General features: G+C 41.6%; 1 protein-coding gene across 1 annotated transcript; it reads left to right on the top strand.

The window, feature by feature from the left end:
• The first annotated feature begins 2209 nt into the window (after positions 1 to 2209).
• LOC129150495 (uncharacterized) lies at positions 2210 to 111291 on the top strand. The gene is made up of 14 exons (XM_054722186.1): positions 2210 to 2224; positions 2406 to 2426; positions 26638 to 26658; positions 29174 to 29194; positions 50956 to 50976; positions 70019 to 70036; positions 70627 to 70647; positions 77202 to 77222; positions 80443 to 80463; positions 82750 to 82767; positions 85664 to 85684; positions 105089 to 105109; positions 106149 to 106163; positions 110218 to 111291. The coding sequence occupies exons 5-14, from the start codon at positions 50958 to 50960 to the stop codon at positions 111012 to 111014; spliced, it is 972 nt and encodes a 323-aa protein (XP_054578161.1). The 5' UTR covers positions 2210 to 2224; positions 2406 to 2426; positions 26638 to 26658; positions 29174 to 29194; positions 50956 to 50957; the 3' UTR covers positions 111015 to 111291.
• Positions 111292 to 123356: the final 12065 nt, after the last annotated feature.

Here is a 123356-nt window from a genome sequence, read left to right as displayed (position 1 = left end):
GGAGAGGTTAGTTCTAGTTTAACAAGGCAATTATTTCAACTCCCTGCTAAAATACCACTGTAATGAAAATACAGAAATAGAAAAAGAACATACACACAAAGGGGGAAATGGGGGAAGGAAAAGAGAGGAATTTATAAGTGCTGAGAAAATTTTGAAAGCAGATAAGTAACCGACTTAGGAGACAGGAGAAACCTGAGCGTGAGCAGTAGAAAAAGGCAAGGAGAATATTAACTGAAAATGTATAACTCTGGGAAAGCTTTAAAGACAAAGTGCAATTAGAAGATGGCCAATCAGAAGTCTCCATCAGAACCCTGGGTACTTCTCTCCATCCCTGGCAGCCAGGCAAGAAGCCTAATGATTTCATGGAGGTTAAAACAGGTGAAAACTTCTGGACACGATCTGCAATTGAGAGCAAAGGGGGTGGTACTGAAATTCAGCAACTAAATAAAAGGATCTATGATATGCACAAAAGATCCCAGAATCCTTCTACATAGCTCTTGGTACAATGGCAAGCAGGCATCCACTTGCATACTAAGGAAGAAATGTTATTGGGGGTGGGGGGGGAGAGGATCTCCCCAAAGAAAAAGCGTGCATATTTAAAATATTTTAAGTGGAGACCCAAACCAAATAAGCAAAACAAAACAAAAAACCTTGCCCACCAATTCACCTTACAATAATGCCACCAATAATATCCATCTCTCCCAATGCATACTTCCAATTAACGTTTTTATTCTACATTATTAACTTCAAATGGCAAGTCACTGGTTTCTGCATTTGAGGAAATACCCCATAAAACACTAATAAAAGGAAGGTGGACAGAACTCTGAAGGCTTAGGAAGAGGCAAGGAGCAGGAAAAACTTTTTAATTTATAATAAATATCCACAAATAAGAGAAGAAAGAAGAGAAGAAACATCCATAAAGTAAGAAGGATCTAAAACACTTCAGAGGGCGGGCAAATGCCGCGAAGAGGCAGGCCTGGCGTGCCCCTCCTCCCGAGGCCAGGCTGGAAGTAAAGCCCAGTTGGAGAACATTCTCCTGGAATTACCGGCTGAGGTCCGGCTGCGGAGGAGCCATATCCAGGAGGGACAGAGAGCACCTGGGGACCGGTAGGAAGGGCGAGGTCACAAGAGGAGCTGACCCGGCTCCCGGGGGTGGCAGGCTGGCGGGGGCCGAGACAGGAGGGAGCGCTGGGCTACAGGAGGGTCTGTCCCTCAGAGGACAGAGGCCCAGAGCCCTGGATGGGCTGCACAGCCCGGAGCACCAGAGCCGAGACCCACAGGCCACATAACATCCGGGTTACCCTAGATGATCTGAGTGGACCTAATTCGGTTACTTGAAAGGCCTTAAGAGCAGAGCTGAGGCTTCCCTCACAAAGAAGCAATCTCCTGTGCAGTCCCTGATGTGGAGGTGATCCCGTCTGCTAATGCACTGAGATGACTAAGAGAGAATAATAGAAGGCAGCCTGGAAAAATGTTCAAAGGAAACCTCCAAAAGTCAAGAATCAGTAAGAAATAACATAATTTTAATAGGAAAGCTGGCACAATACATGATTCCACAATGAACATTATTTATATGGTCATGGCATTGCTTACAGCATATTGATTTATCATAAAAATGTGAGTTGGGTTGTTGGAAAATAGGAAGACAGAAAGTGAATTAGGGAAAGGTATAAAAGGTAAATCTTTGTGGTTCACATAGAAAGCCAATATAAATTATCCAAATTTGGGCAATCATGAAATATCATACAGATATTCTATAAGTAAATATTAGTTCTAGAACCACCTTCAAAGAGCATAAATAGCCCTAGCTGGTTTGGCTCAGTGCATAGAGCATCGACCTGCGGACTGAATGGTCCCAGGTTCGATTCTGCAATCCCCAGTAGTGGGCATGCAGGAGGCAGCCAATCAATGATTCTCTCTCATCATTGATGTTTCTATCTCTCTCTTTCCTTCTCCCTTCCTCTCTGAAATCAATAAAAATATATTTTTTAAAAAAGGAAATAGGAGGTATCAAGAAATGGATCAGAAAACTGGTGGTTTTATTTACATTAAATAAATTTTAAAATAAGTATGTGTACTTTGTTATAAAAAATTAAACCTAAATAATTCATGTAAACTTTTTATTATATAAATTTATTTTAGAGAAATATTAAGGAAAATTAATCTTTTGTAGACAATCAATGCTTTCATTTTCCTATTTCAGTTGTGCCTTCAAAACCTGACAGTAAGTTCCTCTTTTGAATTTCAAATATTCCATGCTTTCATAACCACCTAGAAGGAACTCTTGCATACTTTGGTCATCATCATTTCTGATATCATTTCTAATTTTTTAAATCAGTTGAGAGAATTGGAGAAATAATAATAACATTTTTAAGTTCCTTACATGTTTGTGTTTATTTCTGTAGGGGCTACATCAGGAAAGAGAAGTAAGTTCCTTTTCTATCTTATTGTTGCTAGTAGACATTGGTATTTACTGAGGAACTGAAAAAGATTTTGCTCCTTTAGTGATTGTAATAATAGTTTAAATCCCATCATTATAAGAGTTTTGCTGGGGTGCTGAGGTGAAAATGAACACTTAAACTTAATTTTCCTCCATGCGCTCTTAGAAACACCAACTTGAGAGAGAAAGATTTTTTAGGGCAAAACTATATGGCTAAGAAGTAATAGAAATGAGAATATAAAATTTTGAAACAAAACGATTAAAGCTGAAAAGCATATGGATAAGGAACAATTTACCTAATCAACAAAACAAATCACGAATCCTAAGCAAATTCAGGAGGGCTAATCCTAAACAGTAGAGCCAGAGCTCCCAGGGTTTCCGGGGACCAGGTAACTATTAGTCAAGGGGTAAAGGTGGGAATGAAACAGGATGAGTGGATAACCGTTTGTTCAAAGAAGCTGTAAAATCATCTCTTCCACTCCTCTCAGTCAAATTTCTGCTTTGGTCCCACACTGCGGTAAGAGTAGAAGGAAAATGGCTTATGCTCAAGAGAGGTTGGATCAAAGGATCCCTGGATACAGGTGAAATCAGGGTAACATCTGACAACAAAGGAACAAAGTAAGAATCTAAATTCTACATTTTTTCCATGGACTCATAAACTTCATAAAGTATAAGACTTATGTTTAGAGAAATAAACAACCTCAGAGGGAAGGACTGCTGATTCTTACATCAGGGTTCATCCAGAAAAATCTGACTGGCCCAGATGGCAATTTATACCATTGCACACAAGATCAGGTATTTAAAGTTTCACTTTTTAATATCTATGTCTTGTGATCCTTAATACTATGTCTTGTGATCCTTCCTCCAAGGATCACAAGACATAGTAGGACAGGCTGTAAGCCCAAAAACCAAAAAATAAATCATCACGCAATCAATAAATAATTGGGAAAACAGAAAATGTAAACTTTAAAAATGTACTTAAGTTGTATCAGAGATAAGATGTTGCGCTTATAAATGAAGAGTATGTTGACATTTGGAAGGCAGATTGGAGGAACAAAGAGAGATAGGATAAATGTGTAGAAGTGACATATCAATAATCTTTAAAATGGTGGGAGATGATGTAAACTTTTAGAGAGTCAAATGAATAAAATGAAACAAGACGGAAAATGGCAGGTAATAAAACAAGGAACAGCTCCAAAAGATCTGTTCCCCTTTAACTGAAGAGGATATAAGACTTTTTTAATGTGCTGGGAAGGGAAAAGGAGAGATGGGGAGAGACAGGTGAGACAGTGTTCCAGGTTTCAGCATAATGAGTATCAAAATTGAGTCTACCAAGTACGCAGCACAATGAAAGGAAAAGACACCACATGATCTCACTCATTTGTGGTTTATAATGAACAACATAAACTGATGAACAAAAACAGATCCAGAGACAGAGAAACATCGATCAGATGCTCAAACCTCAGAGGAAAGGTAGGGGAGGGAAGGGGTAAGGGGGAGAGATCAACCAAAGGACTTGTATGCATGCTTATAAGCAGAACCAATGGACACAGACACTAGGGGGGTGAGGGCATGAATGAGAGTGGGAGAGCAATGGGAGGATAAGGACACATATGTAATATCTTAATCAATAAAAAAAATGAAAAAAAGGAAAAGACACGCATCAAGCATTGCATCACATGTATTCAGAACACTGTAGCTAACAAAAGTTGACAAACAGGAGATAAATCCTAATAGCATCAGATTTCTCAAAAGCAACAGGAAATGAGGGGGGAAATGAAAAACTAAAATTCTGATTAAAGATTTCCAATGCAGAAATCTGTACCTCCTAATCCTGTCTGGCAAAGTTAGGGTCTGAGGACAGTGTTTTCCTAAAGCAAGATTTTCATTTCTCGTGCTCTCTCCTTTCAAAAGTAACTGGAGAATGTGCTCCATAAAACAAAGATGTGAACCAAGAAAGCAGAATTCAAGAAATCCCACAAACATGTCATTTTAGTACAAAGCTCAAACCATGTCTTCCCAATCTGCTGGTGATAAAATCCCAAAGTGACTACTGTTCTGAAGATCGGCTAGCCCAGCTAAAACACTGAGAGTTCCATGAAAGAGGTCTCTGAAAAGGAAAAAAGAAATGATTTTGATGCCTAGATATGTTTCCACAAACCAAAAGATTATACACTTGAAGTGTCAATTGAGGAACTGCATTAGTGATGATGGTAAAGAAAATTAATAAAATGAAGAATAAAGACATTCATAACTTCTAAGTAAAATAAAAAGATTTAAAAGAAACAAAATCATAGCTACACTCTGACTTCACTTGTCACAATTATGTAAACACTAGAGGCCCGGTGCATGAAAATACATGCACTGGGGGGGGGGGGGGGGGGGCTCCTTCAGCCTGGCCTGCCCCCCTCACAGTCCGGGAGCCCTCAGGGATGGGAGGCGACCTGGCGATCAGGGGAAGGCGACGCCCCCATCACACCTCTGCTGCTGCCACTGCCAGTAGCGCAAGCCTCGGCCGGCCCTGGTTACCTGAGTCTTAGGTGGCCCTGGGCAGCTGGGGGGCTGAGGGCGGGTCTGGCTGCACTGTGCGTCCACTGCCCCCCGCCCCCTGGCTGGGCTGAGGGGACTGAGTGCCACCATCTTGTGGCTGTGGGCGCCCCCATCTTTGTGATGGTGTGATGGTCAATTTGCATATTCCCTCTTTATTAGATAGGATTGCATTTTTATAAAAATTGTGATACCAAACATTAAAAAAGTGAAGTGCATGGTACAATGGGTTCAAATAAGAGCTGCATCTCAGGTAGGACTTAAGATGTTCCAATTTTCACTCCTGGCATTGGTAAATTTGTCTTTTCTTTTTATCTTAGTCTTTCATAAAGAAAACAGCTTTTTTAAATTAGCTGTAATGTTATTCATTTTTATTTAAAAAATTTCTAAGCTTATCACATTTCTTCTACCTGTTGGAGGTGTAATTTTCTGTTTATTTTTATTGCATTTTCTGATGATTACACTGATGATTGATTTCTCAGACTTTCTTATCTAAACTATGCATTTAAAGCTATAAAATTACCCCTCAGCAAGTATTTAACTCCATCCCAAAGTTTTAAGTATGAATTTATACTCTCATATGTTTCAAAATATACTATATTAATATGTCTGTTAATTTATTCTGTGATATGAGTTATTTAGAATTTATTGCTTAATTTAAAAAATGTAGGAATTTTTCTACTAATCTTTTCATTATTAATTCTAGATTTATTTATGTGTTGAATATACATTCTAAAGATTTTAGTCATTTGAAATTGTTTCCACTTTATTGAGGTATTACTACAAAATTTGTATATACTTAAGGTATGTAACTTGATATTTTAATATATGTATATTAGGGGCCCAGTGCATGAATTCATGCACCTGAAAAGGAACTGTGGGCTGCAAGGCTGCAGTGGGCACATGGGTGAACCTTGGCCCATCCTTCGCGCCCCCGCCGAGCCTCTCCTGCCATGGCCCCCGGTCCCCTGTCAGCTGGCAGCCCCACTCCTGCCTCCACTGGTCCCATGCACTGATGGCGCCAGCCCTGCTCGCACCCACTGATGTCGCGGAGTGATTTGGGCCAGTGCTGCCAGTGGGTGCGAGCAGTGGCTGCTGCCCCAATTGCCTCTCAGGGGCAGGGTGAGCTAGAGAAGCCCTCAGGGGCAATTGGGGCCGGCAGCCGCTGCTTGCACCCACTGATGGTGCCGAGCGATCAGGGCCGGCACTGGCAGCAGGTGTGAGTTCTGGGGGGGCGGGGGGTGGACTTTGGTGCGTGGAAACCAATAATTTTCAGTAACCACCAGAGGCTCGCCCTGATTTCAGCGACTGGTGACCAGCCTTGGTCTGGTGCCCTCACTCACCTGCTCCACCATCCTGCTGCAGCCAACACCCACCATGTTCCATTCTCTGCCACCTGCTGCCAACACCTGCATGGTCTGCATGCTCCCCCTGGTCAGCGCACATCATACTGACAAGTTGTTCCGTTGTTTGGTCTATTTGCATATTAGCCTTTTATTATATAGGATATTCTGAAATAATCAGCACAATCAAGCTAATTAATATATCCATTACCTCAGATAATACCTTTTTTTCTGATTAGAACTCTTAAGATTTACTATCTTAGCAAATTGTAAATATACAATGGGGTATTGATAACTGCATCACATTGCTGTACATAAATCTCCAAAACATATTCATCTCACTAGCTGAAAAGGAACAATTTGACCAACATTTCCTCACTTTCATCTTTATTCTACTTTCTGCTTCTATGAGTTTTACCTAGGTTCCCCATATAAGTATGTATCCTTTTGTGACTGGTTTATTTATCTTTACATAACATTCTCCAGGTTCATCTATATCGTCATCAACAGCATGTCTATCTTTTCTGAGGATAATATTCCATTGTATATGTTTTTATATTGAAACTAGAGGCCCGGTGCATGATATTCGTACATGCAGGGGAGGTGTCCCTCAGCTCGGCCTGCGCCCTCTCGCAGTCCGGGAGCCCTTGGGGGATGTTCCACTGACAGAGCTGGCAGTCGGACATCTCATACTGCCGGGGAGGCGGGAGAAGCTCCCACTGTGCTCGCCAGCCATGAGCCTGACTTCTGGCTGAGTGGTGCTCCCCCTATGGGAGCATACTGACCACCAGGGGGCAGCTCCGGCATTGAGCGTCTGTCCCCTGGTGATCAGTGCGCATCATAGCAACCGGTCATTCCACTGTTCGGTTGATTTGCATATTAGCCTTTTATTATAATGAACTAGTGCCAGATTTGGAATCTCTGGGTCAAATGGCAGTTCCATTTTTTATTTTTTGAGGAAACTCCTTACTGTTTCCCACAGTGGCTGCACCGGTCTGCATTCCCACCAGCAGTGCATAAAGGTTTCTTTTTCTCCACATGCTTTCCAGCACGTGTTGATTATTGATTTACTGGAGGCCTGGTGCACAAAATTTATGCACATGTGGGGGGGCCTCAGCCAAGCCTGCACCCTTTCACAGTCCAACGGCCCTCAGGGGATGTCTGACTACATTTTTTAAAAATCACCCTGTACTTAAATTTCTTACTAAGTCCTCCTTTTAAACTCCCCTCACTCTCACATTCTGTTTCTTCTTTTTATTTAACTGTTTTCCTGGCCTCACCCCATTTTACTCCTTACTCCTCCCACCCTGCCCCCCCATTCACCTGTCCCTTATGAGACTGAACCCTGCCTCCCACCCTCCTTCCTATTATTACCCACTGCTCCCTGCCATGTTCACTGATCTTCCCCTTTCCTCTCTGGAACCTGCTTCCAGCCCTGCCTGAGCGCACTTTGATATTAAAGCTTCCGTTTGGGGGGCGTTAACCCCCAGCCCAGGGCCCAGCCCCAGCCAGGCCTTCGCCACCCCCTCTTCCCTGGCCTCCCCACTGCTGTCCTCCTCCCATTCCCTGCCCGGGACACCCCAACTTCTAGTCAACAAAGTACAGTTAACGCACCACCAACCTAACCCTGGCCAGTGTTTTAGGGTCCAGCCCTTGGGGATGAAAGCAGTACCCTCCTTAGTATCCGACTCTGCCCCAGCTAAGCTGCGCCTCCCCTCCCAGCATGGGGCACCGGGCCCAGCAAGGGTGGCCGAGACCCACACGGCCCGGGCACTGCTGCCGCAGAGCAGGAGTGCCTCTGCCCATAAGGCCTCAGACCATCCATCCCTCCATCCCAACGGCCCGTGCCAGGTGCCACCACCCTGCTCCCACGTCTGGGTGGGGATCCCCACTCTACACCGCCTGCGCCCCGTCCCTCACCGGGTGCAGCTGCTCCGCCCCACCGCAGTCGCCACCCTCTCTCATGTGCAGCCCCGCATTTCCTTCCCTTTTCCATTCCTGCATCTTTTTCTTGTTCCCTTTCTGTATTTCTGTTTCTCCTCTTGGCCTGTCTGCATGCAGGCCTGCCTTCCTCTCCCTCTCCTTTCTTATCTCCTCCTATTGTATCCTATCCTACCTACCCTGGGCCTCGCACCTGCCTGAGCAGGGGGCAAGGATGCAGCCTGCTGAACGGTCGTTACATGATGGCGTCTTGACAATTTGCATATTCCTCTATTATTAGTATAGACTGATGATAGCCATTATGACAGGTGTAAGGTAATATCTCATTGTGGTTTTAATTTGCATTTCTCTGATGATTAGTGATATTGAACATCTTTCCCTATGTCTACTGTATGTCCTCTTGGAAAAGTGTCTATTCAGGTATTTTGCCCAGTTTTTAATTGGATTGTTTGTTTATTTGGTTTTGAATTGTCTGAGTTCTTTATGAATTTTGGATATTAACCCCTTATCAGATATATCATTGGTGAGTATGTTCTCCCATTCATTGGGTTGTCTTTTCATTTTGTTAATGGTTTCCTTTGCTGTGCAAAAACCTTTTAGTTTGATGTAGTTCCATTTGTTTATTTTTTTCTTTCTTTTTTATTTATTTTTTATAATATTGTTAAGAGTATTATAGATGTCTCCATTTTCCCACCCTTGGTCCCCTCCACCCAGTTCCTGCCCCACCCCAGGCCTTCAAAACCCTATTGTATGTGTTCATAGGTAATATATATCCTATATAATAAAAGGCTAATCTGCAAATTGACCAAACGGCAGAACGACTGGTCGCTATGACGTGCACTGACCACCAGGGGGCAGTCACTCAATGGAGGAGCTGCCCCCTGGTGGTCAGTGGGCTCCCACAGGGGGGGCGCCGCTCAGCTGGCTCATGGCTGGAGAGCACAGCGGCGGTGGCAGGAGCCTCTTCTGCCTCAGTGCAGGCGGGCGGTAGGGAGTGAGGGGTTCCAGACTGAAAGCCCTGGACTGTGGGGGGATCAGGCCTAAGCCTGCAGGCAGACATCCCCTTAGAGGTCCAGACTGCAAGAGGGTATAGGCTGGGCTGAGGAACCCCCACCTCCCCTCAGTGCACAAATGTCATGCACCGGGCCTCTAGTATGCATATAAGATATTTGGTTAATCTCTTCCCACAAACCCTGACCCCTTCCCTCTTAGATTCATTAGTCTGTTTCACATTTCAATGCCTCTGATTCTATTTTATTTATCGGTTTATTTTGTTCATTAGATTCCTTATTCATTTATTTTGATTTGTAGGTTCAATTGTTGATAGATATGTATTTATTGTCATATTATTGTTCATATTTTTATCACTTCTTCTCTTTCTTCTCCTTCTCCTTCTCCTTCTTCTTTTTCTTCTTAAGAATACCCTTCAACATTTCATGTAATACTGGTTTGGTGGTGATGAACTCCTTTAGCTTTTTCTTGTCTGTGAAGCTCTTTATCTAACCTTCAATTTTAAATGAGAGCTTTTCTGGGTAGAGTAATCCTGGTTGTAAGTCCTTGTTATTCATCACTTTGAATATTTCTTGCCACTCCCTTCTGGCCTGCAAAGTTTCTGTCGAGAAATCAGGGAACAGTTGTATGGGCACTCCATTGTAGGTAACTAACAGCTTTTCTCTTGATGAGTCTTGTGCTTTTATTTATAGGTTTGAAGCATCTGATGCCAGCTGCTGCTTGTTTGAGATATTTTAGCAAAGGCTGAAGCCTCAGCCAGGACAGGCCATTTATATGGAAAAGCTACTGCAAACAGCTTAGGTGGAGCTGCAAATTGGATGGGGTGGAGTCTCATGGAATCACCAGTGCAGAGTGAACAGTGATGGAAATTCAGATATGGCTGATCCCTGCAAGCACTTCTGTCTGGGAGAAAGCCGACCCTGGGTTTCTGCCCTGAAGCCAGACCGTCCAGTTCCTCCCCTATGTTCCTAGATTCTCCCAAAGTCACCACAGAGGGATGGACGTCCGAGGAAGTAGGATCATGTATGTTTGTGCACAGGCCCTTTAAGAGGAACACCTGGGACTCCAGCAGTCTCTGTCACTCAACCACAATCCTGGCTGGTTTTTACAACCCACAGTTACAGGGACTTCTTTTCCCAGTTCTGGAACCCTGGGCTGGAGGCCTTGAAGCTATTCCTTCTGATTTAAAAAAGAAAAGAAAAGAAAAAAAGGGCCACATGTGGTTGTCAGACTGGCCTCTTCCATGCCTCCACCCCTCTTATCAATCTCAATGTGCTTCTTTACTTCTCTAGTTGTAGGACTTCCATTCAGCAAGATTTTAGGCAATTCTGAAAGATGGTTGTTCTATATTTTAGTTGTAACTTTGATGTGGTTGTGGGAAGCAGTAAGTACAAGCATTTGCTTATGCCGCCATTTTGTTTCTCCTCTGGTTATTTATTTTTCCTTCTGTTTCCCTTGCCTGGTTAGGTATATCAGAAAAAATGTTGCTGTGAGAAATGTCTGAGATCCTACTGCCTATATTTTCTTCTAGGATTTTTATAGTTTCAAGTCTTACATTTAAATCTTTATTCCATTTTGAATTAAGATTTGTTAATTTTGTTTTATCTTTTAAAAGAACTACTCTTAGTTTTGTTGATTTTTTTCTATTGTTGGTCTGGTCTCTATTTCATTTACTTCCACACTGATCCTTATTTTCTTCCTTTTACTATATTTGGGCTTACTTTGTTCTTTTTCTAATTCCTTGAAATCTAATTTTATGTTGTGCATTTGAGATCTTTCTTTTCTATTGATGTATGAGTTTATACCTATAAACTTTTCTCTTAGAACTGCTTTTGATGCATCCTATAACTTTTGACATATTTTGTTTCCATTTTCATTTGTCTCAAGATATTTTTTATTTCACTTTTGGTTTTTCCTATGTTCAATTGGTTTTTCACCAGTGTGCTGTTTAATTCCATATATTTGTGAATTTTCCAGCTTTCTTCCTGTATATATTACTAGTTTTATTTCACTGTAGTCAGAAAAGACACTTGTAGTTTTTATCATCTTGAATTTATTGAGACTTGTTTTGTGGCCTAACATAAGATTTATCCTAGAAATTTTTCTATGGGCACCTGAATGTATATTCTTCTACTATTGGATGGTATTTTCTATATATGTCTGTTAGGACCATTTGGTCTATATAATGTTGCTTAAATTTTATTTCCTTTTTTATTCTCTTGCTATGTGATGTATCAAAGTATTATAATACTACTAGAGGCCCAGTGCATGAAATTCATGCACGATGAGGGTGGGGGGTGTCCCTCAGCCCAGCCTGTACCCTCTCCAATCTGGGACCCCTTGAGGGATGTCTGGCTGCCCATTTAGGCCTGATCCCAGTAGGATCGGGCCTAAACGGGCAGCCAGACATCCCTCTCACAATTCAGGACTGCTGGCTCCCAACTGCTCGCCTGCCTGCCTTCCTGATTGCCCCTAACCGCTTCTGCCTGCCAGCCTGATCACCCTCTAACCACTCCCCTGCCAGCCTGATTGATGCCTAACTGCTCCCCTGCCAGCCTGATTGCCCACAACTGCCCTCCCCTGCAGGCCTGGTCCCTCCCAACTGCCCTCCCCTGCTGGCCATCTTGTGGTGGCCATCTTGTGTCCACATGGGGGCAGCCATCTTGTGTGTTGGAGTGACAGTCAACTTGCATATTACTCTTTTATTATATAGGATAGAGGCCTGGTGCACAGGTGAGGGCTGGCTGGTTTGCCCTGAAGGGTGTCCTTGATCAGGGTGGGGGTTCCTTTGGGGTGTGGGGTGGCCTAGGCGAGGGGCCTGTGGTGGTTTGATAGCCGGACACGTCCCCCCCTCCCCCCCAGTGACCACAGAAGAGGCCCTGGTATCTGGACTTTATTTATCTTCTATAATTGAAACTTTATAGCCTTGAGCGGAGGCCAGGGCTGGCCAGGAAGCTTGGCTTCCTCCATCGTCAGGGGCAACCCAAGCCTCCTGCTCTCTCCAGCTCCATGGCCGCTGCCATTTTTGTTGGAATTTATTTATCTTCTATAATTGAAACTTTATAGCCTTGAGCGGAGGCCAGGGCCGGCCAGGAAGCTTGGCTTCCTCCATTGCCAGGGGCAACCTAAGCCTCCTGCTCTCTCCAGCTCCATGGCCACCGCCATTTTTGTTGAAATTTATTTATCTTCTATAATTGAAACTTTGTAGCCTTGAGCAGAGGCCAGGGCTGTCCAGAGTGGGCGGGAAGCTTGGCTTCCTCCATTGCCGGAGAAACCCAAGCCTCCTGCTCACTCCGTGGCCACAGCCATCTTGGTTGGGTTAATTTGCATACTCGCTTCTAATTGGCTGGTGGGCGTGGCTTGTGGGTATAGTGGAGGTGAGGTCAATTTGCATGTTTCTCTATTATTAGTGTAGATGTATTTGCTCTTTAAGTTATATTAGTATTTAATATATTTAGGTGCTTCATGGTTGGGTGCATAAATATTTACAATTTTTGTATCTTCTTGGTAAGTTGACCCTTTTGTAATTATATAATTACCTTCTTTTTCACTTGAGACTATTTATAATTAAAGTCTATTATGTATGATATAAGTATAGCTCCCACTACTTTCTTTTTTTAGCATTTTTCTTGGAATAACTTTGCATCCCTTCACTCTTAGCCAAGGTGTATCTCTAAAGCTAAAGTGAGTGTCTTTGAGGCAACATATTGTTGGATCTTCTTTTTTCTATCAACCATTCTATGTCTTTTGTTTTTATAATTTAATCCATTTACATTAATCATATTAGGTAAGAACTTATTATTGGTAAGAACTTATTATTGCCATTTTGTTGTTTTCTGAATGTTTTATAAATCTTTTGTCACTTGCTTACTCTCTGTCTTTTTTTAATATATTTTATTGATTTTTACAGAGAGGAAGGGAGAGGGAGAGAGCTAGAAACATTGATGAGAGAGAAACATCAATCAGCTGCCTCCTGCACAACCCCTACTGGGGATGTGCCCACAACCAAGGTACAGGCCCTTGACCAGAATCTAACCTGGGACCCTTTAGTCCACAGGCCGATGCTCTATCCACTGAGCCAAACCGGTTAAAGGCATACTCTCTGTCTTTGATGACTCCGTGGCAGTATGCTTTCACTCTTTTCTCATAACTGTGTATCTACTACAGGTCTTCCATTTGTGGTTACCATGAGGCCTACATAAAATATCTTACAGCTATAATATCTTATTTTAAGCTGATAATAATTAAACTTCAATAGCATAGAGAAACCCTATACTTTTACTCTCCCCAATCACATTTTAGGATATTGATGTTACAATTTATATCTTTTTTATATTATACACCCAATAACAAATAAGTGTAGCTATAATTATTTGTAGTACTTTTTTACATTTAAACTAAAGTTATGTGATTTATTTACCACAATTACAATATTATAGAATCTGACTTGGACTATACATTTCTCAGTGAGTTTTTATTCATTCATATATTTTTGAGGAATCGCCAGACTGCTTTCCATAGTGGCTGCACCAGCCTACATTCCCACCAGCAGTGGATGAGGGTTTCCTTTTCTGCACAGCCTCTCCAACACTTACTACTTTTCTTGTTAATAATGGCCATTCAAACAGGTGTGAGGTGGTATCTCATTATAGTTTTAAATGTGCATTTCCCTAATTGCTAGTGAGGGTGAACATGTTTTCATATATCTGTTGGCCATTTGCATATCTATGTGGGAGAGGTGTCTGTTCAGGTCCACTGCCCATTTTCAATTAGGTTGGTTGCTTGGTGTTAAGTTTTATGAGTCTTTATATATTTTGGATATTAAACCTTTATCGGAGCTATTCAGTCAGCTATCTCTTCGTTTTGTTGTCAGTTTCTTTTGCTAGTTAATTCGATATAGTCCCATTCATATATTTTTGTCTTTACTTCTCTTGCCTTTGGGGTCAAGTTCATAACATGTTCTCTGTGACCAATGTCCATAAGTGTAGTACCTATGGGCCGGCACCTGCACAATCCTGACAATGCCGCTGGCTGCCTGGAAGTTGGCCTCAGGCACCACAGCCACTTCCCCTCCCTAGAAGCTCTGCAAGGAAGAAATAATATAAAAGCAGCCACCAGGTGGCTCCTGACAACCAGCACGAATGTCAGCAGGACGGATCCAGATCCCAGGCTGGCAAGGTCGTTCCACTGCCTGCCCAGAGGGCCAACGTGTCCGGCCTTCCCTCCGCCCCCCTTGAGATGGGCGCCAGATGCTGGGCTCACAACTGGTGAGGCCGCTGCGGTGGCACAAACCTCTCCCAATCAGGACTGACTGGGCACAAACCCACAGCAGGTGCAGCAGGACCAGGATGAGCAGGAGGTGGCATTGGACTGCCAGTTTTGGCCCGATCCCCACAGGCCACGCCAAGGAACCCCACCCATGTGCGAATTTGTGCACCAGGACTCTAGTGTAGAATAAGAGTGATGAGAGTGTACATCCTTGTCTTGTCCCTGATTTTAGAGGAAAATCTTTCAGCTTTTTGCCATTGAGTATAATACTGGCTGTGGGTTTGTCATATATGGCCTTTATTATGTTGGGGTACTTTCCTTATAATCCTATTAGAGGCCCAGTGCATGAAATTTGTGCACTCAGAGGGGTCCCTCAGCCCTGCCTGCACCCTCTTGCAGTCTGGGAGCCTTCGGGGGATGTCTGACTGATGGCTTAGGCCTTCTCACCAGCCATGAGCCCGTCTCAGGGCTTCTGGCTGAGCGGTACTCCCCTTGTGGGAGCACACTGACCACCAAGGGGCAGCTCCTGCGTTGAGCGCCTGCCCCCTAGGTGGTTAGTGCATGTCATAGCGACTGTTCATTCCTCTGTTTAGTCAATTTGCATATTAGCCTTTTATTATATAGGATTTTATTGAGTTTTTAAATCATAAATGGATGTTATATCTTGTCAAATGCCTTTTCTGTATCTATTGATAAGATCATATGATTTTTATCCTTTCTTTTGTTAATATGGTTTATTACATTGATTGATTTGCATATGTTGAACCATCTTGTGCCCCTGCAATGAGCCTCACTTGATCATGATGTATTATTTTTTTTGCTATATGGTTGTATTGGATTTGCTAGTATTTTGTTTAGGATTTTTGTATCTATATTCATCGGAGATATTGGCCTATAGTTTTCTTTTTTATCTTGCCAGGTTTTGGTATCAGGGCTATGTTGGCCTCATAAATGTGTTAGGAAGTATTGCCTCTTCTTCAATTTTTTGGAAGCATTTGAGAGGATAGTTTTAAATCTTCTTTGAATGTTTGATAGAATTCACTGGTGAAGCCATCTGAACCTGGACTTTTATTTTTGGGAGGTTTTTGATGATTGTTTCAGTTTCCTCACTGCTAACCAGTTTATTTAGATTTTCCAATTCTTCATGATTTAGTCTATGCAGATTTATATTTCTAGGAACTTATCCATTTCTTCTAGGTTATTGAATTTGGTGGCATATAGTCTTTCATAGTATTCTAGTATGATTCTTTGTATATCTGCTGTATCTGTGGTGACTTCTCCTCTTTCATTTCTGATTTTCTTTAAATGGGTCTTTTCTCTTTTTTCCTTAGTGAGTCTAGCCAGGACTTTGTCAATTTTATTAATCTTTTCAAACAACCAGTTCTTTGTTGTGTTATTTTTTTTTTCTCTATTTCATTCAATTCTGCTCTAAAGTTTATTTCCTTTCTTCTGCTGACTTTGGGTTGCTTTTCTTCTACTTTTTCTAGTACTTTAAGATGTGATGTTAGGATGTTTACTTGGAATTTCTCTTATTTCTTGAGATAGGCCTGTAATGATACAAACTTCCCTGTTATTACTGCTTTCACTCCATCCCAGAAGTTTTGATATGTCATATTTTCATTCTCATTTGTCTCGATATATCTTTTGATCTCACCTTTTATTTCTTCTTTGATCCAGTCAATTTTTCATTGGTATGTTATTTAATCTCCACAGATTTGTGGGTTTCTTTACTTCCTTTTTACAGTTGATTTCTAATTTCAGGGCATTATGGTGAGAGAATAAGCTTGGTATAATTTCAATCTTCTTGAATTTGTTTGAGGCTAGTTTTGTGACCCAACATATGGTCTATCCTTGAAAATATTCCATGTGCATTGAGGAAGAATGTATAATCTGATCTTCTGGGATGAAAGGTTCTGTAATTATCAATTACGTCCATTTGTATCATTAAAGGTATTATTTAAGGCCAATATTTCTTTATTGATTTTCTTTTTGGTTGATCTGTGTAGAACTGTCAATGGAGTATTAAGGTCCAAACTATGATTAAGTTTTTATCTGTTTCTCCCTTTAGTTCTGTGCATAGTTGGTGCTCCCTGGTTGGGTATATTAAGAAGTGTTATATTTTCTTGATGTAGTGTCCCCTTTATCATTATAAAGTGTCCCATCTTTGTCTCTTGTTATTTTTGTTATCTTGAAATCTATTTTGCCAGATATAAGTATGCTTTTCTGTTAATGTTATTTGCTTGGACAACAATTTTCCACCCTTTCCCTTTGATTCTACCTTTGTCTTTGCAGTTTAGATGTATTTTTTGAAGGCAGCATATGGTTGTGTTTTGTTTTGTTTTTATCCAATCTGCTACTCTGTGTCTCTTTATTCATTAATTCAGTCCATTTATATTTAGGATAATTTTTATATATGAGCATTTCCCACAGCCATTTTATCCTTTATTTTCTGGTAGCTTTGGTCCTCCATTGATTCCAGTAGGTGGCACTGTATCACAAGGTTTTTACCTCTGTGAAACCCCAAAGCTGACCTCTGCCTGAGACAGTACAGCTGCACTGCTTTGGGTGGGGTTTGCTTTGCCCTCTCAATAATCGTGACCCCAGACCTCCATGGGGTGCCCCGCTTCTGTACCCTATCTGAGGATCGGTCACTGAGGGAAATAGCAATTCAGCTGCAATTGCTCTTTGTTTGCAAATAATATTCTCCTCGACCCATCAACAAGGGTGACAGGAGTGAGTTTGGAGAGTCTGAGGGGCAGCAGGGCTCTGTGGCTCCATTTCTTTGTCTGAAACACCACCCGCCTGACAGTGGACAGTGGACAGCCATGGCAGAACCCCCGCACTGTGTCCTTGCCCAGGCATCTTCCTGGCTCTGCCGCTGTTCACCCTGCTCACCCTGCTGGAGAGCCCACTGATGCTCTGTTCCTCAAGCTGAAGGAAGTGCTGCTACTGCCGGCTTCCTCCCCTCTCTAGGCCAAGCCGTCTGTGAGGTCCTGGCTGCAGGGCCGTCCAGCTCTCCTCCCTCCTCACCTCCCTGTTTGTTCCCACTTGCCCACTTTAGATGCTTCAGTGTGTGGATATCTCAGGCATGCTTCTATATGGGGCCGGGAATCCATTGTTAAGTTATAGTTGATCAAGTTGTAAAAGTTTCAGGGGGAGAAACCAACGTATCTCTCACACCACCATTCCTCTGACATCCTGAGCAGCAAATTCTGTGTTGCAAAATTTATAGTCTTATGGGGGTCGGAGGAACCTTGTATATGATGAGTTGCTTATTCTTGCTGCTTTCAAAATCTCTTTGCATTTGACTTTTCACAATGTAAATATAATGTGTCTCATGCCTTTTTAGGTTCAAATTATCTGAGATCTTTTGGGACTCATAAACCTGCATGTCCATTTTGCTCCCCATTTTTAGGCAATTTCAGCCATTATTGGTTAAATTGACTGTCCATAACTCTGTTTGTCATCTCCTTCTGAGATAGCCATAATACCCAAGTGGTTTTCCCTGATGGTGTCTGATCAAGTCTGCTGTAAAGCTCCATAATTCTTTAATTTAGTCATATTTTTTAATCTAGGATTTCTATTTTGTTTTTTATGGTTTCCATTTCCTTGTTGGAATTCTCATTTTATTCATATAATGTTTTCCTAATTTTGTTTTTGTTTTTTTTTTATTGTAGTTCCCTGAACTTCTTTAAGATTATTCTGCCCATGCCCAGCCAGCATGGCTCAGTAGTTGAGCATCAGCCTATGAACCAGGAGGTCACAGTTCAATTCCTGGTCAGGGCACATGCCTGGGTTACAGGCTCAATCCCCAATGTGGGGCGGGCAGGAGACAGCTGATCAATGTTTCTCTCTCATCACTGATGTTTCTCCCTCTCCCTTTCTCTCTGAAATCAATTTAAAAAAATATTTTTAAAAAATATATCTTATCCTGCCCATGTTCTGAAGTTGAGTGGGGGAATGTACTGGCTGGGCTCTGTGGTTGGATAGGCTGGGTGGCTGGGCTCTGCTTTCAAACAGGGCTACCTGATAGACTCCCTGGTCACGAGGGGCTGGCAGCTGTGTCCTGTGGTTCAATGGGACCACTAGCAGGACGCTATAATTGCCTGTGGTTGGGCATGGTTGTAAGATGTGTGCCATGGTGGTGCATACCACTGGTTGAAATCTCCTGGGCAGGGCTGTGGTTGTGATCTACTATTGCTCCTGGCTGGGTGGGGCCTCAGACTGTCTTCCTTGACCAGATTGTGCCACTGGCTGGACTCCATGTTCAGGCAGGACCATAGACTAGACTTCATGATTGGACAGGGCTTCAGGCTGTGTTCAGCAATTGGGCATGGCCCAGGCTGTGCCCCAATGTTAGGCAGAGCCACCAGCTGGGTTTCACAGTCAGATAGCACAGTGCCCTTGCTCCACTGTCACTGGATGGGCTCTGTTTGGGGGGGCCTCCAGCTGTCCCCAGAAGTTGGGTGAGGGGGCATACTGGGAGATTTTCATGCTTGGTGGTTGGATGAAATCACTGCCCAGGCTCCCTGGTTGAGTGGGGCCTCAGACTATGCTCTATAATTTAGGAGAGAAACTGGCTGGGCTCCTTGCCTGGGTAAAGCCTCAGGCTGTGTTCAGCAATTGGGCAGCGCCATCTTCTAGGCTCCACTGCTGAGTGAGATTATACCCAACTCCATGCTTTCCAAAGAGTTGGGCCTGGAGGCTGTGCTCAGCAATTAAGATTGAATTTGCTCCTTTCCCAGACAGGGTCATTAAATGGGCTCCATAGCCATAACAAAACATTGACTGGGGATGCAAATCGGGCAGAATTGGCAATCAAGCCAGAGGGGGCCACCAGCGTGGCTCAGCAGATGAGCAGAGCACCTGTCTGAGATCTATGCTCAGAAGCCACTGCAAGCAGGATAGCAGTCCATCTGAGCATTGGTTGCAGTAAGCCCTGACCTTCTTACCCATCCCTATCTATTCCTCAATAATTGATCTTTGCCATTTCTCCCAGCGACCCCCAGTACACCTCCAAGGAAGTGTCTCACATGGTGGAAGTGTCTCACATGGATAATCAACGTGGGTTCTCTCTCCATTAGAGAAACCATGGGTCTACAGGGGTCCTCTTGGTGTGATGCTGTGTCAGCCTGTGGCAGTGCAATCTTACCCTTCTAATGTGTTAATTATTCCATCTCTATTGCCCAGGGGGATGCTTCAGGTTCTAGGATTTCACAATGTTATCTTATCTATGGAGAGTTGCTAGTTGGTATTTTTGTGAGAGAGACTAGTGTTGGGAATGACCTATGTCATCATCTTAATTACATTACTCTCTATAAAACTTTATTTTTATCCCTTCAGCCACTCTATGCCTTTTGATTGGGGAGTTTAATCCATTTACATTTAAAGTAATTGTTGATAAGTGAGGACATACTTTTACCATTTAATTAACTCTTTTCTGTCTGATATCTAATTGATTTGTTCCTCTCTTACTCTCTCATTATATTTCTTTATTTTATGATTTTTTTGTACTGATTTGATTTTATGCTTTTTATCTTTGTTTTTTGTGTATCTATTTCAGGGGGGTTGTGGTTATTTTGAGGCTTGCACAAATCTATTATAATTATGAACATTGAGTTCATAATTTTAATTGCATATAGAAACACTACATTTTTACCTCCACAACACTTGTGTTCTTGTAATCAGAGTTTACTTCTTTTTATAATGTACATTTATTAACAATTTTTTGTCTTTTAACTTTTGTATCAGAGCTAAAATAATTTACTCATCAACATTACAATAAAATAGTATTCTGTTATGCATTCATACATTTTACCTTTGCCAATTATCATGCATTTCTTTCTATTTGAAGAATTCCCTTAATCATTTCTGGTAAAGAAGGCCTAGGGGTAGTGAATTCCCTCCACTTTTGTTTTTAGAAGAAAGACTTTTTCTCTCTTTCATTTTTAAAGGATAGTTTTACTGGAAATAATATTGTTGATTGGCAATTTTATTTATTTTCTTTATATTTTTTGAATTTATCATCTCACTCTATCCTAGCTTTAAAAGTTTCTGATGAGAAATCCACTGATGATCTTATGGGACTTCCTTTCTATGGAACAAGTTGCTTTTCTCTTGATGTTTTCAAAATTCTTTCTTTGACTTTTGACAGTATGATTATAATGTGTCTTTGTGAAAATTTCTTTATGCTTAATATATTTCAGGTTCTTTGGGCTTCACAGATCTGGAAGTTTATTTCCCTCCTTAGATACATGAAGTTTTCTGGCAAAATTTCTTTAAATAAACTCTCTTTCCCTTTCTCTGCTTCTTCTGGGACTCCCATAATGCATGTATTTCTCTACTTAATAGTAACCCTATAAGTCCCATAGGCTTTCTTGACTTTTTTTTTATCCACTAATTAGATAATTTTAAATTATTTCTTTTAGAGTTAGCTGATTCTTCTGCTTGCTGGAGTCAGCTGTTGAAGCTCTCTATTGAATTTTTCAGTTCAGAATTTACATTCTTCAATTACAGAGTTTTTGTTTAATTCTGTTTTGTGGGTTTGTATTCCTTTGTTGGACTTCTCATTTTAGACTTTATAGACTGACTTCAATGGAGAAAGACAATCATCTGCTAATTGAATGAGATGCCCAGTGGCACTGTGTTTGGCACCAGGTCCAGGGATGTGCAAGGAAGCTGGTTTCAGGGAAAGAAGGAGGTGCTTGTTCTAAAGGTGCGCAGTGGCCCCAGGCCCAAGGTGCACCAAGTCAGGGGCACAAGTAAGTACATGAGAGAGCCAAGGCTAAAGGGAATAATTGGTCCTTCTATTCCAGAGGGGGCTTAACAGCAGCTCCAGCTTCAGAGAAGCATAGTAGCGTGGGCTCTGGGCTGCTCCAGTAGCTGAGGTCTGTGTTGGTGAAAACCATGAAGGTCCTCAGCAGTGAAGGCTTTGGGGTTTCTCTTGCTCTTCTTTTCTGCTGCAAGGGGAAGTTAGAGCTGAAAGGATTCTCTTAGTGTTGAGCTGTGCCTTCCTGGGGGATGGGACAACAGGACACCCGCTACACTTTCTATGTAACCATCCTTGTTTTTTGTGCTCCATTGTGTTTTGCAGCTTTTAATTGTACTCTGGTGCTCTCCCAGAACTATTTTCATCCCCGGGTAATTGTTGGATTGTTTTTGTAAGAATATGTGTACAAGGACCTCCTAGACTGTCATCTTGATAACATCACTCCTCATCATTCATTTGAAATTAGTTAAAACTAGTTTTCTGGTTTAGCATATGGTCAATTTGGGTAAATAACCTTATAAAATTAAAATATATACGTAATTTAGAGTGTATTATTCTTGAATGGCCAACTAGGTCAAATGTGTTAATCATTTTATCCAATCTTTTCTATCTCATTGACCTTTGTCTGCTTCATCTATAAGTTGATTTTTTAATCATATTAAATTTTTTCACTATATTTTTTAATTTATTCTTATTGTTAAAAGTATCATAGATATCCCCTTTTTTACCCCCATTGACCTCCTCCACCTGCTCCTACCCCATTCAATTTTTTATTTCTTTTTTGTTCTATGGGGAGGGAGATGGAAAGAGAGAGAGAGAGAGAAAGAAGAGAGAGAGAGAGAGAGAGAGAGAGAGGAAAAGAGAGTTAAAAATAAAAAAGGAGACACATGCAGATTCAGTATTTTATGTCTTGTTGCCTCACCCTTACATACTAATTAAATGTCCCTCTTTAGCTCTTAAATTCTACTTCTCTGAGAGACTTGTTTTAGTTTACCATTCCAGCATGATATATACAATATTTATTATCCTAACATTCAACCTCTTCATGTCTTTATATTTAAAGTGTATCTCCAAGCAACATATATTTTTATTTTATTGTTTCTATCTTTGATATTCAGTTTTATATTTTAATTGAAGCATTTAATTCATTTATATTAAATACATTTGGGTTAAAAACACCACCTAGAGGATCGGACTGTGGACTGAAGGGTCCCAGATTCCATTCTGGTCAAAGGCACAGGCCCAGGTTGTTGGCTCGATCCCCAGTGGGAGATGTGCAGGAGGCAGCCAATCAATGATTCTTTCTCATTATTGATGTTTCTATCTCTCTCTCCCTTTCCCTCTCCCTTCCTCTCTGAAATCAATAAAAATATATTTTTTAAAAAATAAAAACACCACCTAACTAGATGTTACCTAATTGCTCCATCTGTATGTCTCCTTTTATTTTTTGCCTTTTTAGGATAACTTTTTTTTATAATTCCATTTTCTTCCTCTTATCATGTTAGATATAACTTACTATCTCTTAGTGGTTACTTTGGATATTACAATACTTATGCTTGTTTTTAAAATCTTATAAAAATTGCTATTTTAACATTTCCTAGATAATTTAACAGTTTTAGAACACCACTTCTACCTCTGTTTTTTAAACTACTGTTACCATGTATTTTTTCTTTTTTATTGAGTTACAATTAACAGATAATATCTATAGTGTATATGTTTCAGGTATACAACATAATGATTCGATTTTTGTATATTTTGCAAAACACTCACCACAATAAGTCTAAAGAATATCTATCACCATACATTTTTACAAAAAAAATTCTTGTGATTAAAATATTAACACGTATTCTCTTAGCAACTTTCAAATTATTAGCTATAGTTCCCATGCTGTACATTACATCCTCAGAACTTAATTAGTTTATAACTAGAGGCCCGATGCATGAAATTCGTTCAGGGGCTTGGTCCTCGCAGTCCTGGCCAGCCCTCGCAGCCTCAGCCGGCCCTCGCAGCCTCGGCTTCGTCCGGAAGGTCGTCCAGACGGTCGTTCTGCTGCTTGGTCTAATTAGCATATTAGCTCTTCATTATATAGGATTAGAAGTTTATAGCTTTTGATCCCCTTCACATATTCCCCCCCCCCAACCCCCCCACCCCACCTCTGGCCACCACCAATCTGTTTCTGCTTCTTGGAGCATTCGAGTTGTTGTTATTTAAATTCCACATATAAGTAAAATCATATGGCATTTATCTTCCTCTATATAACTAATTACACTCAGCATAATGTCCTCAGGTCCATCCATGTTGTTGCAAATGACAGGATTTTATTCTTTTTATGGATGAATAATATTCGTGTGTGTGTGTGTGTGTGTGTGTGAGAGAGAGAGAGAGAGAGAGAGAGAGAGAGAGAGAGAGAGAGAGAGAGACATCTTATTGATTCATCCATTAATAAACACTTAGGTTGTTTCCATATCTTGGCTATTATAAATAATGCTGCAGTGAAGATGAGGGTACATATATCCTTCTGAATTAGTGTTTTTGTTTTATTTAGATAAATTATCCAGAAGTGGAATTGCTAGATGATATGGTAGTTCAATTTTTTTAGGAACTGCCATACTGTTTTCCATATTTGCTACATCACTTTACATTTCAACCAACCGTGTACAAGCATTCCCTTTGCCACGTCCTCACCAACACTTGTTATATCATGTCTTTTTTTATAACAGCCATTCTAAGTGGTGTGAGGTAATATTTCTTTTTGGTTTTGATTTGCATTTCCCTGATGATTAGTGATGTTGACCATTTTTTCATGTACCTATTGGCCACCTGTATGTCTTCCTTGGGAAAATGTCTATTCACATCCTGGTTTTCTTTAATTGATTTCAGAGAAAGCAAGAGAGAGGGAGAGACAGATAGAAACTTCAATGATAAGAGAGAACCATCTATCAATCGGCTGCCTCCAGCATACCCCTCACAGGGGATCGAGCCTGCAACCTGGGCATGTGCCCCAACCAGGAATCGAACCATGACATCCAGGTTCATGGGTCAACGCTCAACCATTAAGCCACATTAGCTGGACCCTCCCCCCATGTTTAATCATAGTTTGAATTTTTGATATTGAGTTGTATAAGTTCTTCATATATTTTGAATATTGACCCCTTGTCAAATATATAATTTGCAAATATCTTCTCCCATCCAGTAGATTGCTTCTTCATTTGTTAATCATTTCCTTCTCTGTGCAGAAGTTTTTCCATATGATATAGACCCATTTATTTATTTTTGTTTTTAGTTGCCTTTGCTATTAGAGTCAAATCAATGTCATACTTTTCAGTGTACAAGTCTTTCACGTTCTTGGTTAAATTTATTCCTAGGTATTTGATTATTTTTGTGCAATTGTAAGTGGGATTATTTTCTTATAGTTTATTACTAGTGTATAGAAACACAATAGATATTTGTATATTAACATTGTAAACTTCACCTTTGATGAATTCATTTATTAGTCTAACAGTTTTTTGGAAGAGTCTGTAGGGATATATATATATATATATATATATATATATATATATATTATCATCTGAAAATAGTAACAGTTTAACTACTTCCCTTCCATTCTGAATGTCTTTTGTTTCTTTTATGTCTGGCTACACCTTCCAATACTATGTTGAGTAAAAGTGGCAAGAATAGGCATTCTTTTCTTTTTTCTTTTTTTTTAATTTAAATTTCTTATTGTTGAAAGTATTACATGAGACTCCTCGGGCATCTTATTCTTGATCCTGATCTTAGAGTTGAGATCATTGAGTGTGATAATAGTGTGGTCTTCTCATATAAGTCTTAATTATATTGGAATATGTTCTCTCTATAACCATTTTGTTGAGAGTTTTTGTCATAAACGAATGTTAAATTTTGTCAAATGGTTTTTCTGCATCTATTGTGATAATCATATAATTTTTATCCTTCATTTTGTGTTATCATGTACTTAAGTCTGCCTTTATTTTAATAACAATGCCTTATTATTGTTAAGTAAATAATATTTGCTTATGTTTACTTTGTATATCTTAATTTCTTCCTAAATTTTTTGTAATATTTCTCTTTATTTCCTATAAAAAGGTAATACTATAACATTCTAACATACCTATTTTCCTGGTTTGAATAAACCAACTGTAAAACAAATATTGTTGAGATGGTAAAATAAATTTGAATATGGGTTGGGTAATATATGATATTACAGAATCATTAAAATCCTTAGGTGTGATCATTACTGATTGTGAAAAAGCATTTCGTAGATGCACAAGAAGAACTTTTTTTAACTTTAATTTTACACTCTTACAGATGTCTTCATTTTCCCCCTTTGCCCATCTCCTTCCCCGCATTCACTCGCCCCTTGCCTCTGGCCATCACCAACCACACGGTTGTGTGTGTCTATTAGATTATGCATATATGTCCTTTGCCTACATTTTTATGCTTCAATTAGGAATTTTTTCTTTTATTCCCTTTAATAACTGCCCAATTCTATCTACCTCCTATTTCTATAACTACAGTTTCATGGTTATTAGTCTGTTTTTCTCTTTCTTAGTCTCTTATACTCTTTTCTGAGGCTGGTTGCCAGCTGGGGCCCCTCTAAGACACTAGAGACTCCTGAGGTTCCCATGCACATTGCCCTCTCGCAGGCACTCTCACAACATGGGAGCTCACGTCTTCAAAGTCAGCAGAATCTCTCACTTCAATTCCCTAGGACACAGGCCTAGGTGATGTAAAATGATCATGAAAGTCGCTATCTTACCACCTTAGCCAAATGCTATGGACTAAAAACAAGTCAGAGTGTCTGTCCTCACTCAAGGGAAGTGCATTACACAAGAGGGCAACTCATTAGGGTTATCTTAAAACATATCTATCACAGTAAGATAAAAGAGGTGAGATGTTGCATAGAGGAACAGGAAAACCTAATCCTGAGAGTAAGAAGTCAGTGTATACTATATAAAACTGAAATACAAGAAATTGCATTTTGAGAATGCTATTTTGAAATACTATAATGAATTCCAGAAAGGAAAAAGACTACATGTAAATTTCAGTGATTGTCTTTTGGGAGATAAAATTTTATTGTGAATATATTTGGTAGGAAACTAATAATTTTTGCTATAGACCTATACCATGAGTTGATTTTCTAAAATTAGAAAATATGTTACTTTAATAAAACAAATGAAATTTAATAATACATCTAAGTATTTCCATTTTACGTTTGACTAAATCAAAAAGACAATAAGAGAAAACTAGTTTTCTTTTCATAAGCAAATAATAATTTTGTGTTTGTTTCATTTGTGTTTTAGGTCGGGTTCCAGAATCCATCAGTAAGTTCATTTTGAATTTTTCAAATCTGCCATTCTGCTTGTTGGAAGTAAGATTTTTTTAGTTATTAAAGTTGCAACTTCAAACACTAATTAATTACTCTAACCTAGATTTGAGAGAGAAATATTCTTCACGCTTATGTTTTTTTTTATAGTTTTCATAAGTACCCACCCTTTCTGTTTCTAATATTGAGATATTTTTTATGGAAATTGGAAGGCATTTGAGATTTCTGAATATGACAACTTCTAACTGTATAATCATCAATGACGATGGTATCAGAACCATCTTAAGGTAACTGAATAAGAGCACAACCTTCTCTTCCCTCCAAAAACTCACTAAAATGACTAAGAAAGAATAAGAAAAGACAAAAATCTACAAAAAAACACTAAGAAAGAAAAAATAATAATTACCTCATCAGAAAATAAAATTTTACACATGAAAGCTGGGATATTCTGACTCAATTGTGAACATCATTTACATAGTCATTATATTTTTAACACAATATTGTTATCAATTACCAATTTTACCAATATACTGTTTTAATCATTGATTTATAGTGATTTACCCCCAAAAATGTAATTTGAGTTTGTTAAAAGATAGGTATGAAAGTGAATTGGGGGTAAATCAATTTAAATTTGATTTAAATTGATTTACCCCCAATTTGATTTTCTATCCATCTAAGAATCCATGTATTCTTAGATGGATAGAAAAGAGGCTAAGCCTAATGCCCATGTTAGGAAGCCTATGTACATTATCCATACTGCTCTGTAATTTTGAGTTGTCTTTGCCGGATTTTTGTATCAGGGTAATGTTGGCCACATAAAATGAGTTAAGAAGTATCTCCCCCAGTTCCATTTTTTGGGAAGAGTTTGAGAAGAATCGGTGTTAAATCTTGGAATGTTTGGTAGAATATACTAGTGAAGCCATCTGGTTTTGGACTTTGACTTTTGGGGAGGTTTTTCATGACTGTTTCAATTTTGTTACTGTTAATGGGTCTATTTAGATTTTCCAATTCTTCATAATTCAGTCTGGGAAGGTTGTATAAGGCCAAGTATTTGTCCATTTCTGCTAGGTTATCAAATGTGGTGGCGTATAGCCTTTCACAATGTTCTTGTTATATATTCCTTTGTAATGTTGTGGTGTCTGTTGTACTTCCTCTTGTCTCATTTGTGATGTTGTTTGTCTTCTCTCTTTTCCTTAGTGAGTCTAGCCAGAAGTTTGTCCATTTTACTTATCTTTTCAAAAACTGGCTCTTTGTTGTATTAAATTTTTCTGTTATTTTTCTCTTCTCTGTTTCATTTCATTCTGCTCTAATTTTTATTATTTCCTTCCTTCTACTGATTTGGAGCTTTGTTTGTTCTTTTTTTCTATTTAGTCACTGTAGAATGCTCTGAGCATGTAGGAAAGACCAACATTATCAAACTTAAAATATTTAGACCACAAATCACCTCTCTCTCCTGCCAGGTTATTGACACATTTAGAAAGTAAAATCAGTTCTGATGGACATAGAGAGGGTAATGCCCAGATAATACTAAAAAAATAGTTCCTAAACAACAAAAGTTAGCATTTCATACATTTCTGTATTCTGTGACAGAAATAAGAATGGAGAGATGGGGGGAGGGGAGGAAGCAATTATGACCGCCAAATAGTGAGAAGTAGGGATGTGTTAAATGTTTTTAGTTTGATTTACTTAAGTTTTCATTTCGTATTGTTTTTGAAATCTTTATTATTGAAAGTATTACAGATGTCCCCTTTTCCCCCATTGAGCCCTTCTAGCCCACACCCACCCTCCTCCCAGCCCCAGGCCTCCACCACACTATTGTCTGTGGCCATGGGTTATGCACATATGCATACAAGTTCTTTGGTTGATCACTTCCCACCCACCCCCACCTTCCCTCTGACATTCCAATCTGTTCCAGGCTTCTGTGTCTCTGGATCTATGTACCCCTATGTTCACAGCAGCACAATTTACAATAGCTAAGATCTGGAAACAGCCCAAGTGCCCATCAGTAGATGAGTGGATAAAAAAGCTGTGGTGCATATACACCATGGAATACTATGCAGCAGCAATAATAGGCTCTCTTACCCTTTGAGACAGCATGGAGGGACCTGGAGAGCATTATGCTAAGTGAAATAAGTCAGTCAGAGAAAGACCATATCACATGATCTCACTCATATATGGAATCTAATGAACAAAATAAACTCATGAGATGTAAGGTTTTTTTAACTTTGAATTAAGAGATGAGGTGAAAAACTGAAAGAAGCTATAGCCAGACCGGCACCCGTCAAGGTCTACCAAACTGTATCTTCATAGAAACCAAAGAACTACAGTTATTTGTACATTAAACTCCGAGATGCTGCGTTCAGTACATGTTATTATAACTGAGCAACGTTGATGGTGAGGCACTCCTTAAAAGAGTACAACTTTCAGATTCTAAGATTACATAAGACTTGGGTACTGATCCAGAAAACCTAACCTTATTTATTTATTTATTTATTTATTTGGCTTGCTTTTAGGCATATCTTCATCATCTCTTGGTAAGTCTTTTTATTCTTAAATATGGATTTCTCAGGGCCTTCTGAACAATTTTTTGCATTTTCTATTTTCACTTCTGGATAGATTCAAATTCAGACTCGGTTGTTTCCACCTCTTTTTAAATTTATTTTTTCAATGAAAATTTACATTCAATATTCTGTATTAGTTTCCGGCATACAGCAAAGTAATTAGAAAAACATGTACTTTGCAGAGGGGTCCCCCTCTACTTCTAGTACCTACCTGGCCCCATACATATGTATCATGATACTATTGACTAGATTCCCTATGCTGTAATCTACATCTCTGTAACTACCAATTTGTGCTGCTTAATCCCTTCACCTTTTCACCCACCCAGCCCTCGAAACCCCCTCCTCTCTGACAGCTATCAGTCTGTTCACCTCTTTTAATTTTACATAGAGAGTATCTCATGAGCTTATTTAGAAATGCTTAGCCATTAAAGAATCCTATCTAATAAAAGAGTAATATGCAAATTAACCATCACTCCGCTACACCCACAACCCACAACCCACATCCACAAGCCACACCCACTAGCCAATCAGGAGCAAATATGCAAATAAACCCAACCAAGATGGCTACAGCCACAGAGAGCAGGAGGGAGGCTTGGGTTTCCCCAGCAATGGAGGAAGCCAAGCTTTCTGCACACCCTGGCCAGCCCAGGCCTCCACTCAAGGCTACAAAGTTTCAATGATAGAAGATACATAAATCCAAACAGAAATGGTGGCAGCCACAGAGCTGGAAAGAGCAGGAGGCTAGGGTTGCCCCCAGCGATGGAGGAAGCCAAGCTTTCTGCACACCCTGGCCAGCCCAGGCCTCCACTTAAGGCTACAAAAGTTTCAAGTATAGAAAATACATAAATCCCAACAGAAATGGCTGCTGCCACTGAGCAATCAGAAGGCTTGGCTCTGCTCTAGGATACAAAGTTTCAATTGTAGAAGATAAATAAACCCCAGGTACCAGAGCCTTCGCTTGGGTCGCCAGGGGGCATGGCTGGCCTGCAAGCCACCACAGGCCCCTCACCCAGGCCACCCCACACCCCAAGGGAACTCCCACCCTGATCTGGGACACCCTTCAGGGCAAACCAGCTGGCCCCCACCCATACACCAGACCTCTATCCTATCTAATAAAAGAGTAACATGCAGATTGACCATCATTCCAACACACAATATGGCTGCCCCCATGTGGTCAAAGATGGCTGCCCCCATGTGGACACAAGATGGCCACCACAAGATGGCCAGCAGGGGAGGGCAGTTGGGAGGGACCCAGGCCTGCAGGGGAGAGCAGTTGGGGGAGACCAGGCCAGCAGGGGAGGGCAGTTAGGGGTGACCAGACCTGCAGGGGAGGGCAGTTAGGGGCAAACAGGCTGGCAGGGAGCAGTTAGACATCAATCAGGCTGGCAGCGGAGTGGTTAGGGGGTGATCAAACTGGAAGGCAGAAGTGGTTAGGGGCAATCAGGAAGGCAAGCAGGCAAGCAGTTGGGAGCCAGCAATCCTGGACTGTGAGAGCAATGTCTGACTGCCTGGTGGGCTTGGGCCTAAACGGGCAGTCAGATATCCCTCGAGGGTCGCAGATTGGAGAGGGTGCAGGCTGGGCTGAGGGGACCCCCCCCCTCCCCGTGCATGAATTTTGTGCACCGGGCCTCAACTGTATTAATAAAAAGGAATAAAGAGTAAATAAGGAAGAATTAAAACAAAAATTCAGGACCATGGTTAATTCAAGCAAGAACCTAGGGACTACATCAGAAGTATGTCAGCCTGAGAGAACCTCCAAATCTCTCCCCTTGAAGTTACAAGTTGGCCAGCTACAATTCAACAAAGGATGTCCTGCTCAACACATTTGTCTGAGACATCCCCAAGACATCTGAAGGTGGGCATATCCGAGTGAACAGGAGATCAAGGAGGGGAAGTGACAGAGAGAAGGTGCGCCCAGCCCTGTGCTCACCACGGCCCCTCCGGATGCAATAGTAGTGATGGGCTGAGTGCAGCCCCCTGGGGCAGAACAGACTAGAGGGGCAAAGACAGCTATTGGCCCAGGCGACTGGAACACATTGAATCTGGGCCTAAGGTCAGGGGCAGAGAGAAAGGGTGCAAAAAACTGCAGCCCTCCAAAGCCCACCCTGAACAAAACATTCTAAAGAACCAAAACCCACCCACTCTATTGCCCTGGTGCCCACCAGGCAGCAAATCCTCTGGGCAGGTTACAAAGGGGCTAAAAGGAAAACCTTTCCAACAACGTGGTCTGTATTCGTTGTGGCTAAACCCAGGAGGAGTGCAGAACCACTACCCATTAATGTGCTTTCTCCTCCTCTCCTATATGCACCCCACCCTCAGGCTCACCCATCTGGCAGGGCTTGGTAAAGGCAGCTGGGTGGATTCAGACCAGCCCTGTGTGGCTTCTGGCTACAGCACAGCGGTGCCAGGGATACACAGGAGACACATAGCCCATCCCTTCCAATCCATGGGAGTGATCCCTAAGACCAAGACAAACCGAGTCATAAAAGGAATGCCCACCTCCTGGGGAATAGGAAGCATTTTCCACAGCCAAGGTGATGACACTGCCCACAGAGATCCCAGAAGCCCCAACAATGCAGATAAGAGGGGGGAAAATGTGTACCTCATTGCCACCTAGTGGGGGAAAAAATTCTTTTTTTAAACACACCTTTCATTTCCACAAATGTCCAAGCCAAGATCAAGCACAATGAATAATCAAAATAAACAGAGAAATCAGAAAATGAAAATTCTCCAGAAAATGAACTTAACGACATGGAAATTTGTTATTTAAGTGACAGAGAATTCAAGATTACAGATCTGAAAACCTCAATGTGATTCAAGAAAACTCAGAAGCTGCCGAAACCGGTTTGGCTCAGTGGATAGAGCGTCGGCCTGCGGACTGAAGGGTCCCAAGTTCGATTCTGGTCAAGGGCATGTACCTTGGTTGCGGGCACATCCCCAGTGGGGGGTGTGCAGGAGGCAGCTGATCGATGTTTCTAACTCTCTATCCCTCTCTCTTCCTCTCTGTAAAAAATCAATAAAATATATTTTTTTAAAAGAAAACTCAGAAAGGAAATTCAATAAACTCTGAAATAAAATCAATGAAAAAAGGAGTATTTCACCAAAGATATGGAAACTATAAAAAAAAATTCTGGAGGTGAAAGACTCAATAAAAGGGAAAAAGAATGAACAAGTGAGGTTAAGAAATACAGCAGAATAGAAATCTAGAAATGACTCACGTGAAAGAAGAGACAGGATCAATGGTAAGGAAAATAAAAGAACTCTATGAAGGCTATTTGGCTCCATTAGAAAGAGTAATATAAGAAAAATGAATATACCTGAAGGCAGAGTGGGAGAAAAGGACAGAGAGCCTATTCAAAGAAATAATTGATGAAAACTTTCCAAACCTTTGGAAAGAACTAGATCCTCAGATACTAGAAGGTAACAAAACACCTAATTGTCTCAATCCAAAAAGGCCTTTCCCAAGGCACATTATATTAAAACTGTCAAAAATTAATAACAAAGAAAAAGTTCTGAAGGCAGCCAGGGAAAAGAAGACAGTAACCTAAAGGAAATCCCATTAGATTATCATCAGATTTAACAGCAGAAACCCTACAAGCTAGGAGGGAGTGGAATCAAAAATTGAAATTATTGAAAGAGAGAGAGCGCAGCTCATGAAAAATATATCCAGCAAAATTATTCTGCAAATATAAAGGAGAAATAGTTTTTCAAATATAGAGAAGCTGAAGTAATTTATAACTCTAACAGCTGTATTACAGAAAATACTAAAGGGTGTTGTTCTATCTGAAACAAAAAGATACAAAACTATGAGCCAGATGACTAACAGGTAGACAGAAGCAGGAGATTGCAACCCTTTCTCAGAATAGGATATCCAACACTGAAATATAACATAAAAGTTAAAGGAGGTAAAAAAAAAAAATTCTTAAAAGAAAAAAGACATATATTATCATTTGGAAATAAACTCACATAGCATAAAAGGGATAATTTGTGACAACAAAACCTAAAGGACTGAACTTGTACAAGTGAATGGAGATAAGTTGAAATCAGAAAAAAAAGGACCACTGTATATATAAAACTTTCTTTTGCATAAACCTAGTGGAAACACACAAAAATCTAAAACTGAAACCATAACACTTTAAAAAAGGTAACGGAGGTCAGAGGAATGGAAGTATGAGAGCACACCTTGTCCTCTCCCCCTGAAATGTCAACAAATTAACCAACTATAATTCAACAAAAAATCCCTGCTCAACACAGACACATGCCTGAGAGACCCACACATTGAAACATCTGAAGGTGGGCAACCAGGAACAAACAGGAGATGAGAAGGAGGAAAGTGCAGATGGCTCACAGATGCAGCCCTGCAGCTGGTAGCTTATGACCCAGCCAGGAGAAGGATGGAAGCCAGCTGTAGCAGGTGCTTCTTTCAGCAAGGAGGAGCAGAGAGATGGAGGGGTGAGCAGGATCATCCCAGCAGGGTGAGCGTCAAGGGAGCAGTGTCTGAGTCAGCAGATGCCTGACAGAGCATAAGGTTCTGTCATGTGACTCTCCACTGTTGGCCAGGTGGTGGTATTTTAGACAAAGAAACAGAAACAGACCCCTGCCGCCACTTGGACTCCCAAAAATTGCCTCCCGTTGCCCTTGGAGCCAGGTCCAAGAGCATATTATCTATAAACCAAGAGCTATTGCAGTAGAACCACTGTTTCCCTGTGTCTGATCCCCAGGAGGGGTCCCTGGGGCAGGACCCCATGGAGGTCAGGGGTCACCATAACAGTGAGGGCAAAATAAACCGCACGCCCAAGCAGTGGGATTGTTCTGTCTTACAGAAGCCATGGAGGTCAAGACTGGAAGATCATGAAGGTAAAAACAAAATCTTGCAATTCAATGCCACCTACTAAAAAATAGTAGAAAGCCATTTTTTAAATATAGACAGATATAAATGGGTAGGCAAAGAAGAACAGAAAATACCATGAATAACCATGGTAATGAGGATGATCAGGAAAAAAATGAAAAATGATGAGAAATCAAGTTGGGACACATGACAATACGTCATAAAAATGACAGAGATTTCAAAATTGCAGGTCTGAAAATACTCAGTGAGGTGCAAGAAAATACTTACAGGCAATTCAGTGCACTCAGAAAACAAATAAATGAACAAAATGATCATTTTACCAAAAATATTAAAACTTTAAAGAAGAACTAATGAGAAATCCTGAAAATGAAGTACATAATTAAGGATATTAAGAGTGAACTACTGAGCTTAGAAAGCAGAGCCAGCCAGATGGAGGAAAGAATTAGTGATATCAAAGATAGGAATCTAGAAATGATACAGAGGGGAGAAGAGAGAGATCTGAGCATAAAGAAAAATGAAGGACCTCTCTGAGACTTATCTGACTCCATCAGAAAAAGCAATATTAGAATTATAGGCATTCTGGAAAAGGAGGAGAAGGAGCATGGAACAGAGAGTCTATTCAAACAAATAGTGCATGAGAACTTCCCAAAACTGGAAAGACTAGATCCTCGAATTCAAGAAGCAAACAGAACACCTAATTACCTCAATCCAAAGAAGCCTTCTCCAAGGCACTTGGTATTAAAGCTGTCAAAATTAATGACAAAGAAAAATTCTCAAAGCAGCCAGGGAAAAGAAGGAAGTGACATACAAAGGAAAACCCATCAGAATTTCATCAAACTTCTCAGCAGAAATTCTGCAAGTCAGAACAGAGTGAAAACAAATATTCAAATGTCTGAAAGAAAGAAATTACCAGCCATGAATAATATATCCACCTAAATTATCCTTTAAGTATAAAGGAGAAATAAAGATATTCCCAAACATACAGAAGCTGAGGGATTTTAGCACCAGTAAACCTCCATTGCAGAAAATACTCAAGGAAGTTATTCAACCTGAAATAAAGAACATAAGGTCACAACACTATGAGTAAGATCACCAAAAAGCTTAAAGCATAAACAGGAATAGTTTGTGATAAGAAAAACATGAAAAGGGGAGGGGATAAAGGTTTGAACTGGCAAAGGAAGATGAAGATCCAATGCACTCAAGAGAAAAAGAAACTACGGTATATATACAACTTTATTTTCTATAAACCTAATGGAAACCACACACAAAAATCCCCAAACCAGGACACATAGCCTAAAAACAGAGGAAACTAAGGAAAGAAGTATGCAATACCACCAAACAAAAACCACAGATAGAAACACAAAGGAAAAGAACCAATGGAGGCACAGCGATACCAGAAAACAAAAGGTAAAATGGCTATTGGAAATCCTCATTCATCAAAATTACCCTAAATGTAAATGGCCCGAATTCACCAATAAAGACGCACAGAGTAGCAGAGTGGATCAAAAGAACAAAACTCAACTATACGCTGCCTACAAGAGACACATCTAAATTGCAAAGACAAAGGTTGATGCAAAGTAAAAGGATGGAAAATGATTCTCCAAGCAAATAACATCTACAGAAAAGCAGCTGTAGCTATACTTATATCTGACAAAATAGATTTCAAGAAAACAAATATAAGAAACAAAGATCGATACTTTATAATGATAAAGGGAGCACTACATCAAGTAAACATAACACTTCTTAATATACATGCACCCAATCAGGAGGACCAAAATATATAATACAACTACTCACAGAGCTAAAGGGAGAAACAGATAAAAACTCAATCATAGTTGGAGACCTTAATACTCCATTGACAGCTCTAGTCAGATCAACCAAACAGAAAATCAATAAAGAAATATGGGCCTTAAATGAAACACTAGACCAAATGGACATAATTGACATTTACAGAATATTTCATCTCAGAACATTATACATTCTTCTCCAGTGCACATGGAACATTCTCAAGAATAAGCCACATGTTGGGTCAAAAAACTAGCATCAACAAATTCAAGAAGATTGAAATTATACGAAGCATATTCTCTGATCAGGAAGCCTTGAAATTACAAATCAACTATAAAAAGTAAAGAAACCCACAAGTTGGAGATTAAACAACATACTACTAAAAAATGACTAGGTCAAAGAAGAAATAAAAGATGAGATCAAAAGATATATAGAGACAAATAAAAATGACAATATGACATATCAAAATTTCTGGAATGCAGCAAAAGCAGTAATAAGAAGGAAGTTTATATCATTACAGGCCTATCTCAAGAAATAAGAGAAATTCCAAGTAAACAACCTAACATCACATCTTACAGAACAAGAAAAAGAAGAACAAAAGCAAACTGAAGTCAGCAGAAGAAAAGAAATAATAAAACTAGAGCAGAATTAAATGAAATAAGGAACAAAAAGACTACACACAAAAAATTAATAAAACAAAGAGCTGGATCTTTGAAAAGATTAATAAAATTGACAAACCCCTGACTAAACTCATTAAGGAAAAAAGGGGAAAAACCCATATAAACAAAATGAGAAATGAGAGAGAAGACATCACAGATATATGAAGGATCATACTAGAATATCGTGAAAGACTTTATGCCACCAAATTCAATAACCAAAAGTTCCTAGAAGTATATAACCTTTCTAGACTAAATCACGAAGAATTCAAAAATCTAAATAGACCAGTAAGCAGTGAAGAAATTGAAACAACCATCAAAAAATAAAAGTCCACTACCAGATGGCCTCACCAGTGAATTCTACCCAACATTCAAAGACTTAAAACCTATTCTTCTCAAACTCTTCCAGAAAAATGGAAGAAGAGGCAATACTTCATAACACATCCTTTTAGGCCAATATAACCCTGATACCAATACCTGGCAAAGACAGCACACACAAAAAGAAAACTACAGACTAATAACTCTGATGAATACAGCTGCAAAGTTCCTAAACAAAATACTAGCAAATCGAAAACAACCATACATCAAAATAAATAAATAAATAAATACAGCATGATCAACTAGAGTTTATTCCAGGGGCACAAGATATGCAAATGAATCAATGTAAAATACCACATTAACAAAAGAAAGGATAAAAGTCATATGATCTTATTAGTTGCAGGAAAAAAAAAAAAACATTTTATAAGATATAACATGCATTTATACCCCAACATAATAAAGGCCATATATGACAAACCCTCAGTCAATATTATACTCAATGGTGAAAAACTGAAAGATTTTCTCTAAATTTAGGAACAAGACAAAGATGTCCGCTCTCACCACACTTGTTCAACATAGTGCTGGAAGTCCTGGCCAAAGCAGTAAGGCAAGAGAAATAAATAAAAGGCATCCAAATAGGGAAAGAAGTAACAGTGTCACTTTTTGCAGATGACCTATGCTGTATATAGAAAACTCTAAAGACTCAACCAAAAAAATATATTAGAAGCAATAAACAAATACAGTCAAGTTGCACTTATGCAAAAATCAATGTGCAAAAATCCATTGCCTTCCTGTATATTAACAACAAAACTTCAGAAAAAGGGATGAAACAATTTATTTTGCAATTGCAATTAAAAAAATAAAATACCTAGGAATAAACTTAACAAAAAAATGTGAAAGACCTATATGTTGAATATTATGAAACCTTTTAAAAGATACAACAAAGTGGAAAAATTCTGTATTTATGGATTAGAAAAATCAACATAGTTAAAGTGGCCAAATTACCCCAAGCAATATACAGATTTAATGCAATTCCCACCAAAATACCAATGTCGTTTTTAAAGAAATAGAACAAGAAATCAGATTTGTATGGAACCACAAATAACCCCGAATAGCCAAAGCAATCCTGAGAGAAAAGAATGAAGTTGGAGGTATTATGCTAGCTGACTTCAACTTATACTACAGAGCTATGATAATCAAAAGAGCATGGTATTGGCAAAGAAACAGGTACACAGATCACTGAACAGAATAGAGAGCCCAGCTACAAAAGCACATGTGTATGGAGAGATAATTTTCGACAAAGGAGCCAGAAACACACAGTGGAGTAAGGATGGTCTCCTCAATAAATGATGCTGGGAAACTGGAAAGCCACATGCAAATGAATGAAACTGGATTACAGTTTGTCCCCATGTACAAAAATTAATTCAAAATGAATCAAGGTCTAAAATAAAACCCAAAATAAAAAGTTATATAGAAGAATATATAGGTACCAAATTTATGGACCTTGGTCATAGAGGACATTTTATGAACTTGACCCCAAAGGCAAGAGAAGTAAAGGCAAAAATAAATGCATGAGACTATATCAAACTAAAAGGCTTCTGCACAGCAAAAGAAACTGACAACAAAACAAAAAGGCAACCAACCAGATGGGAAATGATATTTGCAAACAGCAGCTCTGACCAAGGTTTAATTTCCAAAATATATAAAGAACTCATAAAATGCAACACCAAACAACCCAATGAAAAAGGGGGCAGGATGTGAGGGCAATCTGGCTGCGACATCTATCACCCCATTGATCGCCAGGGTTGATTCGACTGATCTGGCTGGCTAGGCGGGTGTCCCCCTCCTCCCTCACCGATCCATGTGCGTCCCTCCCGAAGCTGCGCGCTCAGTCGAAGAGGACGACCTTCCCCCCAGAGGAGAGGACCGGTCTTCGGTCAAGGGTATACGAGTAGCTGCACTCCCCTGCTAGAACCTCCAAACAAGCTCTCAAAAAGGGGGCAGAAGACCTGAAAATACACTTCTCCCAAGAAGACAAGGAACAGCCAATAGATATATGAAAATATGTTCATCCTCACTGGCAATTAGGGAAATGCAAATCAAAACTACAATGAGATACCACCTCACATCTGTTAGAGTGGCCATTATCAACAAGACAAGCAATAACAAGTACTGGAAGTTGTGGGAAAAAGGACCCTCATTCACCGCTGGTGAGAATGTAGACTGGTGCAACCACTATAGAAAGCAGTCTGGCAATTCCTCAAAAAATTTAGAATAGAACTACCATGGGACCCAGCAATCCCTCTCTGGGGTATATACCTGAAAACCTCAAAATCACGTATTTGCAAAGATATATCACCCCTATGTTCAATGCAACATTATTCATGGTGGCCAAAACATGGAAACATCCAAAGTGCCCTGTGATAGAGGAATGGCTAAAGAAGATGTGATACATATACACAGTGGAATACTATTCAGCCATAAGAAAGGATGAAATAGCACCATTTGCAACAACGTGGATGGACCTTCAGGACATTACACTAAGTGAAATAAGTCAGTCAGAAAAAGCTAAGAACCATATGATTTCACTTATATGTGGGATATACAACTGAAACTCATGGAGAGAACCAAGATGACAGCATAGGTAAACACCTGTACTCACCGCCTCCCACAACCACATCAAAATTACAACTAAAATACAGAACAACTATCATTCAGAACTGCCTGAAAGCTGGCTGAATGGAAGTCCTACCACTAGAGAAGTAAAGAAGAAAGCACACTGAGGCTGGTAGGAGGTGCAGAGGTGCAGAAGAGGCTGGTCCAACATTCACATGTGGCCTTTTTGTAATCGGGAGATCGCCTCTGCAGAGGCCACCCATGAGGAGCAAGGGGTCTGAGCCCCACACCATGCCCCAAGCCCAGGGTCCCAGAGCTGGGACAAGAAGTTCCTGTAACTACAGTTTGTAAAAACCAATGGTGTTTGGGGCTGAGTGACACGAGTCTGCTAGAGATCCAGGTGTATTTTTTAAAGGGCTGGTGCAGAACTTACTCAGACTCGACCCTTGCACTCCAGCACCAAGTGCACATCCCTGCACTCTAGCACCTCTGAGCTCCAGCACCAAGTGGCTTTGGGGGACCCAGACACATACAGGGAGGAACTGGATTGTCTGGCATCAGGGTAGCAACTCATGGGTGACTTTCTCCCAGATGGGGTTTCTCTTAGGGATTATGGTTCTTGTGTTGGGAAGTCCCCTGTCACAGAGCTGACTTGCAGCCATATCTGAGTCTCCATCAGCCTGGAGCACACTGTTTGCTCTGCCCTGGTGAATCCCTGAGACCTTGCCCCATCCAGCTTTCAGCCCCACATCAGTTATTTGCAGTGGCTTTCAATACGAATGGCTGGTCCTTGCTCCAGACTTTGCTAAAATCTCTCAAACAAGTTGAAACTGCAGTCACCATGCCCCAAACCTATCAATAAAAGGACAAAGACTTGGTGCTAGTACCAGCCTGCTTTTCTTCAGAGCTGGGCCTTGCCTGGGTACCTCCAAGCCAGGGGTCCTCAAACTTTTTAAACAGGGGGGCAGTTCACTGTCCCTCAGACCATTGGAGGGCCGGACTATAGTTTAAAAAAAAAAAAAAAAAAAACGATGAACAAATTCTTATGCACACTGAACATATCTTCTTTTGAAGTAAAAAAACAAAACACAAAAACACCCGCATGTGGCCCGCAGGCCATAGTTTGAGGACGCCTGTTCCAAGCCCAATACAAGTAGCAGCCATCTGCAGATTTCTCTGTAGCTCCTGCCCAGGGGCCCCAGACAGTAGCTGATTTTGCACCTCCCTGGAGACCCAGAGCCAGTGGACCTGGTGGATAGTTTCAGACCATAGCATATTACAATTCTACACATCACAAGTGACACACTCAAGAGGCACACTCAGTGAGCAGCAAGTTGTGCTCCCTAGGGTGTATTCTGTATAGCAGCTCTCCCACTGTAGTTGCAGTGGGTCCTCATAGCCAATTGGCCTGGAGCTCAATTCCTCCCACAGATGCCAATAGCAATCAAGACTTAACTACAAGGCTATGCACACAGCCCACACAGGGGCACACCTATATTACCCAGCTCAGGTGACTGGGGAGGCTGAGCCACTGGGCCTTATAGGACATCTACTACACAAGGCCACTCGACCAATTCTAGGAGACATAGAAGCTCTACCAATACATAGAAACAAACACAGGAAAGCAGCTGAAATGCAGAGACAAAGAAACATGTCACAAATAAAAGAAATGAAAACAAGCAAACTGCTGAATACAGAGTTCAAAATTACAGTTATAAGGTTACTCAAGGATCTTCATAAGAGCTTCAAGGGACTTAGTGAGACTTTCAAGGATTTTAGTGAGAATGTCAAAGACATGAAAAATAACAGTCAGAAATTAAGCATACACCAACTGAAATAAAGAATAATTTATAGGGATTCAACAGTAGAGTTGAGGATTCTGAGAATCAAATCAACAATTTGGAATATGACAAAGTAAAAAAAAAATCAGAAGAGCAAAAAGAAAAAAGAATACAAAATTATGAAGATAGTATAAGGAACCTCTGGGACAACTCCAAGAATACCCACATTCACATTATAGGGGTGCCAGAAGGAGAAGACAGAGCAATATATTAAAAATCTACTTCAAGAAATAATGACAGTCGCGCCCCCGAGTCCGGGTGAGGCCATGTGTCCCTGGATTCAGGTGAGGCCTCGCGCACCTAGGTCCGGGTGAGGCTACGCGCCCCTGGGTCTGGGAGAGGCCACGTGCCCCCGGGTCCGGGTGAGGCCATGTGTCCCTGAATCCGGGTGAGGCTGGGTCCCGGGTCCGGGTGAGGCCTCACGCACCTAGGTCCGGGTGAGGCCACGCGCCCCTGGGTCTGGGAGAGGCCACGCGCCCCCGGGTCCGGGTGAGGCCATGTGTCCCTGGATCCAGATGAGGCTGGGTCCCGGGTCCTGGTGAGGCCTCACGCACCTAGGCCCGGGTGAGGCCACATGCCCCTGGGTCTGGGAGAGGCCACGCGCCCCTGGGTCCGGGTGAGGCCATGTGCCCCTGGATCCAGATGAGGCCTCGCGCACCTGGGTCCGGGTGAGGCTACGCGCCCCTGGGTCTGGGAGAGGCCACACGCCCCCGGGTCCGGGTGAGGCCATGTGTCCCTGGATCCAGGTGAGGCCTCGCGCACCTAGGTCCGGGTGAGGCTACGCGCCCCTGGGTCTGGGAGAGGCCACGCGCCCCCGGGTCCGGGTGAGGCCATGTGTCCCTGGGTCCGGGTGAGGCCACGCCCCCCTGGACCCGGGTGAGGCTTTGTCCCTGGGCCCGGGTGAGGCCACGCGCCCCTGGGTCCAGGTGAGGCCTTGCGCCCCTGGACCCGGGTGAGGCTGGGTCCCTGGGCCCGGGTGAGGCCATGCACCCCTGGGTCTGGGTGAGACCACGCGCCACTGGACCCGGATGAGGCTGGGTCCCTGGGCCCGGGTGAGGCCATGTGCCCCTGGGTCCGGGTGAGGCCTTGCGCCCCTGGGTACGGGTGAAGCCGGATCCTGGGTCCGGGTGAGGCCGTGTGCCCCTGGATCCATCCTGGTGAGGCTGGGTCCTGGACCCGGGTGAGGCCACGCGCCCCTTGGGTCTGGGTGAGGCCACGTGCCCCTTTGTCCGGGTGAAGCCGTGCCCCTGGGTCCGGCCGAGACCAAACCAGAGGGAGTCGGACCTCCGTTACCACCATTTGTCCACCATCCAGAGCTGAGGGGTCAGTGCTGACATGTACACATAAGGAACTGGTGGACATTGAAATTGGGTCTCAAAAGAACTGTTGGTCCAGAAAGAAACTCACTACAGACTGATTCATTTGCCTGTCAGCATAACTATTATTGCTCGTCTCACATTCAGTTTGTATAAGTATATATCTAGTGACATATGATCTCGCTCATCTAGGGGAAATGATGAACAACATAGACTGAGGAACAAGAACAGAACCAGAAACAAGGAGGCATCGATCGGACTATCAGGCCTCAGAGGGAGGATAGGGGAGGGTGGGGGGAGGGGGGAGAGATCAACCAAAGGACTTGTGTGCATGCATATGAGCCTATCTAACGGTTAAGTTCAACAAGGGGTTGGGGCATCCGTGGGGAGGGGTGTGGGATGGGAATGGGGGGATGAGGACAAATATATGACACCTTAATCAATAAAGAAATTTAAAAAAAATAAATAAATAAATAAAAACGCCAAAAAAAAAAGAAAAAGAAATAATGACAGAAAACTTCCCCTACCTGGTGAAAGAAATAGACTTACAAGTCCAGGAAGCACAGAGAACCCCAAACAAAAGGAATCCAAAGAGGACCACACCAAGACACATCATAATTAAAATGCCAAGAGCAAAAGACAAAGAGAGAATATTGAAAGCCACAAGAGAAAAACAGTTAGTTACCTACAAGGGAGTACCCATACAACTTTCAGCTGATTTCTCAACAGAAACTATGCAGGCCAGAAAGGAGTGGCAAGAAATATTCAAAGTGATGAATAGCAAGAACCTACAACCAAGATTACTCTACCCAGCAAAGCTATCATTCATAATTGAAGGTCAGATAAAGAGCTTCACAGATAAGAAAAAGCTAAAGGAGTTCATCACCACCAAACCAGTATTATATGAAATGCTGAAGGGTATTCTTTAAGAAGAGGAAAAAGAAGAAAAACGTAAAGATAAAAATTATGAACAACAAAGTGACAACAAATACATATCTATCAATAAGTGAATCTAAAAATCGAGTGAATAAAAAATCTGTTAAACAGAATAAACTGGTGAATATAATAGCATAGCAAGGGAATGGACTGACAATTATCAGGGGGAAGGTGGGGTGGGGGTGTAGGAAGAGAATGGACAAAAATCAAACACCTACGGACAAGGAAAATAGCGGGGATAAGGGCAGAGGGTAGGGTGGGAACCGGGTAGAGGGGAGTTATGGGGGAGGGGGGGTAGAGGAACAACTGTAATAATCTGAACAATAAAGAGTTATTTTTTTAAAAAGGAGGAGGAGGAGGAGGAGATGGAGGAGGAGAAGGAAAGGAAGAAAAGGAGAAGAGATAAAAATATGAGCAATAAAATGCCAATAAATGTATATCTATCAACAAGTGAATCTAAAAATTAAAATAAGCAAACAAAAAATCTAATGAACAAGATAAACTGGTGAATAGAATAGAATCAGATGCCTGGGAACATGGAACAGACTGACAAATCTCAGAGGAAAAGGGGAAGGAGAGGGAAGAGAATATCAGACCAATCTCTGTGATGAATACAAATGCAAAAATCCTAAACAAAAGACTAGCAAATTGAATACAACAATACATTAAAGAGGTAATACATAACTATCAAGTGGACTCCATCCTAGGAGCACAAAGATGATTCAACATACACACGTTGATCAATGTGATAAATCACATTAACAAAATAAAGCATAAAATTCATAATATATCAATAGATACAGAAAAAAGCATGCAACAAGATGCAACATCCAGCCCTAACCAGTTTGGCTCAGTGGATAGAGCGTTGGCCTGTGGACTGAAGGGTCCCAGGTTTGATTCCGGTCAAGGGCATGTACCTTGGTTGCGGGCACATCCCCAGTGGGGGGGTGCAGGAGGCAGCTCATCAATGTTTCACTCATCTATGTTTCTAACTCTCCATCCCTCTCTCTTCCTCTCTGTAAAAAATCAATATAATATATATTTGTTTAAAAAGATGCAGCATCCATTTATGATTAAAGCCCTCAATAAATGGGTACTGAAGGAAAGTACTTCAATGTAATAAAGGCCATGTATAACAAACCTTCAGTGAATATACTCAATGGTGAAAAACTGAAAGCTTTTCCTCCAAGATCAGGAACAAGACAAGGATGCCCACTCTCACCATTCTTATTCAACAGATATGAAAAAATGTTCAACTTCATTAGCTACTAAAGAAATGCAAATCAAAACTACAATGAGATACCACCTCACACCCTTAGAATGGCTGTTATCAACAAGACAAGTAATAACTTGTTGATACTTGTTGGAGAGATTGTGGAGAAAAAGGAACCCTCATTCACTGCTGGTGGGAATGCAAACTGGTACAGCCACTGTGGAAAACACTACAGAGGCTCCTCAAAAAATTAAAAATAGAGTTACCATATGGCCCAGTAACCCATATTTGGGGTATCTACCTGAAAAAATTGAAGAACTCTATTTATAAAGATATATGTTCATTGCAGCATTATTTACAGTAGCCAATACATGGAGACAACCAAAGTGACCAGCAATAGAGGACTGGATAAAGAAGATGTGGTATATATATATATACACACACAATAGAATACTACTCAGCCATAAGAAAAAATGGAATATTGCCATTTATAACAACATGAATGGGTCTTAAGAGTATCATGCTTGCTGAGCAAAATAAGTCAGACAGAAAGGGACAAGAATCATATGATTTCACTCATATCCTATATAATAAAAGGGTAATATGCAAATTGACACTAATGGTGGAACAACCAGTCACTGTGACACGCACTGACCACCAGGGGGTAGATGCTCAACACAGAAGCTGCCCCCTGGTGGTCAGTGTGCTCCCACAGGGGGAGCTCTGCTCAGCCACAAGCCCAGCTGAGGGCTGTGAGTGCAGCAGCAGTGGCAGGAGCCTCTCCCACCTCCTCAGCAGTGCTAAGGATGTCCAACTGCAGTGGGGAACAGGTCTAAGCCGCAGTTGGACATCCCCCAAGGGCTCCCGGGCTGCCAGAGGGATGTCTGACTGCCAGCTTAGGCCTGATCCCCTGGGGAGTGGGCCTAAGCTGGCAGGTGGACATCCCCCGAGGGCACCCAGAGAGAGGGTGCAGGCTGGGCTGAGGGCCCCCCCCCAACCCTGAGTGCACGAGTTTTTGTGCACGGGGCCTCTAGTATGGGATATAAAACAAAAAGTAACAAACAAAACAAGGAAACCAACCAAAAAAATGCATTGACACAGCAGTATTGTTGTTACCTGAGGGAGGAAAGGTAGAAGAGGGTAAAGGGGTCTAATATATGGTGAGGGAAGGAAACTTTGGGAGATATGCACACAATGCAATGTACAGATGATATGTTATAATATTGTACACTTGAAATTATATAATCTTATTAACCAAATAGAGGCCCAGTGCATGAAATTCATGTATGGGTAGGGTCCCTAGGCCTGGCTGGCGATCAGAGCTGATCTGTGGGGCAACTGGCAGGGTGATCAGGGCCCCATCTCACACCCACCTTGGCTGTCCTGGCACCGCCCGATTGCTGGCCCCGCCCCCCACCACCACTGCTGGTCGGAGCCTGCGGGCTGGGGGCAGCTTCTGTGTTAAGCATCTGCCCCCCTGGTGGTCAGTGCACATCATAGTGATGGGTCATTCCAACATTCGGTCAATTTGCATATTAGGGTTTTATATAGATAGACTAGAGGCCCAATGCAAGAGTAGGCCTTCTTTCCCCCAGCTGCTGGAACCGGCTTCCCTCTGGCACCCAGGACCCAGGCTTCCCTCCAGCCTCCAGCAGGCACCCGGGACCCGGGCTTCCCTCGCAGCCCCAGCTTCATCTTGAAGGTCGTCTGGGAGGACGTTTGGAAGGATGTCCAGTCTAATTAGCATATTATGCTTTTATTTTTATACACTAGATGCCCGATGCACAAAATTCATGCAAGAGTAGGCCTTCCTTCCCCTAGCTGCCGGCTTCCCTTTGGCACCCGGGACCCGGACTTCCCTCCAGCACCCAGGACCCAGGCTTCCTTTGCAGCCCAGGCTTCGTCTGGAAGGACATCCGGTCTAATTAGCATATTATGCTTTTATTATTATGGATGTTATCTCAATACGTTTAACAAAAATAATATAAAATTTCAAAGGAAAGAACTTGAGAGATGCAATGGGAAAGCAAGATGCAGTCAGGGAGGGCACACAGCTAGAGGCAGCTGGATGTTGGGTAGATAAATATTACTCTTCATAATATGCATGAACATACCTAAACACTTCTATATGCATGGTATATTTCATAGTGAAGTATTTAATTCCAGAGACAGAGGATAAGATGTAATCAGCAGTCTCATTAGCATGATTATAGTGGCTTATATCCAAAACAATAAATGTATACGTGTGGATGAGGGGCAATGGGAATCGAGAGAAAAATAGAACAGAATAAGATGAGGGGGAAAAAAACAGAAGATAAAGATTAAGTAAAAGTTAATGTAGTGATGTTTGGATAAAAGCAGGGTCACAGAGGTGGTATCCCTGGAAAGAGAGGAAAGAGAGAGAAGGAAAGGAAAGAATATGAATTGACCACCTAATAAGAAAAGAGAAATTTGCATATACTATTTCCCTAAACTCTATATAATTATATCATTTGCCCCATTTTTGAGTCAAGAAAACATGCATATTGAGGTTAAACAACATATTAATATCCATACAGCTATTAAACAAAGCCAGGGTTAAAAGTGAATTTAAAATTTACTCTCTTCAATAACAAAATAAATAAATAAGTAAATAAATAAATAAATAAATAAATAAATAAATAAATAAAATTTCACTCTATTTTTTTTCACTTTTTTTCTTTATTGATTAAGGTATTTCAAATGTGTCCTTATTTCTCCATTGTCCCCATTCCTCCCCAGTCTTGCCCTCACCCTGCCCCCCCTCCCCCCCTGCATTGGCTGTGTCCATCATTTATGCTTATATGCATGCATACAAGTCCTTTGGTTGCTCTCTCCCCCTTACCCCCACCCTCCTCTACCTTCCCTCTGAGGTTTGAGCATCTGATAATGCTTCTCTGTCTCTAGATCTATTTTTGTTCATTGGTTTATGTTGCTCATTATAATCCACAAATGAGTGAGATCATGTCATATTTATCTTTCTCTGACTGACTTACTTCACTTAGCATAATGCTCTCCAGCTCCATCCATGCTGTTGGAAATGGTAGGTGTTTTTTCCTTTTTACAGCAGCATGGTATTCCATTGTGTAGATGTGCCAAAGTTTTTTAATCCACTCATCTGCTGATGGGCACCTAGGCTGATTCCAAATCTTAGCTACTGTGAATTGTGCTGCTATGAACATAGGGGTGCATATGTCCTTTCTGATTGGTGTTTCTAGTTTCTTGGGATATAGTCCTAGAAGTGGGATCACTGGGTCAAATGGAAGTTCCATTTTCAGTTTTTTGAGGAAACTCCATACTGTTCTCCACAGTGGCTGCACCAGTCTGCATTCCCACCAGCAGTACACTAGGGTTCCCTTTTCTCCACATCCTCACCAGCACTTGTCATTTGTTTTGTTGATAGCCATTCTGACAGGTGTGAAATGGTACCACATTGTCGTTTTGATTTGCATCTCTTGGATAATTAGTGACTTTGAGCTTGTTTTCATATGTCTCTTGGCCTTCCTTCTGTCTTCTTTCGAAAAGTATCTATTTAGGTCCATTGCCCACATTCTGATTGGGTTGTTTGTCTTCCTTTTGTTAAGTTGTATGAGTTCCCTGTAAATGTTGGAGATTAAACCCTTATCAGTGATAAAATTGGCAAATATGTTCTTCCATGCAGTGGGCTTTCTTGTTGTTTTGTTGATGGTTTCTTTTGTTGTGCAGAAGCTTCTTATTTTGATGTAGTCCCATTTGTTTATTTTCTCTTTGGCTTCCATTGCCCTAGGAGCTGTATCGGTGAAGATATTGCTTTGGCGTATGTCTGAGATTTTGCTGCCTGTGGATTCCTCTAATATTGTTATGGTTTCCCGTCTTACGTTTAAGTCCTTTGTCCATTTTGAGTTTATTTTTGTGTATGGTGTAAGTTAGTGGTCTAGTTTCATTTTTTTGCATGTGTCTGACCAAATTTCCCAGCACCATTTATTGAAGAGACTGTCTTGACTCCATTGTATGTTTATGCCTCCTTTGTCAAATATTAATTGAGCATAGTTGTTTGGGTCGATTTCTGGGTTCTCTGTTCTGTTCCATTGGTCTATATGTCTGTTCTTATGCCAGTACCGGGCAGTTTTGAGAACAGAGTTTTTATAATACATCTTGATATCTGGTATTGAAATCCCTCCTACGTTGCTCTTCTTTCTCAGGATTGCTGCAGCTATTCGGGGTCTTTTTTTATTCCAGATGAATTTTTGGAGAGTTCTTTCTAGATCTGTGAAATATGCTGTTGGTATTTTAATGGGGAGTGCATTGAATCTATAGAATGCTTTGGGTCATAGGGACATTTTAATGATGTTGATTCTACCAATCCATGAACATGGTATGTTCTTCCAATAAATAAATAAATAAAATTTCATTCTCTTCTACATTTTTTTATTTTTTACCTTAATCCAAAGCCCATTCCTTTCACAAGTATATGCAACTATTCTTACTAAGGTTTGTCCTGAAGTATTCTTTATCCCTAAATAACCTGTAGCATTTACTTGTGTGAGTGTGTTTAATTTCATCAACTATATCTCATTCTTTCCTTTTTGCATTTAATATCTCTAAAGATCTATCCATGTTGCTATATATACATCCCATATGTTGCTTCCAGCTCTGTAGAGTATAATGGAGAATGCATTTCTCACATTTCCATTCTCTTGGTAGTAAACACACTAATGTCACAGATACATTGTAACTGAACATTCCAATATGTGTCCTTATCGACCCAAGTTAAAATTCCTTGAAACAGAAAAATACTTTCTAAAATAATTTCTTGAGATATATGTTCAAGCAAGTGTATGTCTAGCTCATACAGCATATGCCAGATAATTTCCACAACTTCTGTACAATTTACATTCCCACCTGCAACACATGGCTGTCAACCCACATTCCTACCAACAACTTGTATCATGACATTTGGATGTAAGAAGGATATATCAATGTTGCTTTAAATTCCTCTTCTCTGGTCTCAATGGGTTAACATACTTTTTAACCATTCAGTCTTCCTGTTGGTGAGCTTGAATCTATCAGTTACCACCCTTCTAATGGATTTATTTTTGTCTTTTCCTTATTGATTTTCAGATACTATTCGTGCATCTCAATTGTTTTCCAGCCTTTAGATATTGCACATAAATTCTCACCGTTTGTCATTTACCTCTAAAATCTGTCTATTGTGTGCATCATTGAACAGAAAGCCTAAAATTTTATTTACTCAAACATATCAGTTTTTCACATTGTAGTTTGACTTATGGAGGTTAGAGTTCTTACCCAACCTTTCTTCCATTACTTTTATATTACCTTTACCTTGCACGTTTTTCTTTAATGTACCTATCAGTACCCTCCCTTCCCACTGTACCATACTCTATTCTCTACCTGTCCTCTGGTAAAGAAACAGCTTTCCAATACAATCAGGCTGCCCCCCTCCAAATTGTATCAACTTCTTAGAGAGACTGAGAGAAAAGGCAATAAGAGTGGTACTTCCTCCTTCGTATTCCTAAAGCACCTTGTTCACACTTCTTTTAGAGTGACTAACTACATTGGTGTGATCATTGGCTGATTCCTTTTGTAGACTCTTGAATTCTTCAGTCAGCTCAGTGTTCCATCTTGAATTATACTGACAACACCTAGTATGGTGGCTGGACCATATAGATGCTCAATGCGCATCTATGGAAAGTAGATCATTGTCCTCTCTCTCTTCTGAAAAAAAAAAAAAAAAAGATTGGAAAAAGGTTGAATTACATGACGATTCTAGTGTATAACAAACCTGGATTCCAGTTTCAGGTCTACCATTTAAAGAAAAGGACAGTATGACATTACAAAAAACAGTCAAAGAACCTCAGACGAATACTGAGATGATGGAGCCAAATTGATGGATAAGTACTTTTTTAAAGCAAGACTAGATCCTAAGTGCTTGGGGCTGATGCTGGCTCTGCCAATTATTAGCTGTGTGACCTTGAGTAATCTCTGTGCTCAGAACTTAACGATGGGGTTGTGAGGATTCAATGATATGAATCACATAAAGCTCTTAGACTAGTGCTTGCACATGGTAATTTATCAATCTAAATGATCTGGTATTAGTTAGTGCTCCATGATAATCAAGCCTAAACAAAGTTCCTGTAAGCATTTTAGCAAACTGCACCATACTCACTTGCTTATGTTTTCTTTCAGAAATGCATTCAACAACCAGAGGTAAGCTTTGCATTCGTTAACGAATGCCCTTTACCTAACTTGTGCAAATTCTCTTAAGTTAAACTTTTCAAGTATAAGATCTCTTATCTTACTCACTCTGGCTATTTCATTTATAACTGCACAGAAACTGAGCATTTTAATGAGTTGCTGAAAATGTTTTAGACATTTAACTGCTCTTATTTACAGAAAGAATACATTAAGAATATACTTATTCTTAAATAATTCCACAGATGACCAAAGACCAGAACAAGAAGTAGACAATTTTAATTTTTAACACTTTATTGTTGAAAGTATTACATATGTAAGTTCCCTTGCTTATTAAGCCTGCCACCTACAAAAAAATACATTGAGAATTACATCAATTATTTTTTCAATAAGTTAGAATGCTTTTACTAAGAAGTACTTAAAGAAACAGGGTGGAGTCAAGATCCAGACACAGGTGAAGGAAAATAAATTTCTTTAAAAGGAAACTATGCCCAGTCAGCGTGGCTCAGTGGTTGAGCATCAATCTATGAATCAGGAGGTCGCGGTTTGATTCCAAGTCAGGGCACATCGATCAATGATTCTCTCTCATCATTGATGTTTCTATCTCTTTCCCTTCCCCTCTCTGAAATCAATAAAAAATATATATTTAAAAAATTAAAATCATTTTTTAAAGGAAACTATGAGAAGAAAATATATATCTTGTGCACAGTTGTTGAAAAAATGAACAATAAATTATGAAGGCAACAAACACTGGCATCAAGACATATAAAGAAAGAGTCCTAAAACCAACTACAGATCACTAGACAACCAAAAAGAAAAAGAATCTAGAGCAGGCATACAATCTCTGTACTATTTGAAACTCTTATATAAATCAAAATTTTTTTCAAAATAAACAATTTAGGAAAACATCACACAGTGAGAAAGAAACAAATCATTGGAAAATGTCTGTTGTTTGCAGTGATATGAAAAATTCAAATACTTATGCATGTCTGGTAGGAGTCTTAATTGGTCTAGACCAGTGGTCGGCCGGCAAACTGCGGCTCGCGAGCCACATGCGGCTCTTTGGCCCCTTGAGTTTTTAGCAAAGGCCAGTTTAGGAGTACCCTAATTAAGTTAATAACAATGTACCTACCTATATAGCTTAAGTTTAAAAAATTTGGCTCTCAAAAGAAATTTCAATCATTGTACTGTTGATATTTGGCTCTGTTGACTAATGAGTTTGCCGACCAATGGTCTAGACCAGTGGCATTGTGGCAAATGGGTCACAGCTGACTCTATGTTTGAAAATGTGTGTGTGTGTGTGTGTGTGTGTGTTTAACAAATTATATTAATATAAGTAATGTATGGTACACACTTTATAAAAATAATAAAATACACACTTTTTATTGTAAAGAGGGCCAATAAATCGATTAAAATCTCTTTAACCTCATTAGTAATCAATGAAATGACAATTAAAATTATGCCTTAACTGGTTTGGCTCAGCAGTTGGAGCATCGGACTTCAGACTGAAGGGTCCTAGGTTCAATTCCAATCAAGGGCGCATGTCCAGGTTGCAGACTCAATCCCCAGTGGGGGGGCGTGCAGGAGGCAGCTGATCAATGATTATCTCTCATCATTTCTATCTCTCTCTCCTTCTCCCTTCCTCTCTGAAATCAGTAAAAATATATATTTTTAAAATTATAATAGCACTGACCATTGGCTCAGTTGGCTGGAGCATTGTCCCACGCACCAAAAGGTGAGGGTTCAATTCTCAGTCAGCGCACATACCTAGGTTGAGGGTTCCATCCCTGATCGGGGGTGCATACAGGAAACAACTGATTGATGTTTCTCTCTCAAGTCAATGTTTCTCTCTCTCTCCCTCCCTCTCCCCTTCCTCTCTCTAAAATCACTAAACATATCTCCAGGTGAGGATTAAAAATAAATTTTAAAAATAAAAATTATGGCCCTAACTGGTTTGGCTCAGTGGATAGAGAGTCAGCCTGTGGACTGAGAGGTCCCAGGTTCGATTCTGGTCAAGGGCATGTACCTTGGTTGCGGGCACATCCCCAGTAGGAGGTGTGCAAGAAGCAGCTGGTCGATGTTTCTCTCTCATCGATGTTTCTAACTCTCTATCCCTCTCCCTTCCTCTCTGTAAAAAATCAATAAAATAAAAAAATTATAATAAATTGTCAGTATATACTCACCAGATTGACAAAAAAATTTTAGTATGGCAAAACTGCTGGCAAAGAACTCTCACTGCTAAAGGTTAAAGTAATTGGTATAACCATTTTGAGAACAGTTTGTAATTATCTAGTAGAATATGAACATATTTTACAACCCAGCAATTCCACTTAGAAAATGCTGTAGAGAAATGTATCTACAGGTGCAGGAAAACACATTAAAATGTATTCAGCAGCATGAGTTATAAGAGGGAAGAGGAGATGATGGCAAAATTATATATTTCTTAATCTTGGTGATATATGTATTTTATTTTATACTTGTTAACCTATACATTTACATTTTATGCACTCTTCAGAATGTGTATTTTATTTACCAATATAAAAAGTGAAAAGAAAAATACTTTCCTTTGAATGGCATTTATGGGGGGAAAAACTGCTCACCTTGCTATAGCAGCTAAGAGGCGGGGGGAAATATGGGAGATTGTGTCCTTTTATAAATCTTAAAAATCTACACTGAATGAAGGGAACACCGGTGTACTTCTAAAAGTATTCTATTTCTGATTCTGTCCCCAATCTGTAAGCTCTGTCCCCAATATGAACACAGGCCGTGTTGGTCTTGTTTAATGCTGTACCTCTCCCTAGTGCCTAGCACAGTGCCCAGGAGATCCTGAACAAACATTAATTAATTAATTAGCTAATTAATTGGAAGACTGTTTCTTTTTTAGAAGAAATGACATTATAATTCATTGGGTCCTTGGCTATTTCATCTCTTATATATTCCTCAATCTTCCTAATACCAAGGACTAGCATTTCCAGCATTTGAACATCTTCTTGCTCATTTCTTCTTTTCCCATCATTATGTAGAATTCTCCTACACCAATGTTAATTTTTAACAAAACAAAAAGTATAGAATAATATTGTCCTGGTGAAAGTTACTGAAAACTTTTATATTAATAGTAAATAAGACTTTCCATCCTGAAAAGTTTATTCAATGTTGGAATTTAGCATGGAAATTCTAGAGATATTTAAAACATTTGCATTTTAGAGACATATTAGAAATAGAAAGGAGGAAGACGGGATGAAGGAGAATTAAAGAAAACAAATGGAATAAATATAAAGGAAGGGAATTTTATACATTGATAATTCTTCCTGCCCTAGAAAGGTTTCCCTATAAATAGATAGAGAACAAATTGAAAGACAGAATAAGTTCAATTTACCAAACGGTCCAATCTTGGTCAGCTAGAGCTGCCATAACAAAATACCATAGTCTAGGTGATTAAACAATAAGGACTTATTTTCTCGCAGTTCTAGAGACTGGGAATTCGAGGTCAGGGTGCTAGCATAGTGGAGTTCTGGTGAGGACTCTCCTCCTGGCTTGCGGATAGTTGCCTTCTCACTGGTAGAAAGGACAGAGACACAAAAAGGGCCAGAGGATCTTTGCAGCTGTTGAGAATCTGGAGGGCTATCTCAGCTGCAAAGATCTTCCGTGGGTCTCAACCACATGTGGGCTACCCGGCCCAGAACACCAGTGCCAAATAACATCTGGAGCCTGAACAACATTTAGAACCCAAATAACATCAGGCTGTGAAAATCAGCAGGGATTCTGTCCACCAGGACAAACTGAGTCTGCCTTCTTAAAGAGCCAACACATAAAATCTGGTTCACAGGCCCACACTCTGGGTGCCAGCAAGAGGCAGCAGCTCAGAGCAGACAGGAGTCATACAGGAGAAATTGGGTTGTGGGGCTTTGAAAAGAAGGTTAGAGGGACAGCTGCCAGGGTCCCTGTGCTGAGTCTCTCTCCCACACTGCCCACAGACACAATCTTTCCTAAATCAGCACTCTCCACAATGCCACATCAGCCAGGGAAAAAGCACTAGCTCTCCCCTCTGGATTCCCTGTGGCCCCACCCTGATGAGCTCAGTGCCCTGCTGAGGAGTCAGCTGGCTGTGGCCATCTGGGCCCATGGTACAGACTATCTTGGAAGACTCTCAAGGAGGTCCATCTTGTGTGCACAGCTCTCCTGCCAAATGGCCAAATCTTAATCTGTTTTAGCCTGATGAACTCTACTGGTTTCACCCTGATGACTTCCTGAGAACCTGCCCCACCACAAAGGTCTGCAGGCCCTAGGTGGGTGGTGGGTGGCCTTCATGTACCCTGAGACTTTTACTGAGTGGCCTCAGACTGAGTTTGAATGTCTATCAAGATGAACTACTCACCTCTACCTGGTGACTCACTGAGAACTTACCTCATACAACTCATGTACCAGTAGAGGTTCTTTTAGTGACTGAGCCTCACAGGCATCATTCAGGCAGAGGAGGATCTCAGGGTGACTTGGACTCCAGGCAGCCACCCCAATTTCCTGTGCTGAGTCATTCCCTCATACTTCAGAGGACATCTTTCTTCAGTGAATCTTTGCTACCCAAGCATTTCTGCATGGGGGAAAGGCAGTTGCAACATCTTATTAGAAAGCATCTCACCCTATTCTGTGGTAGATAGCCTGGGGCTAGTCAAGGCTCACAACAATTAGACTACAGGCAGAGGCAGATCTCTGGAGGCTTTGAGTCTTTACCTGATTTTCTTCTTGGTCCAAGGCTAGGAAAAGCAGACCCTAGTGCACATCAAAGGCACTCAGCCCCAGCAGAGAGAGCCACAAGCTGTGGTTTGCTAATAGCTCCAAACAAGGTACTCAGGGTAAGTTACAAACAGCATCTGACATTGTCTTGCATTAGAGATTGGGACTTGAAGCACATCTACCTAATACACAGACACAAACACAAGCAAGCAGCCAAAATGTGGAGACATAAGAACAAGTCCAGGAAACCAAGATGGCGGCATAGGTTAAACACCTAATCTGCAGCCGGGCACAACAATTTCAAAAATACAACTAGAGGTCAGAACGGACATCGTCCAGAACCACAGGAGAGCTGGCGGACTGAAATGCCCACAGCTGGGGGGAAGGAGAAGGCCACGGGGACAGTCGGGGAAGCCGTAAAAGCCTGAGGTATGGAGAAACGGGCGGAGACACGAGCACACGCGCCTGCGGGGAGGATGGAACCGGAGAGGAGGGGGCGGCTGATGACCTGGCCGGAGTTCACTGGCAGGAAGGAGATAAAGGCTCCGGAGTGCGCTGAGCACCGGCTCCGATTGCACTGAACCCCATTCCGGGCGAAACCCTGGGAAACTCACTCACTTTCGCAACTCCGCCGCCCCCGCAGGCCGCCCGGCCCGGGACGCTGGGGACGCCGCCACAGCGGCGGCGCCCGGAGCCCGGTGGCCTCCCAGCACCCGTCCCCGCCGCGCAGCCCCCGCGCGCCTGGTCCCGCGGGCCGCGCGCACCGCGCACCGGACGGAGGCCCGGGCGCCCTCTCCGTGCACCTCCCGGCGGCGCTAGACTTCAGTAGAGTTGACTGAATTCAAGGGATTAAAAAGTATAAATTGGGGGGACGCCGCGGCGGCGACGTCCGGAACACGGTGATGGCGGTGCCTGGAGCTCGGCGGCCGCCCAGCGCCCGTCCCAGCCGCGCAGCCCTCGCGCGCCTGATTCCGCGGGACGCGCGCACCGCGCACCGGACGGAGGCCCGGGCGCCCTCTCCGTGCACCTCCCGGCGGCGCTAGACGTCAGTAGAGTTGACTGAATTCAAGGGATTAAAAAGTATAAATTGGGGGGGACGCCGCGGCGGCGACGTCCGGAACACGGTGATGGCGGTGCCTGGAGCTCGGCGGCCGCCCAGCGCCCGTCCCAGCCGCGCAGCCCTCGCGCGCCTGGTTCCGCGGGACGCGCGCACCGCGCACCGGACGGAGGCCCGGGCGCCCTTTCCGTGCACCTCCCGGCGGCGCTAGACTTCAGTAGAGTTGACTGAATTCAAGGGATTAAAAAGTATAAATTGGGGGGGACGCCGCGGCGGCGACGTCTGGAACACGGTGATGGCGGTGCCTGGAGCTCGGCGGCCGCCCAGCACCCGTCCCAGCCGCGCAGCCCTCGCGCGCCTGGTTCCGTGGGACGCGCGCACCGCGCACCGGACGGAGGCCCGGGCGCCCTTTCCCTGCACCTCCCGGCGGCGCTAGACTTCAGTAAAGTTGACTGAAATGAAGGGATTAAGAAGTACAAATTGAGAAGTTTGAAAAAGATGGCGGCGGAGGTTAAAGGCTGTTCTGTTGCCTCGCACCCAGCGAAATCGGAGGGGATGAGGTGTGGAGGTGCGTGGGTCTGGCTGGTGGCGGGGGAAAGGGGCTTTTGTTCCAAACCTAAGGGAGATTAGCTCTCCATCACCCTGAAACCCATCTTCTGGCGAACCCCGGGAGACCCAGATGCCTGCGGGGAGAGGCGGGACTCTTGCAGAGGTGCGCCCAGCAATCAGTGTTTGCTGCGCTGGAGTGCGGAACGAGGGGACTTAGATACATGGAAGGCAGAAGGACCAGACTCACAGCCATCGAGGCTCGCCGCACCATGGCCTGTTGGCGCCCTGAGACCCCGCCCCGCCCTGGGACCCGCCCCGCATGTTTTGAAGACCTGCCCCGAAAGTCTTGCAGGCACACCTGCGCCCCAAGCAACGGCTTATGCATGTGGGTGGCCTGCCCTCTGGCAGCGGACCAGATGATCTGCTGTTCTAGTCGGACTGCTCCAGGGCCACTCAGACAGGAGGAAGAAACTACAGTTTTTGCTGTAATCCTTGCTGAGTGCCTAAGGCAGTAGCTGATCTACACCCCATTGGAGACCCAGAAACGAGGGCATCTAGTGGTCTGTGGGAGATGACACCAGATTTCAACCACGTGCATAAGGGACACATTCAACGGGAATATTCAGTGAGCGCCAAAGCTTTGCTGCACCAAGACCCGGCCCATAAACGTGTCTCCTGCACAGCAACTCTTCCTTTATAGACAAAGAGAGCCCCCCCAGTGACACCAACAACAATCAAGACTTAACTATACAAAGGAGGACCAAGATGGAGGCATAGGGCGGAAGCCTGATTGTTGCCTACCACAACAACTTTGAGACTACGACAAGAGAGCAGAGCAGACACCATCCAAGACCACCATAGGGCTGGCTGAGTAGATGCTCTACAACTAGAATAAAAGAGGGGTATGTGGGATGATGCTGATGCCGGTGACCCAAAGACCACACTTTAAGAACTACAGCTCAGGCGACACAAAAGAACTATGGCTCAGGTGATACAACAGCGGCCTGGAACGTGCTCGGCGCAGTTCCCCCGGCGGTCTCCGGCTGAGGGGACGGCTCCACTGGCAGCCAAGCACGGACAGACGAGCCCCTATGAGACATGGGGTGGGAGACTCCGCGCTTGCTGACCTCTGAGTCCGTCAAGAATCTCAACGCCCCGGAAGCGGCCAGGTGCGCATGCTCGGCGACCGGCCACCTATGCAGACCCAAGGGCCGACGCAGCGACGCCAGACTGGCCCACCGCCATGCACCGGGTGCACCGGAACTTCGCCGAGCCGCCGCCCGACGAGTTCTGCAGCAGCCATACTGGAGCTCTGGAAGGATGGCCAGGGGAATTGCTGAGGGGGGATTGACCGGCAGGAATTGGGATCGGGAAGACGGGGCCCCGCTGAGACCCGGGTGCGGGCGGGGTTGCGCGCCTCTGGGCTCGGGTGTGGTCACACGCCTCTGGGTATAAGTGAGGCCTCACGTCCCTGGGTCTAGGTGAGGCCACATGCCCCTGGGTCCAGGTGAGGCCGGACTCCGGGTCCGGGTGAGGCCAAGTGCCCCTGGACCCGGATGACGCTGGACCCCATGCCCGGGCGAGGCCAAGCGCCCCTGGGTCTGGGAGAGCCCACACACCCCTGGGTCCAGGCGAGACCATGTGTCCCTGGATCCGGGTGAGGCTGCGTGCACCTAGGCCCGGGTGAGCCCAAGTGGCCCTGGGTCTGGGAGAGGCCAAGCGTCCCTGGGTGCGGGTGAGACCATGTGTCCCTGGATCCGGGTGAGGCCTCGGGCACCTAGGCCCGGGTGAGGCCACGTGCCCCTGGGTCTGGGAGAGGCCAAGCGTCCCTGGGTCCGGGCGAGACCATGCGTCCCTGGATCCGGATGAGGCCTCGTGCACCTAGGCCCGGGTGAGCCCAAGTGGCCCTGGGTCTGGGAGAGGCCAAGCGTCCCTGGGTCCGGGTGAGACCATGTGTCCCTGGATCCGGGTGATGCCTTGTGCACCTAGGCCCGGGTGAGCCCAAGTGGCCCTGGGTCTGGGAGAGGCCAAGCGTCCCTGGGTACGGGTGAGACCATGTGTCCCTGGATCCGGATGAGGCCTCGTGCACCTAGGCCCGGGTGAGCCCAAGTGGCCCTGGGTCTGGGAGAGGCCAAGCGACCCTGGGTCCGGGTGAGACCATGCGTCCCTGGATCCGGATGAGGCCTAGTGCACCTAGGCCCGGGTGAGCCCAAGTGGCCCTGGGTCGGGGAGAGGCCAAGCGTCCCTGGGTCCGGGTGAGACCATGTGTCCCTGGATCCGGGTGAGGCTTCGTGCACCTAGGCCCGGGTGAGCCCAAGTGGCCCTGGGTCGGGGAGAGGCCAAGCGTCCCTGGGTCCGGGTGAGACCATGTGTCCCTGGATCCGGGTGAGGCCTCGTGCACCTAGGCCCGGGTGAGCCCAAGTGGCCCTGGGTCTGGGAGAGGCCAAGCGTCCCTGGGTCCGGGTGAGACCATGTGTCCCTGGATCCGGGTGAGGCCTCGTGCACCTAGGCCCGGGTGAGCCCAAGTGGCCCTGGGTCTGGGAGAGGCCAAGCGTCCCTGGGTCCGGGTGAGACCATGTGTCCCAGGATCCGGGTGAGGCCTCGTGCACCTAGGCCCGGGTGAGCCCAAGTGGCCCTGGGTCTGGGAGAGGCCAAGCGTCCCTGGGTCCGGGTGAGACCATGCGTCCCTGGATCCGGATGAGGCCTCGTGCACCTAGGCCCGGGTGAGCCCAAGAGTCCCTGGGTCTGGGAGAGGCCAAGCGTCCCTGGGTCCGGGTGAGACCATGTGTCCCTGGATCCGGATGAGGCCTCGTGCACCTAGGCCCGGGTGAGCCCATGTGGCCCTGGGTCTGGGAGAGGCCAAGCGTCCCTGGGTCCGGGTGAGACCATGCGTCCCTGGATCCGGATGAGGCCTCGTGCGCCTAGGCCCGGGTGAGCCCAAGAGGCCCTGGGTCTGGGAGAGGCCAAGCGTCCCTGGGTCCGGGTGAGACCATGTGTCCCTGGATCCGGATGAGGCCTCGTGCACCTAGGCCCGGGTGAGCCCAAGTGGCCCTGGGTCTGGGAGAGGCCAAGCGTCCATGGGTCCGGGTGAGACCATGTGTCCCTGGATCCGGGTGAGGCCTCGTGCACCTAGGCCCGGGTGAGCCCAAGTGGCCCTGGGTCTGGGAGAGGCCAAGCGTCCCTGGGTCCGGGTGAGACCATGTGTCCCTGGATCCGGGTGAGGCCTCGTGCACCTAGGCCCGGGTGAGCCCAAGTGGCCCTGGGTCTGGGAGAGGCCAAGCGTCCCTGGGTACGGGTGAGACCATGTGTCCCTGGATCCGGGTGAGGCCTCGTGCACCTAGGCCCGGGTGAGCCCAAGTGGCCCTGGGTCTGGGAGAGGCCAAGCGTCCCTGGGTCCGGGTGAGACCATGTGTCCCTGGATCCGGGTGAGGCCTCGTGCACCTAGGCCCGGGTGAGCCCAAGTGGCCCTGGGTCTGGGAGAGGCCAAGCATCCCTGGGTCCGGGTGAGACCATGTGTCCCAGGATCCGGGTGAGGCCTCGTGCACCTAGGCCCGGGTGAGCCCAAGTGGCCCTGGGTCTGGGAGAGGCCAAGCGTCCCTGGGTCCGGGTGAGACCATGTGTCCCTGGATCCGGGTGAGGCCTCGTGCACCTAGGCCCGGGTGAGCCCAAGTGGCCATGGGTCTGGGAGAGGCCAAGCGTCCCTGGGTCCGGGTGAGACCATGTGTCCCTGGATCCGGGTGAGGCCTCGTGCACCTAGGCCCGGGTGAGCCCAAGAGGCCCTGGGTCTGGGAGAGGCCAAGCGTCCCTGGGTCCGGGTGAGACCATGTGTCCCTGGATCCGGATGAGGCCTCGTGCACCTAGGCCCGGGTGAGCCCAAGTGGCCCTGGGTCTGGGAGTGGCCAAACGTTCCTGGGTCTGGGTGTGACCATGTGTCCCTGGATCCGAGTGAGGCCTCGTGAACCTAGGCCCGGGTGAGGCCACGTGCCCCTGGGTCTGGGAGAGGCCACGCGTCCCTGGGTCCGGGTGAGACCATGCGTCCCTGGATCCGGATGAGGCCTCGTGCACCTAGGCCCGGGTGAGCCCAAGTGGCCCTGGGTCTGGGAGAGGCCAAGCGTCCCTGGGTCCGGGAGAGACCATGTGTCCCTGGATCCAGGTGAGGCCTTGTGCAACTAAGCCCGGGTGAGGCCACGTGCCCCTGGGTCTGGGAGAGGCCAAGTGTCCTTGGGTACGGGTGAAGCCAGATCCTGGGTCCGGGTGAGGCCGTGCGCCCCTGGATCCATCCGGGTGAGGCTGGGTCCCAGGCCCGGGTGAGACCATGCGCCCCTTGGATATGGGTGAGGCCACGTGCCCCTTAGTCCAGGTGACGCCGTGCCCCTGGGATCGGCCGAGACCAAACCAGAGGGAGTCAGACCTCCATTACCACCATTTGTCCACCATCCAGAGCTGAGGGGTCAGTGCTGACATGTACACATAAGGAACTACTGGACATCGAAATTGGGTCTCAAAAGAACTGTTGGTCCAGGGGGAAGCTCGCTACAGATTGATTCATTTGCCTGTCAGCATAAATATTATTGCTCGTCTCACATTCAGTTCTTATTAGTATATATCTAGTGACATTTGATCTCGTTCATCTAGAGGAAATGATGAACAACATAGACTGAGGAACAAGAACAGAACCAGAAGCAAGGAGGCATCGATCGGACTATCGGGCCTCAGAGGGAGGATACGGGAGGGTAGGGGGAGGGTGGGGGGAGGGGGAGAGTTCAACCAAAGGACCTGTATGCATGCATATAAGCCTATCCAACGGTTAAGTTCAACAGGGGATTGGGGCATGCGTGGGGAGAGGGGTGGGATGGGAATGGGGGGATGAGGACAAATATGTGACACCTTAATCAATAAAGAAATTAAAAAAAAAATAAATAAATAAAAAAAAAAAAATAAAATTACAAATAAAAAAAAAAAAAAAAAAAAAAAAAAAAAAAAAAAAAAGAACAAGTCCAAAATGAAATAACAAGAGAATTTTTCAGATAAAGGGATAAATGAAATGGAGATAAGAAATTTATCTGAACTCTATAGTTCAGAATAATGATGGAAAAGATTCTCAACATCATGAGAAAAGATACAGTAGGTCCTCAGTTTATGTCAGAGAGCTGCTCCTACAGCGTGTTGTAACACAATTTTCCCCGTAAGTCGGAACCCACTTACATAAGCACCTACGTCACTCACATAGAGCACATATACAGCAGTAATGAAGTAAAACAGTAAAAAAAATTAAAAGAAAGATAACAATTTCTTACCTTTACTTGTGGTAAATACAGTAAATAATAAAAAAATATATAAAGCACATATGTACATACGTCAAAATGACAGAACTTTATTTTTTTATAAATAAATGGGAGATGGCAACATAACCACGAAACGACATACGTAGAGTCTGATGTAACCTGAGGACTCTAATAACTTTGAAAATGACAGCACTGATAATCAGTAGAAGAAATGCACAGCAGATTAAAGGAAGCCGAGAATCAGATCAGTGAATTAGGAGACAGGATAGAAAAAAAAAATCAATCAAACAGAGAATCAAAAAGAAAAAAAAATTAAAAAACAGGAGGACAGAGGTAGGGTGGGGGAAAAAATAAAATAAAACAGGAGGACAGCTTAAGGGAGCTGTGCAACAAACTGAAAAATGTAACAATATTCACATAATTAGTATGCCAAAAGGGGAAGAAAGTGAGCAGGGATAGAGAACATGTTTGAAGAAATAATGGCAGAAAACTCCCCTAACCTGTTGAAGGAAAAGGTCACACAAGTCCAGGATGCAAAGAGAGTTCCAAGCAAAAAGAACTCGAACAGGCCCACACCCAGACATATCATAATTAAAGTGCTAAAAAATAAAGACAAAGAGAACATTTTAAAGGCTGCAAGAGAAAAGTAAACTGTCACCCACAAAGAAGTTCCCATAAGGCTGTCAGCTGATTTTTCACCAGAAACTCTATAGGTCAGAAGGAAATGGCATGAAGTATTCAGGGTAATGAAAAGCATAGATCTGAAACCAAGATTATTATATCCAGCAAGGCTGTCATTCAAAATAGATGGTGAAATAAAGAGCTTTTTAGGAAAGAAAAAAAAGGCTAAAGGAGTTTACCACCAGAAACCAGCATCCCAAGCAATGATAAAGGGACTACTGTAATGAGAAGAAATAGAGGGAGAGAGAAATATAGGCATAAAAAAATTCAAATGACAATAAATAAGTACCTATCAATAATAACCTTAAATGTAAATTGATTAAATGCTCCAATCAAAAGACATAGGGTAGCTGAATGGATATAAAAACATGACCCATATATATGCTATCTACAAGAGACCCACCTCAAAACAAAAGACTGACACAGGATGACAGTGAATAGATAGAAAATAATTTTCCATGCAAATGGAAATAAAAAAAAAAAGCTGGGATAGCAATACTGGTATATGACAAAATAGACTTCCAAGTGAAGGCCATCACAAAGGAAATAAAGGTCACTACATAATAATAAAGGGATGGATCCAACAAGAAGATATAGCCCTGGTAATTATATATGCACCCAATACAGGAGCACATAAATATTTTTTTAAAAAATTCATAGAGGACTTTAAGGGAGAGATCGACAACACTACAGTCATAATAGGGTACGTCCCTGGAGAGATCTTCCAGACAAAAAATTAACAAGGAAACAGTGACTCTAAATGACACACTGGATCATATAGATTTAACTGACATTTATAGAACATTTCATCCCAAAGCTGCAGAATATACATTCTTCTCAAGGGCACATGGGTTATTCTCAAATATAAACCACATGTAGACCACATGTTAGGACACAAAGTAAGTCTCTACAAGTTTAAGAAGATTGAAATCATATCAAGCATCTTCTCAGATCACAATGGAATGAAATTAGAAATCAACTACAGTAAAAACACTAAAAAACATTCAAATACATGGAGGCTAAATAGCATGTTATTGAACAATTAATGGATTACCAATGAGATCAAGAAAGAAATCAAAAACTTCCTGAAAACAAATGAATATGAACAAACAACAACTCCAAATCTCTGGCACACAGCAAAAACAGTGACCAAGTGGGATTTATTCCAGGGATGCAAGCCTGGAGAAATATCTGCAAATCAATGAACTTGATACACCACATAAACAAATTGGAAGACAGAAATCACATGATCATATCAATAGCTGCAGGAAAAGCATTGATAAAATCCAACACCCATTTTTGATAAAAACTCTCAGCAAAGTGGGAATAGAGGAATCATATCTCAATATAATAAATGTCATATATGACAAAACTACAGCAAACATCATACTCAGTGGATAAAATCTAAAACCATTTCCCCTGAGAACAGGAAAAAGACCAGGGTGTCTGCTTTCACCATTCTTATTTAACAGAATACTGGAAGTCCTAGCCACAGATATCAGATAAGAAGAAATAAAAGGCATCCAAATTGGAAAGAAGGAAATAAAAAATGTAATTATTTAAAGATGACATGGTATTGTACATGGAAAATCCTAAAGACTCCACCAAAAAACAACCAAGGATGTAAAAGGCCTTTACTCAGAAAACTACAAGATGCTGAAGAAAGAGCTAGAGGAAGATATAAACAAGTGGAAGAATATACCATGCTCATGGATTGGTAGAATTAACATGATTAAAATGTCCATACTGCCCAAAGCAATCTACAGATTCAATGCAATCCTTAGTAAAATACAAATGGCATAATTCACAGATTTAGAATACTCCAAAAATTTATGTTGAACCAAAAAAGACCCCGAATAGCTGCAGCAATCCTGAGAAAGAAAAATAAATTTGGAGGGATCACAATACCAAGTATCAAGTTATATTACAAAGCTACTGTAATCAAAACAGCCTGGTACTGGCAAAAGAACCTGCTCATTGAACAATGGAACAGAACAGAGAACCCAGAAATCTAGCCAAGCCATTACACTCAAATAATATTTGACAAAGGAGGCAAGAGCATATATTGGACCAGAGACAGTCTCTTCAATAAATGGTGTTGGTAAAATTGGTCAGGTACATGCAAAAATTAAAACTAGACCACCAACTTACACCATACACAACAATAAACTCAAAATGGATAAAAGACTTAAATGTAAGTCGGGAAACCATAGGCACCAAAACCTCAGACATCTCTCATAGTAATTTGTTTACAGATACATCTCCTAAGACAATGGAAACTAAGGGGGAAATAAGCAAATGGGACTACATTAAAATAAAAATCTTCTGCACAGCAAAAGAAACTATCAACAAAATAACAAGAGAGCCCACTATATGGGAGAACATATTTGCCAATGATAATCCGATGAGTGGTTATCTCCAAAATATATAGGGAACTCATACAACTTAACAAAAGGAAGACAAACAATCCAATTAAAAAATGGGCAAAGGACCTAAATAGACACTTCTCCAAAGTGGACATACAGAAAGCCAAGAGACATATGAAAAAATGTTCAGTCACTAATTATCTGAGAAATGCAGATCAAACCAACCATGAGGTATCACTTCACACCTGTCTGAATGGCAACCATCAACAAATCAACAAATGCCAAGTGTTGGCAAGGATGTGGTGAAAAGGGAACCCCAGTACACTGCTGGTTGGAATGCAGACTGGTGCAGCCACTGTGTAAAAGAGTATGGAGTTTCCTCAAAAAATTAATAATAGAACTCCTATTTGACCCAGTGATTCCACTTCTAGGTATACAGCCTAAAAGAACCAAAATACCAATCAGAAAGGATATATGCACCCCTATGTTCATAGCAGCACAATTTATAAAAGCTAAGATCTGAAAACAGCCCAAATGCCCATCATTAGGTGAGTAGATTAAATAACTATGGTACATCTACACAATGGAATACGATATAGCTGTGAAAAAGAAAAACTCTTACCATTTGCTACAGCATGGATGGACCTGGAAAGCATGATGCTAAACAAAATTAGCTAGTCAGAGAAAAACAAGTATTGCATGATCTCACTCATATGTGGAGTCTAGTGAACAAAATAAACTAATGAACAAAATAGATCCTGAATTATAGAAACATGGAACAGACTTTGCAATCTCAGGGAAGGCAGGGAATGTTGGGTGGGTGAGAAAAGATCAACCAAAGAACTTATATGCATAACCCATGGACAGAGACAATAGGGTGGTGAAGGCCTGGGGTAGAGGGTGGAGGCATGTTAGAAGAGGTTAATGGGGGTGGGGGAGGACATATGTAATACTTTTAACAATAAAGATTTAAAATAAATAAAATTTAATAAATAAATAAAAATTGGAGTGATATAAAGAACTTCCCAGATAAGAAAAAGCTAAAGGAGTTCATTACCACCAAGTCAGTATTACTAGAAATGTTAAAGAGACTTATTTAAGAAGGAAGAGAAGGAGAAAGAGAAGAAAAAGAGAGAAACTTACTCAGAAGAAAAAAAATAACAATAATACATACCTATCAATAATTACTTAAAATGCATATGGAATAAATGCTCCAATCAAAAGACATAGATTAGCTGTATGGATAAAGAAACAAGACCCATATATATGCCGTCTACAAGAGACCCAAGTCAGAGAGAAAAAAAAAGAAAGACTGAAACTAAAGGGGTGGGGGAAAAATATTTCATGCAAGTGGAAATGAAAAAAAAAGTAATACTTATATCAGACAAAATAGACTTTAAAACAAAGACTTAAAAAGATACAAAGACATCACATAATGATAAAGGATAGATCCAACAAAAGGATATATCCTTTGTAAACATTTATGCATCCAACATAGGAGCACCTAAATATATAAAGCAAATATTGATGAATATAAAATGATCAACAGCAATATAGTCATAGTAGGGGATTTTAATGCTCTAATGGATAGGTCTTCCAGACAGAAAATCAACAGGAAACAGCCTTAAATAATACACTAGACAAGATGGATTTAATTTACATTTTCAGAGCATTTCACCCCAAAGCAGCAGAATATACATTCTTTTCCAGTGCACATGGAACATTTTCCAGGATAGACCACATGCTAGGCCACAAAATATGTCTCAATAAATGAAGAAATATTAAATTATATCAAGCATCTTGCCAACCACAATGGAATGAAACTGGAATTCAATTACAAGAAAAAAAACTGATACACATATGGAGGCTAAATAACATGTTATTAACAATAGATGGATTAATAATGAGACCAAGGGGAAAAAATCAAAAGATGCCTTGGAACAAATGAAAATCACAACACAACAATCCAAAATCTATACTACATAGCAAAAGCAGTCCTAGGAGGGAAATTCACAGCATTACAGTCCTACTTCAAGAGAAACAAGAAAAATCACAAATAAACAATCTAACCTTACACCTAAAGAAACTAGAGAAAGAAAAAATAGAACAAACAAAGCCCAAAGTGAGTAGGACATTCCAGGGGAGGGAGAAGTCATGCCTAAAAGTAACACAATGAAATAACTTAGATAAAAATAACCCAGGTTAATACTCAATTCCTAGTCATTTTTTCTAAAGAAACATTATAAATGACTTATTAAGATGGAGCCAAAGCTCCTGTCACATATTTTGGGTGAATATGCTTGGGTTTCAGCATTCTCCACTTTACTACAAGAGCAACTCTAGCTCTTTGGCAGCCAATCAATGATTCTCTCTCATCATTGATGTTTCTATCCCTCTCTCCCTCTCCCTTCCTCTCTGAAATCAATAAAAATATATATATAAATAGTATGTCCATTCTTCTTACAATCTGCTCTGTTCATCTTTCTTTTGTCATTTTCTCAGCTACATCCTCATTCTCATTTCTGTCACTGAATAGTGTTGGTATAAGATGTCAATTTTTGTTGTTTAGAAGATATTTTCCAGACATTTCCTTCTTATATTAATGTTTGTTCTGCCCAATAGAATTGTACACATCTTGTAAACTGGCATCATTAATTCAGTAAGAAAGAGGGAGAATATGGCTCCAATCCTTTGGACAAATGTCTGTTTGGCTTCTCATACAGGGTTTAAGACCAAATCATTTCACAGTAAGTCAACTGAAAAGAGAATTGGTTGGAGTAATTATAGTTATTTTTAAGATAAAAATGCATATGTTTTTTATTTTTTTGGTCTGGTATTTGATGACCAGCTCCTATTGATAATCTTTTTTAATCTCAATTATTTATTATTTTAAATTATAGTTTCCATTAAATATTATTTGTGTCAGTTTCAGGTGTACAGCAGAGTGGTTAGTTTACAAAGTATTCCTCACAATATTTCCAGTACTCGCCTGGCACCATATATAGTTATTACAGTATTATTGACTTTATTTTCTATGCTGTACTTTATATCCCTGTGACTATTTTGTAGCTACCAATTTGTACTTCTTAATCCCTTTACCCTTTTCACCCAGCCCCCAAACCCCTACCCTCCGTGTCTATGAGTCTGTTTCAATTTTGTTTGCTAAACATACTAGTTTGTCTCTCCTTCTATTCCATCACATTTATAATTTTACTTTTCACTTTTAACACTTTATTCACAAACATCAGGCTCTTTTCACTAAACTGTACAGTCCCCTATGAAGACACGTGGGCAGTGTGTCTTAGCTGCTCATTTGCACCGTGAACTTACCTCTATTCGTTTTGCATCCGTGCAATTGCAGTTTATATGACCAACTCTGTTCCTAAACAGTTAAATCTGTCAAAGACTGGTTCTTCTTAGTATCCTTCCAACCCCAGCATTTTATGTATTATTAACAAACATTTGTTATATTAATCTCACCTTTTTTTAATATGTTTTTATTGATTTCAGAGAGGGGGAGAGAGAAAGAAACATCAATGATGAGAGAGAATCATTAATTGACTGCCTCCTGCATGCCCCCCACAGAGGATCAAGCCCAAAACCTGGGTTTCAGCATTCTCCACTTTACTACAAGAGCAACTCTAGCTCTTTGGCAGCCAATCAATGATTCTCGATTGCCCGGACTGGGAATCGAACGTTCAACCACTGAGCCACGCCAGCTGGGCTCACTTTTTTATATATCTGGGAAAAATAGACTGATAAAAAAAAACACCACAATGTCCAAAAAAATGTTATTCCAGTCCCAGATCGCCACTTATAAACTCAGGGACTGTGACCAAATTAAAACTTTCCTTTGTCTCAGAGAAAAGTTTACAATATAAATAAATAAATAAATAAATAAATAAATAATAAATAAATAAATAAATGTAAAATAGTGTATGAAAAGCAGCCAATGAAGTTAAGTTTATAGAAGGAAACTCAGATTAATACTAGGACACATGTCAAGTAGCCAACATTTGTTCTGTGACACTTGAGGTTAAGATGACCTCCAGCGTGTGTCCCCCTGGCTCACTTCACACTACCATTGATCTGCTGTGCGGAACTGGGGGAGACTCCGAGAGATTGGATCCGAGATTAAGCTGCGTCATCTCTCAAAGACTAGTTCCTTGCTTTATAAACCCGGGTAATAAAGGTTCCAGCCCCACAGGATTACATCAGTTGAATGACCAGAGGTGGTTGGAACAACGTCTGTCCCATAATCACTACGATTACCAAATGCTGGGTGAGTGTTGGATGTTCGGGTATTGTAAGTGCGTTAGAGCCCAGCAAAGACAATGTCAAGATCTTCAGTCTCCCTGCCACACTCATTTCCCTGTATTTTATTTTAGGAAAAGTAAAATCTACAGGTAAGTTCATTTTTCTATTCTTTAATTCAAGGAGGACATCTGAGCTAAAGATATAAATTGGGAATCTGTCAACATGCAAATGGCATTTAAAGCCTTGAGACCAAGATGAGAGCACCTAGGAGATTAGCATAGCTAGAGAAGGGGACTGGGCCCTGAGGCTTTCCGGTGTTTAGAAAAAGAACTCAAAGAACAAACAGCAAAGGAAACCAGGAGAAGCCAGCCAGGGAGGAGAGTGGGTCCCAGAGCCAGGGGAGGGAATGCTGGGAGAGAGGGTGTGGTGGACGGCGAGTGCTGCAGTAGGTACGGAAGGAGTGATGCTGGTGCGCTGGGACCCCCTCTTCACAGGGACACCCTCTCCCATACTCACAATCCTGTGAATTAGTAGGGAATTTTAAACATTGCTGGCAAATGAAAAATAAATAATACAGACAAACATTGAAACCCTGTTATCTTTTCTCTGCTTTTCTATAGTATTAGGTATGGACACTTTGGGGATCTTAGAAAATTACATATTGAAATAATTCATAGAACGTTTATTTTAGTCTTGATCTCTTACCAGTCAAGTAACACTGTTTGTTTCTTCATTTTAGGGACTGCCGCAAAACCTACCAGTAAGTTCAATTTCTGTTTCTCACTTTGAGTGGGCCTGTGTCATTTTTCTGGGAGAACAATAGTAGCAGCTTTGGCAATGCCTAAGGGAATGAAGAATTTATAAATGCCTAAGGGAATGAAGAATTTATAAATGCCTAAGGGAATGAAGAATTTATAAATGCCTAAAGGAATGAAGAATTCTACTTTGTAAATCTTAATATTCTTATTTCTCATTCACATTTACTCTTCTACTAATAAGAATTTTTTGAAAGCTATTGACAAGAAAGTTGGAGGGACTGATTAGGTAAAAGAATGAATGTCATACAATAAATAACACGTGTTTTTTAGGAAAAAAAAAGATTGGAGTTAATCTAGAGGAAAAAATCTAAATTGAAAATTAGGAGGAAGGTAAAGGACAAGAATAAAAAAAAAAAATTAAATACTGCATTAGCTTGTATTTTCCTAAATGCTTTCTGAAAGGTGAACATGATGGATGGATGGTGAGTGTGGGTAGGCTAAATAGCCACCTCAGACACTGGATTAAAAAAAATGGAATCTGATTAAAAGAAGGAGCTGGGGGATGGGCTATCCAAAGGGAAGGGCTCCACAGCACCCAGCCAGGGGGACATGGGGGCGATGCTGGCAGCGCCCAGAAGCTGGAGTGTCATCCTCATATGCAGTTGCTGGCGGGAAACGGTCAGTGGGTGTGGGGCTGAGCTGGGCCTGGACGCGGATGGAATGCAGGTGTGCACGCAGGTGCCTTCAGGACAGTTTCCAGTCCTTGTGTGGTCTGCCTCCTGGTGTCCAGGGAGTTTTTCCTGGTCTTTGTTCTCCTGTGGTCCATTACGGCCTAACACTTTCAATCTTCTCTGTGTCCTGGATGAGAAATAAAGTGTATAAATCAATTGACCAGCCTCCAGAATGTTACTCCAAACAGAAAAGTGAAATCCCCGGTTTCATTCATTGATTTGTGAGTGAGCTTTGTAAAAGGTCCGTCAGTAACTTCCTAGTCAGCATCTAAAATCTGTGGGCCTCGATCTTCCTAGGGAACACATTGCCAAAGCTGCCACTATTGTTCTCCCAGAAAATGACACAGGTCCATAAAATATTAAAGGGGAGAGGGTGCAATGCAGATCCTCTTGGCAAGACTCGAGTCCAGAACGACAATGGAGTGTGATTAAGGTGTTCTTGATCCAGAAAATGATTTCTTTTTGGCAGTAACACCAGTATACATAGAAATACCCGTGGTCATTTGTCAAGTTGAGTGTCTTTTGATTTCTTAAAGAATACAGAGATTCCTTTAAAATCCTAAAATAGGTCTTTTTACTGCTAAATAGGCAGGGTTTTAATAACATGTTTCTGGAATTTTTGAGCTCCTTTACTTCCATGTTATTGCTGTGACTGCTGATAAATATGAAAAAAATAAAATGCCATTGGTTATGACACAGAAAAAGTTCAGGATTAAAATCTCCTGGGATTAGTTATAATGACTTAAGAAAAAGTATGAATTTTCAGCCTAAGTGGTTATACTGATAAGAAGGAAGGTATAAGAATGCAGATAGAATGACAAAAGAAGGGTAAACATTAGTCAGAAGTGGTGGAACTAAGAGAACTCTAGCTCCTACTACTCAGAAAAGGGGGACTCACTGCTTTCCCAAATAATGGAGGGCTTGATTTACAATTTATTTATCGGATCCCCAAAGAAGGGATACAATGTCTTCCATTGAAAGGAATGCATCCCCCAACTTCATACCTTGAGAAGGTATGAAGAGGTGACATTTGATCTGAGGAACATAGTTCATTGCTTTTCTATTACATTTGAGAGCAGCTGGGGTACCGGAAGTTACTTTCAAGTTCCAAATTCTGGTTTCCTTTAGGTTTCCACGCTGGCTGGGAGGTGTTCCTCATTCTGGCAGTTTTCATTCCCAGATATGTTCATATTAATAAACCCCCCTCCTTCCTTACCTTAGCACATGTTATTACTGATTTTGAAGACAGTCTAATCATATTGTAAATAGAGAAGAACATAATCTTGATCAGTAATAACAATGAGACTCAAAATTTACAAGAATAATGTACAAACACTGAAGAAGACGGCAAGTGAATTAAGATTAAAGAGGAAAGAAAAATTACTAAAGCAGAAATTCATTTCAAGTCAGTTTCTCCCACTCCGTGCACTGTGCAAGAAAGGGAAATAAAAGTGGCTGCACCCACCAACATCTCTTATCACCAGGCGGTGGACACTAAAGGCATTAGGCTCCTATGGCTCCTGGAACAGAGTAAGGGTAGCTATTCTTCCTCCACATTTCACTGCCCATGAATAACTGTGCTTGATCGTCCTGACCTCACCGCCCAAAAAAAGAGTATGAGTGGAAACTATCTTCACTCGCTCTTCTAATTCACCCCCAAACGATGCTTAGGATTCCTTCTCTGTATTAAGTAGCAGGGTTGCAAAGGTAAATTAAACCAGGTTCCTGTCCTCAAGTGACTTATAGTCTAATGGTCTAATGGTGGAAAAAGAAAATAAATAAATAAATATGATCAAAGCATGTGTAGGTGCCAGGTACTATCCTATGTGCTATGGACCCAAAGGTGAAGATGTCAGGTAAGGTTTCTGTTCACACAGAATTTACATTGAACTGAGGAGACACACAGGGAAACAGATGAATGTGAAAGATAATTTCGAAGACAGACCATGTTATGGAGACCGATAAAGGAGAGTTGATGTATCTTGATTGAGAAGGTATGAAGAGGTGACATTGATCTGAGAACTAAACAAGAGCCAATCATGTAAATATCTAGAGAGAACGTATTCCAGGGAGAGGCAACAAGTCCGCCTTGGGGTGGGAATGGGCTTGGAAAATGGACAAAAGCCAGAATAATCAGAGCCTAGGACGGAGGGAAGTGGAGAAGAGGTCAGAGAAGTAAGGACCTTGTAAGGCATGAAAATAAATTGGGGTTTTATTCCAGTGATTTTATTCCAGAATTCATTAGAAAGTATCAAACGGGGCGTTACAAGTCCTGGTTCCTGTTTTTTAACCGGAAAACCAAGGGGTCCGTGCTGCCTGTCACTACTTGAGCCAATTCAGCAGAGCCAGGGTTGAATGATGTATGAGCGTTCACTCCAGTCCCGCCGGCAGCGTGGAGAGCAGCAGGTCAGGACGGCTCGGTTGTCCGGTCACATTTTGAGGTCAGTCGGGCAGTTGTGGGGGTAAGTATTCCAGAGGAGCAAGAGCAGAAGCGGGTCAGGCTGCCAGGGGGGGAGATGGGCAATTAGAACAAGGAGCCAAACTGAGAGTAACAATCAAGCCTTTATTCACTTACTGACGGTGCAGACAAGAGGCCAAGAACAGCGCTGGCTCTCCCTGCCACGTGCCCCTCCGTCTTCCTCTGGGGGCAGCAGCAGGCCAGGCCCCATGGCTTGCAACCCAGGCCGGGGAAATCGTCTCAGTACTGAAGAACACTGAGCAAAACGCCCTGCTGTTTTACGCACCAGGCGGCAAGGAGGCCGGGGTAACCGTGGGAAAGCACTGAGTCAGGGCGAGGAAGAGTATTTTAATGGAGGCCCCTGATAAGAAGGTCTCGGAGGGGCCTGGAGACTGTATCAGCCGAAAAAACCCACTTGCCACTCTAAGGAGGCATCCAAATACCTGTGCCTGGGCCAGGAATGCGGATGTGTGTGAGCGTGGTGGGACGCAGCGGTGGGCCTGAGCCCCCTGACCGCCCTGCAGAGAGTGCACAGGGCTGTGCACTAAGACTGGTGCGTTAGACTGCGGGCGGCTTCCCCCCAGGAGGCTTGCTAAGCCTTTGTTGTTGCCTATGGTTGAGCCTCAGAGCGCAGGCACTGGGTCTGGAGCCAACCTCTCCCAGATTAGAGGGTATTGCGACAATTCTAGCAACAGATGATGGTTGATTTGACCAAAGTAGTAACAGGAGAGACGAACAAAAGTGAAGGAGTTCCAGATACATTTTGGAGGGAGAGCCCACAGGGCTTCCTAATGGGTTGGACATAAGAGCAGATAGAAGAATCCATTCACTCAACCTCATTCAGCAATTTTGAGGAGAATGGGAAGTTGTGGTTCTGTCTTTGTACATGTGACTTCCCACATGCCTAATAAATGTCCAAGTGGAATGTCAACAAAGCACTTACTGTTAGTGGTGTGGCCAGGAATGGGAATAAAATTGGAAGTCGCGTGCATCCGTACAGTACCAGGTAAGATTTCCCAGGAAAGAGCACAGAAAGAAAAGCACTGTGGGTGACCAAACTCTCAAGCACTCTAAGCTAGAGGGTAAGACAGGAGGCCCACAGAGACTGAGAAGGAATTGTCAGGTGGAAACACACTCTGTGCCCCAAAGCTTTGGCCTGTGGGCATTCAGGAGAACAAAAGCAGCACGGAACAAGCCCCCAGACACCCTATACTTCCTGCAGAGGGTGGGGCTGCTTGGGAATGGGGTACTTAGAATCATGTGAGTGCTGGCCTCCCAGCAGACGGCATTCTTCTGCGCGAGAGGATCGGTGCCCTGTAAGTGTCCCCTGCGTAATGATCTCCCTGGAGAACTACTGGAGTGAAAGTAGGTATTTCACTCAGAAAACAAATGCCTTTGGCAATACTGTGCTTCGGGTGTGTAGCAGGCGCCGGTGGTCAGGAGGGGAAAGAGCAGGTGCGGAAACACACCTTCCCTAACTTCTGCCGTTCGGTGGCACTTCCTCCTGCCTGACTGTTTTAGTCCCCGTTTCCCTGAGTTTGCTGAGGTTCAGCACTTCTCTTCCTACGCCTCGCGGCCATTCAGGCCTTCCCATCCCATCCTTTCACTGTTTTCTTATTACATTTCCGGCCCCTCTCTTATTGGTTTTCAGCCATCCTTTACACATTCCAGTTATTAGTTCTGTGAGGTTTGAACACATTGAAAATATCCTTTCCTGTTCAATCATGTGTCTCTGAACTTTGCTTAAGGCGTATTTTATTGCACAAAAATCCTGAGGTCAGATAAATCAGTTTCTCATAATACTGCTTCTGCTTTGAAAGTTTTAAGAAAGTTTCAAGACCGTAAAGAGGTTCCACATTTGGTCTGTTCCCTTTGCCTCGGTTTCACCTTTCAGTCATGTCTTTAAACCACACATCCGTGTCCCTCCCGCTGCACCATGCCGAAAAAGGCATCTTACCGCGGGACCGGCTCTTTCCTGCATGACCTTACATCCTAAGGCAAACTGCGGCTCACGAGCCACATGTGGCTCTTTGGCCCCTTGAGTGTGGCTCTTCCACAAAATACCACGTGCGGGAGCACACTACAGTGCGATTGAAACTTCGTGGCCCATGCGCAGAAGTCGGTTTTCAGCTCTCAAAAGAAATTTCAATCATTGTGCTGTTGATATTTGGCTCTGTTGACTAATGAGTTTGCCCAACACTGTCCTAAGGGATCCTCTTCAATATCCTCTAGGATCTTGCTCACCCCTGTAACAGAGTTCCTACCTCGCTGCTGTAACTATTTGTTAACACAACTGCTAATTTCAACTCTATGACACTATCAAGTCCCTCAGGGCAAGCTCAGCCTCCTCTCCTCTCTCTTCGGGATGATGCCTGCAACTTGCAGACACTTAACAGATACTTGTTGAATGGAGGAGGCTTGCCGTTCTGCTTCCCCACTTCTAGAAAGCTTGGAAGGAGACAGAGCCCTGGGGGAAACAAAGTCAAACCAGCCTGGATTCCAGCCCTGGGTCTGGCATGGATTAGGCCCTTGACTGGGTTCTTACCAATATGGACTGGGTCTAACTAAACATTCCCTGGCCCCACGGAAGGGCAGAAAACGTGTTTTAAAAATACGGGGAAAGTGTGACTTGTAAACGTCTAGAAAATCAACTTCTTTGGGAGAGGAAGACTTAGAGCAGCTGTGTTAAAGAAACCACGCCACTGGCAAGCGCCCCCGGAGGCAGCCCAGCATGGGGAAGGCAGGCTCTTCCAGGCCGGCTGCTTCCGCCGGAATTAACAGCCAAAGTGTGACTTCGGGCAACTTACTGTGCCTGCCTGGCCCCCCTTCCTGTCGGTGAAATGAGGAGAGTAAGAGGATTGTCATGTAGGTCAAATTGGCTACCGCTTTAGAATAACACTTAGCAAGTAGTGAGTAAGCCATAATATTAAGTACTATGAATAAACACTGTATTTGTTGAAGGTCAATGTTATCAACATTTTGTCTCCTCCCAGCCATGTATTTCTATCTAAATTTAGAAAGAGCTAAAAAAAAAAAAAAAAAAAAAAAAGTGGCATTAACTTAGTTATATGGGTTTGTTTTTGCTAATACTGGTTTCTATGATGCCCAGCTTTATAAATGTTTTATTTCTCTTTCTGCATTTTCCCTCATACTGAGATTTTTTAATTAGAAGTTTTAACAGTGACTAAAAGTAATAAACACAGCCAGATGTTAAGGCAATATTTCTTTGGCTACTCGGCCACAGCAGCAGGAATGGAGACTGTGGGGCACTAAGGGGTTAGATGTTAAAGCTCAGCTTAAAAAACAGTGAAGAGACCACTGGTCCCTACCAACCAACCACACTCACCTATCTGTTTTTGTATTTCAGAAACCGTCAAGAAACCTACCAGTAAGTTATTTTCTTTATTTTAATCTGAGTATTTTAGGAGACACAAATGCACGACAATCATTATAATATCACTTTGCAATGGCCATCATCAACAAATAAATAAACAAGTGTTGGCGAGGATGCGGAGAAAAAGGAACCCTCGTGCACAGCTGGTGGGAATGCAGACTGGTGCAGCCACTGTGGAGAACAGTATGGAGTTTCCTCAAAAAACTGAAAATGGAACTCCCATTTGACCCAGTGATCCCACTTCTAGGACTATTTCCCAAGAAAACAGAAACACCAATCAGAAAGGACATATGCACCCCTATGTTCATAGCAGCACAATTTACAATAGCTAAGGTTTGGAAACAGCCTAGGTGCCCGTCAGCAGGTGAATGGATTAGAAAAGTGTGGTACATCTACACCAGGGGTCCTCAAACTTTTTAAACAGGGGGCCAGTTCATTGTCCCTCAGACCGTTGGAGGGCCGGACTATAGTTTAAAAAAAAACTATGAACAAATTCCTATGCACACTGCACATATCTTATTTTGAAGTAAAAAAACAAAAAAAAACACCCGCATGTGGCCCGCGGGCCGTAGTTTGAGGACACCTGATCTACACAATGGAATACTACACTGCTGTAAAAAAAGAAGAAATTCTTACCATTTGCAACAGCGTGGATGGAACTGGAGAGCATTATGCTAAGCGAAATAAGCCAGTCAATGAAAGAAAAATACCACATGATCTCACTCATTTATAAATAATAAAGAACATTATAAATTGATGAACAAAATAGACACAGAGACAGAGAAGCATCGAACAGACTGTCAAACTACAGTGGGAAGGCTGGGGAGGATTGGTGGGGAGGTAAGAGATCAACCGAAGGACTTGTATGCATGCATATAAGCACAACCAATGGACGCAAGACACTGGGGTGAGGGCATGTGCTGCGGGTAGGGGAGGCTGGGGGAAGGTCAATGGGAAAAAAAGGAGACATATGTACTACTATTTGTAATACTTTAAACAATAAAATAAAATTTAAAAATATATATATATCACTTTGCAAATCATAAAATTTTTATTTCCCATCCTAGATTCCCTATCCATTATTCAGAACTTTTTATATTGTTACAGTTTGCAGGAGAGTTTTATCACCCTGATTAATCAAAAGGAACACACATATATGAAAAATAAAAATAAAAACTCCCTATAGGCTGGATTCTCTATGAAGGAGAGTACAATTTGAGAGCCAAGAAAAGAGTTGTGTGTTTATTAAGCTGAAATGCTTAAGTAATTTCCCACTTTTCTAAAAGCGTTTCCACCCCTGCCTGCACTAGATGGGAACATAGAGGCACCAAAGGACTTTACCCTCCTGTACAGAGGCTCCAGCAGATGCCCGCCAACGAAGAACACTAACCTCTACAACATGGCTCAGTTGTAAAATGAACTTGCATTCGAGTCTCAGCTTCTGTCTTCCAAGGCATCCTCTAGGAAGTACAAAAATAGTAACTTTTCTGTTAATCCAGGAAAACTACTGCAGTGTCTCTGATGTCATCCATGCCCTAGACACATCGCATTTTTTCCTTGTCTTGTCTTTGTATCTGAAAAAGTCTTGAACACCCACCCATAAGTCTGTTCATTTTCTGAATTAAGCACACTGATTACTAGATGAAATGAATCAACAAATTTTGTGTCCATATCAAACAATTTAATCCTGAATTCAAAGTGTTAACCATATACATATGCAAGGCACGTGAATAAAAGGGAACTGCGGAGGACGGATTTGAAAGGACGAGGGGTTTTCCTGAGTTCCTACATGGTTCTTACACATTGCGAAAGATGAGGAGTGTAAATTAAATAGTCCCCAGAGAGAAAATTCACACAAAAGAATTTCCACAAAAGAACATTAAATCATCAAATTCTGAAGAAAAAGGAATGGTTACTAAGACAAGTGGGATTTGGTTAATTTGAAATCTCAAATATCTGTGTTGTCATTATAGATCAACAAGCAGATTTACATAAAGAACATGAACACTGAAATCACACAAGAGAAAATTTCAAGAATAAACATTAATCCTCAAGTAATTGCAAATTATAACCTCACTAATTTCTAATGTATTGCTTATTAAGTGAGTGAGACTAAAAATGTGCAGGAATAGTAAAGAAACAACGTTTTTCTTCATATAAGTGACAACACTTTAGAATGATTAACCAGTATGCTACACATTAGACATGGCCAAAGAAAATAACACGCACAAAAAGAAATGTTAGCAAGCTGTGTGCAACTGAGTTCAATGTTTTAACCACAATTTTGGGAAATCCCAAATAGCTCATTTAAGCTAGTCTGTTAATGAAATAAAGTCTTGTATTTTAATAATTTTCTATAAATTAAGATTTGCTGATTCAGCCAGTTAGTCACTTATTTGCCTTTTTGTTGTTGTTATTAATTATTGAGTCCTTTAATCTGAAAGAGTCTAGAACTGATTTCTATGGTGCTGTGTTTTTCTATTCTATTATGCAGACCCTGACCTAATTTTCATTGGCTTTCATTCCAACTTCCAAACATCTCCCACTGAATTTTTCCTGACAGGGAAAAATCTATTAATTTTTATTTTATTTTTAATTTATTGTTGACACTATTACCTATGTCCCTCAGCACCCCCTTTGCCCACCTCCACCCAGCTCCCGCCCCCCTCTGGCCCTCACCACACTGTTGTCTGTCCATGGGCTGTTTTTATATTCTGCAGCCAATCCCTTCCCCTTCTTTCATCCAGTCAAGTCCAAGGAGAGATGAAACACAGACTAAAAGAATTTGGGTGTTGGTTTGATTTTCTTTTGGATACCACCTGGAACAAAGACAAAGAAAAAAACAGAGTGAGAGAGAAGGAAAAGAGAAGAGGAAAACAGAAAAATAATAAACAACCAACCTTCTAATAGTTTCTAGGGCTGGGAAGAAAAACTGAATCCCTGTGTGTGTGTCGGGGGGGCGGGGGTTGTAGAAGTAGTTAAATATATTTTGGATAGTTATGCTTAGATCCCTCTAAAATTATTTTCCATCCCAGTATGACACATTTTATACTCTTAATAACGTGCTTCCTTGCCTAGGTTTACAATAACAAAACAACTGTAGTTTTGGTGTTCCTTGCATATAATTTCAAAAAATTCCCCAGGGGAAGATTAGCTGTTTCGGTCCAATAATATGCAAATAAAATAGGCTAATGTTTATTTTTCTGTATTTCAGGTAAACCTGTACCACCTACCGGTAAGTTCATCTTATTTGTAACCCTAGTATATACTAGACAGAGCACATAAGATTTTAGTAATAGCTTTTTCATTTTCAAAAGACCAAAAGTTAATTTAGAGTTATTGGTGATTAACTTATAATTGGACACCACTGGTTTGTAGGAAGAAGAAACTGAGAAATACATTGTTATATCAAGGGAACTGATTTGTCTATTTTTAAAAATTTAAATGCCCATATAAGGACAAATATCAACATTTTAAATGAGATGTGATGGAAGCAGGAAAGGAAATTAGTCATAGAATTAAAGGAGGGGGAAGAAAGAAGGAGCTAAAAGAAGACATATCTAAATTTAATACAGAGTACACTCAGTGTCATTAGTAGATAGACAATTGAAGAGGAAGTGAATACAAGATGATTCGTATACCAATCATTCTGCCAGGACTTCCAAAATACAAGGTACTTGTTGCTGGTTTGGAAGCTAGATATTAAGACAAAGCAAAGAAGTCTTTTGCATAGGCCTAAGGTAGTAGGTCAGGCCCCTCTCCCTTACTTATTTTTATTTGTCAGAAACTCTTGAGACACTTTCCAATAAGTACTGTGCTTTGAGCAGTGTCTGGAGAGCTATATGCATGAAGATCTTTTGATAGAGAAGTCCAGCTATGCCGTAATCAACTTTGCAAATCTCACTTTTATTATTTTACTTTATATGCTCCCCTCACATTAGTGAGCCTTCTTTAGACATTACTGACAATTTTCAGGGAAGCTTAGAAGCACTTATTATAAGACTAAATACCACAAAACAAATAAAATCCCTCTTATAACAAGGAATAAGAAGGAATATATGTAGAAGACAAGAGGACAGTTTTGAAAGAAAAGTAAAGAGTGATGAGTAAAACTTTACTGCAACATCATACTGCCGTCCCAAAAGGTTTGAATATTTCTTTGCCCGGGATAAGGAGATAAAGTATACAAAGACTAGCCTACCTCAACAGAGGTCCTTCAGACGGAACACTAAAACTTCTGGAATTGAGCAAATATCAAAACAATCTTTCACTAAACACAAATGGTCTCAACTGCTATGAAATTCCCTTGACTTTTTGGAGGCAACCTCTGAAAACTGCATGAGTGACAATTTTGTTCTAAGTCACAAACCTAGAGACATTTCTTCATTGGATATATTTTCATATACTGCACATTGCTCATGTCCTTATTTTTCTTTCTGTTTTAAAGAACCTGCATCAACTATCAGTAAGTTCCTTCTCAAATCCTAAAATCCATAGAATGTAAGTCAGTTTCACTCCCTGTTGCTATTACAGTATCAAACTGTCTAAAACCTCAGTGCTACTACTTCTCTATACTAGTACTCTGCGTGACATAGATAATTTATGATATTGAAGAAGAATCAACAGTTAATAGATTATATCCATTATGAGAAATACTATTATCAAATCAGTCTTTGATACCAAACCCAATGTGATATTCATAAGCATAAGCAAAGAGAAGAGGAAGTTAATAAAGTATAACACAAAAAAGAGAGATTAGGTGGTATGAGTTCGTGACAGCCCCAAAATGGAAAAACCTATTGCAGTGGACAAGAACATAATAGCCTACTGGGATGCAGGAAGATTTGCTTTGCTCTTCCACCAGAGTAAGGGAGCGCTACCCCAACCATTCAGGTCTGCTCTTAGAACACAACAGGGACATCAACCACGCCAACTGTATAATACCGGTTCCTTCAAAGCAGGAGTGGAAATGACAGGACAGATGCCAGTGCAAGTTTCACCGACCAGAAATATGTGTCATTTTTATAGGTCAAAACTTTCCTATTGACAAATGGTTGAAGAACATGTATAATTAACTCAACCAACATTCCAACAGTAAACATTTGAAAAAGTATTGTCTCAATACTCACTAAATGAATTCTAATTTTAACTACCATGATATATTTCTTAATATGTATTACATGAGCACAAACAAAATCAGTGATGCTTTAGTAAAAAAAAAAAATTGTTCATATGTATTTCTAGATTTAGTTATCTCTAGATTTAAAGGTAGGTAACAACTCTCCAAATAATTATTTATGTGCGTAAGCCCATACTTCCAATTTGGGGGTCACTAAGAATATAAAACAAAAGAAAAGAAAACAATTTCTAGAAATATCTTTATGGCTAAATAAATATCATGGCTAAAATCTAGAAGAGAGTCCAGATACCTAATCACAGAAGAACTGGTTGTTAATATGATAATATATATATAGCATCATAATTAGAACTGATAATTGTGTTGTTTTTTTCTCTGAATCAGGATTTGCTAAACCAATTGGTAAGGTGTTTTTTTTTCTTTTTCTCAACAATTATATATTTTAGTTTAAATAATAGTCTCACTAACAGCTGTAAGAGGGGAAGGGGATTGGAAGGCTGGGTGAGGACGGTGAAGGGATTAAGAAAAAGGGGAAAAAAAACTCATAGATACAAACAACACTATGGTGATTACCAAAGGGAAGGGGGTTGGGGGAGATAGAAGAGGGTAAAGGGTGAATAAATAGTGACAGAAGGAGACTTGACTTTGGCTGGTGAACACACAATACAATATACAGATGATGTATTATAGAATTGTACACTTGAAACTCATATAATTTTATTAACCTACCTCACCTAATAAATTCAATAAAAATTAATAAATACATAAATAATCATATGAAAGTTATGCCTATAGTTTTTTTATTTAGATACTAGAGGCCCGGTGCACGAAATCCGTGCACGGAGGGGGGTTGTCCCTCAGCCCAGCCTGTACCCTCTCCAATCTGGGACCCCTCGAGGGATATCCGACTGCTCGTTTAGGCCCACTGGGATCGGGCCTAAATGGGCAGTCGGACATCCCTCTCACAATCCAGGACTGCTGGCTCCCAACTGCTTGCCTGCCTGCCTTCCTGATTGCCCTAACCACTTCTGCCTGCCAGCCTGTTTGCCACCAACTTCCCTCCTCTGCTGGCCTGGTTACCCCTAACTGCCCTCTCCTGCAGGGTTGATCACCTCCAACTTCCCTCCCTTGCAGGCCTGGTGCTTCTCAACTGCCCTCCCTTGCAGGCCGGGTGCCTCCCAACTGCCCTCCCCTGCTGGCCATCTTGTGGTGGCCATCTTGTGTCCACATGGGGGCAGGATCTTTGACCACATGGGGGCAGCTATATTGTGTGTTGCAGTGATGATCAATCTGCATATTACTCTTTTATTAGATAGGATAGAGGCCTGGTACAGGGGTGGGGGCCAGCTGGTTTGCCCTGAAGGGCATCCCGGATCAGGTGGGGGTTCCCTTGGGGCATGGGGCGGCCTGAGTGAGGGGCCTGTGGTGGTTTGCAGGTCGGCCACACCCCCTGGCAACGCAAGCGGAGGCTCTGGTATCTGGAATTTATTTCCCTTCTACAATTGAAACTTTGTAGCCTGGAGCGGAGCCAAGCCTGGGGCTCCCTCCACGGGCAGGCAGCCGCCGGCAGCCATTTGTGTTGGGGTTATAATTGAAACTTTGTTGCCTTAAGTGGGTGGGCCCGGCCAGGAAGCTTTGCTTCCCCTGTTGCCGGCGGCAACCCTGGCCTGCTCTCTCAAGCTCCATTCTGCCGCCATTTGTTTGAATTTGTTACCTTCTATAATTGAAACTTTGTAGCTTGAGTGGAGGCTTAGGCCTGGCTGGCAAGGGCAGGCAGAAAGCTTGGCTTCCTCTGTTACCTAGGAAACCTTGCTCTCTGTGGCTGTAGCCATCTTGGTTTGGGTTAATTTGCATGCTCGCTCTGATTGGATGGTGGGCGTGGCTTGTGGGTGTGTCGGAGGTATGTTAAATTTGCATATTTGTCTATTATTAGATAGGATAATTGATATATAACATTATATTAGTTTCGGTGTTTAACATAATGATTCAGTATTTGTGTATACTGCCAAATGATCACCACAATAAGTCTAGTTAACATCCATCTATCAACTGTAGTCACTGTTTTGTACATTACATCCCCATGACTAAGATTCTCTCCAGTCCTGAGACTGTATGTATATCTTACATGTCTCAGAAAGGACCACCTTGCTAGGAATAAAAGCATCAAACTAACTGATACAGAAGTGTTTATGCTTTCTGAGTGTTACTTTTTGATTCCCCAAGGGAAATACACTGAGTGGCCAGATTATTATGACCACCAGACGTTTGTAGGCAAATTAGCCGTACACTGCATCATATGGGATATGGAAGCCGAAGGCCTGTTCAAACAGCTTTGCTGTCTGCAGTTACCAAGACAAAACGTCTCCAATTCGCACAGGAACACAAGGATTGGACAGTTGAGCATTGGAAAAAAGTCATGTGGTCCGATGAATCACGTTTCCAGTTGCATCATGCAGATGGCAGAGTGAGAATTTGGCGGAAACAACATGAAAGCATGCACCCCACATGCATGAGTACAATCCTTCAAGCTGGTTGGGGCAGTGTTATGGTTTGGGGCATGTTTTCCTGGCATGATTTGGGCCCTTTAATTCATGTGGAACAATGTCTGAATAGCGCAACATACCTAAGTATCATTGCTGATCAAGTTCATCCTATCATGTTGATGGCGTATCCCAATGGAGATGGCTTCTTCCAACAAGACAATGCGCCATGCCACGGTGCTCGTATTGTGCAGGAGTGGTTTCAAGAACATGAGGGAGACCTTACCTTGCTTAGGTGGCCCCACAATCACCAGATCTCAATCCAATTGAGCATTTGTGGGACAAAGTTAAAAGAGCCATCAGGCAGCTGGTTCCACAACCATCAAATCTCACAGAACTGGACAGAGCTATTCATCAGGCACGGTGTCAGATTCCTCACATCACCTTTCAACATCTCGTGGAGTCAATGCAAAGAAGAATCGACACAGCATTGAAGGCAAAATGTGGCCCAACGAAGTACTGTCGGGGTGGTCATAATAATCTGGCCACTCAGTGTGTGTGTGTTTGTATTAGATGCCCGGTGCATGAATTCATGCATGGGTGGGGGTCCGGGCAGCCTGGCCAGGGGGAGGTGACATGGGCTGCTGGTTGAACTCCTGGTCAAGGGGACAATTTGTATATTAGCCTTTTATTATATAGTATTTACATTGAGTGGCCAGATTATTATGCATTCAGAGATGATAATAATCTGGCCACTCAGTGTATGTTGTATGCTTAATAACTAAAAAATAATAATATTGTTTGTGTTTTTCCTTTAGCAAAAGTCTCAAAATTTTCTCGTAAGTACAGTATTTTATTTATAATTGTACTGTATGCCCAGGAATATTAAGTTCTATGGTTGTTATTTTTCAGTGGAGTGTTATTAACGATTATCTTAAAACTAAACCCAAATGACTTATAGAAAAAAATAAACATATAAATACACTATTATTCAATCAAGTCAACAGACTAGTGAATAACAAAGAAGAATGTTCTTACTGTGAAAAAACAAATTAAGTCTGAGAAAGAAAAATAGAAAAATACAAAGAAGTATAATTTTTTAAAATCTTGATGAATCTTGTAAATCATATACATAGACTTAGTTGGACGTCTGAACAATTAAAGAGAATAAAAGAATGGACTATCCCTACATTTCTTCTAAGATATCAAAATTGATAGAATATAATGTTATGATTAATATTACAAATAGAATGAAAAGAGAAATCCCTAAAAAGTAAAAGATAAAACCAGGGGAAACAGCAAAATGAAAAAGAATCAAACTGATTATGTTGTATCTTATTTAGAACAAATAAGTACAATTACCACTGCCCCAATGCCAGAGCCCTGCTCAGCACTGCTGCTCTGAGTGGCGTGGAGTCCATGTATTCTTCTGGATTCTTCCCAACTACATCAGGGCAAGTTTCTTCTCGAACCCTGCCACTGCACTAACTGTTGGGAACTTTAGTCCAAGTTCCTCCTTTATCCTCTGCTCACTGGTTACAGTTGTTGGGTCCGAGCCCCTCTGCCTAGGGGCTGGACCTCCTTGGACACCGGATCTTAGCTGGAGAAGCCATGAGAAGTTGCGGGTGTGTAAGAATGAGTCTTTATAGCAGAAGCCAGTGGCCATAAGTCATTAGGCAAGACAATCCTTCTTAACAGTGTCCCAATCAGGCTGGTAAATACATATCTTTCCTACAAAGCAGCATTAATCTCTGTACCCACAGCTATTATCTGAGCAGCCGCACGCTGCCTCTACTGGTAAACTCACCGCCTTACGTAGTAGCAGCACCTGGGCTCTCCCTTAGAGCTTCAACCTCGGCAGCTTCTCCAGCTTCCCTGGCTCCGTAGCTTCTCCTACCTCCCAGTCCCAGCTCACTGGCTGGTCTACAACCTCAGCAGCTTCTCCAGCCTCCCTGGCTCCGTAGCCTCTCCTGTCTCCCCAGCCCAGCTCACTGGCTGATCTCTGCAGCCTCACATAGTAACTACCTCTAAGCGTCTCTCTCAGCACACTGGGGGGTTAACATAGTAGCTATATCTGAGCTCTCTATGAGCTCCAGCTCTCAGCTCCGTCTCTCCAGCTTCGTCTCAGCTCTCCTCTCTCTCAGCTGATCAAATAACACGTATTATACTCCTTAGACAAAGAAGGCCTCGCGCCAATAGTAACATCATTCATATGGGTTACAGAAGGGAACAGTGCACCGTGAGATCACTGTGGCCGTGCAGCTGTGTTTGGTATCTTAGCCTAGACACAGAGTGGCCTTGGACAGTCCAGTGTATTGACAAGGCCTCTCTGCTTTAATTGGCCTTGACTTATCAGGCTTCTCTGGCGTGGTTCCCACACCCAATTCATGCTAACAAAAAGAATAGTACCGTTAAGAAACAGTACTTTTAGAAAGTAATAGGTCACATGAGCTTAGATTTTGTGCTGAGGGTGAATATCTAAAATTGTCAGATATTCTAAACATTTTAGGAAAGCCAACTTCAAAAGTTCCTACTGAAAATCAAGAAGAGCCCTGGCCAGGTAGCTCAGTTGGTTGGAGCATCTTCCCATGCGTCAAAAGATTGCGGATTTGATTTCTGGTCAGGGCACATACCTAGGTTGCTGGTTAGACTCCCGGTCAGGTCACATACGGGAGGCAACAGATTGATGTTTCCCTCTCACATTGATGTCTCTCTCTCTCTCTCTCTCTCTCTCTCTCTCTCTCTCTCTCTCTCTCTCTCCTTCCCTCTCTCTAAAAATCAATAAACATGTCCTCAAGTGAGAATTAAAAAATAAAAAACAAGAAGACTTCCATAGCTATGAAAAATTACAATCCATTAAGTAAAAAAGAAGCACTTAAAAACACTGGACAGAAAAAAAAAAAACAAAAAAACAGGTGGCCCTGAGCAGTGGTTAGAGCACCAGCCCATGCACTGAAGGGTCACAGTTTCAATTCCTGGTCAAGGGCACGTACCTGGGTTGCAGGTTCAACCCCTGGCCCTGGTTGAGGTGCCTACAGGAGACAACCAATCTATATGTCTCTCTCACCTTGATGTTTCTTCTCTCTCTCTCTCTCTCTCTCTCTCTCTCTCTCTCTCTCTCTCTCTCTTCCTTCTACCTCCCTCCCTTCCACTCTGTAAAAATCAATAAAAAAATATCCTCAGGTGAGGATTAAAAACAAACATAAAAAGATGGCGAAGGAGAGGTGGAAGCATTACTCAACTCCTCCCGGGACCAAACTAGAATTACAACTAAAATAGAGCAAGCAACCTGAATAACTAACTGAAGACTAGCTGAAGAGAAGCCTTAAAACCAAGGATATACAGAAGAATCCACATCGAGACTGGTAAGAAGGGCAATGACAAAAAAAGGCCTGGCCCCACTCCCATGAGCAGCAGCTGAGATACCAGAGATATCTCAGCTGTAAAGGTTCCCCCTGATAAACATGGGGTCTCAACCCAAAGCCGGGCTCCCCAGCCCAGAACACCAGAGCCAGGAAGAGATATCCAAATACCATGTGGCTGTGAAAATCAATGGAGATTCTGTCCACCAAGGAGAGATGCTAGAGACACAGTCACACTCATGAAAGGCCGATGCACAAAACCTCCTTCACAGGCACTCAACCTGAGCTCCAGCAGAGGGAGGATGGAGTGGACTAGAGTCGTATGAGGAGAGGCTAGGCCAGAGGGCTCAAGGGACAGCAGCCAGGATCCCTGTTCTGAGTCACTCTCCCACACTACAGATGCCATCTTTTTTGGGTGGATCACTCCCCTCCATGTGACGTCAGCCTGGGGAAAACAATAACCACCCCCCTCTAGACTCCCTGTCATCCCACCCTGCAGATCTTTCACCGTGTTGAGGAGTCAGCTGCCAAGCTGGGGTGTAGAAGTCTGGAAGAACTCATGGGGTGTCAGTGACTGAGTTGTGTGGTTCTGGGGTGGGGGACACTCTAATCAACTTCCCCTGAGCCTGATCAGCACCTCCTCTTCATGAGAGATCCACTAGCCTCATCCTCCTGACTCCTGGCAGCCCCACTGAGATCCGGCTTCTGGCAGAATCTGACACAGACTGAGTTGTGTGGCTCTAGGCAGGGGCCATTTCCCTCCCATGCCAAACCAGTGCAGAGTTCCCCCTTCTCCAGAAACATCTTTGTCTGTTTGGGCTTGATAAACTCTGCTGGCCTCAACCTGACTATCCCTAAGAACCTGCACCACTACAAAGGTATGCAAGCACCCAGTGGGTGGCAGCTAAACTTGGTATACCCTGGGATATTTGCTGAGTGGCCTCAGACCCACAACTGGTACCAAGTTTGAACCTGTATCGATCTGGTGAACACCACGCATCCCTACCTGGTAACTCACTGAGAACTACCTCATGCAACCTGAGCACCACCAGAGGCTCTTTCAGTGACTGAGTGTAACAAGCAGCCAGCTGATGAAGACAGGCAGAGGTGGATCTCAAGGTGCCTTGGGATTTTAGCTGACTTGCAACCAGACCTGGGGCTGGTAAAAGCCAGACTTGGTATGCAGCTTGGTCCTTCTCATGAGCACCCAGGCCCAGCAGAGGCAGCCAAAAACTGTGGATTTTTTTGTACCTCACAAAACATTGCCCAGGGCCATCACAGGCAGCATCTGACACTGGCTTGAACCCAGAGTCTCTCCCATAGGCCCAGAACCAACACTCAGTGACTAGCTTCAGACAATATCAGAGCAGGATCCATTTAGCTTCACAAGTGCACATCCAAAGGGAGATTTTTGGCAGGCACCGGACCTTTCTGAGGCAAACTTTGCTTCATGTGATCAGCACCCTGCATAGCAGCTCATACACTATGGTTGGAGTTGATCCTCACAGTCAGCCAGCCTGAGGGTCAACCCCATGCATGAAATGGCCAATAGCAATCAAGTCTCAATTACAACAGGAGGGTCCACAAAACCACACAAGGGGCATTCCTGGAGCACCCAGCTCAGGTGATCAAGAAGACTGTGCCATTGGATCCCATAGAAAATCTACTACAAAGGCCACCCTACTAAGACTGGAAGACATAGAAGATCGATCTAATACACAGAAACAAGCACAGAGAGGTAATCAATATGGGGAGACAAACATGCCTCAAATGAAAGAACAGGAGAAATCTCAAGAAAAGGAGCTAAATGAAATAAAGGCAAGCAATTTATCAGACATGGAGTTCAAAAAATGGTTATAAAGAACTTAGTGAGCACTACAACAGCATGCAAAAAGACATAGACACCATAAAAAAGAATCAGTCAGAAATGAAGAATATAATATCTGAAATGAAGAATGAAATATACAGATTGTGCATCATAGAATGTACATTGAAACCTATATGATCTTATTAACCAATGTCACTTCTATAAATTTAATTTAAAAAATAAAGCAATTTATAATTTTTTTTTTAATGGCAAAGATTAAAGACAAAGAAAGAATCTGAAAAGCACCAAGAGAAATACAGTTAGCTCCTACAAGGGAGTTCCCATAAGACTGTCAGCTGATTGATTACTCAACAGATACATTTCAGGCCAGAAGAGATTGGCATGAAATATTCAAAGCTATGAAACGCAATGATCTATAACCAAGACTACACAGCAAGGCTATCATTTAAATTTGAAGGAGAAATAAAGAGCTTCCCAGAAAAGAAAAAGCTAAAGGAGTTTGTTACCACCAAACCAGTATTACAAGAAGTGTTAATAGCTCTTCTTTAAGAAGAAGAAAAACACAGAGGAACATAGTCAAAAGAATAAAATGGGAATAAATATGTACCTATCAACAATCACATTAAATGTAAGTAGGTTAAATGTTCCTATTAAAAAACATGCAGGCCCAGCAGCATGGCTCAGTGGTTGAGTGTCAACCTATGAACCAGAAGGTCACAGTTTGATTCCCAGTCAGGGCATATGCCTGAGTTGTGGGCTTGATCCCCAGTGTGGGATGTGCAGGAGGCAGCCAATCAATGATTCTTTCTCATCACTGATGTTTCTATCTCTACTAGAGGCCCAGTGCATGAATTCATGCATGGGTAGTGTCCCTCGGCCTGCTGGTGATCAGGGCCGATCGGGGCCATCTCACTCAGTTCCGATCAGGGCCAATAGAGGCCAGCTGGATGGGGAAAGGGACTGTGGGAGGTTGGCCAGCCATGGGAGGTTGGCTATGGGAGTGCACTGACCACCAGGGGCAGCTCCTGGTGGTCAGTGCATGTCATAGCAACCGGTAGATTGGTCGTTCAGTCAACCGGTCATAAGGGTCACTTAGGCTTTTATATATATATATACTAGCTGTGCCCAGCCAAGCATTGCTGTGGCTCAGTCTGGTTAAATGGAAAAGAAAGAAAAGAGAAAGCACACGTTTCTAATATGTTTAATTTCACAATGCTTGTGGGTATACAATATTTTTTGTTGTTCCATTGTCTGTGCAGATATAGAGATTGTCTGGTTTGCCGACTCTAGAACATGCAACATATAAATTGTCCATGTGAGAAGCAATCCGTGTCTAGATCTAAACCGCACAATTCTAAAGATTGGCCCTGAGCTTTGTTGATGGTGACTGCAAATGCCAATCGAATGGGGAATTGCAATCTCTTAAATTGAAATGGCATATCCGTTGGAATCATAGGAATGCGAGGAATGAGGACATCTTCACCTTTGAAAGGTCCTGTCAAGATTGTTGCTTCTACGACGTTGCTCATTAATTTTTTTTTATTGTAAGCCACGTGCCGTTGCAAAGCTTTAGCTGGTTGATATTTCGCAACATGATAATTGGCATGCCAATTTTCAATTGCAGTATGTGCGGTGGCATCCCTGGCAGATCGAGTGAATTCAAAAATTCTGTTGGATAAGTAACCGCTTCATCGGCTTCCACAAGAGTGTCGACGGACTTGTATGTGACTGCCTCGCTTTGAATGTTAGACTGAAGAATATTGTTAACTTCATAGACGTCTTTGTTCTTGGTTGCAAGAATAGCTCATTCACTCAGCCAATCGTGATTCTTATAATTGGTTTGAATATTGGGAAATACTTTTTCAACCAATTCTTCTTTTCACGTCACTAAATTGCACAAGTTATGAGGCAATGAAATTCGTACTGAGGTCAGATCAACCAGCACCTTTCCATTCCCAATTTCCAGCAATTGATGTGAGAATATCTCAGCTGATCGATCGTTTTGCAGCTGGACACACATATTTGTAGTTAATTTTAACGTCTTTACATGTTGCCACAAAGTAGAGTATTTCAGGCAAGCATTTATTTCATCCGCTGGTGTCGATCGAGGAATTACAGGTAATGTTTGCCTGAAATCTTCTGCAAGCAATATTAATGTGTTCCCAAATGGTCTGATGTTTCCACGCATATCTTGCAATGATCAATCAAGAGCCTTGAGCAATTTTTTGTGCTCCATTCTGCATTCATCCCAAACAATAAGTTTGCATTTCTGCAATACTTTTGCCATGCCAGATGCTTTGGAAATGTTGCATGTGGGAGTTTCAATGAATTGCATGTTCAATGGCAATTTCAAAACGGAATGAGCAGTTCTTCCACCTGGTAGCAATGTCGCAGCTATTCCAGACAACGCAAGAGCTAAGGCTATGTCATTTTGGGATCAAATTGCTGCCAGAATCAATCTAATTAGGAACGTTTTACCAGTTCCTCCTGGTGCATCTAAGAAGATTTCTCCAACCCCGTTATTGACAGTTTGCATTATTTGATCATAAATGCCTTTTTGCTCAAGCGTTAGCTTAGGAATATTTGATTGTACATATGACAAAAGATCACCCGTGTTGTAATTTTGTTCACGACGCAATTCTACATCGAGCAAAGCAGCAGCAGATCGATTTGGTGATGGCATTCCCAATTGATTGAGAACTTTGTTTGTGATTTCTAAGCACAAATCTTCAATCATTATCAACATGGAAATGGAATCGTAAAATTGAAAATTTGGAAATTGTAAATGGATGGTAAATCGGAAACATTGAAATGGAATCGTAAAATATTTAGTATAGAGTGTGTTGCTTTTACGTCCAACAAATGGCGCTGTTTTTCAAAAAAAGCATGTTTTTACCTGTCACTGGTGTGACATCTATATAATAGTAGGTATAAGGTATATAAAAACACGCGTGTATTTGAATGCAACGTTGTGTCAAAGTTTCAAAGCAATCGGTGAAGAACTTTCAGAGATTTAAGATTTTGAACAAACGAACATTTACATTTTTATTTATATAGACTAGAGACCCAGTGCATGAAATTCATACATGGAGGGGGTTGTCCCTCAGCCCAGCCTGCACCCTCTCCAATCTGGGATTCCTCTCACATTCCAGGACTGCAGCCTCCCAACCACTCGCCTGCCTACCTGCCTGATTGTCCCTAACTGCTTCTGCCTGCCAGACTGATCACCCCCTAACCACTCCCCTGCCAGCCTGATCGATGCCTAACTGCTCCTCTGCCGGCCTGATTTTTCCTAACTTCCCTCCCCTGCCAGCCGGGTCTCCATAACTTCCCTCCCTTGCCGGCCCAGTCTGCTCTCCCTTGCCAGTCTGGTCACCCCTAACTGCTCTCCCCTGCTGGCCTGGTCGCCCCTAACTGCTCTCCCCTGCTGGCCTGATCGCCCCCAACTGCCCTCTCCTTCTGGCCATCTTGTGGCAGCCATCTTGTGTCCACATGGTGGCGGCCATCTTTGACCACATGGGGGTGGCCATCTTGTGTGTTGGAGTGGTGGTCAATTTGCATATTACCTCTTTATTATATAAGAATAGATTTCCCCCTCCTTTCCTCTCTAAAGTCAATAAAAATATATTTTTAAAAATTAAAAAAAGACATAAGGTAGCAAAATGGATAAGAAAACAAGACCCATATATATGCTGTGTACAAGAGACCCGCCTTGTAGAGAATGTAAGATACAGACTAAAAGTAAAGGGATGAAAAAAGATATTTCATGGAAATGGACATTTTTTTAATATCTGACAAAATGAACTTTAAAATAAAGGCTATAGGGAATAAAAAAGAATGATACTACATAATGATAGAGGGAACAATCCAACAAGAGGATATAACTCATAGACATTTATGCACCCAACATAAAGCACCTAAATATATAAAGGAAATCTTGATAAACATAAAGGGAGAGATCAATAGTAGTACAGTCATAGTAGGGGATTTCAATGCCGCATTGACATCAATGGATAGAACTTCCAGACAGAAAATTGACAAGGAAACAGTGGTCTTAAATGACACACCAAGTCAGATGGATTTAATTTATATCTTCAGAGCATTTTACTCCAAATCAGCAGAATATATACATTCTTTTCAAATGCACATGGGACATATTCTAGGATAGACCACATATTAGGACACAAACAACTATCAATAAATTTAAGAAGATTGAAATCAAATCAAGTATATTCTCTGACCATAAGGTAAACCACTAGAAATCAGTCACATTAAAAAAAAAGAAAAGAAAAAGAAAAACACGCAAACACAAGGAGGCTAAATAACATGTTACTAAATAATGAATGGGTTAACAATGAAATCAAATGTAAAAAATTAAAACAAATTAAAATGAGAACACAACAACCCAAAATCTATGGGACATAATAAAGGCAGTCCTAAGAGGGAAATTCATAGCATTACTTCAAGAAACAAGAAAATTTTCAAATAAACAGTTTAATCTTACACCTAAAGAAACTAGAAAAAGAACAATAATCAAAGCCCAGCGTAAGTAGAAGGAAGGAAATAATAAAGATCAGAGCAGAAATAAATGAAATAGAGTCTTAAAAACTACAAAAGATCAATGAAACGAAGAGCTTGTTCTTTGAGAAGATAAACAAGATTGACAAGCCTTTAACCAGACTCATCAAGAAAAACTGAGAGAGGACCCAAATAAATAAAATCAGAAATGAAAGAGGAGAAGTAACAGCTGACACCAAAGAAATACAATGGATTGTAAGAAAATATTATGAACAACTATATACCAAAAAATTGGACAATCTGGACGAAATGGATAAATTCCTAGAAATATGCAATCTTCTAAAACTGAATCAGGAAGAATAAAAAAATCTAAATAGACAGATTACAATTGAAATTGAAGCAGTAATTTTAAAAAACTTCCAACAAATAAAAGTCCTCAACCAGATGGCCTCACAGTTGAATTTTACTAAGCATTCAAAGGAGAAGTAACACCTATCCTTCTCAAACTGTTCCAAAAAAAATTCAGGAAAAGAGAAGATTCCCAAGCTCTTTTTATGAGGCCAGCATTATCCTAATTCCAAGACCAGATAAAGACAAAACAAAGAAAGAAAATTTTAGGCCAATATCCCTGATGAACATAGATGCTGAAATCCTCAACAAAATATTAACAAATAGATTCAGCAATGCATTGAAAAGATCATACACCATGATCAAGTGGGATTTACAGTATTTCGGGGATGCAAGGTTGGTAAAATATTCTCAAATCAATAAATGTGATACACCACATAAACAAAATGAAGGATAAAAATCACATGCTCATATCAATAGATGTAGAAAAAGCACTTGGTAAAATCCAGCACCCATTTATGATAAAAACTCTTAGCAAAGTAATAATACAGAGAATATACCTCAATGTAATAAAGGCCATATATGACATATCCACAGCCAGCACCATACTCAATGGCAAAAACTAAAAAAAAATAAAACAAAAAAAAAAACAAGAGCAAGACAAGGATGTCTGCTTTCACCATTCTTATTCAACATAATACTGGAAAGCCTAGACACAGTGATCAGACAAGAAGAAGAAACAAAGAATAACCAAATTGGAAAGGAAGAAGTAAAACTGTCATTATTCACAGATGGCGTGATCTATAATAATAAATGCATAATATGCTAATTAGACCAGATGTCCTTCCAGACAACCTTCTGGATGAAGCCGGGGCTGGAGGGAAGCCTGGGTCCCGGGTTCCTGAGGGAAGCCGGTGCCAGCAGCCAGGGGAAGGAAGGCCTACTCTTGCATGAATTTTGTGCATTAGGCCTCTAGCACTGTATATAGAAAACCATAAAGATTCCATCAAAAAAGTACTAGAACTGATTGATGAATTCAGTAAAATAACAGGATACAAAATAAACATCCAGAAATCAGTTGCATTTTTATACACCAATAATAAACTATCAGAAAAGTAAACTAAGCAAACAATCCCATTTACAACTGCATCAAAATAATAATAAAATACCTAGGAATAAACTTAACCAAGAAGGTAACAGACCTGTACTTGGAAAAGTATATGACACTGAAGAAAGGAATGGAAGAAGATACAAATAAGTGGAAGCATATACCATGTTCATGGGTAAGAATCCCAAAACACCAATTCAAAAGAATATATGCACCTTGCAGCATTATTTACAATAGCCAAGATTTAGAAAGAAGCAGCCCAAGTGTCCATCAGTAGATGAGTGGATAAAAAAAAAGCTGTGGTACATTTATACAATGGAATACTACTTAGCCATAAAAAAATAAGGAAATCTTACCTTTTGTTATAGCATGGATTAACCTGGAGATTATTATGCTAAGTGAAATAAGCCAGTCAGAGAAAGACAAGTTCCATATGATTTTGCTTATATGTGAAATCTAATGAACAAACCAAATTAGCAAACAAAACAGAAACAGACTAATAGATACAGAGAACAGACTGACAGCTGTCAGAGGGGAAGGGTGTTGTGGGGCTGCATGAAAAAGGTGAGGGGTTCAACAACAACAACAAAAAAAAAAAAGAACACTGCAGAAAGCTTAGTCCTTTCGGCCAAAAGTGCATCCAATTGCCGAAGCCGGTTTGGCTCAGTGGATGGAGCGTCAGCCTGTGGACTCGGGGGTCCCAGGTTCGATTCCGGTCAGGGGCATGTGCCTTGGTTGCGGGCACATCCCCAGTAGCGGGGTGTGCAGGAGGCAGCTGATTGATGTTTCTCTCTCATCGATGTTTCTAGCTCTCTATCCCTCTCCCTTCCTCCCTGTGAAAAATCAAAATATCTTTTTTTGAAGTGCATCCAATTTATTGACAATGAATACCATATGCATGAACAAATCAGGCAATACTGGTACCTAGTCTGGCAGGGACAAAGAAGCTTTCACAAAGTCACATAAATGAGACATCTTCCCATTTCCTCCCAGTGCCAGCTCCCTCTGATCACCATTGGGGAAGAATGAGAAATTCCCAATTTCGTCTTGTCCAAACACCTTGTCTCAAGTGATGCTACTCAAATTAGACCATGACCAGACTACCCACACCCCTTACCCTATGCTAAAAATTCTAAATATGGGGGTTTTGTTCCTCGTGGGTTCTTACAGAAGACTAAAGGAAAAGAGGCCTCTAGATCTTTACTTAGGGAAATAGAAAATAACATAGGAAAGGGGGAGGGGGATATACAAATACGTAGCTGGATTTATTAATTTTTATTTAGTCCCGGGACAATGACACAGCAAAACCCAGGAAAGGTGAGTAAAATTCGCTGACTTGGTGATTAGAATACCTTATAATATCATCCTTGATGATAAACAGTACAAAAGGAAAGAGCCAGTCTTTTTTAAAAATGCCCAAATAACAGAGTTATCAGTAAAACCAAGTATTCATTCTAAGAAATGGTACTTGATGCTGCTGCCAAATCCTGAACCTTTTTTTCCTTTATTGATTAAGGTATTACATATGTGTCCGTATCCACCCCTTGCCCCCCACCACCTCCCCTTAACCTTTTTTGAGGGTGGTAGTGATTCTGCAGTGAAATCAGTTGCTTCTTGGCTTTCTCCACTGAGAATTCAGCTTTCACTAATCTGCTAAATAGACACTCTTCCCAAGTTTTATCTTCTCTTTTCTTTCTTCCTTGTAAGCTTATGCGTTACCAACAGGGTCCGGGCTCAGGGCAGGTCTGCCTAGGGTCTGCCAGAGTGTGTGGTTCTTGACTTCGTATAAGAAAGATTTCACAGTACAAGTCCAAGTGATTTTGAGAGTGTGTTTATGAAAGCCGGGGACAGTGGAACAAAGGAAGGGCTTGAAGTAGAAGAAGCAACAGGAGAAACAAAGTCAGAGAAAAAGGGGCCTTGGAGACAGGTTCAGGGGGTAAGCCTGGGTCGAGCTGCCGCTGCCCATTGCTGCCCTGGTTGCAAATCTCACGGGGTCCTTTAAGTTTAGGAGGAAAACAACGAAGATACAAGGCATGGGTGTGCTCTGTCGAGAGCACAGTGGATCCTTTGTCTTGAGGCTTTTTTATCTTTCTTTTCTTTGGCTGGTGGGAATCCTAGGTGAGGACTCAGGGGAGGGTCTGACATAATATTCATTAACTGTTCAGGTGTGTCCTTCAATATGTTGATTTATTAAAATGTATGTAGAGAGGGGCCAGGATTGTTTTCTGGTTAGTTTTATTTTTAAAGAACGTTATTAAAGAGGGACTGGGACCGAGGTGGGTCTGCTTTGGGCTGGTCTGGAATGTGTAAACCATTTGCTCCTAAGTGTCCTTGGTTAGGGAAGATAAAACTTTGATTTATTAGTTAGCTGTAAAGTGTTCAAATTGTTTGGCTTTGTCTAATTATTTTGTCTCAGTTTCCCTTATTCCACTTATCAAGGAATTTCCCTAGCTTCTTACTATCCTGCCTCATGTGCATTAAAAAATTCCCTTTTCTGTTGTTTTAGGGGAGTTAGAGGAAGATTTAAAGTAGGTGCATACATTCAATCCAGCATTTTCATTTGGAAGTTCTATACTTTTTTTCATTATATATCAAACTCATACACATTGTTCTCAATGACTAACCTTTCTCCCTACTGTATATCTGTCATGCCTTCTACTGGAGTCCAAATCATCCAATTTTGGTGTTGAAAGATTGAAGTATTTATCACAAGATGGTTAATAATCAAGAGGGAATTTGAATAAGGGCTTATTGATTTTAGAGAGAGGAGGCAAAGGAGAGAGAGAAACATGAATTTGTTGTTCCACTTACTTATGCATCATTGGTTGGTTCTTGTATGTGCCCTGATCAGGGACGGAACCCGCAACCTTGAGCTCACTAACTGAGCTACCTGACCAGGGCAGCAATTTTTTAAGTTTTTTTCTTTCTTTCTTATGTCCTAATACTCTTGTTAGCTGAATGGTTCCTTTGGCCATTCAGTGTCTTGTGAGGGAAATAGAGAGTTAATTCAACTTAAACTTGATATTCAGTACTCTGTTCATGCTTGATATACCTGCCAATTAAGGGATGAAAAATAAGGGTACAGATGATTGAATGAATGGCTATTCAACTCTATATATCTGAGACAGTTGTCAACTACTTAGGACTTAGGATTTAAGTGAACTAACCAGAAACAGTCCTGACAGTTTTATATCATTTCTTCCAGGCCCAAAGTATTATTCCTTACAGGCCCAAAGTATTGGTTCCAGGGCGTGTTCACACTGTGTGTGAGGGGGCATGCTCAGAGCCATACTGTCTTTAGAAATGCAGCACACTGAGAGGCTGACTGACTGTAATTCTAACCACTGAGCAAAACGGGCTAGGGCTGGGATCCTGATATTGTAGGAGTTCCCAGAAGAACAGGAACAAGACAGGGATTCCCACTGTTTGACATAGTACTGGAAGTGCTGGCCATAGCCATCAGACAAGGAGAAGAAATAAAAGTCATCCAAACTGGAAAGGAAGAAGTAAAACTCTCATTATTCGCTAACCACATGATATTGTACATAGAAAATCCTAAAGACTCCATCAAAAAGCTACTAGATTCAATAAATGAATTTAGCAACATAGCAAGATACAAAATTAACACCCAGAAATCTAAAGCATTTTTGTACAAGCAATAATGAATTCTCAAAAGAGAAACTAAAAAAAAGAAAAATCCCATTTACCATTGCAACAAAAAAAATTAAGATACTTAAGAATAAACTTAACCAAGAGCTAAAAGACCTATACTTGGAAAACTCTAAGACGTTGAAAAGAGATAGAGGAAGATATACACAAATGGAAGGATATACCGTGTTCATGGACTGGTAGAATCAACATAATTAAAATGACCATACTACCCAAAGCAATCTATAGATTCAAAGCAATCCCTATTAAAATACCAACAGCATATTTCACAGACCTAGAACAAACTCTCCAAAAATTCATCTAGAATTTTTTTTAAAAGACCCTGAATAGCCACAGCAATCTTGAGAAAGAAGAACAAAGTTGAGGGATCACAATACCAGATATCAAGTTATACTACAAAGCCACTGTTGTCAAAACTATCTGATATTGGCACAAGAACAGGCATATAGACCAATGGAACAGAACAGAGAACCCAGAAATCATCCCAAGCCACTTTGCTCAATTAATATTTTACAAAGGAGGCAAGAGCATACAATGGAATCAAGACAGTCTCTTCTATAAATGTTTTAGGAAAGTTGGACAGATACATGCAAGAAAATGAAACTAGATCATCAACTTACACCATACGCAAAAATAAACTCAAAATTGATAAAAGACTTAAATGTAAGTCATGAAACCATAAAAATCCTAGAAGAGACCATAGGCAGCAAAATCTCAGACATCTCTTGTAACAATATGTTTATGGATACATCTCCTAGGGCAAAGGAAACTAAGGAGAAAATAAACAAATGGGACTACATCAAAATAAAAAGCTTCTGCACAGCAAAAGAAACCATCAACAAAATAACAAGAGAACCCCCTGCATGGAAGAACATATTTGCCAATGATATGTCCAATAAGGGGTTAATCTCCAAAATATATAGGGGATAGGGGAGGCTGGGGGAAGTTCAATGGGGGTGGGGGGGAAGAAGATATATGTACTACTATATGTAATACTTTAAAGAATAAAATAAAATTATATATATGGAACTCATACAACTTAACAAAAGGAAGGCAAACAATCCAATTAAAAATGGGCAAAGGACCTAAATAGACATTTCTCCAATGTGGACATACAGAAGGCCAGGAGGTATATGGAAAAATGCTCAAAGTCACTAATCATCCGAGAGATACAAATTAAAACAACAATGAGGCACCACCTCACATCTGTCAGAATGGCTATCATCAATAAATCAACAAAGGATCAGTGTTGCAAGGATGTGAAGAAAAGGGAACCTTCATGCACTGCTAGTAGACATGCAGACTGGTGCAGCCTCTGTGGAAACCATTATGGAGTTTCCTCAAAAAACTAAAAATGGAACTCCCATTTGACCCAGTGATCCCACTTCTGGGAATATATCTTAAGAAATCAGAAACGCCAATCAGAAATAATATATGCACCCCTATGTTCATAGCAGCGCAATTTACAATAGCTAATATTTGGAAACAACCTAATCAGCAGATGAGTGGATTAGAAAATTGTGGTACATTTACACAACAGAATACTGCACTGGTGTTAAACAAAAGAAAGAACTCTTACCATTTGCAACAGCATAGATGGAGAGCATTATGCTAAGCAAAATTAGCCAGTCAGAGAAAGATAAGTATCGCACGATCTCACTCATATGTGGAATCTAATGGACAACATAAACTGATGAACAAAAATACATCCGGAGACATAGAAGCACAGAACAGACTGTTGAACCTCAGAGGGAAGGCAGGGGAGGGTGGGAGGGTGGGAAGAGATCAACCAATGAACTTGTATGCATATATGCATAACCCATGACACAGATAATATGGTGGTGAGGGCCTGGACTGAGGGGCCAGGGTGGGCTGGAAGAAATCAATGGGGGAGGGGTAAAAACATTTGTAAAACTTTCAACAATAAATATTTTAAAATATTAATAATAAACAAAAAATGTAAAAATAAAAAATATTAATAATAAATAAATAAATAATGAGTGGCTGTGAAACCTTGGTTTTCTCGTAAGAGACTTACATTGTCTCGGCTACCAAGCTTGATTGTCAATGGTTATTGATCTGGAAAACGTAATTGAAATTATTCTTTGTTTCCTTTTTTATGTATTTCCATTTTCTGCTGGAAAGTTATTTGAGTTTGGGTTCTGGTGTTCTCCAATCCGTCTGTTAAACTTTTCCTACACTTGCTATTTTCACCGTGAGGCTCATGTTCTGCACAAAGGTTTGTTTCCACTTATTTCAGTCTCCTCAAAAGTTTTTTGTGGTTTTTTTTTCAAAAATAAAAATCCCAATAGAAAAAAAAAAAGTCTTGAGATTGAGAAGAGTGCCTCTTTGGGGGAAAGGAAGATAGAGAAGAAAAAGAATGATTGAGGAAAATTTGTGTTTAATTTCAGTCCAGGGAGCTAAGTTTAAATATCTGAACCCTGGCAGCAGACATGGTGTGCATAGGAAGTGAATGGGAGGGAAGGGATGGGAAGAAAATAACTTTGAGCACTTCTAAGTGCCAGGCAAATTAGATGGATGTATTTTTTAAATCCTAAGAATTTTATGATACACATATTAAGTGGCAGATTTTGTAAGTGAGGAAACTGAGACTGAAACTGAGGTCAAAGAACATGCTTAAACTCCTGCAGCTAGGAAACAAAGCCAGAATTAAGCCCAATGTTGGATGATTGCATTTAAATAAACGTGTACCACTTTAAATTTAGTTTTCAAAATGTATGTCTTTCTTTTTAATCCTCACCGAGGATATGTTCATTGACCTTAGAGAGAGAGGAGAGAAGAGAGGGGGGAGAGACAGACAGACAGACAGACAGACACGGATGTGAGAGAAAAACATTGATCCTCCCATATCCGCCCTGACTGGGAATGAAACCGGAAAACTTTCGGTGTACTGGACAACGCTCCAATCAACTGAGTCACCTGGCCAGGCTCAGAGTGTGTGTCTTTAGTTTACATAAGTTGGTCACATGTTTCTGTTTGTTTGTTTGTTAATCCTCACTTGAGGATATTTTTCCATTGATCTTTTAGAGAGAGTGGAAGAGAGGAAAGACAGAGAAAAACATTAATGTGAGAGAAGCACATTGATTGGTTGCTTTCTTCACGCACCCTGACCAGGGCCCGGGCTGGGGAGGAGCCTGCAACCAAGAAACGTGCCCTTGACCAGAATTGAACCCGGGACCCTTTGGTACCCAGACCACTGAGCAAAACTGGCTATGGTGGTCACATGTTTCTTTATATAATGACCAGCCATTACATAAGCTGCCTAGTCACATGCTCTTTGTTCTTCTCCAATAGTTTTTGTTTTAATATATTTTTATTGATTTCAGAGAGGAAGGAAGAAGGAGAGAGAGATAGAAACATCAAAGGAGAGAATCATTGATTGGCTGCCTCCTGCATGCCCCCCACTGGGGATGTGCCCTTGATCGGAATCGAACCTGGGACCCTCCACAGAGCCAAACCGGCTAGTGCCTCCAATAGGTTTTATGTCTCTCTCTCTTGTTCTTTTACAATCATCCCTTCTGTCTTTGTCAGCTCAACTGTATAACAGAACACCATAGGCTGCCCAGCTTAAACAGCATTTATTTCTCGGGAAATCTGAGATCATGGTGCCAACATGGTCAGGTGCTTGGTGAGGGCCCATCCTGGTTTGTAGGCAACCTTGTTGCTGTGTCCTTCGCTGGAGGAGAGAGAGCAAGCTCTCTGGGGTCTCTTCTTATTAGGGCACTAAACCTGTCATGAGAGCTCTGCCCTCAGGACTTCATCTAAACCTAATTATGTCTCCATCTCCTAACACCATCACACTAGGAGCTTGGGCTTCAACGAACAAATTTGGGGAAACACAAACATTCAGCCCCTATCATCTTCTACATTCTAATATTAATTTATTTTTTACTTTTAGACTTTAAAACTATCTTCTCCAAATCTGTTAAATATCTCTGAACTTTGTCATGATGTTCCTGCTGAAAACAAATAATTTAGATGTGCTCAGATGTGGCAGTGTTTCACATTGTGGGTTTGCTTTGGAGGGTCAAAGACATCCTTTCCCACACACAAGGTCTGAAGATGTTCTGTCATTTCCTCCCATTATCCTCTCACACTGAGGTCTATAATTCATCTGTCCCTGCTCTTTCCCACTGTTCCAGGCTCACCCTACAAAGACAGATCTTCCCATCACAGCAGACTCTTTTATACAGGAAGAGCTCACACTTCCTAAAGGGTTTGAATTCCTTAGAGTCTGAGAGAGAGAAAAGGAGAGGGTAACACTTCCTCCTCGATATCCTGTAGTCCCCTAGTGAGTTCTTCCCACTTTATGCATTTACTGCTTAACATGCCCAGTTCCTCCACTAGACTTACTCCATCTTTAAGGAAGGTACCTTGTATGATGTCTAAAATATGATAGACACTTATTGAACACTTCTATTATAACTTAAAAATGAACTTACAGGCATATGAAAGGTGTAATGGGAAGTTATTTGGCATAGATTCCAATACCAGATCTACTACTTAATGACAACAAATAATTTAATAATCTCCTCTGCCTCAAAAAATATTAAAGACATTGAACAGAAAATAAAGAAGAGGAGATCATGTATGAAAAAGGCAAGGAATTAATGTTAAAAGATATTTTGCTACCTTGGATTATAGTGTCAATGGAGCCAACATGGAACTATAAAGTCCCAGGATAATCCTATGTAATAAAGAACTAATATGCAAATGGTCGTCACACCCTCACACCATGATGCCCTCACACCATCACAATCCATCACCAGGAGGCTGCATGCACAGTGGCTGTGCACGGGTGGGCAGGGCTGCATGCTCAGCGAGGCGTGGTGTGGAGGAGGCGGGGCCCCGAGGCTCCTCACAGCAAGGCCTGGGGTCCCTGTGGCTCTGGGTAGCACGAAGGCGGGACCCCTGGCTCCAGCCTACCTCTTTGGGGCAATCCATCAAGGAGCCCCGGATGGGTGGGCTTTGGGGCAATCTATCACAGGGCTCCTGCACTGTGAGAGGGCACAGGCCAGGCTGGGGGACCCACCCACCCCAGTGCACGAATTTCATGCACCAGGCAGGCCTCTAGTATATAAATAAAAGATCATAGAAGTATGTGCTCTGGCACTTTAATGTTTAGGTACAAAGCTGGACTCCACCATTTAAGTGATGTCTACTTGTGGGCAGTTTACTTAACCTGTCTCTATCCAGTTCTTTCATTGGTGAAATGAAGATAGCAATAGTAGCCACCTCATAGGACTTTGTGGGGATTAAAATAGTTACTTGGAACAATGCCTGGGAAGATGTTAATAAATCAGTATCACTAGCTGTTGCAATTATTTAGTATTCAAGAAAATGTTATATTCAAGAACTTTAGTCTTCATTTACTTCTCTTTTATTACAGAAAGAGGTGGGAGAGCCAGACGTAAGTTCTTTTTCTGTCTCCACTCCAAGGTCATTTCATTCTTTAGCTGTGTGTGTGTGTTTGCTGACTCCAGTTGCTTCTATGTTCAACATTGCTAAAATTAATGTTATTATATCTCCGCTTGCCTTTCCCCTCCCATACTCAAATCTTGCTAATTAGTAGGAAATTTTTATTTTAAATTGTAATCAAGAAGTAAAGCAATATGTGATTCCTTAATGGGCCTTAATAACTGCTATGAAAATTTTGGTGCTCTAAGGAAATTAGATATTGAGATAACTCAAAGAAGCAGACTAGTGCAATCTACCAGTTAAACTGCATGCCCTCATGTGTTTGCAGTTTAGGAACTACTGAGAGACCCACCCTTAAGCTCCTTTTTGTTTCCAATATAAGTGGTTTCTGGAGAAATAAGAGCATGAAGATTTTTTTATCACTCTGGCAAGTAGCATACCCAAATTTGAAAATGTTTTATTGGTATTTCTCATTGTGATATACACCCCTATTAGGGAGGAATTTTAGAGATTACTGGGAATTTGCTGAAAAGCTTAAATGTACTGAATAACTAAGAGAATGTATTCCTCAAAACAATAAAACCCACTTTCAAAAAAAATAATGTAAACTGGAATCTATAAAGGTGAGTCAACATTTGAGAGAAAAGAGAAAGAACACCTGAGAAGCTAGGAAGAGAGAATGAATAGGAGTTGTTTGAAGACAAAAGTAAGTGACTAGGGAAATTAATGGGTTCCCCTCCAAAGAGTTCTGGCCATAAGCTCCTCCTTTCATAGGGATATTATTAAAGGGCTTGCATAGCAAACAGGTGATGAGATAAGACCTCTCCACACTTCTCTCCAATCTTGGCACTGAGTCTGGCACATACCCCATAAAGAACCATTTGGCCAGAGTTATAGCAGTAACATAATCAATGCAGAAGGTGATTGTGCTGTTTGGGTGTCATTTTATAAGATTCTCATTGGAAGATGAAAATGTGTTCTATGATAGTTTAACAAGTAATCATTTGTTTGTGTTTATATTTCCACAAAAGCTGTACCACCAATTGGTAAGTATATTATTTTATTTGTAACTCTACTACTCAATGACTATTATAGTGCATTGGACTCCTACTAACTTTAAAGGTTGTCATTGTCACTTGAGCACAACTTAATAATTTTATTTAGTTATTGATCATTGCCTTGAAGTTAAACCTCACAGACTTATAAAAAGAATAAGCAGTGAATTTTGCCATTGTATCAAGTCAGCTGACTTCTCAAAACATTAAATAATGTTCTTGGAAGATGGATTCAAAGAATTTAAATGAATTGAATTTAAATGAATTGAACTAAAGGAAATGAGTTGAAGCTAGAAAACAGAGAAATAAAATTAATGGGTGATAATATGAGAAAATCATAAAGGACATTTATAAATGTCCTTATACCTAGTTCCCCATAGTAAGTCAGAAGCCCAAGCTGGACCATATGATAGCTCTATTTTTGAGTGAATAAAAGAATTGGCTGTCAAATGAGAGGGAAGTCAGGGGTTGGGTGAAAAAGGTGAAAGGAATAAGAAGTACAAATCGCCAGTTAGGAAAATAGTCATGGGGATGTAAAGTAGGGAATATAGGGGTGCATAGGGAATATAGTCAATAATATTGTATTATGTCAATAACTATGTATGGTGTCAGATAGATACTAGATTTATCAGGGTGATTACTTCAAAAGGTATATAAATGTCTAATCACTATGTTGTACACCTGAAACTAATATAACATTGTATACCAACAATATAATATTGTTTATTTAAAAATTGGTCATACCTATATTTCAGGATATCAAAATTCATAAGATATCACTAAAAAGATAATATTTTTAAATGGGATTGGAGAAGAGTAGAAAATAAAAGTATATGGGGTAAGAAAAAAGAAACAACGAAGTTAAAATCTAACTGACTTTATTCACATTATGGGTAAAAAAAGCAAATAGGAGTACTACTCTCAACCTAATTTATACAAACAAAAGGTTATATTAATGAGAGGAAGTAATTAAAATCTTGGTAAAGGATTACATTAACTTAGATATAGTAATAAGTGAAGAGGAAATAACTAAAAATTATCTCAACTATGTGACCTTTAGGAAGGCAGACTTAAAAATTTCATAGTAAATATCTGCCTGAGAAAGATGTCCTCTGCTGTATGAGGGAATGACTTAGCACAGAAAATCAGGAGACTGCCTTCTGAGCTCACCCCAGACCCCCCAACACTGGATTCTCTCCTCTAGTCCACTCTGCCCTCCTTCTGCTGGAACCCAAGATGAATGGCTGTACACAAAATTTTGTGTGTTGGCCCTTTAAGAGGGTAACTGCATTATCCAGCTGTCTCCCTATCAGACAGCAACCCCATTGCTTTTTACTACCAGATGTTATGTGGGCACCTTTCTCAATTCTGGTGCTCTGGCCTGGGGAGCCCAGCTTGGGGTTTAGACCTCAGAGTTCTCAATGGGAACACACACACACACACACACACACACACACACACACAGCTGAGATATCACACACACACACACACACACACACACACACACACACACACACACAGCTGAGCTACCCCTCCGGAACTTCGCTGCTGCCTGTGGGAGCCCTGCCAGCCTCTCTCACCTCCACACTGCCTACCAGTCTCTTTGTGGTCTTCACTTTCTGTCCTTGGCTATCAGGGTTCTCTCCAGCTTGTCCTCAGTTGATTATTCAGAATGTTTTTCTTTATTTTAGTTGTAATTCCAGTTTGGTCCTGGGAGAGTGTCAGTGTAGCTTCCACTTACTCCGCCGCCATTTTTCACTCTTTTGACTTCAGATTTGTTTTCTTTCTTTGGTACTAGCCTGCTTTCTAGGAAATGCAAGTCCAAATTTTGGATGTTTTGGAAAGACTTTAATATTGCTCAATGGGCTCTATTTTTAAGGTGTCTTCTATCAAGACTAGGCTTGTTTCAAAATGATTACTACATTACTTATGTGCATTAAAAATAATTTTTACTTTGTAAATTAACCTCCTACAGTGCTCTCTTTACAAACAAGATTATTTTCAAAGAATGATGTAAAATACAGAAGCTGAAATTTATTTTTTTATATATTTTTATTGATTTCAGAGAGGAAGGGAGAGGGAGAGAGAGACAGAAACATCAATGATGAGGAAGAATCATTGGTTGGCTGCCTCCTACACCCCACACTGGGGATTGAGCACACATCCTGGGCATGTGCCCTGACAAGGAATGGAACTGTGACCTCCTTGTTCGTAGGTCAATGCTCAACCTCTGAGCCATGATGGCTGGGCCAGAAGCTGTAATTTAAAAGTTTGATTAATTCAACTTTTTTTCTTTTTACTTCTATGTGGAAAAAAATTACCACAAACAAATTTGAAAAGCAAATGGAAATTTGGAAGGCAAAACTATAGCAATAAAAATGTTGTATTTCCAATATATGTCAATCCCTTTGCAGAGGAGAGAAATAAAGATCCAAAAATATTAGTTAATCAAAGAAAAACAGATAAAGAAGAACTTTTAATCTATTAGTTTGCAAAAGATTGAAAAGATTCAGAGAATTTATGTTTTTAGAGTTTGGCCATATTTCTAATTCAGATTGCATTTGGCAATATGTTTCAAAATACAAAATGTGCACATCCTTAGACTAAGAAATTATGCTTCTAGAAATGCTTTCCAAGAAAAAAATGGCAGCTTTTCAAAGGCATATGTATTAGGTGGTTTATCACAGCATTATTTATAATAATTAAAATTTGAGAATAATACTAATCAATAGGAAGTTGGTTTAAAAATTATAAAAATATTTAAATGGAATAGTAGACAAACATTTAAATGATCATATCAATTAATGTTATTGGCACAGAACCATGAAATATTTTAAAATTAAAAGATCACTCTAGTAATTACATTTTACAATAGAATTTCCTCTTGTGCTGCAAATTGTTAACCTCAAATGTATCTGTCATATACTATTTTGTTAATTTTTAAAAGCCCATTAATGTACTTTATCTCATTTTGTCCTTGCATAACTCTGAGGTAAACATGGTCAGTATTAGTAACTTCCTTATATATTAAAAACTAAGGGTCATTGGCAAAGTCTACATAATAAGCGATGGAACTCAAATATTTTCACTTCTTATCCAATTTTCTCTCCACAATCCTGAATTCAGTCTAACAAACCCTCTGAAAACAAGAAACAAGACTATTTCACAATGCTCACATTCCAAGCTGAAAACCTTCTTGATGGTCCCTATAGAGACCCTCCCCCATCTCTCTATCCCCAAACATCACCAGTCCAGTTTCACAAATTATTAATTTTATGCTTATTACCACAATTTTCAAGCTGTGGTGTGTTCCAGAAAAAAAAAATGTTATCTTTTCTTTGAGACTATACTACAGATGGGAGAAATGTGGATAAGCGTGCCCAGTACAGATAACGCAACACCCCAACACAAAAGACCCATCTAGACTCCAGCCAAAGGCAAGAGCCACTTAGAGAGTGATTGTCATGTACAGCTGTGTAGAATCAATTGAATAAGTCTGAGTGTACAGAGAGGGGTTCTGGGACTCTTATCAAGGGGTACCACTATGGTGCCCAACATGGGCTCTCATGAAACTTTTCACCATTCCCATTACATGCTTAAATTCTATTTCTCTCCAACTTCAGTAACTCCTGGTGCTATTTGCTCTTGATTAAATAAGGAAAGGGGCACTAAAACATGATAGAAGCAAACACTCAAGATCAATTTATCTTTTAATAATTTTCTCAGAAAAAAAAGTTCTTTTCAGCCCATATCTCTGTTAATTTTAATCACACACTCTAGCCATTTCCTGCTGAGCAATTACCAATTCCTATGTATTGTATTTTTTCCTTTTCTAAGTTTAATTTCTGAAAACTCTGTATTTCAAGGTCCTTTTATCTCATCCTTTCTGTGTATACTAGTACAGCTTCGCAAATTTTATATTATTGGGAAAACAAATTTATTGCCTCCAACAATGCAAAGTAAAAGTGTCTGATAAAGAATTACAACCAAAAAAATTTAAGATATGATTTCTGTACTTTCATCATATGCTTTGTTATATTTTCAGATAATTTGAAAGAAGGTTCAAAGACAGGGGCAAAAAATGTCACTATAGAAGAAAGGAAAACTACACGGAAACAGGATAATCGTTTGGAAATTCAGGCAGTCCCATCACAAAATAACCAAAATGGTCCTAAATACCCACACAAGGAAAAACTAAGCAGACCTAAGGAAATTTCTGAAAAGGAACAAAAACAGAAAACTGAATTGAAAATTGAAGAGCTTCCTGAGAAAACTCAGATTAAAAAAGAGAAGAGAGAGAAAAAAGACAAAATGAAAGATGTTGAGAATGACATGGACATGGGAAAGGAAACAGATAAGAGCCAATCAAAGAAAGAAGATGGTGAAAATGATGGTGAAAAAGGAGAAGAAAAGGTGAACGTGACAAAAGGGGGAGAAGAGAAGAAGGATAAAGATGAGAATGAGGGTAAAGGCAAGAAGGGAGATGAAGATAAGACAGAGGACAAGGACACGAAGGGAGATGAGGACAAGACAGGGGACAAGGACATGAAGGGAGATGAGGACAAGACAGGGGACAAGGACACGAAGGGAGATGAGGACAAGACAGGGGACAAGGACATGAAGGGAGATGAGGACAAGACAGGGGACACGGACATGAAGGGAAATGAGGACAAGACAGGAGACAAGGACATGAAAGGAGATGACAAAAAGAAGGGCAAGGACCCAAAAGCAGAGCCTATGGGGAAAAATGATAAAGTAAAGGTGGGTAAGAAGGACACAGACCAAGGTGGAGTTGCTGGGAAGAAAAAGAACATTAAAAAAGGTAATATTAAAGAAAAATAGCAACAGATTTTACAAACAAAATAGAATTGAATAGTTTTACTCCAATACATCAACTTCAAAATCAGCTCCCGGTCTTTGTGGTGTAGTTAAATTGATAGACTCTTTACATTCTCTTTAGTCACAAAGTTTCTATATCTTTGCTTGCAATCTGGCAAGATACCCTTCAGAAATTTCATCTTTTTAGATCTTAGTCTCAAATTTCAGCTTCCAAATGTGTTTTTCAAAATGTATGTTCGTGATGTGTCTTGTCAGGAAATACAATTTTTCTGAAATAAAACTCTGTTTATAGCAATGTGGAGTTCTTTTTCTCAAAGAAGTATGGCATATCCCTGATTAACCAAACAAGTATTTTCAGTCCCTAAGTGCAACATCCAAAGAGGAATGTAAAATATTTTCATCAAGGAGATAAATGTAAATGAGAACACTAAAACAGTGTTAAAAATATGAACATAAAAAAATTATAGAGAGCAGTAAATACAATGAGAAAAATTCAAAGATGAAAATCTCTTTGGTTATGGATAATCCATGAAGGACTTTTATAGGCAGTAGAATTTGAGCTGGGCATCAGAAAAAGACAGGTAAGATTTGTACATTGTTTGAGGCCCCTGAATTTTTCATTCCTCTACTGTACTATAAACTCTTCGAAGAAAGATCTGTTCCTTACCATCCTCATTGCCTACCACAATATTTACTAAATTTAACTGACTGAGCCCTGACTGATTTGGCTCAGTGGATAGAGCGTCGGCCTGCGGACTGAAGGGTCCCAGGTTCAATTCCAGTCAAGGGCATGTACCTTGGTTCCAGGCACATCCCCAGTAGGGAGTGTGCAGGAGGCAGCTGATCGATGTTTCTCTCTCATCGATGTTTCTAACTCTCTATCCCTCTCCCTTCCTCTCTGTAAAAAAATCAATAAAATATATTTTGGGGGGGGGAAATTTAACTGACTGGGATAGAAAGTGAGGGAACAGGAAAGAAAGAAAGAAAGAAAGAAAGAAAGAAAGAAAGAAAGAAAGAAAGAAAGAAAGAGAGAGAGAGAGAGAGAGAGAGAGAGAGAGAGAGAGAGAAAGAAAGAAAGAAAGAAAGAAAGAAAGAAAGAAAGAAAGAAAGAAAGAAAGGGAAAGGAAAGGAAAGGAAAGGAAAGGAAAGGAAAGGAAAGGAAAGGAAAGGAAAGGAAAGGAAAGGAAAGGAAAGGAAAGGGAAAGGAAAGAGAAAGGAAGAAAAGAAGAAGAAAGAAAGAAAGAAAGAAAGAAAGAAAGAAAGAAAAGAGAGAGAGAGAGAAAGAAAGAAAGAAAGAAAGAAAGAAAGAAAGAAAGAAAGAAAGAGAAAGGAAAGGAAAGGAAAGGAAAGGAAAGGAAAGGAAAGGAAAGGAAAGGAAAGGAAAGAGAAAGGAAAGAGAAAGGAAGAAAAGAAGAAGAAAGAAAGAAAGAAAGGAAGGAAGGGAGAGAGAGAGAGAGAGAGAGAGAGAGAGAGAGAGAGAGAGAAAGAAAGAAAGAAAGAAAGAAAGAAAGAAAGAAAGAAAGAAAGGGAAAGGAAAGGAAAGGAAAGGAAAGGAAAGGAAAGGAAAGGAAAGGAAAGGAAAGGAAAGGAAAGGAAAGGAAAGGAAAGGAAAGGAAAGGAAAAGAAAGGAAAGAAAGAAAGAAAAGAAAAGAAAGAAAGAAAGAAAGAAAGAAAGAAAGAAAGAAAGAAAGAAAGAAAAGAAAAGAAAGGGAGAGAGAGAGAGAGAGAGAGAGAGAGAGAGAGAGAGAAAGAAAGAAAGAAAGAAAGAAAGAAAGAAAGAAAGGAAAGGAAATGAAAGGAAAGGAAAGGAAAGGAAAGGAAAGGAAAGGAAAGGAAAGGAAAGGAAAGGAAAGGAAAAGGAAAAGGAAAAGGAAAAGGAAAAGGAAAAGGAAAAGGAAAAGGAAAAGGAAAAGGAAAGAGAAAGGAAAGAGAAAGGAAGAAAAGAAGAAGAAAGAAAGAAAAAGAAAGAAAGAAAGAAAGAAAGAAGAAAGAAAGAAAGAAAGAAAGAAAGAAAGAAAGAAAGAAAGAAAGAAAGAAAGAAAGAAAGGAAGGAAGAAAGGAAGGAAGGAAGGAAAGGAAGGAAGGAAGGAAAGAAGGAAGAAAGAAAGGAAGGAAGGAAGGAAGGAAGGAAGGAAGGAAGGAAGGAAGGAAGAGAGAGAAAAAGAAAGAAAGAAAGAAAGAAAGAAAGAAAGAAAGAAAGAAAGAAAGAAAGAAAGAAAGGAAGGAAGAAAGAAATGAAGAAAGAAAGAAGAAAGAAAGAAAAGAAAGAAAGAAAGGAAGGAAGGAAGGAAGGAAGGAAGGAAGGAAGGAAGGAAGGAAGGAAGGAAGGAAGGAAGGAAGGGAAGGAAGGAAGGGAAGAAGGAAGGAAGGAAAAAAAAGAAAAGGCTAGAACCTGGGAAATGTATTCTGAAAGCAGAGTAGAGTACAGAATTTGTGTGCAGCAAAGTTTCTAAAGTGTAGTCTCCAGACAGCCACTAATGTGTGAGGTGATTCCAAGTGATACCCAAGTAAACATTTTAATAGTGACATTTGATATTTACTTTTGTGAATTATGGGAGGGGTGTGTATCCAACTAATCAAGCCCATATTTGGAGCTATTCTAGGTTATAATAAGACTAAGTAAAAAGGTGAGCCAATTTTAAAAAAAGTATTAAGTAAAAAATAGTACAGGTTGTATTTTGGTGTGGCAAAAATTATGACAAATAGTGGTATCTGAATGATTGAAATTTGGCAAACACTGATGGTACTAGAAAAAATAAGGTTGAAGTAAAAAGGGGTTCTGGGGGGACTTGAGCTTTGATTTCATTTATTTTGTAAGCAATAGATGTAAGGTGGGCTGTCTTTCAGAACAAGTAATCAGGTGGTGCAGACAAGTGAAAGGAGGCTGAGAGAGCAGTTAGAAAACTATTGTAGTGATACAGCCATAAAAAGGCAAGAGTCTGCACTAATTTGGAGGCAATGAGAATAAAGTGAAAGGAACAGATATGAGAATCATTTTGACAGAGAAATGGCCCTAACTGGTTTGGCTCAGTGGATAGATCATCGGCCTGCGGACTCTAGGGTCCCAGGTTCGATTCCCGTCAAGGGCATGTACCTTGGTTGCGGCCACATCCCCAGTAGGGGGAGTTCAGAAGGCAGCTGATTGATCTTTCTCTCTCATCAATGTTTCCAACTCTCTCTCCCTCTCCCTTCCTCTCTGTAAAAAAATTAATAAAATATATTTTTAAAAAAAAAAAAAAGAAAGAGAATTGAACTCACTGAATGTTTGTGAATGGAGAAACTCAGAGATGACTCCAAGGTTTGACACTTGGTAACCGATAAATGAAGTCACCTTTTATAGAAGAAGGAAAATCCAGAGCAAGCTAATATGTTGTTTGTTCAGTTTGAAGAGATGTAATTATAGATATAAACTAGAGCTCAGAAGGGAAAAGAGATCTACTTAAGGGTACAGATTAAAGGGTCATTTCTATATAAGGAATATTCAAATAATGAGGATTCAATCAGATTTCCAGAAGAGAGACTATAAGCTTCATTGAAATTTAGTAAAGAGAAAGAGGAATTAAGACCAACAAAAAAATTTGAGAAGTATACAGAAAGTAAGAATAAAGAGAACAAAAACCAAAGAAGGCCCAAAACAATTGCAATTAAACCCATGGAGACATTTTAGAAGCATGTTGGATGATAACAAATAGGGGCAAATTGGCAGCAAATGAGATGGCAGTGGCTGCCTAAGATAGTTCAATCTTAGTGTGTATTTTTAGGACTACAATCAGCAGAAGGAAAGAGGAGATATGCTTCTCTAGTCTGCAATGTCCAAATTTCCTCTAGAAATCTTGGCACCATATTTAAAGGGCCTTTAGAGGTTAAGAATAACTGAGGTTAAGGAAGAGAAATAAACATTGCTCACAGGTTGCACTTCTGCTTTAAGAAAGATGGGATAGACCTACTTTTCCCTGCTTTGCCCACTAAAAACAACTAAAAATTTGGATGTTATATGTAAAAATAAGACTGAAAAATGGAGAAAAATAGGCAGAACAGCTAGGGGTCTTAGAACCTAAGGAACAGCACAGTGGTGAGTTCCCTGGGTTTTCTTCTTGCCTTATATATCCCAGACGTTGAGCTGAAAAAGCTAGCAACCCAGAAACACCAATAGGCATAGACCGATAGGCATTTCACAGCCTGTTGGGATTGTGTCAGAGGAGCCCTAGTGGAAAGCGAAGCCATTTGCACTTCAATATGACTGGAGAACTGGTGGGGAGCCAGAACTACTACCCCTGCACAGTAGTAACAAGGAGTGTCCCCCAAGTGTCAGTAGAGGCAACGTGGGGAAATTGGGCTTCTTCCTTACCTGGCAGAAATGAGGTAGTTCTGCCTCCTCACTTCCTCTGCCAGAGCAGAATTTTGTCAAAGCCTACTAAAGGATAAGGTTTAGGTAGGACCCAGACTCCAATAATCACATAAAACTCTTTAGGTTTCAAATGAAAATCACTTGTCATACCAAGAACCAGGAAGATCTCAAATTGAATTAAAATATACAATTGATAGATGCCAACACCAAGGTGAGAAAGGTGTTAGAATTATGTGAAAAGGGTTTTAAAGATACCATGATAAATGCTTCAATGAAAATTATGAACACACTGGAAACAAATGAAAAAATAGTCTCAACAAAAAAATAAGTGTCTCAGCAAGCAATAAAAGATATTTAAAAATGTAAAGTTTAGAATATAAAAATATAATAACTGACTCAAAAGCTCCATGAATAGAGCTTTCCATGGATTAAAATGGAGAAAATGAAGGAAAGAATCCAAGCTCTTTCTATGAGGCCAGCATCACCCTAATCCCAAAACCAGATAAAGACACTACAAAGAGCCCTTGCCGGTTTGGTTCAGTGGATAGAGCATCAGCCTGCAGACTGAAGGGTCCTGAGTTCTATTCCAGTCAAGGGCACATGCCTGGGTTGTGGGCTCAATATCCAGTAGGGGGCATGCAGGAGACAGCCAATCAATGATTCTCTCTCATCATTGATATTTCTATCTCTCTCTCCCTCTCCCTTTCTCTCTTAAATCAATAAAAATATTTTTAAAAAGATACTACAAAGAAAGAGAATTATAGGCCAATATCTCTGATGAATATAGATGCTAAAATTCTCAACAAATTCTAGCAAATCAGATCCAGCAATATATTAGAAAGATCATACACCATGACCAAATGGGATTTACTCCAGGGACACAAGGCTGTACAATATTTACAAATCAATAAATGTGATACGTCACATAAACAAACTGAAAGATAAAAATCTCATGATCTTATCAATAGAAAAAGCATTCAAAAAATCCTACACCCTTTTTTGATAAAAATCTCAGCAAAGTAGAAATAGAGGGATCATAACTCAATATAATAAAAGTCTCATATGACAATCCTAAACCCAACATCATACTCAATGGGCAAAAACTAAAACCATTTCTCATAATAACAGGAACAAGACAGGGGTGCCCACTTTCACCACTCATGTCCAACATATTACTAGAAGTGCTAGCTGTAGTGATCAGATAAGAAGAAGAAATAAAAGGCATCCAAATTGAAAAATAGGAAGTAAAACTGTCACTGTTTGCAGACGACATGATACTATACATAGAAAACCCTAAAGAATCCATCAAAAAACTACTAGATTTAATAAATGAATTTGGCAAAATAGAAGGATATAAAATTAATACCCAGGAATCTATGGCATTTTTATTTTTTTATTTTTTTTAATATATTTTATTGATTTTTCACAGAGAGGAAGAGAGAGTTAGAAACATCAATGATAGAGGAACATCGATCAGCTGCCTCTTGCACAACCCCCACTGGGGATGTGCCCGCAACCAAGGTACATGCCCTTGACCGGAATTGAACCTGGGACCTTTCAGTCCACAGGCCAACGCTCTATCCACTGAGCCAAACCGGTTTCGGCTCTATGGCATTTTTATACACCAATAATGAACTCCCAGACAGGAAAACTAAACAAAAACCCCATTTACAATTGCAACAACAAAAAATTAAGATACTTAGGAATAAACTTAACCAACGAGGTAAAAGACTTGAACTCGTAAAACTACAGGACATTGAAAAAAGAGATAGAGGAAGATTTAAAAATGGCAGCAGAATAAGTGGATGCTGCACAGACACACTCCTAGGACCAAACTGGAATTACAACTAAAATACAAAAAAAAAAAAAAAATTACTGAATGATCAATGGAATACTCGCTGGAAAGAACTCTGATAACCAAGGACAGAAAGTGGAGACCACATAGAGACTGGTAGAAGGGGCAAAGGCATGAAAGGGCTGGTTGGGCTCCCACAGACAGCAACTGAAGTTCCAGAAAGATATATCAGGTGTAGGGGGTTGTCACAGAAAATTCTGGGGTCTAATCTCCAAATGGGGCCCCCAAGCAGAGAGCACCAGAACTGAGAAGGGTACCCACACAACCTCTGGCTGTGAAAAGCAGCAGAGGTGCTGTCTACCAGGGAGAGATGGCTGTAAATTCAGGCATCCTCTTAAAGGGTCAGCGCACAAAATTCCCTGAAGAGCCACTCACCTTATGCTCCAGCAGAGGGAGGGCAGAGTGAACTGGAGTTGTGTGAGCAGAAGCCAAGATCAGGAGCTGAGGAGTTAGAGCTCAGAAGGCAGACACCCTTATTTCCTGTGCTGAGTCATTCCCTCACACTGCAGAAGTCATGTTTCTCATGCAGACATTTTCTATACAGGCAGCTTTGCTTGTGGAAAAGACAGTTGACCTGCCCTATTGGAAAACACCTTGAACGACGGTGGGGAGTTTCAGAGGCCCAATAAGAGGCTGAGAATAATAATTAGCCTCCAGGCAGAAGCAATTACTCCACCCTGTTGAAAAAATTCTTGTCACATCTGTGGAAAATTGCTTCAGAGAAATTCAAGAAGGAATCCTATCAGTCTGTAGGCAGAGGCTGTCTTTGGAGGCTTTGAGTCTTTTCCTGATCTAATTAGTCAAAAACAGTCTTTAACACTGTCCTGCACTAGAGATTGAGAAGCGTAGCAGATCTACTTGATATAAAGTCACAAACCCAAACAGGCAGCCAAAATGAGGAGACAAAGAAACAACCCACAAATGAAAGGACAAGAGAATTCTCCAGAAGAAAAGGTAAATAAAATGGAGATAAAATTTATCTGATGTGGGTTCAGAATAATGATAGTAAAGATGCTCAATAGTATGAAAAAAAGATGTAATAATTATGAAAACAGAAATAAGGAATGACATAGCACAAATAAAGAATACATTGGAAGGAATATACAGCAGATTAGGGGAAGCTGATGATTGAATCAGTGAATTAGAAGACAGGGTTGAAAAAAGACACTCAATCAAAGAACCAAAAAGAAAAAATAATTTAAAAATAGGAGGACAGCTTAAGAGAGCTGTGGGACAACGTGTAAGGTAACAATATTAGACTAACATGTGTGCCAGAAGAGGCAGAAAAGGGGAAAGAGATGGAGAACATGTTTGAAAAAATAATGGCAGAACACTTCCCTAACCTGGTAAAGGAAAAAGTTCAGGAGGCACAGAGAACCCCACACAAGAAGAACCCAATCAGGCCCATGCCAAGACACATTATTATTAAAAAGCCAAAAATTAAAGACAAAGAGAGAATCCTAAAAGCAGCAAGAGAAAAGCAAACTGTTACCTACAAAGCAGCTCCCATAAGGCTAATACCTGATTATGCATTAGAAATTCTACAGCCAGAAGGGAATGGCACAAAGTATTCAAGATAATGGAAAGCAAGGATCTGAAACCAAGATTATGATATCCAGCAAGGCTATCATTCAAAATAGACAGTCAAATAAAGAGCTTCCTGGACCAAAAAAAGGCTAAAGGAATACATTGCCACCAAGCCAGCATTACAAGAAATGCTAAAGGGACTGCTATAATGAGGAGATGAAATAGAGCAAGAATTCTAGGCATACAGAATTAAAGTGACAATAAATAAGTACCTATCAATAATAACTGTAAATGTAAATAAATTAAATGCTCTAATCAAAAGACATAGAGTAGCTGGATACAAAAACATGACCCAACTATATGATGTCACAAGAGACCCACCTCTGAACAAAAGACACACTCCGGATGAGAGTGAAGGGATGAAAAAATTTTTCCCATGCAAATGGAAAAAAAAAAAAACGGATTAGCAATACTCATATCCAACAAAATAGACTTTAAAATGAAGGCCATCCACGCACCCCTGGGTCCGGGTGAGGCCACGCGCCCCTGGGTCCGGGTGAAGCTGGATCCTGGGTCCGGGTGAGGCCGTGTGCCCCTGGATCCGGGTGAGGCTGGGTCCCGGGCCTGGGTGAGGCCACGCGCCCCTGGGTCCAGGTGAGGCCACACGCCGCTGGGTCTGGGTGAAGCTGGATCCCGGGTCCGGGTGAGGCCACACGCCCCTGGGTCTGGATGAGGCCACGTGCCTCAGGGCTTGGGTGAAGCCGGATCCTGGGTCCGGGTGAGGCCGTGTGCCCCTGGATCCGGGTGAGGCTGGGTCCCGGGCCCAGGTGAGGCCGCGCGCCCTTGGGACTGGGAGAGGCCACGCGCCCCTGGGTCCGGGTGAAGCCATGAGCCCCTGGGTCCGGGTGAAGCTGAATCCTGGGTCCGGGCGAGGCCGTGTGCCCCTGGATTCGGGTGAGGCTGGGTCCCGGGTACGGGTGAGGCCGTGCGCCCTGGATCCGGGTGAGGCCACGCGACCCTGGGTCTGGGTGAGGCCAAGTGCCCCTGGGTCTGGGAGAGGCCACGCGCCCCTGTGTCCGGGTGAAGCTGGATCCCAGGTCCGGGTGAGGCTGTGTGCCCCTGGATCCAGGTGAGGCTGGGTCCCGGGTCCGGGTGAGGCCGTGCGCCCCTGGATCCGGGTGAGGCCACGCGACCCTGGGTCTGGGTGAGGCCACGCGCCCCTGGGTCCAGGTGAGGCCACGTGCCCCTGGGTCCGGGTGAAGCTAGATCCCGGGTCCGGGTGAGGCCGTGTGCCCCTGGATCCGGATGAGGCTGGGTCCCGGGCCCGGGTGAGGCCGCGTGCACCTGGATCCGGGTGAGGCCACGCGCCCCTGGGTCCAGGTGAAGCTGGATCCCGGGTCCGGGTGAGGCCATGTGCCCCTGGATCCGGGTGAGGCTGGGTCCCAGGTCTGGGTGAGGCCGCGCGCACCTGGGTCCAGGTGAGGCCACGCGCCCCCTGGGTCCGGGTGAAGCCACGTGCCCCTGAGTCCGGGTGAAGCCGTGCCCCTGGGTCCGGCCGAGACCAAACCAGAGGGAGTCGGACCTGCATTACCACCATTTGTCCACCATTCAGAGCTGAGGGGTCAGTGCCGACGTGTACACATTAAGGAACTGGTGGACATTGATATTGGGTCTCAAAAGAACTGTTGGTCCAGAAAGAAACTCACTACAGACTGATTCATTTGCCTGTCAGCATAACTATTATTGCTCGTCTCACATTCAGTTCTTATAAGTATATCTCTAGGGACACATGATCTCGCTCATCTAGGGGAAATGATGAACAACATAGACTGATGAACAAGAACAGAACCAGAAAGAAGGAGGCATCGATCGGACTATCGGGCCTCAGAGGGAGGATAGGGGAGGGTGGGGGGAGGAGGGAGAGATCAACCAAAGGACTTGTGTGCATGCATATGAGCCTAACCAATGGTTAAGTTCAACAGGGGGTTGGGGCATCCGTGGGGAGGGGTGTGGGATGGGAATGGGGGGATGAGGACAAATATGTGACACCTTAATCAATAAAGAAATTTTAAAAAATAAAAATAAAAATAAATAAAATGAAGGCCATCACAAGAGACAGCAAAGGTCACTACATAATACTAAAGGGATAGATCCAACAAGAGGATATAAGTCTGGTAAACATATATGCACCCAATATAGGAGTACCCAAATATATATATTTTTAAAAACTTCTAGAGGTCTTTAGGGAGAGATCAAGAACAGTCCTATCTAATAAAAGAGTAATATGCAAATTTACCATCACTCCAACACACAAGATAGCCGCCCTCATGTGGCCAAAGATGGCTGCCCCCATGTGGCCACAAGATGGTCACCACAAGATGGTTGGCAGGGGAGGGCAGTTGTGGGCGATCAGGCCTGCAGGGGAAGGCAGTTGGGGGAAACCAGGCCTGCAGGGGAGGGCAGTTGGGGGTGACCAGGCCTACAGGGGAGGACAGTTAGGGGTGACCAGGCCTGCAGGGGAGGGCAGTTAGGGGCGACCAAACTGGCAAGGGAGGGCAGTTAGGGGTTACCGGACTGGCAAGGGAGGGCAGTTCGGGGCAATCGGGCCAGCAGGGGAGCAGTTAGGTGTTGATCAGGCTGGCAGGGGAGTGATTAAGGGGTGATCAGGCTGGTAGGCAGAAGTGGTTAGGGGCAATCAGGCAGGCAGGTAGGCAAGCGGTTGGGAGCCAGCAGTCCTGGATTGTGAGAGGGATGTCTGATTGCCCGTTTAGTTTTTGCCCATTGAGTATGATGTTCACTGTAGGCAGTCAGACATCCCGTGAGGGGTCCCATATTGGAGAGGGTGCCGGCTGGGCTGAGGGACACACACACACACACACACACATACACACACACACACGTGCACAAATTTCATGCACCGGGCCTCTAATACAATTATAATAGGGGCCTTTAACACCCCATTGACTTCACTGGATAGATCATCCAGACAAAACATTAACAAAGAAACAGTGACTCTAACAGGCACACTGGATCAGATGGATTTAACTGACATTTATAGAACATTTCACCCCAAAGCTGCAGAATATACGTTCTTCTCAAGTGCACATGGATCATTCAAAAGATAGACCACATGTTAGGACACAAAACAAGTCTCTACAAAGTTCAAGATAGAAATCATATCAAGCATCTTCTCAGATCACAGTGGAATGAAATTAGAAATCAACAACAGTAAAAATATCCCAAAACATTCAAACACATAGAGGCTAAATTACATGTTATTAAACAATGAATGAGTTACCAATAAGATCAAGAAAGAAATCAAAAATTTCCTATAAACAAATGAAAATGAACACACAACCACCCTAAATCTCTAGGACACAGCAAAAGCAGTCCTGAGAAGGGAAGTTCATAGCATTACGGACCAACCTCAAAAAAAAAAAGAAAGAAAGAAAGAAAAAAGAAATCAACAATGAACTATTTAACCCTACAACTTAAAAAACTAGAAAGAGAACAAGAAAAGCCCAGAGTAAGTAGAAGAAAGGAAATAATAAAGATTAGAGCAGAAATAAATAACTTAGAGACTAAAAAGCAATACCAAAAAAATCAATGAAATCAAGAGCTGATTCTTTGAAAGGATAAACAAGATTGATGAACCGCTAGCAAGACTCATCAAGAAACAAACACAGAAGAGCCAAAATAAGAAATGAAAGTGGAGAAGTAACCACTGACACCACAGAAATACAAAGGATTGTAAAGAAATTCTATGAACAACTATATGCCAACAAGCTGGACAATGTGGATGAAATCTCCCAGCAAACAAAAGCCCGGGTCCGGACAGCTTCATAGGGGAGTTTTACCAAACATTCAAAGGAGAACTAACACCTATACTCCTAACTATTCCAAAAAATCCAAGAGGAAGGAACACTTCCAAGCTCTTTCTATGAGGCCAGCATTATCCTAATTCCAAAACCAGATTAAGACATTACAAAGACAGAGAATTACAGGCCAATATCCCTGATGAACATAGATGCTAAAATCCTCAACAAAATATTAGCAAATCACATCCAGCAATGTATTAAAAAGATCATACACCATGACCAAGTGGGATTTATTCCAGGGATGCAAGGCTGGTACAACATTTGCAAATCAATAAGCGTGATACATCACATAAAGAAACTGAAAGACAAAAATCACATGATCATATCAATAGATGCAGAAAAACCATTTGACAAAATCCAACACCCTTCTTTTGTTAAAAACTCTCAACAAAGTGGGAATAGAGGGAGCATATCTCAACATGATAAAGACCATATACGACAAACCTACAGTGAACATCATACTCAATGGGCAAAAACTAAAACCATTTCCCCTAAGAACAGGAACAAGACAGGAATGTCTGCTTTCACTACTCTTATTCAACATAGTACTGGAAGTCCTAGACAGTGATCAGACAAGAAGAAGAAATAAAAGGCATCCAAATTGGAAAGGAGGAAGTAAAACTCATTGTTCGCAGATGACATGATATTGTACATAGAAAATCCTAAAGACTCCACCAAAAAACTCCTAGATTTAATAAATGAATTTGGGCAGTGGATAGAGCATCAGCCTGTGGACT

The sequence above is a fragment of the Eptesicus fuscus genome, chromosome 10 (assembly GCF_027574615.1).
Source record: "Eptesicus fuscus isolate TK198812 chromosome 10, DD_ASM_mEF_20220401, whole genome shotgun sequence".
NCBI classification, from domain to species: domain Eukaryota; kingdom Metazoa; phylum Chordata; class Mammalia; order Chiroptera; family Vespertilionidae; genus Eptesicus; species Eptesicus fuscus.
The sequence above is the reverse complement of the archived record's forward strand: the minus strand, read 5'-3'. Positions and strand labels throughout refer to the sequence as shown.

Bases quoted from the DNA above. Each gene is read 5' to 3' on its own strand.
- LOC129150495 (XM_054722186.1), top strand. The intron at 77,223-80,442 runs GTAAGTTATTTT...TCTGTATTTCAG, and splicing joins AACCGTCAAGAAACCTACCA to GTAAACCTGTACCACCTACC. The intron at 85,685-105,088 runs GTAAGTACAGTA...CTTTTATTACAG, and splicing joins AAAAGTCTCAAAATTTTCTC to AAAGAGGTGGGAGAGCCAGA.